The 144179-nt window shown below is 44.9% G+C and overlaps 1 protein-coding gene across 1 annotated transcript; it reads left to right on the plus strand.

The window, feature by feature from the left end:
* The first annotated feature begins 1104 nt into the window (after positions 1-1104).
* On the plus strand, positions 1105-84889 carry TEDC1 (tubulin epsilon and delta complex 1). The gene is made up of 8 exons (XM_069862464.1): positions 1105-1242; positions 1983-2061; positions 8895-9097; positions 25293-25463; positions 31699-31797; positions 56898-56984; positions 60073-60285; positions 83598-84889. The coding sequence occupies exons 1-8, from the start codon at positions 1123-1125 to the stop codon at positions 83955-83957; spliced, it is 1332 nt and encodes a 443-aa protein (XP_069718565.1). The 5' UTR covers positions 1105-1122; the 3' UTR covers positions 83958-84889.
* The last annotated feature ends 59290 nt before the right edge of the window (positions 84890-144179 follow it).

The following is a 144179-nucleotide window of genomic DNA, read 5'->3' on the forward strand; positions in this document are numbered from 1 at the left end:
AAAATAATCACGCTAGATCCAAAGAGAGCACGTTAAATGTGTAATGAACTGGGTAACTGGCCAGTAACCCCCACTGGTGGGGGTTTTGTGCGGGTGTTATGTACGGACAGAGGCAGCCCTGGTTCAGGTGGACATTGCTGTGCTAGTGGAGCAGACTAGGCTTCCTGGCAGGCACTAGTCATAGTCCCTCCATACTGCCTGCAGTGGAAATCTGCTTCCAGACCAGGCTTCGTCCACATAAACCCCAGCCAAGAGGCGGATGTTCCGTCTCAGCAACCCACACTATCTCCCTAACAGCAGAACCATTTTCCCCCTGCTACCCACCAAGGATTAATCCTTGAGATTGCTTCAGTTGTGAGTCTGTCCCTGGGAACGTGCTGCCTGCCTCATGCCTCGTCAAACTGAGACTAAAGTAGGAACCTGGGCGAGAACCTGATCCCCGGGTGTTCTCACTGCAGCTGAGAAATGATGTTGTGGTCTGAGAGCAGCAAGTTTTGTCTTCAAGAAAGCTGGAGAGGGACTTTTTACAAGAGCCTGTAGCGACAAGGATGAGGGGAACGACTTTCAATTGGAAGGGGGAAGATTTAGATTAGACATTAGGAAGAAATTCTTTGCAATGAGGGTGGTGAGGCACTGGCTCAGGTTTTGCATGGAAGTCTTGGATACCCCATCCCTGGAGGCCTTCAAGGCAAAGCTGGATGAGGTTTTGACCAGCCTGATCCAGTGGGAGGTGTCCCTGCCCACGGCAGGGGGTTGGAACTGCATGGGCTTCAAGGCCCCTTCCAACTCGAACCATTCTATGATTCCATCACGCAGAGCAGCCAAGGCTAGGTTTTTCCGTCACCCCTTCATCTGGGAGGGGCGGAGGAAGCCTCTCGAGGTTCTGGCTGTGGGGCACGCGGCTCTGCTCCTGCGCGGTCAGCAAGAGGCCACGTTCACGCAGGCCGCCCTGGGCGCTCCTCACGCCGGTGACCTCCCGCGGGAGGGAGGAACCGCGCCCCACGCCCGGGGTGGGGCGGGAGCGCGCTCCCTCCGGCCGCCAGGGGGCGCCGTCGCGGGCGGGCGGGGCGGCCCGGGCGGCGTGCGCACGCGCGCGCGGGGCAGCGCGGGAGGCGGCGCGCGATGCGGAGGCGGCGGGAGGCGCTGCCGGGCGCCGTCGGGGCGCTGTGCCGGGCCCTGCCGCCCCGCGCCCGGCCCGGCCCCGACACCCTGCGGCGCGCCAAGTTCGACCGGCCGCAGGCGGTGAGCGGCCGCCCCGCTGCTGCCCGCCCCCCTCGGCGCGGGGGCCGGGGTCGCCTCTGCTGCGGGTCTCCGAAGGGCTTGGCTTTCTCGTGGCTTTAACGCAGAGCTCGGTGTTTCACCGTGTCAGCGGCGCCTTACTGGCGTCCCCCGGGGTCTCTGTGCACCCGCCCCGCGGGGGCCTCTGCTCTGGGGCTGTGCAGGGCGATGCTTGCCAGCCCTCGTCTCGCACCCGGGTGCTCCACCTACTCCGTTCCCTCGGTTATTGCTTTGCGAGTGTTAGCTGGAGTTCAGCTGTAGCCATCGCTCCTTCAGCTCGTCGGCGTGTTGCCCTTGTGTGACCAAGCAGCGATGACCAGTTCCAGCTCATTGTGCGCTGCCTTTTGGTGGCTTTTTAATACTATCACAGATCTTTTCAGCATCTTCAGGTTCTGGTTTGACTGCGGGTGACTTGTGCCACGGAAGCTGCACTCCCGTGGGTCAGAGCCTTAAAGCAGAGGTGCTGGGTTGTGCTGTATAAGCAGCATCGGTAGCTCTTCTCTTTCTGAGTGCACTACGCTGTAGGTAGCGTTCACAGGACAGCTGATACATGAACCTGCCTGATCCAACAGTGTTGGCAGGGTGCAGGTGTGCTCTTCCATGTAACAACTGATGCCCAGATATGGGTTGCTTTGCCTAATTAAGGCGAAATACGTGGCAGATCTTTTGCCTGCTGATCTCCCCCACCCCTCTCTCTTCTGCAGAGCCTGGATTTCTGGAGGCTGCTCTACGCTCTTCTGAAACAAATCCATGGAGGCAAGTGGGCAGAGTCGGATACCATAGGTAACTTAGTTTAGCTATGCAATTTCCATCTGCCCTAGGGAAGTACTGGGACTGGTTTTGTAGCATCTTTTGGTCTCCCTGCTCCTTGTCAGGAGTGCTCCAGTTTGAATACCTGTGCCGCCAATTTACTGTTGCATTACAGCTGTGCAGGCAACTTCACTCCTATTTGGCTTGCTTTGTCCCGGAAACTGGGGTGTTTCTGTGTCTGCTAGGGGCTCTTCCTTCCCTTTGACATTTTGCTGTGGGTAAATCTCTGCAGTGATCTTATGTATTCTCAGCATCTGCAGAGACAATTAGAGAAATAGATTTGGTTTTGCTTTGATTCCTTCTTTCCCCATTCCATGTGTGGTGCGTGGTTAATTTTATATCACATCTTTTGTCAGGGCTGTGAACTGCAGCGTATTAACCATAAAGGCAATGTTTTGGATTGAAGTTCTAGACAAAACGAAAAGTGAAACCTGTGTGAATATTTGAGATGGACCATGAATATCTCTATGGACAGTGCCACTGTTCCAGAGAGAAGCTGAATACAGTTGGCTTCTCACAATGACAGAGCACTGTTTGCTTCTTAAATGTATGTTATTCCAATTATGATACTATTCTCCAAACTTCTTTCTTGAAAAATGCCTATCTAGAGAAGAGTTTTGAGAATGGGACTGTCTGTAATGTATAGAGGTCTTCTCAGACTGAAACCACTTAAAATCCACTTCTGCCATTGAAAGCAAAGAAAGACCTAAACAATATTGTTTTAGCCCCTGAAGAGCTGGGAATATGGTGGCTCTGTAAATGGTGTTAAAAAAGGCTGAGCATTGTGGATGGTATTTCTCAAGGAGCGTGGAGCAGAACTAGCGTTGTTTTGCTGGTAGCTCATCAGGAAGTCAGCACCATGCTGTGTTACTCATGGCTGCTATTTTTCATTCAGCTGTTTTTGCTTTTCTACTCATCCATAATCTGCTGTGTATGGTAGATAAATTTACTGTCTCCTACAGCTTTGTGGAGGTGGTTCTGCACAAGTGCAGCCTCATTGAATCCTGGCTGCTCCTTTACTAGTTGTTTGTAGCATTGGAGACAGAGTTTCCATGTGTGTGGCAAGTTGCTGGCTCTACAGAGAGCAGACACAGCCTCTGCTGGTAGATTGTGAGGTAGGAATGTGTGTTTCTGATCAGAGCTGCTGAGCTGATATTCAAGCAGCTTGTTTAGTCACAACTCCAAGATCTTAAACTCAGGTTGGATAGCCATGCTGTTTTTCAAATTACACTGATTATCTTTGCTCGGCCAAATGAATGAGTTGTCTGCTGTGAACACAATATTTTACACCCTTTCTTTTCTGTTCCTGTTCTGGAGCACTTGTGGTCGTTCATGTAGTTGTTTTATGGGAGCCTTGGGCACAGGGACTAAATAACTTTCTCAGGTTGCTGTGTGCATAGGCATGGGAACAGCTTTCTGGAAAAGAGAACCTGTGCTCTTGTACCTTTTCTTTTTTTTAGGCTAATTTGTTTTTTTTTGAGCCTTGGCCTGTCGTCTGTGTCTGGTGTTATGATTACAGTGGTGCTTCCCACTGCTCTGCAGAGACCCAGCTGTTGGCCTATTTGCAGTTGTGAGGTGCTTAGAAGAAAGCAGTGCGTTGCAAGGAAAGAATGCTCTTGCAGATTTCGCTTGTGGTAAAGGAAAAATTTTTCCAGAAAGCTTTTCCTTAATCTAGGAAATCCTTTTATCAAGTGACTTTTGAAGTTGCACTCCAGTGTGTATTTCTGTTTCGAGTTAGTAGTTTTCTTTAGTCAGCTTTTGGTTTTATCTTGTTATAGAAGTGAATTTTAGAGCAGATGAAAATTTGCTCTGAACAGAATAGCCACAAGTCATTCCCTTGTTGTGGTTGTGATGTGGTAGTGATGTGGTGTTTGTTAGAAAAACATTCTGCGGCATGTTTTTCAGTGGTTCGATATATTTTATTGTCTATCTAGCAGAAAATAAAATATTGAAAAATCACCAGTGGAAAAGAAAAATCACGCAGAATGATATTGTATAATAAAATGTAGGAACCCCACCAAAGCCTATCAGTTTGTGGTTGTAAAATTCTCAAATGGTTCTTTTGGTCTCCTGTTTTGAAATAATTTTTTCTTCACACAATAAAAAGCACTGACTGCAAACCTTGATGGGAAAGCAGTAATAACACTCCAGCCCCTTGATGTGTCAGAACACTGGATCTCTCAGTGGGGTTGGAGGCTATGTAAGCTGTATAATAGTATACCAGGCATAACCTTCCTGGTCATGATCAATGGTTTCATGATGCTTTTTATTCACAGGCTGAGAGTGGATGGGCTTGGTGATGAGCCTTAGAGCCACACCAGGCAGCAGTGCAGTGCTGTATATGTTTAGGTAGTTGGAGGAAATATTTGTTTTCTGGAGTCGCAATTAATTTTTTATAGTACAGGAAAGAGGTCTGGAGCTGCAGTATATTTTTGTTTGTTTGACAAATGAAGCAGAAAATGTTCTTCTGCAGCAGCAGTTTCCCATAATACCACTTACCTATGCAGGTGTTTCTTGCCTGAGTGCATGAAGTAATGTATCTGTGACTGTTCTTGTACTTGATTTAGTTACTTTCTGTCACAGCCTGCCAGGCTCGTGCATAACCCTGATTTGAATATCACATTGTAATTCACTGGAAATATTCTGCAGGATTCATGAAGTGGAAGAGCACAACTTCAGTGTAGTTGTAGCCAACTCTGGTGTTCTGGTGTTCACCTGTGGCACGATCATACGTGCTGAACATGCTTTTATAAATGATGTGCATGCAGGAGATTAGTTGGAAGGACTGTGTGGGTCTTTATAAATTGCCTAATCCTAATGAAATACTGTAAGAAGATGTTGTCAAAGAGGAGGCGTTTGAGTGATTGGTGTTATCAGCTGTCTGAGGGATGGCTTTTCCTCTCTCTTGGCTGCACGTTACAGAGGAATTCATCTTGGTCTTGGGTACTTACAGGGCCTCTGCTGGCATTTATCTGAACACTATTTCCTACTAAGCAGAGCACTGTGGGGATGATGAAAACTAAGTGGCTCTTTGAGCCCCAGTTCCACTTCCATGGTTTGAGTGCTCATCCACAATTCCTGCTAGATGCTCACACCAACCATATCCTCTCATGTGAGGACAGTGTGTTGCGGGAGAGATGAAATGGGGAGATAAAGGCCCAGAGCAACAAAGAAATTCAAGTGGCAAATTGCTTTGGTGGATCTGGTCCTGAGTAGTATGTCAAAGGAGGGAAAGGGAAAAAAAAAAGGGAAAAAACAGCTGACTTGCTCTCTGTTCCTTCTCTTTGGTACGTGATTTCTTGGTTTGCTCCCTGAACGGCAGACGGCAGCATGGTGTACTTGTTTTCTTTGGAAAAGGAAGAAAGTACTTACTGATCTTCCCTCCTGGTTGGAGTATTTCTGCCTTCACCTGTTGTGGCAATTTCTTTCTTGACAAATTCACAAAGAAAAGGAAAGGGCAGCTCATAAGAATGTTCAGGAGTGTTCAGAATAAATTCTCTAATATCTGAGTGCTCCCCCTGTAATTGGAATGCATCTCTACAGCAACATTTTTAGCAAACCACAGGCATTTCTGCCACCCTAGTATCGTGAAGGGAAGCTGCTTGGTTTTATGTTCACGGGTTCTGGAAAAAGCAAATGGAGTGAGTGATTCAGGTGTTTGGGTTTCCTTTTTGTGTCTGGAATGCAGAAGCAAGCTAGGTTTAAAGCCAGTTGTCCGACTGATATGTCTGCAGAAGTTCTGTTACGCAAAACACTAGTCCTGCTAAAATGAGTAGCTCTGCCCTGTTGTGTCACCTGCTTAATCATGCTCCTGAACTACTTTTTCTTTCTTCAGTCATGGTTAATGTCTTTGTCAGGAATTCATTTTTAGCTTTCAAATGGTGAACTACCTAGTTCTGCTCCTTCTGCTGAAGATGTGTAGTAGCCTGTATAACAGTGGGTTTGGACTGAAGACCACTCTGGAAGTAGGCATCTCCTTAGGCATCTGCACTAAATATTAATGTTGGTCAAATCATGCACTCAATGTACCTTCCTATGGTTTGTCAGAGTGCAAAGGGCTTGGTGGCTTTCTCTGACTGCCAGCTCCCTCTGGCCTCAGTGGAGTTGTACCAGTGTGCTGCTCCCTGAGGGTTACTAGCACGGCTTACAGCTCCTGCCTATGTATTGGCTTTGTATTACTTTTGGTGAATGAGACTCCTTTAGCATTTTGCAAATGAAGTTAAATCAGCCACTCTTCACTGTGAGAGTCTGTTGTAATTAACAAAATCCTTTGAGAGCTACAGGATTGGGTTTTTTATTTTGTAGTTGTTCATTCTGTGGTTTTTGAGCTTCAGTTGTTGATGTCAGACAAAGAAAGATTATGATATGTGTCAGTGCTAAGGGATGTTTTTACCACAACGGGTAAGTGAACGAGCGTGTAATGTGAAGAACTGGTGTGTTAATTAAGGACAGCAGTGACAATCCTGGACTGTGTGAGGTTTGTTCTTATTTTATTTTTGTGTATGTGAGTGTATACCCTTTTTTTTAATGAAGCCCTACAGACATACTGAAGCACTACACTGGATCAAACTAAAGGTTTCTCTCTCCGTCCAGCTGTGGCAACTGTTAAAAGTGGATGCCCAGGGGAAAGAGTAAATAAAGCAGGATGCTTTCAGGGGACAATTCTTTCAGCGTCCAGTAGTTTACATCTCAGACTTCCTAAACCAGAGAGGATGTCTTTGTATTTCATAAGCTTCCATGAACTCCTGTTCCGTAAATCCAGTTCCTCCTTTCCATAGTGAACCATGGCCAGAAATCTCAGAGCTTTGTTGTTTGTGTGAAGAACATCTCTTTAGCTTGTTTTGACTCACTTACTTGTTAAGTTTGGTGGCTCACAGTTCTTGTATTGAATGTCATCCAATCAAATTATTCCCTATTCACCCATTCTGCAGCACTCGTGGGTTTAAAGAGTTTTGTTATATCCATTCTCGGTTATCTTCTTGGCCTATATTGTCTGTTCTTACAATAAAGCTGTCCTGTACTTGTGATTGTACTCGTGATCTCTTTGACTGTTTTCTGACTCTTCTGTAGCATTTTTGGGACTGAAGAAATTAAATAACACCATGAATTTGGGATGTGGGGTCATGATGGGTATAGACAACAATGTAATTTTCCCTGAGTTCTGTTTAGTCTCCTTTCTAGGTTTCTCACATTCAGTTTGTTTTTGGATGCATAGAAGAATCAAGTGTGCTATTGTAATGAAAAATCTTACCATCTAAGATCATGTTCCTGAATCCAGAGGTCAGCCTCAAGCCCATTGCTGTGCCAGTAAAGTTAGGATTGTTTTTCGCCTGTGCATATGGCTTTTCATTTTCTAAAAAAGAATTTTATCTTCATTTTAAATCTTGGGCTTATTAGGTTCTGCAGTCCTTCATGATCTGCCTGCATGCCTTACTACTGAGTAATATCACATCAGCACCATATTTTCTGTCACCTACATTGTCTGTGCGTTATTTTGGGTTGGTTGACAGCAACTGCCTAGCACAGAGCCCTCAAGTGAAACCACTGTTTGTTCCTACCATCTGGTTCTTGTCTGCTAGGCACTTGTCATTGATTCAAGGGCCTTCATTCTCCCTCCACCACAGTGGCTCAGTTTCTTTGTTGAATCCGACTAGGAAGTCTAAATGTCCTGCATTGGTTGCATCTTCCTTAATCGCTTGTTGTTGCCTTTGGAGAACTTGGTAGCTTTTTGAGCAGGACTTCCTTTTACAGCTACTGTTGGTTCTTCCCCAGTATGTACTGTTTGTTTTGCCCCAAACTGTGTTCTTTATTAAAAGTTTTGACTTAGTACAGAGCTGAGACTTAATGGCCAGAACCTTTTTAAATAATAATATTCTTTGTTTCCTCAATATCTTACAGTTCTGTAGTGACTGTCTTTTAGCTATCAGGTTACATTTGCTGGTGTGAAGTAATAAAGATCGGAGCGTTCCTGAGAATTCAGTAGTGTCAGTGGTCTGGTATGAAGTGTGGTGTGCTGCATTATCCCTGCCTGCTTGCTGCTGCTCAGAGATTTGCAGCAAGCTGTGAAACTCCTATCTCTAAATTCCAGTTTCCTTCAGAAGTGAAGTAACTCAGAGTTTTTACTAATTCATAGCATGCTTGGTGGCTCATAAAAATGAATAGGTGAATTGGAGCCCTGTTAATAGGGGGGATGGCTATTTACCTTTTTTTTGCCATTGTTAATCTCCAGGAGGCCGTTACTGGCCTTGATCTTAACTTTCAATTCCTCCTTTTCTGTGAGCAGAAGTTCCTGTAAGTCAGAATGGGGCAGCATACGGAAGACTTTACCCTTTAGAATCATAGAATAATTAGGGTTGGAAGGCACCTTAAAGATCATCTAGTTCCAACCCCCCTGCCATGGGCAGGGACATCCCACTAGATCAGGTTACCCAAGGCTCCATCCAACCTGGCCTTAAACACCTCCAGGGATGGGGCATCCACAACTTCTCTTGGCAATCTGTTCCAGTGTCTCACCACTCTCATGATAAAGAATTTCTTCCTAATGTCTAGTCTAAATCTGACCTTCTCCAGCTTACATCTGTTCCCCCTTGTCCTATCACCACAAGCTTTTGTGAATAGTCCCTCTCTCCCTTTACCTTCTGTTCTTTATCAGTTGTTGATAAAGACCGTAGTCTCCGCTGTCCTCCACTAATCTTAGGCTTGATTAAAAATCTTGCTCTCAGAGGAGGCAATGGTTTCTGGACCTGAATGGGTTAATACATTCAGTAATGCAATTTGTTATTCTTTATTTTTTTTCTTCTTTTCAGATAACCAGATTAGGTTTGTAAAATCAGCATTGTGGTACCATGGCTATGGGAGACCAGAACTTTATAGGCTCTCGTCTGACGGCTCAGCAGGTAGTCGGGAGCTGCTGCTGGCATTTTCCTGGCTGCTGCACAGACTTGACCTCTTGGAGCAGCTTTTGGCTCATAACAGAGTAAAGACTGGGGATGAAACCTCTGTGTGCACGGTGAGTGTGTTTGTGTCCTTCCGTCTTTTCTGTCTGTAAGTAACGTTCTGTGACAGCAACCATGTTATCACTAGCGTGAAATGTGTGGTGTTTTGGTACCTTTACAAATAAATGCTTTACTCTAGCTTTAAAAAGAGCTTAAAGGGGCTAGCATCTGTGACCTGTTTTCTTTTCCTTCTCTAAACTTTCTGGGAGCAGATAATCTGGGTTCCTTCTCTTTCTCAAATTCCTACCCCTGCCTGAATTCTTTAATTTTTATTTCCAGTATAGCTGAGACCAGTGTGGAGGAGTGCAAGTAAGTCAATGTCTTTGATCTGTGTGCTTCTGAGTTTTGTGGTTCCATACTGTAGCATGGGTGGTTATACAATGTAGGCAACAGGTTTGCTGTGAACGCTGGCTGGATTGGCATTAGGTAGAGCAAGTAATCTTAATGGAGATGGTAACTTTCTAAAAACATCAAGATCTCAAATGGCATCTACTGCACTTGTGGAGACTAATGACCTTGTGGCCTCCTTGAGAGAATGACTTCTGTGTTTCCACTAATAAGAAGATGTTAGCATGTAGAAAGCCTACTCTGAAGTAAGCTACGGCTAGCTGTATGTCTGTTTTAGCCGCAATATATATACCTGATCAAAAAGAAAAAATCAAAACCATCCACAAATACACAATTTAATAACGTTTGGTAAAACTGCTTTTAAAATCCATTCCTTGCATTTAAGACCACAATCCCAATTGCTCTGAAGCAGAGAGTGAAAAGCTCAGGAGAGAAGATGGTAATTTTTTCCATGTTTATATCTTGTTTCATAGAATCATAGAATCACCAGGTTGGAAGAGACCCACCGGATCATCGAGTCCAACCATTCCTATCAAACACTAAACCATGCCCCTTAGCACCTTGTCCACCCGTGCCTTAAACACCTCCAGGGAAGGTGACTCAACCACCTCCCTGGGCAGCCCGTTCCAGTGCCCAGTGACCCTTTCTGTGAAAAATTTTTTCCTAATGTCCAGCCTAAACCTCCCCTGGCGGAGCTTGAGGCCATTCCCTCTTGTCCTGTCCCCTGTCACTTGGGAGAAGAGGCCAGCACCCTCCTCTCCACAACCTCCTTTCAGGTAGTTGTAGAGAGCAATGAGGTCTCCCCTCAGCCTCCTCTTCTCCAGGCTAAACAACCCCAGCTCTCTCAGCCGCTCCTCATAAGGCCTGTTCTCCAGCCCCCTCACCCCTCATTTGTTGCAAATAAGCTGTCCCTGCTCTTAACACAACAAGTTACACGTTAAACTGATCAGTGCAGTGTTTTAGTGTGGCCAAGGCTTCTCTACGCGGTTGCGAGTTTGTTCTAAGTTGTCTTCTTCTAGTCAGACACTAATTACTGTTTGGTCTGGTTCAAAATGACAGGCTCAGAGAATGGTCTCATTTTTTTGGCAAAGGACATTGTAGGTCAGAAACCGTGCCTGCTGGTTTCTTATAGCGTCTAAGATCTTGTGGTTGTCATGGTCATGTATATGTAGTCCCGTGGACCATAGTCTGCCTGGTTTTCTAGGATATTTCTAGGGGACAGCAAATCAGGAAAGAGAGTTTGGAAAGCTGCACTATGGATACAATATCTTTGTTAGGAAAACACTTGTACAAAAGGAAAACAGTTCAAAGGGAAGAGTCACCTTGGTAACAACTCACGAACAGTATCTTGAGAAAAGGGAGCATTCTAGTGCGCTGCAGTTGTTAGCAGCACTGACCAGAGAGCACAAGAGGCTGTTCTTGGTGCCCTGAGTGTGAGTGGTGGTGCCCTCCTGTGATGTTAAGGGTGTTTTGAGATTTCAGGAGAAACACGCTTCTGGAGAACTTTTTACTTTAGACTTCTCTTGAATTTTTGTTGCAGATTAGTTTTTACGGCCTTAATTTCTGTTACAAAAGAGCAATGAATGAAATGTAGCAGCAGCGTGACTTCAGGAAATGAGGGAGCACCTGTCTTATTTTTTCCAAAGGTCTTGGTTTGCATTTTCCAAACAGCTGAAAGAACTGTGGTAATACAATATTACTGGCCACACAGAAGCACACTAAGAAGTTTATTGTTATCCCTTTCACTGCAATTCTTACTTGCTCTAACTGTGTTTCTCAAAAAGCATGGAACACACTTCATGTTTTTGTCCAACAACTCTCTGAAACAGTGATTGAAAAGGTTTACAGGTCTGGAAAATGTCTTTCAATAGGCCAGACAAAAATATTGTAGACTGGGAATTGGATTTAGCATATGTGTGTAAAGCTCACAGTGTTAATGGCAACATTTCTTATTTTGTGTTCATCTAGCAAGTTTTCATGCTCCAGTTAAAATAATGCTCATGGGGAAAAATGATAGAATTTAGTTACAGCTGAGAATGTGCAAATAGTGTGTTGTGATTCTGTATCACAAGAAAGCTAGTAGAATTGTGAGGGTCAGGTCTTGTCATTTATTTGGTCAAGTGGGCATTACAAAACCAATAAATACAACCAGTAAGACCCAACCATATTAAGACCCACGAATGTGCAGTTAAGGAGGTAACCGAGTGTGTGAAGGAGAAGGTAGGCGAGTCACACATTTTGTTTTGATTAATAAAGCAATTTCTTGTAAATTGCTCATGAAAGCCTGCTGTTTGTTGTATAAAAGTGTGATAGCTTTGTAATTGTTATATATTGTTATTTGATATCTATTGTTATTTTATGTGGTACTTTCATATGGCAACCATATAGCTCCTAAAATAGTGGAAAGGAAGAAGACTAGGGTGTCAGTTTGATACTTGACATCTTGTGAGTTAATGTGCAACTGGAACAAGTGAGGTGCTGGAATTTTGACTCTGGAATGTTAAATACCAGGCATTTGTGATACTTAAGCTGAAGTGTTGGCAAATGTGTAAGAAATTGTAAAGGTGTAGCTAAACGTGCCAGAGGTGCAGTCTCTGCAGTTGTAACTCTCTTCTATCCAAGTAGATTGAAGTAAAAAGGTAAAAGAACATAAAAAATAGCTTCACTAGAGAAAGATCTGAGTCAATAAAGAAGAAGAAAAAAAGGAAATGCTCTTTAAACAAACAAATTCTCAGCTGAGAAAGAGCTTGAAAAACCTTCCACTTCATTGAGTCTTTATTTTTAAATTGTTCTAAACAATTGCAGATATTCTCCTGAAATGAAAATGTTGCAAAATGAAAATCCATGAAATAGTATTTGTTTTGGTGCATTGCTCAGAATTCTGCCCAAATTAGCAAAGCACAGAAGCCTGTACTTGCTGACAAAGCACATTTGTTGATCTGCAGGTGAGAATAAATGTGAAGAAAACTCTTACTCAATAGCGGGCTCCTCAAGAACTGTAGGCATAGCTGTAATTCAGAATGGTATTCATGCAGTTTGCTTTGAAAATGTCTGAAATTCACAAAAGCAGGCAGGGTCTGTTATGTGAAGAAGAGGGAATTTGGCCAGTCTCTAGGAATGCAATCATTTTTTGACTATGCTTTCAACCTAAGTTTGCAAAAAAGCCTACAGCCTGCTTATTGCTACTTATATGCCAAATGCCCAACTTATCAAGGGCCAATTAGATTAATTCTTTCTTTTCAGATGACCACTCTTTGGCCTTTTCTTCTTTGCAGTTCCTTAGCAACAGTTTTCTTCCCCTGCAAACTAAACATTTCCATCAGCTTTAATGGATTTCAGGCCATTTATTTATAAAGAGATCATAGAACAGTTTGGGTTGGAAGAGACCTTAAAGATCATCTAGTTCCAAGCCCCCTGCCATGAGCAGGGACATCCAACTAGCTCAGGCTGCCCAAGGCCCCATCCAACCTGGCCTTGAACGCTTCCAGGGATGGAGCATCCACAACTTCCCTGAGCAACCTGTTCCAGCGCCTCACCACTCTAATGGTGAAGACATTCTTCCTCATGTCAAGCCTAAATCTGCCCCTCTCCAGCTTATACCCATTTCCCCTTGTCCTATCACCACAAGCCTTTGTGAACAGTCCCTCCCCAGCTCTCCTATAGGCCCCTTTGAGGTACTGGAAGGTCACGCCTTCTCCAGGCTGAACAAGCCTAACTCTCTCAGCCTGTCCTCATATGGGAGGTGCTCCAGCCCTCTGATGATTTTTGTAGCTCCCCCTCTGGACCTGTTCCAACAGTTCCATATCCTTCTTATGTTGAGGATTCTAACTGTATACAGTACTGAAGGTATGACATGAGGTATGGTCAAGGTATTCTTGACATGTGATGAATATGGAGCTCAGTCACTGCAAGGAATTAATAATCTTAAGATCCTGAGCCGGGGAAGGTTTCCGCAAGCTTAATTTTACATCTTCAGAATAAAAAATTGAGCAATTCCTAAAATGATAAGCTGAGCAGTGGTTAAAACATGACGGAAGGGTTAAGTTAGTGGGAGGTATTGCTTAATGTGGCTAATGTAATTAAAAAAGTAACCTTGAGGCCATTGTCAGTAAGGACGGGTATGGTTAGTAGCCTAGGATGATTGTATGGCTTGACTGCTTTTGTATGTTAGGTGAGGAAAATCCTTCAGGACACCTTGTCCTGTGTGGCCTCCAACTCACTGTGGTTGAATGGGCAGCACTGCTGTCTCTCCTGCGCCAAGGTGCCTTCCACCCACTGCTCCCCTCCAGCACGTGAAGTTTATACATTGAGGGGAGAGACAGTTAGAAGAGCAAACTGGAACCCGTGTTGCTGTGCAGGAGTAATGGGAGGGAGAAGGAGATATATGATGCCTGTCAAACTCCAGTACCTGGCTGGTGCAGTGCCACTCCGTTCTCTGAATTTGCTGTGCTGATCTGCCAGAAGGTTTGTGACTCTGGAGTTAAAAGTTCAAACCTTGCATTGGTCAGGTCCTTAAAAGAAATAATCACTGATTCAAGTAGATCGGTAAAGACTTAATTACAATCTGAACTGGAAGTTCACATCAATTTACTGAAGTGTCTGCTTGGGAATTCTCCCCTGCTGTTATTGCCTTAAAGATATAGGCAGTGAACTCTGATGGACATTGTTTTTAAAGGTTTTCATGGTTTTCTATCTCAAATAGCACTGTCATGATCATAGAATCATATAATGGTTTGAGCTATAAGGTCTCGGAGTCTTCTCCATACTGAAAAACCCCAACTCTCCCAGCCTGTCCTCATATGGGACGTGCTCTAGCCTTTTGATCATCTTTGTAGTCCCTCTTCAGAACCTGTTCTAGCAGTTACATATTCTTCTTATATTGAAGATTCCAGAACTGGACACAGTACTCCAGGTGGGGGTCTCACAAGAGTGGAGTAGAGGGGCAGAATCACCTCCCTCAACCTGCTGGCCATGCTTCTTTTGATGCAGTTGGCCTGGGCTGCAAGTGTGCATTGCCAGCTCATGTCGAGCTTCTTGTCAGTCAGCAACCCCATCTCCTTCTCTGCAGGGCTGCTCTCATTTATGTCATCCCCCATCCTGTACTGAAACTGTGTATTGCTCTGACCCAGGTATAGGACCTTGCACTTGGCCTTGTTGAACTTCATGTGATTCACACAGGCCCACTTCTCTGGCTTGTACTGTTCCCTCTGGATGACATCCTGTCCTTCCAGTGTGGCAACTGCACCACTCAGCTTGGTGACGTCCGCAAACTTGCTGAGGGTGCAGCACTTGATCTCGCTGTCTGTATCATTCATGAAGATATTAAACAGCACTGATCCCAGTACGGACCCCTGAGGGACACCACTTGTCACAGATCTCCATCTGGATATTGAGCCATTGATCACCACTCTCTGAATGTGACCACCCAACCGATTCCTTATCCACTGAACAATCCACCCATCAAATCCTTATCTCTTCAATTTAGAGAGAAGGATGTTGTGGGGGACCGTGTCAAAGGCTTTACAGAAGTCTAGATAGATCACATTTGTCGGTTTACCTGTGTCCACTGCAGTCGTTACCCCATCACCCCACTAAGTTGGTCATGCAGGATTTGCCCCTGGTGAAGCTGTGCTGGCTGCCAATAATCAACTCCCTGTCCTCCATGTTCTTTAGCAGAGCTTCTAGGAGGATCTGTTCCATGATCTTCCCAGGCACAGAGGTGAGGCTGACAGGTTGGTAGTTCCCAGGGTGGTCTTTTCTACCCTTTTTTAAAAATGGGCACAATGTTACCCTTCTTCCAGTCACCAGGGACTTCTCCTGATTGCTGTGACTTTTCAAATATCATGGAGATTGGCTTGGCAACCACATGTGCCAATTCTCTCAGGACTCTGGGATGCATCTCATCAGGTCCCATAGACTTATAAATGTTCAGGTTCCTCAGGTGGTCATGAACCTGTCCCTCCCCTGTAGTGGGAGGGGTTTTAACCCCATGCTCACCGTCTTGCTGTCCCATGACCCAGGAGGGGTGAGGAGAGCGGTTGTGAGTAAAGACTGAGGTAAAAACTTTTAGTACCTCAGCATTCTCGTCTGTTGATATGAGGTCATCATTTTCATCTGTCACTGAGGGTCCACTTTCTTTATGCTTGGTCTTAGCATCTTTTATTGCTTTGATGACCGTGTATGTGCAGATTATTCTCAAGTGCCATTAATTGATTGCTGTTGACATGTGAAAATCCTAGAGTACGAAACACATCTGAAAATGGGGCTGTCCTTCTCTGAACCTGTGGAGTTCGCATATTCTCTGAGAATCATAGAATCACCAGGTTGGAAGAGACCCACCGGATCATCGAGTCCAACCATTCCTATCAAACACTAAACCATGCCCCTTAGCACCTTGTCCACCCGTGCCTTAAACACCTCCAGGGAAGGTGACTCAACCACCTCCCTGGGCAGCCTGTTCCAGTGCCCAATGACCCTTTCTGTGAAAAATTTTTTCCTAATGTCCAGCCTAAACCTCCCCTGGCGGAGCTTGAGGCCATTCCCTCTTGTCCTGTCCCCTGTCACTTGGGAGAAGAGGCCAGCACCCTCCTCTCTACAACCTCCTTTCAGGTAGTTGTAGAGACCAATGAGGTCTCCCCTCAGCCTCCTCTTCTCCAGGCTAAACAACCCCAGCTCTCTCAGCTGCTCCTCATAAGACCTGCTCTCCAGCCCCCTCACCAGCTTCGCTGCTCTTCTCTGGACTCGCTCCAGAGCCTCAACATCCTTAAAAGCAGATAAGTGATATAAACCTGCCTTTTTTTGATGTATTCAGTATTCCACTAAATTTCTTTTTTGTGTTGCTTTTTAAATTTTAGTGATATCATCACAGCTTTCTCCAAGTCTGTGATGGTCTGTGCAGATAATAGCAGTACGCTTTGAACATGTATTGCCTCTGTTTCCAGGGAGGAGTACTGCCTGTACTTCATTACTTCTGTAGCTGAAATTAATTTTATGTGTGCCACGTAATTAATTATGTGTGGAGGCTGTTGAGTTCTTTAACGGAAGGTAGTGATGTTTTATTCCTCATTATCACCAGGTTATGTTGTACAAACACTAGTTCTTGATTCCACTAATTTCCTCTGGCTGCCTCTTGCCCTCCGAGTGAAATTGGTTGTCCCTCCCCTTTTGTGGATTTATAATAGTTAACAAATAGAGCTGTTATGGCTATTATAGTTAGAATTATGTGCATGCCAAACTGAACTCAGTTTAATTACTTCTATTAGGGAAAACTGAAACTCAGTGTGCTTTCTGACTCTTAGGTTTGTGATTTAATTAATCTTTTGTTTGTCACAGTCTAGTTTGGCTCACTGGCTATTTCCAATATAGTGTAAGGCTTATGCTTGGTCTAATCGTGTTGGAATACCTTTCTTTTATAGAAATCTCTATTGTCACTGCTGTTCCATGAACCATGTTATTAGAGGAAAGAGTTAACGTAGCAGCCAAGCTTGATGTCCCACACAGCAGAACGCCAGGAAACCTTTGGCAGTAGTGTCAGTAAATGTAAATTTTCTGGGTTTTTTTCCCCCCTCTTCACCTGTTCAGCAGGGAGGAGGGAATTTTATTAACCTATTGATTCAAACCCGGAGGCATAATTACTTTCCAGGTCTTTATGGGCTATATTAGTCTGTCAGCTTTCATTTTTTTTATTTCATTTATTTGCCAGTGAGCCGTGCCACTGTGCTTGCAGCAGCCTGATGTTTGATGTGTGCTGCATCCCCCTCCTTGCCGCTGCTGCTGGGTGTAGCACCAGAACCTTTGCCATTCACAGGGCTTCTTTGGGGCTGGCACATCTATTGTTGCACTCTTGTTATGCTGCTACCTGCCTTAAAAAGGCTTCTACCAGAAACTAAGGGAGAAAACTACTTGCATTTTGCTTTCCTGCCTTTTGTACTTATCGAGTAATTTCCTGAATATTTAACTGTTGAACCCTGAAGTGTTAATTTTTGTCTCCGTAGTTACTGTTATCACCTGTAAAATTAAACATATTTTGTGGTCAGAGGTGATTAAATTGGGAATAAAGTTTTGCTATATAAGAACTGGAGCATATTTTAGTTTGGACTCTTGAAATGCACTTTTATTTTTGTTATGTTCTGGATGACGTGTTACCGCCGGGCCCTGGAGGCACTTGATCTTTCACGTGAGGAGGGGAAAGTGAGGACTGGTGTGCTAACAGAGGCTTAGCATGGTCACACTGGTGCTCTGTGCTTCCCTAACAACCTCTGCAGGGGTCTCGGATCGCCTTCCTTGGCTGTTGAGGAAACTGAGGGATTTTAAGATGCTTGTGCCTCTCCTGCCCTCTGGTGGCAGGCAGCAGCCAGTATCTCTGGCACATTCTGATAGCTTTGCTCCGTGGCCTTTTGATTAGAGAACATCCTCTGCTTTTGATGTCCTACTTCAGGTGATCAGGGTTTAACTCTCTTTGAAAGATCTTTTGAAATAAAGTGCTTCTTCCTCAGGCAGGCCTTCTGTGTGTGTCACAGCTCTGTCTCTCTTCTCCTGGAGGGCAGTTACTATTTCTTTTGCTGTCCTCTTGCTCCAGATCTGCTGCTACTGAAGCATGCTCTGTCTTTCTCTCTTCACTGGTCACCCCCTGTCCTGCAGCTTGCTACAGTGGACATGGGATATGGGCAAGCATGGCTGCAGCTGCAGGCGGAGGAAATGCAGTGAAGGGTGTTACCTATATCACAGTTCTTGAGCCCTGCAAAGTGCAGTGCTCTGTGAGGTAAGATCTACCCTGCCACGTGTTTGTTTTGGTGTATTTGGTTTCTGTGTTTTGCCTGAATATGTGATGCAGTGAGCTTTGGGATTTAAATGTTGTTTCAGAACCTTGCAGCTTCAAAGCTTAGACAATGCTGTTGTGCTCTTTTAAAGGCAGAGCTCTTAAGTAACCTTCTGAATAAATGAGGAGAGACTGGATAAGGAACATTTGCTCTAGTGCCTCAGGCCTGTGGCTACTGCCAGACAGGCTTGTTTGAGCAAGGCAGGAATGGGTAGGAGCTGTGTTCCCTTGTCTGTTGTCCTTCAGCACCTTCTCTCTTCCACTCTTTGTCAAGGCTAAGCTCTTGGGAGCTATTTTCAGAAGTAATTTTTGCAAAAGGCAGTGAAATTTGAAAGCTAAAAGGCCCTGTGGACGCACATTATTTTTGTTCGATTGCAGAATACGTTGAGAGCACTTATGTTTGTGGAAAACACATTCTTCTGTGCAAATAACTGGGTATTTAATTGGTATGTGCATTGTGTAGGAATGGGTTCTTACACCATTTGTCTTTCCATGCATGCATCTAATCTGAGTCCTACTTTGTCTAGGAGGAAATCCAATTAGTGTTGCTGATGGTGCTGTTAATGAAAAGAGTGTTTTTCATTTTGTGTTCATCTGTTCGAATTGTTCCTTTTCACACTTTCCACTCCTGCAGATAGATACATGGCTGTATTAATTAAGAAAGCATGTCTGATACTGTTATTTCTGGCTATGGTGTTTAATTTTACAAAAAGTAGCACTTCATTTAAGGATCTGTAATTAGCCAGGTTAACATATGTTATGTCACATCAAAACCACTGTCTGAATTATGAGCCATTTGGAATGAGTGCTCAGTGAAAGCTGCAGAAGCACTTTATTGGCTTGACTTATGTGATTGCTTTGCCTTTCCTGAGTCCTGCAGTGAGGGATGCTCCCTCACACCTTCATGATACCAGGCTTCATGCTTAGTGAGAGTAAATAGTTTCTGTCTAGGTGCATGTTGGCTCTAGTGAAAGTGAGTAGGGGCTGGGAGCACGCATTGGTGGTTTCAACTGACAGTTGCTTTATTTCGCTCTGCTCAAGGATTAATGTCAGGGAGTTGACTTAATGCATATATTCATGGGTTAAAAGTGTTATCCGTGGTCTAGTAGGGTTGCTTCTCCATGGGAAGAACAGCAAGCTGTTTGCAGGCTGTCCAAATGTAGTAGCAGAGAGCTGGTCCCTGGAGGGGTTGAGAGAACATCTGTGGAAAGGCCACAGCCCTCTGAGGATGAGCTGGCGGTGGCTGGGAACTGTTCTTTACTTACAGGTGGCAGGTCGCAATCACAAAAGAGCATCTCTTGGGGAACTAGCCTTGCCATTGCCTTGCTTTTACAGCAGTGCAGGCAGCACAGGCCTTTCCACTTCCATTGTGTGTACAGGGCACAGTAAAGGCAAGAGTTTATAAGCATTAAGTTACCTACGTGAATTGGGAAAGTACAGCAAGTATAGGAGTGTGATGAAGTTGCACAACAAAAGTGTTTTTTTGCAGTACTGCTTCTGGCATGTTGTAATATCTCCACTTTAAAACAGTTTTCGGAGTTGGTTTAATTCAAAGTATATGAACAGCGTGAGGCCAACCGCATACCAAGTTACTGAAATCCTCAAATGGAGTAGGAAATGCAAAAAATCCCCCTTCTCATACATCTACAAACACATTGATGCTTATGTTTTTCTTTGATAAAGGATTTATATGATGAAGTACTTGTTTAATTTATCTCCATCCACTATTGGTAGAACTGCTCTCTCCTTTCCAATATTATGGAAGCGCTTTGTATTTCAAACCAAAAAGAAAAGTTTTATTTCTGCTATAAAAGTTAAAGCTTCTAATCTTTAATTTCTCTCTGAGCAAGATACATACAAGTTGTTTGCTCAGTTATATGGAATCTGAATGAAAATTGCTACATCCCCACATCTTGTTTTCATATCATCCTTTCTCCCACCCCAGATTCTTTTCCTCTAAGTACTTAGGTGGCTTTCTTACTTCCATGTGTTTCATGAATCTTTCTTGTCTACTCAGAGCACTTGTGCCAAGAGGACTGTGTTGGCTGGTTTTGCACTTGCTGCATTGTCTTACCACAAGTGCATTCACACATTTTTGAAGAATCATCTTGCATCTTTTTTTCATATCAACTGAACTTTAAATAGCCTGTGGAGGAATGTTTAGGCCAAAATTCATGTGGGGATGGGGACTTAATTCTAGGCTGCCTAGCAAAATTTTAAATATATAGTCTAAGGACAAACTATGTTTAGCTCTGACTAAGCCAGAGATGTATTTGAGGGCTTTTGTTATGTTTGTCAGCTACCTCAGTTGGGATGGTGAGGCATGGTATCCTGGAATGTGTATTTATTATGGTGCTTAGCTGGTTATTTGCATGGATCTTTTTCTTCAGGAGAGATGGGTTCAAGTTCTGCCCAAGTGTAGGTAGAGTGGTAGTTCAGGAATTGGCTTGAGGAGAGTTCATGTAAATATATGCATGCCACCTTCATCAGGCTTGTGCTTGCTTTTCTAAGTCCTGCCGATAAACGGGTATTGAGATCTTCCAACAGCAGTACCTTGAGCTTTTAGAACAGAAAAGTTTGTTTGGGGTGGGTTACAGCAGGAGTGGAGTTGAGGGGCTTCATTCTAGCTTCTGCTTAAGTAATGCGGATCATAGGTGCTCTGGAGAGTCCACATTGTCCAGTTTGATGAAGACTAGCTCTCATATCACCAGTGTAATTGGAAGGACTCTGACATTGCAGTAAGGATGTCAATACATGTTGATGTGGTTTTTGTACTGCAAACCTGTGGCAGTGTTCTGTAGCTGGAGTCTATAGGCCTCCCTTCTTTGAAACACTACGGTGGAATCCTAGAATGGTTTGGATTGGAAGTGACCTTTCATCCAGTCCAACTGTCCTGCAGTGAGGAGGGACATCTTCAACTCAATCAGGTTGCTCAGAGCCCTGTCCAACCTGGCCTCGAATGTGTCCAGGGAATGGGGCATCTGAAGAGAAACATTAATTGCAGCAAATGGTACACAAGCAAAAAGGTTTTCTGGTAAGTGGCTATGAAATGATCTCTTCCAGAGCTGGTGTGAAGCATTCCAAGAATGGGAAGACCACTGAGAGCCCTGGGTAGTTGCCCTGGCTGCTCTCTTTATGACTTTAACTAAATAAAATGCACTTCTGTGTCTCAGACGTGAGTGTAGGTGTGTACCCATATTGCTGCATAGATTAGATAAATTCACAGTGCTATCTGAAGCAAAAGCTCTGGCTTTGGCTGATATTTTAGTGATTTTTCTCCCACTGGGAGAGCAGTAAATAGTCTTAGGTTGTAAAGATGGAACTAGAAATTGAGGTCATAGTATACTACGCAAGGCCTTTTTTTCTTACCTTGTTTACTTTATGCCAAGCTGAGTATTTTATAGCAAAAGTACATTTTTTGTGCAGTTTGTGAAATAAATGACAGGGAGAAGCTGTTAGAAATGCATTGGCTGGCTTCTTTTATTTTAATATTAATATTAATAAGGCAGGTTGCTACAATAAAATTAGCTCTGCATGGTGTTTGTACTGCCAAAGCAATCAAGTCTAATGTCATTTCTTCCTGAAATGAAACCCCAGGAGAACAGTATTTGTGCTGTTCTGAAACCTCTAACCAGGGAAGTTAAGAGTTGAACTGTAAATTATGGAAAATGCATATTTTAACCTGGGAATTCCAAGTCTGTCTTTGGCATTGCAGCTTTCCAGCTGCTTGTGTGAAGTGTTTTAATGTTTTCTCTGCTGTAGTGACTAATACCTGATAGCTTGGTTTATGATGTTTATGGACAACTTGGTGACCACACCTGTATGGCTTCATAGTCCAGAAACATCTCTTGGCGGGGGCAAAACGGTCCAAACTGTTGAAGGTACTTAGCTAGGAGCACAGTGCCCTAGGACATAGCGCCTTTTGATTTAGGGGCAAAGGGCAGCTGAGGGAAAGACAGATGTTGCAATTGGCACAAAGGAGAGACTGTTTTTAAAGTTGAATCTGTGCCTTTAAAAGGAAAAGCCCTTTACTAACCTGATGCCCCTGTGATTTATAGCATGCATTTATCTGAGCCACAGAGCAAAGGGAAAAAAACTGTAATCTTGATGCTTTTTCTAATGTGACTAGAACAGCATTTTTGTGCTTATAAATAACTTGAACACTCATTGTATTAGAGGCTCTGTCAACTGAGGTTGTATGTTGGTTAAAACAAGCATTAGGGGATTATTTGATCATGATTATAGATAACACTTCCGCTTAAATCTGTATTTAAGGCAAGTTTAAACTCTATTCATTTTACAGTTTGCATTTTAAGTTTAGGATCAAAATTGGAGTTACATTCAAGCTTTGTCTGCCAACTGAATCTTTATAAGATTTTATTGAACATCGAAGTCTGTGAAGCAGGGAAGCACATATGTTTAAATACCATCAAGGTCTGTGGGGCCAAGTATCTGTTTAAGCGTTTTCTTGAAAACGGTCATGTTTCAGGTCGGCTTTTTAAATTTCCACTTTAAAGAAAAGTCTTGAGAGTCCAACAACTGGAAGATGCTTTCTTAGCTGGCAAACACCTGTTCTGAATAACTAGGCCTGTGCAGTTCTGTGTTATTTATACTTCTTGTAATAATGCTGTAATAAAAAAATTCAGAATTGTGTTTACTATCTGTGCTTTCTATGCACTGGATGCAGATGACAGCTCAGCTTTACTGTAAGTGGTATTACAGGCATCAGGAGTAAAACAGTCCATGTCTTTCTCCATTCTTAATTTGCAGTCTGCAGAAGTCAGCTGAAAATGAACAGAGATCTGTTTGTAAACTTGAATGGTCTCTTTGTGCAAGAGGCCAGGGGAGGTGGAATTCCCTCCATGTTCCTTGGGAAAGAGATAAGACAGAAACTTCTTGCTTGCTTTATGCCATTAGCCAAGGAGAGGCTCCATCCACAAGATGAAGGTGGTGGGTTTTTTGCTGCAGCAGAAATGGGATGAGATGAACAAAAAGAAACTCTTTGCTTCTCCTTTCTTTCCAAATTGCTGTAGAGAAAGGCAAAACAAGGCAAGACGGGGGCAGCTGTAGCTTGGAGTACCTCAGACTTCTGACCAATGTCAGCTGGATGATTTTTTTTTCCTCTGCCCTGCAAGAAGGGAAGTGCTGGCTGGAGAAAGGAAAATAGATGGGTAAGCACAGGCCCACAATTTTGTCCCTATAAAAGGCATTGATTTACAAAATGGAGTCACTGAATACAGCCTGCAGCACTTTTGAGAAGACAGTAGATCAGATAAGACTGTTTTTTGTGTTCTTTGACTTGTTAGTATCTCATAAAAATGTGATTTTTCCCATCTGGGTAAAGATGATGCTTGCTGTCTCAGGAACACAGTGTATTCCTGGGTATGGAAAATGAAAGATGAGAGTGGAGAGAGCACACAATGTCACAGCTGAGAAGCTGATCTTTATATCTTTATATATTCCAGACTTCAGTGCTTCTTTAGGGTGTTCCCAGTCCTGTAGTCTAAAAGATTACAATTGCTTTCTACTGTTGGAACTTCCTTTTTTTTTTTTTTACTACTTTGACCAGCTTTTTTTACTTCTGTGCCCATCTAGAAGAAGGATCGCAAGGAGGATCCAGGGAACTACAGGCCTGTCAGTCTGACCTCAGTGCAGGGGAAAGTCATGGAACAGGTGATCTTGAGTGCTATCATGAAGCACATGCAAGAGAACCGGGTGATCAGGCCCAGTCAACACAGGTTCACAAAAGGCAGGTCTTGCCAAACTAACCTGATCGCCTTCTATGGTAAAGTGACTCGGCTGCTGCATGAGGGAAAGGCTGTGGATGTATCTTCCTGGCCTTCAGTAAAGCCTTTGACACAGTTTCTCACAGCATTCTGCTTAGGAAACTGTCAGCCTCTGGCCTGGACAGGTGCACACTCTCCTGGGTGGAAAACTGGTTGGATGGCTGGGCCCAGAGAGTGGTGGGAAATGGAGTTAACTCCAGCTGGAAGCCAGTTACAAGTGGTGTCCCCAGGGCTCAGAGCTGGGTCCAGCTCTGTTCAATGTCTTGTTCAATGACCTGGATGAAGGCATTGAGTGCATCTTTAGCAAGTTTGCAGATGTCACTAAGCTGGGTGGAAGCATGGATCTGCTGGAGGGAAGGGAGGCTCCAAAGGGATCTGAACAGGCTGGACCACTGGGCAGAGTCCAATGGCATGAGGTTTAACAAGACCAAGTGCCGGGTCCTGCACTTGGGGCACAACAACCCTGTGCAGTGCTACAGACTAGGAGAAGTCTGGCTGGAAACTGCCTGGAGGAGAAAGACCTGGGGGTGTTGGTTGACAGGGACTGACCATGAGCCAGCAGTGTGCCCAGGTGGCCAAGAAGGCCAATGGCATCTTGGCTTGTATCAGAAATGGCGTGACCAGCAGGTCCAGGGAGGTTATTCTCCCCCTGTACTTGGCACTGGTGAGACCGCTCCTTGAGCACTGTGTTGAGTTCTAGGCCCCTCACCATAAGAAGGATGTTGAGACTCTGGAGAGAGTCCAGAGAAGAGCAATGAAGCTGGTGAGGGGGCTGGGGAACAGGCCTTATGAGGAATGGCTGAGAGAGCTGGGGTTGTTTAGCCTGGAGGAGGCTGAGGGGGAGACCTCATTGCTCTCTACAAGGACCTGAAAGGAGGTTGTAGAGAGGAGGGAGCTGGCCTCTTCTTCCAAGTGACAGGGGACAGGACAAGAGGAAATGGCCTCAAGCTCTGCCAGGGGAGGTTTAGGCTGGACATTAGGAAAAAATTTGTCACAGAAAGGGTCATTGGGCACTGGCAGAGGCTGCCCAGGGAGGTGGTTGAGTCACCTTCCTTGGAGGTGTTTAAGGGACGGGTGGACGAGGTGCTTAGGGGCATGGTTTAGTGTTTGATAGGAATGGTTGGACTCGATGATCCGGTGGATCTCTTCTGACCTGGTTATTCTGTGACCTGTTTTGCTTGTATGTGCTTTGACATTGAATCATTTGAAAGTGTTGAAGCTAACTTAAACCATTTTGGTATTCTTGTCTGCTTTCAGTGTGAAGATGATCAGCGTAGCAGCCAGAAAGGTACAACTGAAACACCACCCGAATATGGGCTAGAAGGCACAGTAGATGTTCGATACCTCCAGTGGTTAAATGGGAGGCTGAGGTTCCAGTGGCAGGGTTTGCATGCTCAGCACCAAGAGCAATGCAGTCTTTTGCACAAGGTAAATTACTCTTCTAACTCACTATGGCATTGTTTATTATTTAAAAGCCTAGTCAGCTAGTGCTAAATTTACAAATTATTCTTGTTTGCTCATTCTGCATTTTCTGTAGATAAGAGTGAATTAATATAAATGCCCCCACCTTTCTCCAGTGGGTAGAACCATGAGAAAAAGAAGTGTGTATGGAGTTTGTAAGGTTGTAATTATTGTATAAAAGTTGCTTGCAGGCTGGCACGAGTCACTTCTGCAACCATAGGCTGCCTCCATTTTTCTCAGAGAATGCCTAGAGCATTCTGGTCCCACAGACAAGAATTAGGGATTCAGAACTATAAGTTAATTGAAATGTGGATTCAAAATATTAAGCATGGATGTTGAAAGTTCATGGATGTTGAAGCAGCAAAATAAAATGCAGCTTCCCTTTCTGAAGTACTAGGGGACATCTGAACAGAACCCCAAATCTACCTGCTTTTAAGTCAGGAATCAATAGTGGTCTCTATACTGCTAAGATTCCAGTTCTGTTCCCACTTATGAATAATGTCTGTATGCCTGTTTAAAGTCACAGGCATCTGGGAGCATCATGTCTGCTTAGGATGGAAGCAGCCTGGAGTCCCAAAGCTGACAGTGATGGTGGCTGCAGAGACAAAATTGCAAAAAAAATGCTTCTAAAGATAGGCCTAAAAGTTGTTCAGTAATGTCTTCCCTAGGACTCCCTTTCTCCAGTCATATCTCTTCAGGTAACTTATATGAAGCTAGCTAGTGTCATACCCAGAGCCTTGACAGAAAACCTTTTTAAGACTAAAAACAGTTTTGAGAAATTTCTCCTTGAAGAACACCATTTGTCAGAAAGCTGTCAGGATTGGAACAAGGGGGTTTTGAATGGAGATGCCCTTTTGGCTTTAATCCTGTGTCTGACAGGGCAATGCTGAAAACTATAACGAGGTTACATTTTGTTCTTTACCTGAATGGATTGCTAGGCAAGATGTCTGATTGGCAGCCCTTGTGAAAGATAAGGTTCTGTGTGTGCAGCATCTAAAATAGCCTTTTGCTTCTCGCTGCCCACTGCGAATGTACTTGCCTGATCTGGGAATGAAGACAGCAATTCACTGTAAGTACAGGTGCAGTCCTTGGCTTTTGCACCGAGATTACAGACAGGGATGGTATTGGGAGAGGTCACTTAGTGATATAAACATCAAATGAAATGATTGGCATCTTCTCCCCTTGATAAGCTACCTCTGTTTAAGGTATGCTGATTTCTATAGGAGGTGAGGCTTATATCTCATAACTCATCAGTGCTCTGATTTATGTAGTACTTGGCAGTAACAAATCATTGGGCAGCTTCAGTGCCTCAGCTTGCAGTTAATGGGCTAAGGAAGAATTAAGAGTGGGTCGAACCCAAAGGCTCAAGTACAGACAGAGATACTCTCAGTGGTCCAGATTACACACTGAAATGATGAAGAGATGTGCTGATTCAGCTGTATGCTGAACTTGACAGCGGAGATGATGACCTCCTGCGGGCAGTGTGCTTTGAAATAAACTTGGACATTTTATTTCCCAAGGAAAAAGTATTTGCTAAGTTAGGACTGTTACAGTCAGACAAATATAAGAGACGGCTTAGTTAGCCTGCAGTTCCCTAGATCACGATTTCCAGAATCTGGAATAATAAGCAGGAGGGAGAACATTTCTCTCTTCATCCAGTTTCCAAGAGCTACCATTACTGCCTTCTCCAATGGTCATTGCTGGACTAAGGTGAAAACCATAAGTGATACTGGTGATGATTCTTACCATCAGACTGTTCTGCAGTGTATGCAGAGGGCTGCCATCTCGGATGTGTACATAGGAGTATAGACTGGAGCCCAGCTCCTGCATAGGTGATCACACGCTGATGTGTGCGCTCAAATATCTGTCTGAAACTGTGGAAGTTCTGTTCAGAGCTGTAATGAAGTGTGGTGCTCTTTGTATTTTAGTCTGAATTAAAAGCAGGGAAATTGAAAGGTAAAAGTGACTTTGGAAGGGACTTCATTACAGTGCCACATTAATGTTGACTGTATGGTAACACAAAATATAACATATTTGCACAATTTAATGGCTGTATAAACAGTAGCAGATATTTCCTGACTCTCTATAGAGAAATTTTGGATGTGCTACTGCATTAATTTTAAAATTTTTAAACTAGTCTGGGATATGTTAGAAGACTGAACTGACCCAGTGTGACCTCTATATGAGCTGCTGCTTTTCTCCTGTAAGCCATACAGTATGCAAAAGACTAATGAGTGATTATTAATTATGCTGATAGATTTACAGAGGTCTTTTGCTACAAAATTCTAATTATGGCTTTTACTTGCTCTGTTTAATAGCTTAACAGGTTACATAGCTATGGAACAGTCTTATTTACTGCTGATCACAAGCTATAATTTTTGTCAGGTAGTAGTGACGCACGGATTTTATTCTGTGATTAACACAGGCTCTGGAATACCATATTCTGTATTTGCGGCTTTCTGGAAAAAACAGATCACACTCGGAAACGATGTTCCTTTTCAGGAGATGAGTGGTTTTCCATTCTATATTTTTTAAGTATGGATATTGCCTACTGGAAGTAAGAATTGTACATAGAAGATAGTCAAGAACTAGCAAAGTTGGGCATGACTGCCAGGAAGAGGTTGAGGGAGTTGGGCTTGTTTACTTGGGTGGGGAGGGAAAGCCTCTGGAGGCTGAGGGAAAGAGCACCTAATAGCTGCCTTCAGCTATTTGATGAGCAGTTATAAGGATGGATCCATGGTCTTCTTGGCAGTACCAGAAGACAAAGGGGAAGGGATTATATCTTGGAAGGTTCAGGCATATCAGAAAAAGCTTTTCTGGGATGATGGGCAGCATTTGGAGCAGGTCACCAGACATGAATGGTTTCCATCCTTGGAGGTTTCCAAGGCTCGCATATGCAAAGCCACAAAGTGATGCTGGCAGTAGTCCTTGTTAGAGCAGGAGGTAGGACTAAAGACCTCCAAAGGTCTTTTCCATCTCTATGATTTTGTGAAAAAAATAAAAAAAATTCTGAATTGGTTGGGTGGTCAGGGAGGTGTACTTTCAGGTCAGAAGTAGTCACTCATATCTTGAAGACATAGTACTGTAATGCCTGAAGAAAGGGAAAGGGAGCAGTAAGAGGGAAAATTGAGTAAGAAATGGACAAAAATAAATGTTTGTTCTCTCCTAAGGTGCACAAATGATAACTGAAACTGGAGGCCCTATTGACTCTGTCCTGCCTGCAGCCTCTTCAGGTTGATGGTATGAAGACTGCAGTAACCGGTGTAGGTTACTGAAGAAGTAAGCCTCCCTGGAGCTACAGGCAGTCCTGTGTTGGGAATGGCTCGTTAGGTGGTCTGACAGGCTGTGTCTCTTTGCTAGCTCTTCTGATGAGCTGCTTCTCAGTGATTTCAGCTCTCAGAAGGCATATTGAAGCTTACAGACACACACCTCCTGCTGTAGGAGGAAGACTTCCTCAGGGAAATCTCAACCTGTCTGTGGCTGAGGAATTTTGCAGCCTGGGGCTAGGAGCTGTTGAATAAGTTATACTACCTTTTTGACATGGACAGGTTGGCCTGTTTTGAAAGTGTAATATAATAAACCATCATAATTCCCTTGAAGTTCTTAGTGGTACATATTTACCTGATATACCTTCAAATATATGGAAGTGTGAAGGATAATTACTGTGTTAAGGCGTGCCTCTTGCTTTCTTCTGTTCTGTTTCTTCCTTTCTCTGTCAAGTACCAGAGGAGTATCTGTCTGCCTGGTGTTTGATCACCCTTGAATTCATAGGGGATAACAGCTGGTTTTAGTTAGGCTTTGAGTTACCACTTTGCCTTAAAAAATGTGAATGAGAAGCCTTGCATAGCTTCAGGAAAACAGGAAGTAACCCGCATAGTTTAAAACTGGTGTTGTTGTTTGGGTCTGTTAAACCAGCGTGGGAAAAGAAATAAGGGAACCAAAAGCTGCTGGGTTTCCTGCGGGTATTTTCAGCTGTCCTCCTCCTGCTAAGGGCTGGGACAGAAATTGCACCTGAAACGGGGGAAAGTTAAGTCGAGTTCAGAGGTAAATTTTGTTAAGCAGGTCAAAATCTGACTGTGGGCTATGGATTTAAGTTAGTAGAAATAAAATTATATTAAATGGAAGTCTTGATGACAGAAGAAGAGTTTAATGTTGACGGTATCAGGTCATGATAAAGTGACAGTAATGGCTGTAATAGGCTTGGAAACTGTAAGAGCAACTGTATTCTGTCCACAAGAATGCGGAGCAGCACTGGCAGTACCTCCTGTGAAGAGTGGTTTCTTGTGCCTCCTCTAAGAGAAACAATATAAAATAAGATGTATTACAGTGGATTAGAGTGGATGTATCTATGTATCTGATGTTGTGTAAAAGAGTAAAGGGAAAAGAGCAAAGTCTTCAGCTCTGAATGACAGAGAGCAGATGCTGGTGCTGAGTGATATCCTCATTGTCAGTTGTCTATGAGCGAGATAAACTGCAATCTCTATCTTGGCATGACGAACCTACCATGTTATTCTGTAAATTACTAGATTGGTTAATTATACCTTTTCTGTCATGTGATATTTGGTTTGAAAATCTTTGTTTTTTTCTTAAAGTGTATTTGCCATTAGATCTCAATAGTGCTCTCTTTAATGCAGTGCTTTTTCCTCTGGTGCAAGCATGTGTGAGCCATGAACAAGCCCCCTTTTCATCTTCTCTTAGATGAATCAAGCTGCTTTCCTGCAGGATGTCTAAGCTCAAGTGTGCTTAGGAACTAGTACTGGAAACACCTTAGAAATGATTCTGAGTGGGGTGCTGTGCCTGTTCATGCAAAGACTAGTGTAAGGTTAAGTCAAACCTGCCTCCTCCTCAGTCCATTCTTGTGCCATGCAGTCAGAGCTACACTGTCTCTTACTACTCTCTCTTACCCTCTCACCTCCTGCTTTTACCTTGGTACTATTTCCCCCTTTAAGCCTTGTTTCAGCTTCAGTATGTTGTGGCTATCAATTACAGACTGCAAAAATACAAATATTGGATTATTTCAGTTATAAGTACTGGATTATTTCAGTACTCATATAGTCTGGTCTCAGGAGAACCCCTCATTCCTCTGTTGATACAGCTTTAGAGTATTTGTTTTAGGCTCTAGCCAGTGATGCCGCACAACATGCTTTTGAAGAGGAGCTGAAATTCATCCCTGGTGCTTGCAGGCCCAAAGGTTTGGCAGACAGAGTTATGCAAAAATGCAGCAGGGAGAGGAGTGGCAAGTAGAAAGGAAGAACATCACGTTGGGGGAGTGCTTTTTTATTTTTAAACTCACGTAGCTCTGCACATGTGGCAGATGTTTGTCACCAGAAGGAGTTTTGGGAGAGGAACACTAAAATATTCTGAAATTTCAGGGAAGGGTTGATAATTACCCAGTGCCTGTCAACTTTAAAATAGTTGTCAATACCCAAGAGTATGATAAAGTTTACATTAGAATAAAGGAAGAAAAGCAGGAGCTGTCTTCTGGCAGAAATATTAATGAAATATGAGCGATTGTCTGACAAATGAGCACTGCTGTCTTGTTTGGCAGCTGCAGTTATTACAGTAACAAAGAGATCGGCTCTGAATAGGAGGAATTGCTTTTTATTGTTCCCTTGGCTAACTTTGGGAAGCTTCTTCATCAAGTAATTGATGATACAATCACCAGCACAACTGGGACAAGGTCCCAGTAAGCGAAAGACAATTTATAGCAGCAAAAGAGAAACTTACTGTAACTAGGTGACAATTTCTGCTTTAAAGGAAGAAGTAAAAATGATATTGAGGGTATCCTTTACCTCTGTGGGACTTCTACTCTCCGTGTATATGGTTTTCCCTTTTGTGCTATGCACAAGACTATGTGTAGTGTAGGGAAAAAGACTTTATAACAGGATGAAGGGAGAAATCTCTCAGTTTTGCTGTAGCACAGCAGTAGAATTCCTGCATGTATTTCTGGTAGCAACACCAGATGGACCATTTAGTTAGATAATTGTGGTACATGATCATAATCTCCTGCAGGCTGTTTTAAAAAGGTCTGTCGTGTTGGTGTGGTAGTAGTTATTAAACAATTGTATGCGTCCATTGGGGATGGGCTTGTAACCACTGGTTCACATCACCTTTCTTGTCCATGCAGCCGTTAGGTGGTAGCTGATGGTATTAATGATCTGGTCTTCGTACTGACAAATACCTTTAATTTAATCTATTCTAGATCCATTTATTCACTAGTGGCTCTCATATGGATCAGATCCTTGGACATTTTTCTCTCACAGAAACAGATCTTGTTAGACACCCGGAGAACTACAAGCAGGTAATACTTCTGTAATTCTTGGATGCTTAGTATGCTTTACACAAATGTTGTTTAGCAGATGACCTCACCCTGAGTAACATGTTATTAACTTGGTTTCCAACAGAAATATGGGCTGACATATTGACTTGTCAGTTTCCTCGCTTATAACTTGTATTTACCAAGTTGTTTTGATAGAACATAGACGCAAAGGTATTAGGCCAAGTTTTGTAAAAACTAGTAGACAGGGCATGGAGAGAGACTTGACTGGAAGTGCCACTGAGGTAAAGGTTTGCAGACTAAATCATTCTAGATCAGTTGGCCTACTGCTGTTGTATACTACCAGGAGCCACATCTGGGCCAGCCAGCCAGGCAGCATGTTGGCCTGTGACCTTGCCTGAGCAGGTTGTCAGTGAGAACATGGAGAGACCCGATTTATCTCTCCAGGACAGCTAAAGCACGTCTGATGCTAGTGTTCCAGGGATTACGCTAGTCAGCTACCTTTTTGGATGGTAGTAAGGTGCTTTATTTTGAGAAATATTTTAGAATCACAGAGTGATTAAGGTTGAAAGGAACCTCTGTAGGTCACCTGGTCCAAGCCCCTGCTTAAGCATAGTCATCTAGAGCAGGCCGCCAATGACCATGTCCAGATGCCTTTTGAATATCTATGAAGATGGAGGTGCCACAGCTTCTCTGGGTGACCTCCATGCTCAACCATCTTCACAGTAAAAAATGCGTTTCCTTATGTGATCAGACAGAACCTTCTAGGACAACATCATTTTTTCTAGTGTACTCTTTTACCCTTAAGTATATATTTCTGCTGCTCTCAAATACTCAGTTATCATAGATGTTTCAGTTTATTATTTAAGTAGCACAATTCACTTCTTCTAATACAATATAATACATTGGTTTTACAAGTCAATTTTTAAAAGCTCATCCAATGTGAAACTGAAACAGGACTAAAATGTTAAGCTCAGCCTTAACAAAATCAATATTTGGCAGTCTGCTTAAATGTGTTTACTCAAAGTAGATACTCTTTCTGCTACTACCTTAAGAACAGGAGTGCGCATTGTAAATACCATACACAGAGTAATTCAGAAAAGTAGACTTGAACGTGAGAAATAGTCTTTTGTCCTAGAGTCAAGTCCAAATTAATCTTTCATTACCGAGCATTCTTTGGATGAGCAGTTCCCATCCAGCCTCTTGATAAGGTTCAGCTGTTTGTTCCTGCAAAATTATTGGGTTTTTTAGAGCAAATGGTTAAGTCAGCATGAGATTTCCGTTTCATTTCTGTTTCACTGTCCCCCTCCTATGGTTTGTTCAGCAGCTCAGAACACACAGCAGCAGAATCCTCTGAAGCCTACACTTCATAGTCTTCCAGAGCTTAGCAAATGTCCAGAAAGGTCTGCTGGGCTGGTAACAAACTTCCAGGCTGCGTAGGAGAACTTTGCAACTCCATTTTTTCCCCAGAGCCTTACCCTGGATATGTCACTGATCTGTTACCGTAGAGCATAGTGATACTGCAGTAAAGCCTATTTGGTTTTCATGGCACTGTTAATGAATCGTTCCAGGAGTTTTCTTGCACACTGCTCCCTTTCCTGGATGTCTGCTCCAGGTGTGCTGTTCAGCAGATGCTCAGGGTAAAATGGAATAAAGCCTTCATTCCACCTTTGCCAGGCTTAAACAGCAAATACATGAAACATGGGGCGCCTCTAAAACACAGGTAATTATGGAGAGGGGCAGAGGCAGAGTGACAGAAGATGTTTTCTTCAAACAAAGTGTGAGTGGCCCCAGTCTCCATCTCTAGTTTCTGGGCTCTAACAGATGCCATCCCAAACAGGCTCCAGCTCCAATGCACGAGTGTTGGAAATTCTTTTATGTCACTTACTGCTTGTACTGGTCCAAAATTGGAAGTGTTTGTCAGCATAATCAGCTGCGAAATTCTTAACCTCTTTAAGCTCTTGAACCTATTCAAAAGAAGGGATTCCTCTAAGCTGCTCTTCTGTGCCTGTTTTTAAAATAGACAGGCAAAACTGCAGGAAATCATCACAACACTTTGGTATATGTATTTTTGAAACACTTAAAATTCTTATTGTCATCATTTGAGCAATCCTTGTAGTTTTTGTCTCCCATTACCCTTATTTACCAAAAAGCAGCTTCCAAAAGTTGTAGGCTCAGTATGCATGAAGAGCTCGATGTAGCAAGGTGGTGTGGACTTAAAAGGTAAGGTTGTTCCCGGTCCCAGTTTTCCATATGGATGTAATACTCGTTATGCAAAGTGATGTTTCTTTCTAAAATGTAATTAAAAGCCTCTAATTTTCAAATATCTTGATAAGATTAAATAAATTATGCGTATTTGAATAGTTTGGTTTTTCAAATATTGGTGCAGATGGCAGCATTCTGCGAAATGTTTTTTTCCAAAAATTGTGAAATCATTTTTTCTCTTTAAGTAATGTGGCATTTCTGTTAATATTACCTCAGATAACAACCTGCTGCATGAATCAATAAAAAGAGCAAGCATAAGAATATATCTTACTGTAACACATCCCTGTTGGTGGATGGTGTTAGGGATTCCTTCTCAAGTAAGGCATACTTAAAAGGATAGAAATGCAAAGTACACCGAAATGTCAAAAATTAGCGATCACAGGAGGTACATTGGGCTCTTTTTACTGGACCCTAGAGTTCATTTTCATCAAAAATACCCTGTGAGATAAGTTGCTCTGACCTGAAACAAACCAAGAAATGTTTATTCTGACAGAAAGAGTGTGATAGGATATCTGTGAGTTGAACATCAGTTTATGAAATGGAGAAGTTATGCTACTCCTTTTCTGTAGAAGTTGGACATGAACTTATAAAAAATGTTCTTCCCTTGGATTTCTGACTATAAAACTCTTGTAGTGTGTTTGTCTGCAGAAATTATCCCTACATTATTATTCTCTTATCACCATAAATGTCTTTGTCAGATTAATAGAACTGGAATTTTTTCAAGTGTAATAGTTTTAATTATGTTTTTCTCTAGTGAGGCATGATTGAAATTCTAACTCTTGCTGCAATTTGGCTTGTCAGTGGCTATACGTGCGTGTGGCTGAGTCACAGGTCACGGCTGTGTTTAGTTCCTGTGGTGCCCAGGGGTGTCTGTGAATGGGAGGTGATGTTATTTAAACTGGTGTTTGATTTCTGGTTGAAGTACATGTGGACGCTCACGCTAGCTCTTGACCTCTATGTGTATCTCCTTTCTTTCCTGAGATGCTGTCATGTCTTTTTGAGCACTCCCTGGCTTGCACAGTGTTGCATGAGAAGTACACTGGTGGTCATTTTCTCAGCAGAAGCGCCTCTGTGGTGATGGTTATGGAGCTGTTGAGGTTAAGCAAGATCTGCCCCAGACTTTACAGGGCAATGTGGTCTGTCTCTGAGTATGTGGTCACATTCCTTTTGCGACTGAGGACATGGAACCGATTGGGTTGTTTTTCATCATTATGGGCATAACACAATTCTGTTATTGTCTATGAAGCCCATTTCCCTTAACTCTCCATTGCAGTGTTATTGGTTCTGATGTTTTACCTTGAGCTCAAAAAAATGTATGTTGCACTTAAGAGTCATTAAATTAACTTTCTCATCAAATTGTTACTATATAGAGATCAATAAAAATTGAAGCAAAGCAGCCTAGTCCTTCACTTTCTTCTGCCTTTTCATATACCACTTTGTATGTAGAATTCAATCTTGCAGGTTTTGTGATTAGCAGAGATTACAAATCAGGACTCAGGTCATTGGTACAATGCTGGCAGTGCTGGAATGATCATTGAAATTGTAATGAGTAAAGATAACACCTTCAAATACTAGTAGATCAATTTACTGAGTCTGACAGCAAATAAACAACACAGCTATCTGCCAGATGGACATCAGAGAAATTCATAGAACCTGGGTGTAAACAGCGGATAATTTTGTTTTAGAATTTTACGAAAAATATTTTTGCTTATTGATCATACACATGTTTTAAAGGGGATTTAGTTGGCTTAAGGAGCTAAGGTCCTTTGAAGGAAGTAAATAGTAGCAAACAAATCATCTGTCTGACTTTGCATACATTATGTATGGTCAATACTGTGCTCATAAAAAATTCAGGTGGACTTTAGCTCTCCAAGCAGCAGGGACAGGGTGTGATGGGGTAGGATAATATGGACGTAGTATTGATCTGCTTTGTGGAATGTTCATGTGCCAGGGAAGGAAGCTAATGTATGGTATTTGTAGGTCGTACTCCATAATTTCTTACTGGGACGCTCAAGGGGTAAATGATCAAGTTGTAAGACAAGTTGATTGTGGACCCTGAATCTTGTGGCAGTTTCCATTTAAAACATCTGTCCCAGATGGCTGTCATAGATGGGAGATACAGTAGGTTTATTCTCTGTGACTAAAAGCCCATGGTTTGAATTCATACAGAGCTCTAAAGAGCTTCTGTTCTTTTCAGAACAAGTACATTCAGGTTGGGAGCATTAGGAATTCATAGGCTTTTGGTTTTCAGAAATGTTGAGTGTGCATGTACTAGTTACTTTGCTTGAAATCTGAGTCTTCAGTTTGTGTCATGTGCATCCGCATGTGGTCTTGTGTAATTTTTGCATAAAGCCATCCTGATGTGCTGAAGTATTTTGTCTGCATAGACATGGTAAATGGTGAGGTCAACCTGTATATCCAGTGTACAAACACCGTGTGAGAGTTTTGGTGTGTTTCTGTCTGAGTGATGGCACCTCCTGGAATGTATGGGAAGGCAAAGCAGCAGAAGTGAAGTCTTATCTGATTTATTCAGCTGCTTATTAAATAATTGCTATGGTATTGAGTTATGTCCAGAAATGGATCCCAAGTTGCTGACTGCTTTGGATAAAAATGGATTAACTTTGGCAGGATAATTCCAGCTGCTGTGTGCTGGGCTATATTTGGTGGTCTTCTGCTGGTTGTCAGGACTTCATGGAACATTCCTGGTGGTGACAGACTCTGCAGGCAGGCACTAAATGAAGATAAACAGTTAAACCCTGCTGCTAAGCTTGACACTCTGTCATCTTTCTGATTTGGCACAGACCTGTCCTGGTATGAAGTGTTTCTGTAACAGACCCTGTTATGGTCTTGTATGGCAGGGGTGAAGGGTATACAGCCTTATTTTAAAATCCCCCTGCTAGGGGACCATCTGATACTTTTTGATGTCCTTCCATCATTTGTACAAGAAGGAATTGAAACAACTTGGAGTGTTGGTACCAGTGGAAAAAAAAAAAAAAAGTCACATTCATGCTATAGTCTGTGGTCTGCCGTGTAGAAGGGTAATTCAGGAAGTGAAGGCTTGTACTGCATATAAATTCCGGAAAAAATTGTTTTTTTCAGGAAAAATGACCTTGAGCTTCAAGGACAAGCTGCCTTTGCTTATACAAATTGTCATAGATTCATTATCTTCTGTGATGCTCTGGCAACTAATTGTTTCATCTAGCTCTCAGCTTTTTTTACATTCAGTGCTTTATTCCCTTGGTAAAAGCCATAGTTCTGTCATGTCTGTCCTGGAACAGGACCAGTGTTTCATTTTGTAACTGCCATTCTAATTAAGGACAGCTTTGCCTGTTTGTTTCAGTTTCTTGAAAGGAAAAAAATATTTGAAATTTCTTAAGTGGATCCTGCATAAAAAGCACTGGGGCTTTTAAGTGCTAGTGGAAATGGAGGGATTTGTTTTGAATTTTTTTCCCGTGCGTATTCTGTCTTAAGTTTCTCCTTGGCCAGGCTCTACTCCACAGAAATCTTGATAGAGGTTTATTTTACTAGGTGTTATGCCAGGCTCTGTGGGAACTCTTAATACAAAGACTGTAGTATGAACCAGTTTTCAGTGTGGGGAAAGAACCTATTGCTGTGAATGAGATGGGAAAGTTGGAGAACAGTCTTCCCCGAATGAATAGATAGGTCTGTGGCAAGGTTCTTGGAGCAACAGGACAGAAGAGACAGCCAAGCCCTGAAGGATCTAAATACAGTGAGATTTTAGATTTATTCTGTATGCTACCAGAATAAACTTAGTTTTGTCAGTAGTGACTTGTGACCGTGTACTGAATCTGCTCATGGGGCTTCAGACAACCAGAATCTTTGGGCTCTAGCGTGGTTGCATTTAGAGAACAAGAAGTAGACTGATAGATTCTGCAGCAAGAACACTTTTTTTCTTTTCCACTTACAGGATTTCTTTTACGGTACAAATGCATCTAATCCAATGCATTGAAATTTTTACCTGTTTTTATGCAAATTTGGTTTTTTATTGATGATTGATGCTGGGTCAATCTTAAATAAGTTCTTTAATGATGAAATGAGAAGAAGTTATAGACCGGCTGACCTTTAATAAATTTCAGGGTTCACCAATGAATTGCATGTTAGACCCATGGACACACATGTTTTCAAAAGGTCAATTCTAACAAGTTTTTTGAATTTGCATAATTATGCTCACCACAGCACTTTGAGTAAAAATAGCAAGTGCTTTGCCCTTTTAAAGTATTCAAAGTTTCCTCTCTTGCTGTCTTAACTTGTTTTTACTAAGTCATTCTAACATTTTTCATTGAAGAACATGGGGAACACTGTTAGCTGCAGGTGGGGAGTGAAGCAGGGCTCTGGACAGGAAAGGGGTAGCGTGGATAGTGAAAAGCCTGCCTGCTCTGGCTCTTGTTCAGTGAAGTCAGGAGCAGGACGACACCCCTGGGACAAGAGGCCTGTGTGGAGATGGTGGGGAGGTGAGATGGCTCTGATGTGCAAGAATTCATACAGTATAGGTGAAAAGAAACTGAGTGAGGCACTGAAGAGAGGCTGAGGCAGCAGGGGTGGAATGTGGGCAGTTTGGGCCTTCTCTGACCTGCACAGTCAAAGAAGGAGGTTTGTTTGATACCTGTGTGGCAATCCAGAGGGTGACAAGTCTCTTAAGGGTGAAATCAAATGCAGGGTTTGTTTTGGGAGCAGCCAAAATAACGATCTAGATACTCGTGTGCACTGCTGAGGGAACAGCTTCCCAAAGTTGCAAAACCAGATTTCAGTCTGTTTAGATTATGGTCTGATACCTTAAACACAGCCAAGGTCACAAAAACGGCAACTTGGATTTAATCCAACACACACCACAAATGCCATTAAACGGAGAGAGCAAACACAGTAAAATAAGTGAGAGGAGGGGAGGGAAGAAGGGGGCGGGAGGGGTGGGGGGAAAGGAGGTCACCACTCCAATGGGCCACAGCAGTTTCTCAGGAACACGTGGTCTCTCCAGCAGCAGCTCCAGCAACTGCTTCTTCCAGGCCGCATGATCCAGGCCAGGCCAGGCCGATCGGGATGGGGGGCATGCCAGGTGCCTCCTTTCAGGTTCTTTTATAAGTCCAGTCTGTGCCTGATTAGCATGTGAGGGGTCATCTTGCTGTGCGTGCTCAAAAGCTCCGTTGGGAGGGTGTGGGTATTCCAGGCCAGTCAGGTGTGTGTGGAGAGGGGGACAGCGTCTGCTGCTGAGGCAGTGGAGCTTTCTCCTGGTGAGCTTCTCCTGGTGATACTTCTCTGCCTTTGGGTTCTCAAGTTCCCCGTGGCATCTCATAGAATCATAGAATAGCTTGCGTTGGAAGGGACCTTAAAGATCATCTAGCTCCAACCCCTTACTAGATCAGGCTGCCCAATGCCCCGTCCAACCTGGCCTTGAACACTTCCAGGGACTGGTCATCCACAACTTCCCTGGGCAACCTGTTCAAGTGCCTTACCACCCTCATCATTAAGAAATTTCATAGAATAACTAGGTTGGAAAAGACGTCTTAGATCATTGAGTCCAACCATTCCTATCTGCGACTAAACCATGTCCTTCAATCGATGCCTAAACCTAGTCGCCTCATGGTGGGCTGCTGACAGGGTGTGTCCCACTTTTTGTGTGTCCATTTTGATGCTCAGGAATCTGATTTGTAGAAACATTGAGTGTTCCTAGCTGCTACTGAACTTGATGAGACGTCTACGTGGAGCCCTTGAAGAGTTTCAGCAGTGCAGTTAGCCTCAGCCAGTAAAGTCAAGTTTAACCCTAGATGGTGTAGTAGGTCCTTGCAGCACACTGCTATGCTGAAGGGCTATGCTGGACCCCAGAGTTAGTAGCAGGGTGTATTAACGCAGCCTGGGCCAGCTGGTCAGGATCTCACTCCATGGAAAGTACCTAAAGCATCTCTGCAAGCTGCTGAGTAGGACTGGGGAGATGTATCTATGACATGCTTTATAGCAACTTTTAAATTCTCTGAAAGTCAAGACTTGAAAGTCTTAGGGCATCCAAAAGCATTTTACTTCCATTTCTTTGTTTTCGTTTCCCATTTTAAAAGTGACAATAATACTGTTGTCTGATCTCACATGGGTCATTATGAAAGATAACTTTTTTATGTCTTCAGCATGGGATTTGAATGATGCATGGCAAATAAGTTCATGGCTTCCCTCTGAAGAACAGACAGAATAATATGCAATTTAAAAGGAAAAGGAGTAGCTTGTGGAGTGAGCACCAGCCATTCTGTGCCCTTGGTGAGACAGCTCATGAAAGGAAATATTTTAGTCATGTAATTCTAGATCTTATACACATGTGATCATCAAATTGCTATTGTTTAAACAGGTTGAATTCTGGACTTTTATCATAGAATCATAGAATCACCAGGTTGGAAAAGACCCACCGAATCATAGAGTCCAACCATTCCTATCAAACATTAAAGCATGTCCCTCAGCACCTCGTCCACCTGTCCCTTAAACACCTCCAGGGAAGGTGACTCAACCACCTCCCTGGGCAGGCTGTTCCAGTGCCCAATGACTCTTTCTGTGAATTTTTTTTTCCTAATGTTCAGCCTAAACCTCCCCTGGCAGAGCTTGAGGCCATTCCCTGTCGTCCTGTGCCCTGTCACTTGGGAGAAGAGGCCAGTTTGCAGAGAACATGACCAAATTGGCTGAGAGAAGGTATTGTTTGCACCTGCCACTGCCTGCTCCTCCGCTCCAAGAGCCGCTCTGGCTCCTGGCAGCCCCTGCCCAGTGCCACCCGCGGGGACACAGGGCGGTGAGGGACCCCGGCGCAGAGAGAGGCCCCTGTCACCTGGGAGAAGAGCCCAGCTCCCTCCTCTCCACAACTTCCTTTCGGGTAGTTGTAAAGAGCAATGAGGTCTCCCCTCAGCCTCCTCCAGGCTAAACAACCCCAGCTCTCTCAGCCATTCCTCATAAGGACTGTTCCCCAGCCCCCTCACCAGCTTCATTGCTCTTCTCTGGACTCGCTCCAGAGCCTCAACATCCTTCTTATGGTGAGGGGCCCAGAAATGAACACAGTGCTTAAGGAGCGGTCTCACCAGTGCCGAGTGCAGAGGGAGAAGAACCTCCCTGGACCTGCTGGTCACACCATTTCTGATACAAGCCGAGATGCCATTGGCCTTCTTGGCCACCTGGGCACACTGCTGGCTCATGGTCAGTCGGTTGTCAACCAACACCCCCAGGTCCCTCTCCTCCAGGCAGCTTTCTAGACAGACTTCTCCTAGTCTGTAGCACTGCACAGGGTTGTTGTGCCCCAAGTGCAGGACCTGGCATTGTTCTTGTTGAACCTCATGCCATTGGACTCTGCCCAGCGGTCCAGCCTGTTCAGATCCCTTTGCAGAGCCTCCCGACCCTCCAGCAGATCCATGCTCCCACCCAGCTTAGTGTCATCTGCAAACTTGCTAAGGGTGCACTCGATGCCTTCATCCAGGTCATTGAACAAGACATTGAACAGGGCTGGACCCAGCTCTGAGCCCTGGGGACACCACTTTTAACTGGCTTCCAGCTGGAGTTAACTCCATTTCCCACCACTCTCTGGGCCCAGCCATCCAACCAGTTTTCCACCCAGGAGAGTGTGCACCTGTCCAGGCCAGAGGCTGACAGTTTCCTAAGCAGAATGCTGTGAGAAACTGTGTCAAAGGCTTTACTGAAGGCCAGGAAGATACATCCACAGCCTTTCCCTTGTCCAGTAGCTGAGTCACTTTACCATAGAAGGCGATCAGGTTAGTTTGGCAAGACCTGCCTTTTGTGAACCTGTGTTGACTGGGCCTGATCACCCGGTTCTCTTGCCTGTGCTTCGTGATAGCACTCAAGATCACCTGTTCCATGACTTTCCCCTGCACTGAGGTCAGACTGATAGGCCTGTAGTTCCCTGGATCCTCCCTGTGACCATTGTTGTAGGTGGGCACAACATCAGCCAGCCTCCAGTCCAGTGGAACTTCCCCAGTCTTCCAGGACTGCTGGAAGATGATGGAAAGGGATTTGGCAAGCACACCCGCCAGCTCCCTCAGTCATTGAATGCTTCAGTTTCCCACTTTAGCGGTTATCTTGCTGGACTGTGCATTTTATTTGTATAACATACTTACTGCCATGTGCTCTGAACAACACTGCCAAAGCCAGTTGATTTTGTTTTTTCCCCGACTTAAATTACTTAGTGTTTTGTGTTATTGTTTTAGCCACAGTTACTTTAGAGTCATAGTGCCATAGAATAGTTTGGGTTGGAAGGGACCTTAAAGATCACCTAGTTCCAACCCCCCTGCCATAGGGGGTTTAGACATTTTACATGCATGGTAGTCAGATTGGTGAGAACTAACATGGGAGCTGACATGTTAGTATTGCAAAGGAGAGCAGATCTGATAACATACTGAATTATATATGGAGCTCCAGCACCAGCATGCAGGAGGCCGGGAGGCTCACACAAGAAAGCTCAAGGGAGCTGAATGATCCAGAGTGCTTGATTTGTGATGGTGGTTGTTCAAATAAGAAAGAGGGGAGGCCATATGGATGGGTTTAAAATGAAGATCACCTGCAAGCTCAAAGGAAACACAGCCTCTGTGCTGCTGTATGATGAGCAAAGTCAGGAGAGTGGCAGTGACACTGAGCTGGACTGGATTTCTGACCCTGCCGGAGAGTCCTGCACTGCCCTACTTGCTGCTTTCCCTGTGGTGCCCTGATATGGGTAAGCTGAGTGATAGAACAAGAATCAGCATTAAACCCTGAAGGGTTATGTCAGTTGAAGGATTTATATTTTCTCTCTAGATATCTCTAGTTTGGTCTTTTGGTGGTGTAATGCCAGGAGCGGAGCACCTGCTGTGGTGCTGCGCACAGTGAAAGCTGCTGTACAGGGATGGGTAGAGTTTCAGAGCCTGCCAGGAAGGTAAACTGTACAGGGAAACTCACACGTTCCTTGTGTGAGAGGATGTTCAGCACAAAATACATTAAAGCATTCTGATCCCCTTAGCAGGGCTGCCTAGATCACCTTGAAAGTCCAGAGTCCTTAGTACTTGTTTTTCTGATAGAAGGCTGTCTTGGTTTGAAGATTCATCAGAGGTTACTGAAACTGGAAAAAGCTGTCGTATTTTCTTTCTTCTGGCTGTGTACACGGGAACCCCTCCTTACAATTACTTGGAGCAGCAGTGGATACTGCCTTACAAATGGGGTGTTTTGGTGGTGGTTATGTATTTCCTGTAGAGTACGAGAGTGGCTACTGTGAAAGCAATGTTAAAAATGAGATCCAAAACCCCTTGGTGATTCAGGAAAAATTTTTCCTTCTCACATTTCATCGCAAGGAAAGAATAAGCAGTAAGAAACTCAGTGACAGCATAAGCTGCCCACCCTGTGTTGTGTGACAAGAACAAAGAATTTTATTCCTGCCTTTTTTAATGATTCACTCTGAAGAAGGAAGGGGTGGGCTGCCATGCCATTTTCCTTCTGAAATGCTGTAGGCAATTTGTTTTCAGTTCCATTTGCTGACATTTATCACATAAAACAGGGTTTGCTATAGTAGTTATTAGAACCTGTTGGAAATGGTGGATCATGTACACATTTGCAAAAATGAGGCAGAGCAGATGTGACCCTTGCCATCCATGTAAAATCTGGAGGAATTACAGAGGTCAAATGGCTTCACAGCTGCTTTTAGACAGTGTCTAGTTGTAGCTGGGTTCCTGGATCTTCTTAAGAAAGGCTCTGGTCAGCTGGGCAGTGTAAAAGAAAAAAATATCAGATTTTGGAAAATGAAGTATATTGGTATTTCTAAGGCAGATTCAAATCCATGTTAAAGGGGATATCTTCGAAAAAAACATTAAGTATTAATTACTTGCTTTTGGACGTATTCATAGAATCATAGAATAACCAGGTTGGAAGAGACCCACCGAATCACGGAGTCCAACCATTCCTATCAAACACTAGACCATGCCCCTTAGCACCTCGTCCACCCGTGCCTTAAACACCTCCAGGGAAGGTGACTCAACCACCTCCCTGGGCAGCCTGTTCCAGAGCCCAATGACTCTTTCTGTGAAATTTTTTTTCCTAATGTCCAGCCTGAACCTCCCCTGGTGGAGCTTGAGGCCATTCCCTCTTGTCCTGTGCCCTGTCACTTGGGAGAAGAGCCCAGCTCCCTCCTCTCCACAACGTCCTTTCAGGTAGTTGTAGAGAGCAATGAGGTCTCCCCTCAGCCTCCTCTTCTCCAGGCTAAACAACCCCAGCTCTCTCAGCCGCTCCTCATAAGGCCTGTTCCCCAGCCCCTTCACCAGCTTCGTTGCTCTTCTCTGGACTCGCTCCAGAGCCTCAACATCCTACTTGTGCTGAGGGGCCCAGAACTGAACACAGTATGCAAAGAGTGGTCTCACCAGTGCCGTAGTAGTCTCCTGTTGTTGTGTAGTCTCCTGTTGGGGCAGACAGTAGACCACTTGTCTTGGGTGAGGAATTCCTCTCCTAACTTCCCTAGTCATCTATATTGTGCTGCTGATGAAGTTTTTATCCCCCACTCCTGAAGCAGTGGGGCTTGGCGTCTAGATTCTGTCTGGAAGTTGGACAAAGACTGTCTAGAGCCAGGAGACAGCTGGAGGTCAGGGTGGATGTTGGGGGTTGGTGACAGGAAAAGGAATGTATTCATGGAGGAGTGATTTAGGGAGGCTGAAGAGGATATGGTGTGCCTATTCCTCATGCTGTAGAAAGAAAGAAGCCTTCTCTGCAGGAGCTAAACTGCTTTAAGCCTCAAAGAATTAATATGATCAGAACAATCTCCTCTGTTTCTCCTTCCCTGCAACCACTTTTTGGGGGCAGAACCCCAATTTTGGGGCCAGTACTCCCATTTTGGCGTCAGAGCTCCCACTTCCAGACCCTTGGATTTGATCTCTGCTTGTCTCAGTGCCCACATCCCCCTGGCTGGGGCCAGAACTCACATTTTTGTGGCTTGAACACTAATTTTAGAGGCCAGAACACTAGTTATTGGGGGTAGCAAAGTGATTTCGGCATCCAGAATGATGGTTTTTGAGCCAGAGCACCGATTTTTGGACAAGAGCGTGAACTTTGGGTCCAGCAATGCCACTTTTTAGGCCAGAAATAGCATTTTATGGGCCAGACGACCCAAGTAGGGGCCAGAGCCCCTACTTGCAGACCCTTGGATTTGATCTCTGCTTGCCTCAGTGCCCACAGCCCCCTGGTTGGGGCCAGAACTCCCTCCATTTTTTAGGGCCAGAACACTGATTTTAGGGAGCAGAAGAGCTATTTTTGGGGAGGAACACTGATTTTTGGTGCCAGAATGTCCACCACGTTGAAGTTCTGAGTGGGTGTCCCTTTGGGGGCCCCCCAGCACCTATAGGTGCCCCCCAGCCCCTGTAGGTGTCCCCCAGTCCCCTATAGGTGCCCTACAGCCCCTATAGGTACCCCAGAGCTCCTATAGCTGCACTCCCAGTTCCTATAGATGCCTCTATAGGTGCCACCAAAACTGTAGCACCACCCTGTGCAGCTGGGTCATGGTCAAGATGGCTTGGTCCAGCATGTTGACTTTCTGAGTGGGTGTCCCTATGAGTGCTCTCCTGACCCTATAGGTGACCTCAGGCCCTATAGGTGCCCCAAAGCCCCTATAGATGCCCCACAGCTGCTATAGGTGCCACCAAACCTGTAGGACCACCCTATGCAACTGGGTCATGGTCAAGATGGCTTGGTCCACCACATTGATGTTCTGAGTAGGTGTCCCTATGGGTGCGCTCCTGGGCCTATGGGTGCCCCCAGTCCCCTATAGGTACGCCACATCCCCTATAGATACCACAGAGCTCCTGTAGCTGCCCACCAGTCCCTATAGAGCCATTGTGGAACCCCAAAAAGCCATGGTAGGATCCCAAAAGCTAGGGTGGGACCCTAAAAAAGCCATGGTAGAACCCAAAAGAGCTGTGGTGGGATCCCAAAAAGCCATGGTGGGACCCCAAAAGCCATGGTGGGACCCCGAAAGCCAGAGTGGGACCCCAAAAAGCCATGGTGGAATGCTAAGAGCCAAAGGTAACCCCCCCTTACCAGGCCTCCTTGATGAAGCCCACCAAGAACTTGCAGACCTCGATGGATTTGTCCACTTGGAAGGTGATAATTTCCTGGGCCACCCTTTGGATCCATCTAAAGCCCCCCCCAATCCATCCAACCCCTCCAGATCCGTGTACCCCACCCCAATCTATCTAACCCCCCCACAGATCCATCCAACCCCCCTCAGATCCATCCTAAAACTCCCTCAGATCCATCTAACCCCACCCCCAACCTGATCCATCCCAAACCCCCCATGATCCACCTAACCCACCCCCGCCCCCGATCCATCTAACCCTCCCAGGTACATCCTAAACACCCCCCCGCAGATTCATCTAACCCCACCCCCCCAAGATCCATCTAATACCCCACAGGTCCATTCTAACCACCCCCCCCCACCCCGATCCATCCTAGATCCGCCCAGGTCCATCTAAACCCCCCCAAATCCCTCTAAACCCCCTCCAGATCCATCTAACCCCCCCATGCAATGGGTCATCATGGACTCCATAAATTGTTGGAGTGTGTAGCAGGAATGTCTTAGTCTCTTACACTGTAAGTAGGGGAGGTATCTCTGAAATACAGTAGATATGTACTGTACTGAATAGGAACTGTACTGTGTAGCTTGACTGATCTGCACACTTGGTTATGATTGCCAGTATCAGAAAAACTGTAAGTGCTACTGAGTTTCACTGCTGCTTTTGTGCTTTTGCTTGTTTTATGCCATACTTAACATAATTTGAATGCTGAGACAATGACAATGACAGTGACATACTATAGTATAATTCCACCTGAGACAATGCAACTGGAATGAATAAGCTGGAGAGACAAGGCTGAGGTGCTTTGACAACAGTTGGCCTTGGGTAATTTTTTTGGGTGGAAGGGCTAACAAACCCAGTGGTGGGATCAAGTTGCCCCAGCTCTGGTGATGCTTTGGGACAGCACAGGGAGGCTACACGCTTTGTTGCTCCCATGTGATGCTACAGAAAAGGCTGAATTGAATGAAAATCTGTTTTTAAAGGTGAGAATGCAGCTCAGATTGGGAGGAGACCAGTACAGCCTTTTTTATAACCTTCTAGAATTGAACTTTCTGTGCATTTGGCCCATGATGTTAATTTGGCTTTATTGGCAAGTTTTAGGGTTTTTTTTATGGTTATAAAATCATCTGTTACTCATGATTTGCAAGTGGTTTGGGATGTGCAGTTCTTTTTAAATGTTTTCCCACTTAATTTAAAGGACTGTGTTAAGAAACTAGCAAGAGAAATGAATTGACATAAGGGAGACTGTAACAGACTTCAAATTAGTGTTTTGTCTATAATGTCTTTTTTTAAAATGTGTCAAAATACCTGCATGCATGATAGGCTATGATGGCTTGTCAAGGAAGAGCTAGGCTGGGTGAAATTGTATTCATATCAAGTTGGCAAGCTTAGACTAATTTGTATATTGAATAGCTTTTTAATGTCATTGTTTAACTAACATAAACATCTATGATAATTCTGTGTGCCGTTGGATATCCAGTGGTGGAAGCCATTCTTCTTTGTCTTTCTTTTTATGTTGTGGGGTTGCTGGATTTTCTTTAACATGTATTTTTTTTTTTTTTTAGTACTTAGAGGCTGTATTTCTGGTGCTGTGGATGCTGTGCAAGCCAGTCCTAGTCCTGGTGTACGCTTGATGGTGCCCCAGGAGCACCAGTGAAACCAGGCTGATCCTTCCCTGATGAGCTGGGGAACCCCTGGATGTCACTGCTCATCCAGTCCTCAGTTAAGGACCACCTGGTCCTGACAAGCCAGTAAGCAAAGAAGGTGGCAGGGACCTGGCAGGCACCCGTGGGGAGGTCTGCAGGAGGAAGGCAGTTCACTTGAGCCTCCAAACCGCTGTTCTTGCAGGGAGAAGATGGGGAGGGAAAAGGAGACTTGGGAGCATTATGTGAGCTTTGATATTGGCAGCTTGTGGTGTAATTGACTGAGAACAGATGAACCTATACGGAAATTCCACTCCCCCCAGAGTTTATGACATCACTTGCGCACAACTTGTGCTACGTAGCCCTTTATTTTGAAGAGAAAGTAGTAAAACTCCAGGGAAGGAAAATACAGGAAAATGTTTGTAGGTGTTTGGAATACAGGCTTTTAAAGAAAAGCATTTTTTTGGCTTTGTATTTCTGCCAAATGCAGGATAAGGATGCCAAGGAAGGGCTGAGTAGGTGGATATATTAAGCTGGTGGCAAGGATGGGTGGGATAATAAAGGTGACAGGGTAGAACCTAAAGGGTTAGTTTTCCTGCTGAGTTAGTAGTCATAACACACACCAATGGAAATGGATGGACAGGGACACAGGCACACCCACCCCCAGTGTGGATAGCGTAGCATCAATACAAATTAGAAATTACTTGCTCCTGATTTCTATGTTCTTTTTTGTGGTAAAACAGGGAAGGGGAAAGATAACCCTGAGCATGCATAATGATTTTTTCTGTGTACAGAAACAGCCTGAATAAAAACAGATAAATAACAGTCTTTTTTTTGACATCAGCTACATGGGGATTCTGGTTGGCAGTACCAGATGAGCAGCTGTGAGGCAATACTGTGAGACAATTTGGTGCTGTTTTTTAAAATCCTCTGGCTGAGGTTTCTCTAAAGTAAATTGTGATCTTTGGCACCCATTGGATATTCTTTAACTGAGTGTGTATTCAGCTAGAGGTTCTTAGTACTGCCTGAAAATTTTGGCCTTAAGCTATGCCAGATTAAGCAGAATCAGTGCTACCTTTAGGGAAGAAAATTTTTATCTATTCTATTCTCATTCATGTTATCTTGGCTGTTCAAGTATAAAACTGGCACTTCAGTCTTCTTTTCTCTGATGTGTTTTCCCTATTTTATTGTGCCATTTCCACAGGTGAGATGCAAAGTAGTGAATTCATTGACCTATTCCTCTGCAAATGAGTGTTGGAACGTTGTTAGTACATCCCAGTTCATTGCCTGTATGTGAAAGCTGTAGTACAAATTCTATGTGCCAAATGCCTCATTTTGTTTGCTTTAAATACCATTTTCTTTCAGTTTCATTTTAAACAGCTGTTTTGTAAATCCCTCCACAAATAGCAATATGTTTTATAATCATGATTTTTGTCACCTAAGTTTTTAACTAGTGGTTTGATTCCCTGCTCTCAGCAATGTAAAACTGAGGTCAATTAATTTTGAGCCGCGATGGTATAAACCTGGTGTTGGCAAGTGGAAAATGCATGTATTTTGTTTTAGGCGTTGTAGGTTTTGCATACATTCAAGCATCTGGTATTACAGTCTTCCACCTAAAGCTGCTATGCTTTTTGTATTTTATCTTCTGCAAAAGATCCAGGTCTTGTTTTCCCTTCCAGTATGTACCACAAAACCCCAATACCATTACAATTCCAAATGAGGCGATGTTCAGCAGACACAGAAGTACCTGCTGCCGGAGCCCCAGAGGGCCTTCCCCCATCCTTGCTAGTGTTTTGGTCAAGGACTCCACAGGGTCCTGTAGCTGGCGGTGGAAGAGGTACTCAGCCCCTTCTGTTATCAAGGAGCCTTTCTGATCCATCCTTCTTGTGGAGATTGGGCTGCAGCGTTTCTGCTGATCTGTCTCTACCCTTAGCAATATTTCACAGACAGAGAAATTATTTCAGTGGATCTTTGTTTACCCTGTGGCTAGGACCTACGTATTGGTCTTTTTTCTCTTACTGGTTTCTGGTCTTCAGCTGCACACTTCACCAGTGTGACTTTCTTGTTTTCAGGCCTATTTATTTTTGTGTCAGCTTTGAAGGGATATATCTTAAGCCAGCTTTGCTTCTGAAGAAATCACAATGTGGAACTGAATCTTGGAACACTGTCAACCTACAGTGTTGGTTTCTGTCCCCATGTGAGATATTTATGATATCAAGTTTTTCTCTGTTTTTTTTTGGTGAAGAGATGTCAAAACATAGCCCTTTGAAAGTGCAGTATTGGCAGTAATGTGCCATTTTAATCCAAATGTCATCCACCTAACTGCCTGCCTGCTGAAAAACTCTAATTAGTCAAGGTTTGCGGGGTTTTTTTGGTAAGGGAGTTTTGTGTGAGGAGCAGAGATGAGCTGTGCTTTAATTTATTTGGTTGTGTAATTTGTGCTTGGTTACTTCTCTAAAGCCTTAATCGTAAATCACTTAAATTACTTAAATCTTTAAATTACTTCTAGTAATGTAATTTGTGTAACTTTTTCATGAGTGTTGGCCTCTTTTTTGCATATTTTTTTGAAGGAACTTCTCCATGCATCTTCTCTCCTGAAGTTAATAGATTCTCAGAACTAGTATTCAGAGTACCAAAATACAGTTGAATAAAGTAATTTCCTATTAAACAAATACAAGTATGGAATAGTCTCTTTATACTTTCCCGATATAAGCTTTCATATTAAGCCAACCCTGTTTCGAGCCTCGAGTCACACTTCAGAGATATTGGCATTTGGCATTTAGAGTGAAGTCTGCCATAATCTGGAGTCCAATGCAAGTGTTCTGTCTACAGATCTATGTCAATATGTGATGAACAATCAGTATTTTCCTCTGAGCCAAGAAACATAATTTATTGCTGAAAGACTATTTTTTTTGGTCTGTCTAACAATAGGATAATTTTCTGAATATTTAGGCAGAGCAATTTTTGATTAAAATACTTTTGACACTGATATGGTAGTTGAATCTGTGAGCATCAGAGATTAAATACTTGTTTTGTGGAGCTCTGGAACTGAGCCTGTGAAAAGGTGCATTATAGAGGGGATTGAGGCATGGACTACTGCCTGATGAGTGGAAGACCTTTATTTAGGCTTAATGGCTTCTTTATATATGTTAACTAGTAAGAACATGCTGTTTTCTTTACAATGACTGATTTTTGCTACTTGTTCATGCCTAGGCTAGGCATACCATTGGCTAAGATTAACTGTTCACGTGCCATCTTAGTGTTTCTTAGAATCACAGAATCACCACCAGGTTGGAAAAGACCCATTGGATCATTGAGTCCAACCATTCCTATCAAACACTAAACCATGCCCCTCAGCACGTTGTCCACCTGTCCCTTAAACACCTCCAGGGAAGGTGACTCAACCACCTCCCTGGGCAGCCTGGTGGCAAGGATGGGTGGGATAATAAAGGGGACAGGGCTAGGCAACCTAGATGATGTTGTTGCCTAACTGGAGGCTGGCTGATGTTGTGCCCATCTACAAAAAGGGTCGCAGGGAGGACCCAGGAAACTACAGGCCTGTCAGTCTGACCTCAGTGCCAGGGAAAGTCATGGAGCAGGTGATCTTGAGTGCTATCATGAAGCACAGGCAAGAGAACTGGATGATCAGGCCCAGTCAACATGGGTTCACAAAAGGCAGGTCTTGCCTTCTATGACAAAGTGACTCGGCTGCTGGATGAGGGAAAGGCTGTGGATGTGGTCTTCCTGGACTTCAGCAAAGCCTTTGACACAGTTTCTCACAGCGTTCTGCTTGAGAAACTGTCAGCCTCTGGCCTGGACGGGCACACACTCTCCTGGGTGGAAAACTGGTTGGATGGCCGGGCCCAGAGAGTGGTGGTAAACGGTGTGAAATCCAGCTGGAGGCCAGTGACAAGTGGGGTTCCCCAGGGCTCAGTGCTGGGTCCAGCCCTGTTCAATGTCTTCATCAATGATCTGGATGAAGGCATCGAGTGCACCCTTAGCAAGTTTGCGGACGACACTAAGCTGGGTGGAAGTGTCGATCTGCTGGAGGGTCGGGAGGCTCTGCAAAGGGATCTGAACAGGCTGGACCGCTGGGCAGAGTCCAATGGCATGAGGTTTAACAAGGCCAAATGCCGGCTCCTGCACTTGGGGCACAACAACCCTATGCAGTGCTACAGACTAGGAGAAGTCTGTCTAGAAAGCTGCCTGGAGGAGAGGGACCTGGGGGTGTTGGTTGACAACCGACTGAGCCAGCAGTGTGCCCAGGTGGCCAAGAAGGCCAATGGCATCTTGGCTTGTATCAGAAACGGCGTGACCAGCAGGTCCAGGGAGGTTATCCTCCCTCGTTACTCGGCACTGGTGAGACCGCTCCTTAAGCACTGTGTTCATTTCTGGGCCCCTCACCATAAGAAGGATGTTGAGGCTCTGGAGAGAGTCCAGAGAAGAGCAACAAAGCTGGTGAAGGGGCTGGAGAACAGGCCTTATGAGGAATGGCTGAGAGAGCTGGGGTTGTTTAGCCTGGAGAAGAGGAGGTTGAGGGGAGACCTCATTGCTCTCTACAACTACCTGAAAGGACGTTGTAGAGAGGAGGGTGCCGGGCTCATCTCCCAAGTGACAGGGCACAGGACAAGAGAGAATGGCCTCAAGCTCCGCCAGGGGAGGTTTAGGCTAGGCGTTAGGAAAAAATTCTTTACAGAAAGGGTCATTGGGCACTGGAACAGGCTGCCCAGGGAGGTGGTTGAGTCACCTTCCCTGGAGGTGTTTAAGGCACGGGTGGATGAGGTGCTGAGGTATATGGTTTAGTGTTTGATGGGAATGGTTGGACTCGATGATCCGGTGGGTCTCTTCCAACCTGGTTATTCTGTGATTCTGTGATTCTGTGACTTTGCAACAGAGGTTCCTGAAGTTTGCTGAGTTGGATGTGGAAAGTTTGGCTGCGGAGATCACAGCTGCCTGTCATAGGAAGCAAGGGTCTCTGCAGAGATTACATCCTTCTGCGTCTCTCTTTGCTGCATTCTCAATGCAGCCTGCTCTGAGGCAGCTCAGTTAAGCTCAGTTTAGCCTCTATAGCAGCACTGTTGTTTGTCCCAGTGATTGTTTCTTTGCAATGGTTTATCGAAGTTGTTACTGCAAAGTGTTTGCTCTTGGCGTTCTTCATGGAATTACCTCTCCACAGAGATTAGCACTTTGAATTTGTCATCACTTTTTGTCTCTGTGTAGGTATTTTGGAACAATAACTTCTTCCAGAAGAGTAAAGGAAATGGATTTAATTGTCTTAATTTTGTGTGGACAGAAAGACAATTTTCATACATTATCCCTAAGCATTGGTTAGATAGTGAGGCACGGTTTTTACTTGCTGCTTCACTTTGTTCATGAGACAAAATTAATGCTCTTCTGCAGATGTTAGTCCTTAAATTTCATTAGGAGGCATGGGTCCTTAGGTCAGTGAAAATGAGCAAGCGGCTTTAGTTGCAGCTTGTGAATGGCTCACATTTTGAGCGGTTTATGTAGCAGCAGAAGTGGAACTGCTCATCAGACTTAAAAGCATTATTTTATGAACTGTTGTTGGTACAAAATGAGTAAGAAAAGGTGCTGTATCTGGGGAAAATGCAGAGGTACAGTTTGGACTTTGGTTTCCTCAGTTGCAAATACAGCTAAAATGCCAGCAGTGGCATGACTGCTATGAGTAACCTAAGGAAACGTGTGCCATTGACCTCCAAGTCACAGTGTGTGGTTTAGTTAAAGAACAACAAGTGCTTGTGAGAAGACTGAGTAAATGCTGAGGCTGAGGGAAAGAAGCTGGCTGATACAGAGCAGAGGGCTGTTAATTTGCTGAATTCAGGTTGGTCTGAGTCACAGTTGTTATCCTTGGGTCATGGAGATTGTCCTTGTGGCCAGATTCATAGGCATGCACTCCGTTGTCTTCTCCCTGCCTTAAATGCTGATTCATTTTTATGTTTTTTGCTAAGGTATCTCAAGGATATTTGTAGTACAATTTTATTGTGTTCTGCTTTATTCTCTGTGGTGCAATAACATCAGAGTCTTGTGAAGCCCATACAAAGGATAGCAAAGGATATTGGCATCTAGGAGCAGCTTCTTCAGTCTCTTGGGGCAGAAACTCAAAAATCCACTCGTGCAGGCTTTCTGATGTTGTCACAGCGCGTTCCAGCTAGGTTGAAAACTGTCATCCTAGGATAAGCAGTGAGGTCGTCTCATGACTTATTTATGGCTGAAAAAATCCAGCTCACAGTTGCTGGCCTGGTATTTCCAAGGGTCGCGATACCTTGGTGAAAGGTGAGGATGGGGTAAGTAGGTGAGTCAGATGAGTGCTTTCAAATGAGCTGTTCAAGGTTTGTATGACTAATGAAGCAGTTTGGGGCAGGGGTGTGAGAGGCAATAAAAACCCCAAAATGTGAAAGATCCTGAAAGGCTTGAAGATTAGGAGACTGCTCAGAAAGCCTTGGTTGTTATTAAGAGCAGTTAACTCCAAACCTGTAAATGATCTGTTGATAAAATTTCAGAACCACATCCTCTCAGTTGTGGTGTGAAAACAAGTGGCATATAGCTTTTTTAATATTCAGGAGCCCCTCTAGTGACACTAGACTAAAGATGATGAGTATGTTGTTACTAAGACATTTTTTGGAGGCTTAAAATGAAAAGCTCCCCATTCCAACATACTGCCTTCTTTAGCTGTTATAAGACATGTTCATACTGCAATTACATGCCGCTCATGACCACATTACAAAGCTACTTCAAAATCAAGTAACTGAGCTGTTGCCTGAATATTTAATCAACTTTTTGGCTGAGTTTTATTGCCGGCATCAGATCCCATAATATAAGCTATTTGTGCTGTAGATGTATCTATGAAAAATGGAGAAAAGGAAAAAAAAGAGAGAAACCCATTTTTCCACCTTTTGTACGCCAACTGAGCTTGAACAAGCAGAATCATTTGAGTGTAATGCATGGTGTCAGTTGTGTGAACAACTGTGTAATAATTGTATTTTGGATCCAGCAGTGCTTTATAGTAAACTGCTCATAATTTCCAGCACTTACTATTGCAAATTTCACTCCTTTCTTTCATTTCCTTATCTTCAAATTATATCTGCAGAATAAAATTGCGAAGTCAACTCATGCTTTGCAGTTCCTTAATTACATGTTAGGTAGTAAGTGACTAAACCAAACAAAGCTGTCAGAAGATCGCTGTCTATATCAGGTGGGTTTAACTGGTACTGATCTGGTCCTTATTCTGTTCGAGACTGTATACTGTTTGTGTGCCATGTTAAAAAGCTGCCTTTGGCAACAGATCGGTGTTAAAATTGTTGATTTCAAATGTATGCTCAGTACTGAAATTGTTAAAGCTGTTAAGCTCTGATTAATACTTAATGCGTTCATCTATCATTCTTTTCAAATACTTTTGTGTTTTACTGATATATAAATATTTAGTCCTGGAATGTCTCTTTCTCCATATACGTGTGTGCATACATGCATGTTATGTGTTTATTTATGAAATATTTATAATTTGCATAGCGAGAACATAACCTCTATCCTTTAGGTGCTTTCAGGTGAAGGGAGGGATTCCTCGTACAGTGGGTCAGACACTTATAATATACATAACATATTTAAGATGAGTTCTTCCACTCCATTTCAATAAGGGATGAAACATTTTGGTGGAGGAGGCAGAGAGAACTAGAGATACTGGAGTTCTGAATTTTCTGCAGGTACAGGAGCAGGATGAGAGGGACTAGTGGAGGGAGGAGTTATCTGTTTCTCACAGTTGGGGTCACGACTGTTGAGTATGAGGAGACCAAGTCAAAGCCCAGCTGTGTAGGTTTTAGCTAAGAGAAGGCTGTACCTGGCATGGAAGAGAAGGTGACACTTAGACCTTACAGCCTTGATAAATGTGAGTGAGTGAAAGATGAAAATAAAAATAAAGCAATTTCTCTTGGAGAAACATAGTTTATTTTGGTAGTGAAGAAACGCAGAAGATTTGAAGATGGTCGTTGTCATATCCTTGTAGCTGCTGAAGAGGGCCACTGCTTTGCTGAGTTGCGGGGTGGAGAGGGGCCAGACGGAGGTCTGGTGGCCACATCAGCGGCCATATCAAAGCCCACCTGTGCAGCAAGGATAAGTAGGGGAGAATGAGCGATTATATCTCTGCCACTCGTTTGCCTATCAGGATGACCAAACTGGCCCATGGTCACCTGTCCCTTCCCACGTACCAGTGCAGGTATGCAGAGGTACATCATAGAGGTACATCATAACTGCAGAACAAAAACAAAGACTCAGAGGTGATCCTCAAAACAAAAGTATAAATAAGTTTTGTGATCTACATATGTTATGCTTGGCTATGTGTTTTTGTGATGGAAACGTCCCGATCTATGACCCTGGAGTTCTCTGGATTCCTACACACTGGTGGGGATTGCACTGCAAACCACTGTCCCCTACCATCAGCACCACTGACAAAAGATAAAGGAGATGGGCTGACTAGTACCCCAGATGTTATCACTCCAGAATGGACTATAAGAGAATGAGAGGAGCAAGCACTAATCAGAGCTCACTCTCAGCTGGTCTGAGATCCCCCACCAACATCCACAATCCATGAGCACTGGAGCGCTTGCAGAAACTTAACTCACAGCAGCTTCGAGGAAACATCTAAAGACTTTATCAATGAATTCCATACAGGTCATATGGTCCTTCTTCAAACCGTTATAGGATGCTGATATTGGTCTAGACGTAAGCTTATATTCTTGACTTAGAATTGTAACATTATAGGTAATGAACTAAATGTTTGAATACAATTCTGGGTCCTACTCTGTCTACCTTGAGGTGTGACAGTCATGCACCTCGACCATACTTATATTGGAATTACGTCTCTTTGATCCATCAGTACAATATGGAAACTCACATTTATGTATATAAAAGGTGAAGGTGTTAGTACATTTGAGAACAGGAATAACTCAACGATGCTGGGAAGGGAGTTTCACGTCACATTTCCGGAGCTGGTGTTAGTGTTCTTGTAAAGTAACCCACTGTTGTCCCAGGTGCCACTAGCACTCTTTTATAATTTATACCAAACATGCATTTCCTTTAGTTGACAAATGACCAATGTGACCTTATTTTCTTTGTTTTGTCTCCTTTTCTCTAGCTGTTACAGATTCTGGAGTCTGAAACCAGGCAACTAGAAGCCTTTCTGGAGTGGAAGCAACTTGAACCAGTTTATTGGCAGTGGATGGTAATGAATCTAACTAATTTCAAGAGGTGGAGCTTTCTTGACTCTGAAAAATAGCTGACTGTTTCCAAAGGCTCCTTCCCACAAAATAAATGCTGCAAATAAACTGTTCAACAGCACTTGAAACAGAGAAAAAGCCTTTAGTAAAGGAAGGAGTATTTTCTTAGTTCTCCTTCATCCCTCTGCTTTTCTTGAGTAAAACTCACCCCGCTAAGCTGAGGAATTGGAGGGCAGAGTGGCGGAATTCCATACAGTGAACACAAATGAAAGTGTCTGATCTTCATCTCTTTAATGTTTTTTAAATGTAGCAGTTGTACACTTTGTTAAAATTAAATGGCTTTTCAGAAGAGAGCCTCTAAGCTTTATTGTAGCCTTGAGAACAACTAATTTGCAAGCAGCTGATATTGAAAACAACTTCATTTTTCCCAGTCAAATAATGTGTTGAAATTGCAGATTTCCCTTTGAACTATGTGGAATGATCATAAGAAAATCAATAAGCCTTCCCTTGAGCGTCTTGTGATTTCTCAAATGAGTGTAAACGGTACCATCCATCTCTTTTCTCTCTGCAACTTTTGCCCATTCATGGTTGCTGAAAAAAATTCTTTACAGCACCACATTAGCTGGATGAGTTTACAAAATTTTGAGACTCAGTGGGCTGACTGTTAATTGCCCATATGCCTCATTCTACACTAAAAGCAAGGCACAGGAGTGCAAAGTGACCTCACCTGGCTTGAGTATTTCCAATGCAGACCCATGCAAATTGCAGTTTGATATATAATGAGGTTTACTTTACACGTCTACCTTATGGTTATTTGGAAAGCATCAACACCAGCATAAGCTTGGCTCCAAACAGGTAAAATAAAACTGCAAGTGTGATGGCATTTCAGTGTATCCACCAGAACACTTGCCTCTGACATGTTTAACAGTGTAGGGAGTATTGTGAATGTTAGTGTGCTTCCTGGGGGGAAATCCTAAACAAATCATCAAATCACGGAGTGTTTTGGGTTGGAATGGACCTCAAATCCCACCCAGTCTTACCCCCTGCCATGGGCAGAGACACTTCCTACTGGATCAGGTTGCTCAAAGTCCCATCTAACCTGGCCTTGTAGAAAACCTGAGAAGCACACCTTTTAAAATCATTCAGCAGGCTGCATGGAGGCAAACTTGCCTTTCTTTTGTTTTGCTGATGATGGTGGTGATCCCCAGATGTTGTAGGATGTATGGGAATGAGATGTGCTTTCAGGATACATTAGCTTTCTCTTTCCACTTACCATTTTTTTCTCTTTCCACTTGCCCTGTGTTTTGCTTTGCTGATCTGATGGATGGGATGATTCTTGCATAGCCACTGCCAGGTCTTCCTGAGTGTTGTAGATAGAAGCCTGAGTGAGCATGACATAGCAATAACAATGGAGGGACTGCAGTGATTTAAATTACTTTAAAATTAAAGTGACTTTAAAATTCTATCATTTGATGAATTTCAAATTAAAATAAAACAAAACAACTGAAAAAACAAACCAGAAAAGCTTCGTTTTAATTACAGCAGTTTGTTAGCCTGTTGGTGCCCAGAACATGTCTGCTTTTTCCACAGCTGGGCCTTTGGTCAGCATGAGCTGCTGGCCTCAGTGCTGCTTTGTGCCAATTTACAGTGCTGATGCTTCCTGAGAAAGGTTTTGTTAGGGGATATTCTGCCATTCTTACCCATGTTAGAGTGTTTTTTCTTTTATGAGCCTAAAAGTCTCTTGCTGTGAATTAAGCCAAAGTTTTTAACCTAACTGCAGAAAAGAGAAAGAGGGAATAAAAACCACATTCCCATCCTCTTTATAGCAATCTGTTTTAAGTCTAGGCTGTTAGCATGTCACTGCCTTCCCAGTTCTTGTTTCTAGGCTCAACAAAATTGGTTCTCTTAATGTCTTCCTTCAAACTGCTGCTCTCATATGGGACTTTGCTTCTCATTTGTCTGTGTTTAACTTCAGAAGTGTCACCCGCATGTCAGTGTTAATGGTCAGTGCTCTTCTATCAGAGACTTGTATTTACATTTTCTAAAATGGTACTTGACTTTAACAGCATGACACTGGTGACTTCTGGTGCTCTGACATCTCTTCCAGCGGTGTTGCTGCTGGGCCAGTAGTTATGCATTTGGCTTTCCCCTGCCTGTATGGACACCATGCTGCTCAACTGCTGAATTTCCTCTTGCTGTTTTCAAATTACTTCTCCAATTTCTAAAGAGAATTTTAAATGCAAATTATGTTGTTAAATAAGATTATGACCTGTCCTATTTAATGTCTTCTTGATGACAATATGGAAATAAACATTTAATAGTCTTTGAGCAAGGAGGTCTGGGTCCTTTAGTTATGCTATGTTACCCTGACTTGAAAACTATGTCTACATATCTACGTATCTATCTCTGCACTGCGGTGTACAAGTGCCTACATTTCAAGGACTCAGAAGTTATTTGGTGGTTTTTTTGAGTATTTCAAATAATGGTTGCTGTCTCTAAAGGCAGTTGCAGAATTAGTTTTAGGACCAGCTAGGTGATCATGATCAAGCAGAGCTGACAGAGCTCCTGACCAGCCTGGAGCAAGGATCTCTTGAGGTTCCTCAACTTGTATAGTTTTATATGCATAAGTGATTGCATGGGTGTTAACAGCTTTCTGTGCCACAAAGCCGATGGAGCTTTCTGGAATGGTGTAAGGCTGTATTGCCTTCCTGGTCGTTTCATTGCTTTGTTACAAAAGCCATAGAAGAGCATCCAACCTCAGAGTCTGAGGGAAAGGGGCATATCTAGAGCTTCTGCAGTACTAGTGATCTCCATCCTGCGAGCGTTACTTTATACTTTAGTGCATGGAGAGTAGCTCACAGTAGGCAGTGCTTTCTGAAAGAAGCTCAGGTAGCGAGATAAATTTTCTGTTCACTTAGAAACACATTATAGTGATCTGAGGAGATTATCTCTTACAGTAACTCTGAAATTGTGGAGCAACCGTTTACTGAGGTGGCAGCTGTGAATTCCTTATTATGGATTACCAGGAAGATGCTGATGGGGGGAAGGAATGATTTCGCTCTTACTGAAAAGTAATTCTTGTTTTCCCTTTAGGAAACTGTGTTAGATAATATGGTTGAAGAGGGAGCCGCTGGCGAGTCCCAGGACACATGTGTGGCAAAAATCAGGCTGCCAAAGGTGACCTCACACTGCCCGTGGGCTGACAGTCTGACTGGGCAAATTGACAGATTATCCAAAGATCTATGGACTCTCCGTGACCAACTGCATAAGCTTGTAACACACCAAAAGGCTTTGTGGTTTGAAAAGGTAAGGCTTTGGGTGGCATTCTTGATCATTAATGACTTTTAAGATCCTGTATTTTTCAGCTCTCTCAGTGCGACCCATCCTAGGGCAGCCTCCCTGTTGCTGCTCTGTGTCAACCTTGCTGCAATCTTAGTGACAGATCTACAGTTACTTGTCTGTTTATGCCTACAGCATGCCAGGTTGTCTTCGAACACAAAGTAGGCTTCCATCCCAGCATGCTTAAACAAAATAAGTGTTGTTTTGGAAGGGAAGACATCAAAGGATAGGGGCTGCAGAGGAGAGAAGAGGAGGAAGTTATGGCAGCCTCCAGAGAGGACAGAGACAGCAGACTGAAAGCATCAGTGATGGTTATAGTGAGAACGATAAAGATAGGTATTAGCATAGGAGAGGCCAGAGCTTGTCGTCTTTCACTGAATTGGCAGTCTTTGAAATGTTTGATGGGGGAAGGAATAAGATGGATTTGAAGCCTGTGAAGTGAGAGAAGGGACTAAGCACTAGATTTGGTGGAAGAACAGATTGGATGTGGGAGGCTGGCTGTGGGGGAAAGCAGGGGATATGAAGGTATTCGCTGACTTAGGGATGGGGAGGCACAGGGAAGCACCTGGAGGGGGGCGGTGGGGCATAAAAGGAGCTGTTGATATAGATGTAGAAGGTGAATCCGAGTGTTAACATGCTGGCATGAAGAAATGTATGATAAAGATACAGGCATAAAATATAGTAATTTTTTTCAGGCATCGAGAAGAGGGAACACTAACAGGCAATCTATGAAACCTGTGAATGGATAAAAAATGGAAGAAACATTTAGGGCAGATACAGCAGTTACAAAAATCCTGTATCACTGTTTTGGGTCTGTATTCACTGGGGCAGGGGTGGGAAGGGAGATTTGCTTGTTTGGGGTTTTTTTCGTTTTATTTATTATAGATTGACGTGTTGGTAAAGAGGATTATGGATTGGCTGACAAAATAAAAAGTGTCAGATCGAGAAATATTGATCAGAGGCAGCCTGGGCTGCAGTGGTAGAGTTCAAGGTCCAGAGGGATATGGGACAGGTGAGGAGTATAGTCAGGACTAATTTCAGGAAACCGGACTTCCAGCTCTTCAAGGAGTTACTTAGTAGGACCCCCTGGGACTTTGGGGCTAAAGGAGCGGAACAGAGCTGGCAAATATTTAAGAATACTTTCCATAAAGCGCAAGAGCGCACAGTCCCCGTATGTAGAAAATCAGGCAGGAAAGGGAAGAGACTGGTGTGGCTGAGTCGAGACCAGGTGGTTAATCTAAAGAAGAAGAGGGAACTGCACAGGCAGTGCAAGCAGGGACAGGTAAACTGGGATGTGTATAGGGACGCTGCCCAGTTGTGTAGGGATGAGGTCAGGAAGGCCAAGGTGCAGCGGGAGCTGAACTTGGCAAGGGAAGTGAAGACTAACAAGAAGGGCTTCTACAGCTATGTCAATCAAAAGAGGGAGGTTATAGAGAATGTACCCCCACTGATAGTTGGGAATGATGATCACGTATCAACAGACGACGAGAAGGCTGAGGTACTTAACAAATTTTTGCCTCAGTCTTCACTGATAACCAGTCCCCTCACCCCTCTTGGGTCATGGGACAGCAAGATGGTGAAGAGGGAGGGTAAACCCCTTCCCACAGTAGAGGAGGATCAGGTTCATGACCACCTGAGGAACATGAACATATGTAAGTCTATGGGACCTGATGAGATGCATCCCAGAGTCCTGAGGGAACTGGCTGATGTGGTTGCCAAGCCACTCTCCATGATATTTGAAAAGTCATAGCAATCAGGAGAAGTCGCTGGTGACTGGAAGAAGGATAACGTTGTGCCCATTTTTAAAAAGGGTAGTACTGCCACTAGCATTGCCAGATTTGCTTGCTTTTGTGGCAAATGAGGTGCGACTGTTGCAGGACAACTCAGATCTTTGATTCTAAACCATAAAATTTCTAATCATGATTTCCAAAGCAAGCTATGCTCTGATTATGCTGTTAGATATTTTGTTAAATATGGTATAATAATCTCTGTAATTTTTTGAAGCTCAGGTTTGGAAATCAGGTACAACAAGATCCGCTGATGAATTCTTCATTGTGCTTTGAAATAGATGCACTGATTGGATTTGAATGATGGTTGGTCAAGTTCCAGCGTTTGAGATTCAGTAAATGTCATATGAGTCTTGGAAAGTGGGAAACAAATGGAGTGCGTCTTTGTGTTGTTGAAAGGATGGTTTTTCAGAAGTGCCTCCTCTTTTGTTTTGTAATGCTACACACCAGCATTTTTTTGAGTGCTAGGGGTCAGATGACTCTCCATCAATCCTCTTTATATCAGCCCTTCCTTTGAATAATGTTGCTGCCTATGTGATGCTTTCTGTCTGTAGTCTTTCTCTTTTCCCCATGGTCAGGATGCTTGCTGGATGCAAGCTCATCTATCAGTTGTAGGTTTCTGTCCTGTTCAGTCTTTTCCCTGGAGAAATGAGCTTATCAAATCTTTCCTTCTGTACTACTTTTTTAGTCAAACAAATAGAAGATATGGCGGTAGCTGAAGTGGTCATTATCTCTAACTTTGTACATTGTGATACTGAGACATCCGAAAGTTATTTTGGCTCTCACAGGCACTTCCAGCTGAGGGACAGTGTGGTTCAGTGTTGCTCTTGTGCCCACTACCTTGTACTTCTAAAAGACATAATACACAGAGTAATTATGTCTGTTGGTACCAGTAGGCCTGATGTCTGTGCCAGGCAATTGAGCAGAAACTGTTCTGAAGCACAGAACTGAGGGCACATAGTTAAGCTTGATTTACTGGGGAAGAGACAGCGCAGTTTTTTGCTGAGAGGAATTATGAATCTGAAATCTGTTGGAGCTCTTTGAAGAGACTAGCAAGCATACTGGCAAGGGAGGTTGGATTGAGGTTGTTTAATTGCATTTACAAATGGCATTTGATAGTGTCTGAAAAGATTCTCAACAAAAATAAACTGCCCATGTGTATGTCTTTCCTCTTACCCTCAAGCAAACAGAAGTGCAGGCAGCGGAGAGTGAGTGGTTGTGATTGGTTTGCAGAGGTGGTTGCCGGTGGAGCCTTGTGGCCCATGCTGCTCAGTGCTGGCAAGTAAGTAGATAGCAAGGCTGGGATGAGACTAAATCCCTGAGAGCACATATGAAGGACAACAGCAGGGATTATAGAGCACCCCTGTATGAGTAGTGAAGTGGTATAATGTGAGATAAAATTGCACGGAGATAAATCTAACAATTGCATCTGAAAGGAGGATCATTTTACATGCTTTTTTTTTTTTCCTGATCTGACTGTCAGGGTATGTGAATGAGCTCTTGGGGTTATAATGATGGTTCTGTGGAAATGCCAGTGGTTGGACATGGTAAACTGAATCTGAAGTATTGCTAGGAAAGCAGAAGAAATCAAAACTTAAAAGATTCCAGTCTGTTCCTGGAGTGCTGTGTGCAGTTCTGGTGTCAGCTGTAACTCAATAAAACCTCCCTGAGGTTGAGCTGAAAAGTCACAAGGAGGGCAAGCAGTGGTGACCCAAGCCGTGAAAGGGTTTCTCTGCAAGGAAGTTTACCTAGGTTAGGGCTCCTTGCACTGGAATAGGAGGGAATGAACAGGAAGATCACACTGGAGTAAGAGGAAACATTTTTTTACTGTTCTTTTTTGGGTTTTTTAATGCTCCTTGGTTTTCATGATGGGTGAACCTAGACGGAATTAGTGGACAAATTAATGAAAAAAAATCATTGTTAAGCCTGAAATACGGGAAGTATTCTTGAGTCAGGAAAGTCCTCAGCTGCAGTCTCCTGGAGTTTAGGAAGTTATGTCTTCCTGTGAGGAACTGTTAGATACTTGTCTGGTCCTAGACTCACTTCCTAGCTATTTGCTGTGAAAGGCTGTTGGAGGCAGTGGTGGATTAAACAGAGCTGATAGAACAAGGTAACTCCACTCTTTCTTTGCATTTAGCATCACAATTTAGGAGAGAAATTGGGGAGACTCCAGAAGAAAAAAATTAAAGTAATTTTAAGTCTGGAATGTGAGATCTTTGAAAGTCTTTATGACAAAAATAGAAAAACTAAGGTGAGGTGTGTGATTCTTTGAACATGAAGTTGTTTTCTGTGGGGGGAAGATTTTGATTTTTGTGTTTTTTCCCATGTTCTCAGTGACTGGGACAAGAATGCTTGTAAATTGCAACACTGAGATTGTACTTAGATATGAAGGAAATAATTTCCTAATGCCCAGGACAGAGAAACGTAGGAGTAGGTTGTCTGATGAGCTGTGAAGTCTCCATTCATGGACACTGCAAGAACCAGATTATGGAAGTATTTGTCAGGTATGGCTGAGGAGGAGTTGGTTCTACTCCAAGACTGTAGATTGGACTTGAAAACCTGTTGAAATCTCACTTACGCCTGTGATCGATTGATTGATTTATTTTGGACTGTGTAGTGGTATTTCAGGTGTCCTAACGTCGTTGCTACACAACAGTGGTTTACACCACTGAACACAACTGCTTGGTATTCAGGATGTGCTTTCGGGGGCAATGTGTCCATCTGTTGCATGTTCAATCATTGCTCATTGGTCATTGCACACTGTAGTTCTGGTAGTTAAGCTATTCATATTAAACCTTTTAAAATTAAGGAACGTATTTTCTTTATTTTCTTTTTATTCTTTCTTTCTTTATTTTCTTTTGTTTGTCTCTGCCTGCTCCCAGCACTTTCCTTGCTTATGTGCTTGGAATGATCCTGACACCATTTCCTTTTTCAGGGATGTTCATTAGAAGACATCTGAGTGTTGCCATGGGATTTGGGTGATTTGTGAAACCCTGATTGATATGACATTTTAACTGATATTCATCTCTAGGCAGCACTGCATTTAGTATCTTGGAAGAGAAAGGGCACGTGACAGAGGTGTGATCTGAATATGGGACTTTCTTATTGTTAGCTTTGTTCTGCTGCATGCAGTTCTGGGCAAGTAATCGTTGTTTCTCTGGTGACATTTTGGGGATTGTAAATGATCAAAAAGTTGACTGAAATGGTTAAGCTTTAAAAATGTTTCTCCTCTTAGAAATAAATATAAATGTAACAGATGAAACCTCCTAATTCCAGAAGAGAACTTGTTTGTTTGCTTTTTCCTTTCTGAACATTTCATGTTGTCTATTCCCCTCTTTGAGAAGGGGATTTGATTTCAGTCTGTGTTGAGCATTTGGCATCCACAAGCTGGATTGCAAAGTGTTTGACTCCAAATGGTGATCGTTTCAGTTGTCATCACATAAATGCTCACACCATGCTGAGCTTTTGTTGAGACATGGGATAGTGTATCTTGGATCCTCTGTGCTCTCTAGTGTTTAAAAGCAAGACAGACTTCTCTGAGATGGCGATATGGTGAGATGGAGCTTGCTCATGCATGTATCTTTGAGGCATGTTCCAGAAAGACTTAGAGACATTAATCTGTGTTTGAACATGCTCTTTCCACACTTAAGTCCTCTCTAGTAATACTGATGGTGTTGCTTGCATGCTTGGTTCATGCTGTGCCTGAATACCCAGAGTTGAGACGTTAAGAGCTTGTAGTCCCTGGCCCATATTTGGCCTCCTTAATTACAGTGGAAAAACATGCTGAAACCCACATACTGTCTTTGGTTTTGTATTATTCTGCTGATCAGTCACCTCTCCATCCATTCAGTAAGCTCTAGCCTCCCTAAACTCTTGCACCTGCAGCCTCGATAGGGTGGGAGGATGCAGATCTGCCCATTTTGGAAGAGATGTCCATTGGATTCATACTGTGTTGGGGAAGGGCTGTATGGGACAGGGTTGTTTGTTTTCTCTTGCTGGGGAGAAGGAAAGTGCAGAGGTGGTCAGTGGTGGTGGCAGGAATGGCATGGGACACCCCATCAAGGGAGGATGGCAGGGTCTAAAATGCAGAGAGGCTTGCACTCCATCCCAAGAGTCCTGAGGTTCAGTCAAACTTGTTGCCACTGCCAACTCATTGCTGCACACTGCTGGAGACCTCATAGAATCTAATAAATGGAGATTTTTTTCCTAAGGTTCTTACATTTATAAAAGACTGAATGGTTTTTGATGCACTTGGATTTAAGGCTTCACTATCTGAAGCAGCAAAGCAGCTCCAGAGGCTCATGCTGAAATATTGACCTACGTGTTTCTGGTTTTGGTTAGGTTTTCTTACTGGTATTGAGTTGAGTTTTATCTACCCGAACAAGTGCACTTCCAAAGTTTTTCCAAATGAATTGTCAGGGGACATGAGGAACTATGGTATGGGTACCCCAGTAGCCACTGCTAGCACTCAGTGGCTGTGCTGTGTGTGGCTAACCTGCATGTAAATAAAGGCATGTGCAGTGTATGTGTGTGCATGAGGGAAATTATTTTCTCCACTGTGCAAATGATGAGGAGCACTGGTGGGAGTTGGACTAGCTCCTGGTCTGCTGTGTTCCCTCCTGTACCATTTTGCAGCTGGGCTGCATTTCTGCTGCCTTAAACCCAGGACTTGTTGGCAAAGAAGCTGCTGAGTTCTTGCTCAAGGATTCTGAAGGCTTGTCAGAAGCTCTTCTTTTTACAGGAAACTGTTCACATTACATCTTTCCTATTTCTGCTGCTTATTCTAGTTCTCTGGGCTTTCTGCTAATATGGAGATGTTAGTGTAGTGAGTAGTTAATTATCCAGGCTGTCTGGGGTGCAGGTAGGGGATCATTCAGTGCTGGTGTATTTCCTCAGTTAGCACATTTCCTTCCCCAGTCCCAGAACATTTCTGTGTTCCACTTTGTATTTGCAGACCTCCATCTGGAGCACTGATCAGCTGTCAGTGGAGCTTTTCATGCAAAAAGGAATTGAAGAACTAGCAAAACCATAAGAGCTGCATTTGGAAACACATGGTTAGCTGGGCCTGGATGTCTGGATAGAGGGAGAAAACCCAGAGAAATCCACAGAAACATCCATCAAGGGGAGCAGTGGAGGACATGTACAAGAGTATGGCAAGGAAGGACAAGACTAAGGGCTTTTTTGTATAGTGCTTATTTGGTTAAATGTGCAATTAAATTTGCTGCTGATGTAGTTGCCATAGTATTAGCAGATGTAGGTTATTAGAAAGCATGGATGCACTGTAGACAGTAGGAAGTAAGAACCTAATCTTTGCATTCACTTTTTGCTCATATATTTTCTTGCATTGGTTTATTTGTCACTCATCAGTGTTCCTAGCAGGAGATCTGAGGCTGCTTGTTTCTGGTAAGTGCCTGTGGAGAATGCGTTGGAGATCCGTGTCATTGATCCTGGAGGGCAATGTGCTCTCTCTTGTGTTGGAAAGAGGGAAGAAGGCATCTCTGTGCATCAGTTCTCCTTTTAATGTCAGGATTTAACATTTGCGTTAGACCTGAAGCCCGCAGTTAGCTTTAAGGCTGACGTACACGTGGGAAGTTAGTGCACATAAGCAGAACTGGGAGAATTTTGAAAGACTCTTGGTTACTCCTGAGGACTCTGTGCCAGTTGCTCAGACTTGAAACATCAATGTTAAGCTTGCAGCATAAAGAGAGATGAAAAAGACAAGTATTCTTTGTTTGCAGATGCAACTTGCTGTGCAGATTGCTGAATGAGTGCTGATCTGTATGAGAGACAGAGAAACTCTACATATTGCTTGCTAAATCAGCAAACCCATTTCAAACACACACAAAACCTGCAACTGAAAATAAATTACCCAGCCTGACATTTTTCATTGGGCTTATGTATTCTAAAAGACTCCGGCTCCTTAGGGAAGAGAGAAACATTAAAACCTAGAGTGCTGTCTCGTTTTGCATGCAGAACTCTGGGATTTGAGGTAAGTGTGGGTGAAAGTTTTTCTTGCTTCCCAAATGATGCTGTTTTCCCCTCCTTTGCCAAAATGCAGAATGTTTGCTCAGTTGACAGTATCAGTTAAAATATAATCAATAACCAGTGTTAATATTTTACTTGCATTATTTGCCAAGATGTTGGGTACCAACCAAGGTAATGAAACATGTAGTAAATGCAGCTGAAGGATTATACCCCAATAAATTTTAGATGATCATTATTTAACAATAAACTGTAAAATAAACCCATTCCAGTGGGAGAATGTGTTTTGTAGCCACTGTAAATATTTTAGTGCCTTTTTAAGAAATAATTGTAGTTCTTATGTTCTCACAGTTAAAACACAATCAAACATGGACAATGGCTGGGAATGCCTGTAGGTATCAGATGCACAAGGTACATAAGATTGCAAGTCCCAGCACAACCTTTACCTTTTGACTATGAGAATCTTGGAGGCTGATGGGTGGGATATGAGGTACTTGTGGCCAGGAGTCTTGCAGGTGGTGAGTCACAGCAACGAATCTTGTCATCCCCAAGAGCAATATCTTGGGGACGTAGCTAATTTTGGGTGACAAAGGCTGTATTTAAACACTATAGCCAGTGGTTGTATTTTAGAGCAACTCTACCTGAAACACTACAAGTGTATTTTACTGAATATCTCAGAGTGGGCTTCTGGGACAGTAACGTCCAGGAGGTGTCTGTCTTGCTGTACAGCTCCAGGCAGACTGTCGGGATGGGTGGCTTCTCTGCCAGCAGGAGTTACAAGTAATGTGTACTTGGCAGTACTGCTTGGTTTTCAGGTGCATTAACAGAGATGCTTTTGGAAGGACCGTTTGTGTTCATGTGTTCAAAGCTTAACTTCAAATTTTCTTCTTTCTTAAAACCTTGGCCCTGTTGTCTCAGTCATCTGCCCTGAAATCAAGGGTACAGGAGCATAAGTGAAGTATTCAACTGATTTCTCTGTCTTTGTCCCTTGTGCTTGTAGAGTATCTGAAATAAAAGTAAACCTGTAATTTGATATTGTGACATCCCTTCTTCCCAGCCAGAAATGCATCTAAAGAAAGCTTTAATACACTTCTGAGATCAAAACTCACTACTTCTAACAATCTTAACAGCTCTCTCAGAACTGTAGGACGGATATTTGATTTTTCCTTCGCAGGTTAGCTGTAGGATTTGCCCTTTGACTGCTGCAAAAGTTATGACAGCCATTCAAGCATCTTCATATCTATCTGTGGCTGCTACTTACCATCAAAACTGTGAGAGGAACTGCATTTTTACTGGCTTTAGAAAATGTCTGCTTTTTTACTGAAACTCTGAAAATGTGCTTTGTAGACAAATCTCCAGCTGGGAGTTAAGGTTCATTTGCCTCCATGCCATAGCTGTAGGTTGCTGGTGAGACCTTTGCTGCTCTGGATGCACTGTTCCTGCTGCCCCCAAAAGCAGAGAGCAGAGATGCAGGGCTGCAGAACGTTCTGCAGTAGAAGTGCAACACCTATGGAGGGAACAAGAGAGGTTTCTTTTTGGTTTTTTTCTTTGCCCCCTAATTTGCCTTGTAGTTTTTACATAAGACAGACCCTTTTCTGAAAATTTGTATGAATAAGTGGTAATAACTTTCCCTCATCTGTGTTTTTTTAGGAATGGTTTGTATAAACATTCTTTCTTTGGGGGGACTACATTGCCAGAATTTATTTCTCATCCTATTCTCCCAAAGCAGGGTAATACAGAATAGTGCAAGTCACAAGCAGCACTTGGTTTCTAAAGTGGCTGCTTCCATGTTGCAGCGTGGTAGAGCTCTACTTGAAACAAAGTGGGGCCGTCAAAGCCTCTGCAAGTCACTCAGATCTGAGATGATATCTCATATCATCAGTGTTGTCTCTGCTGGCCAAGATAAAAGTTTGGAAGAACAAATGGAAAAATAAGTGAACAATTTGTTATATGGTGCAAGACTTGTCTGTTGCCTTCCTTTGTAATTTGTAGTTGTCAAGGTCTATTTCAAAGTAGCTCTGCAGCCTTTCTGCAAGTGCCTAAGTTACTTACACTGACATACTCTGCTTTTCATACCATATATTTTCATTATGCGCCTATTACTACATTAATTTGTGTGATCTTATACTTGAATTCAAGGTTTTTTAAAAGTCTAGAGATAAAACTGTAGTTAAAGAAATGCACTATAAAAGGCTGGGCTATTAGAATGGAATTTTTATTACTGTAAAATGCTGAAGATTTATAATTTACAGAAGGAAATAGGTGTTTATCTCTTATTCCTTGTGGGTCACACTCAGATTTGTGTGGCATATGGGACTTTGACAAGTCTGAACTGTGTCTCCTTGTACTTGATGGTAAAGAACCTGCACATTTGGTGCTCCTTCGTGGGACTGTCCCACCTCCCTGAGAGCAGTGAGACCGTACTGTTTGGTAGGCTTGCAGATCTTATCGGGAAGTAGCTGAAGAGGTTTCAATGAGCTCCTGGCTCCAGAGCATAGTGATTCTGCCCATCTTGTTTTAAGCTTGTGCTGATGCTTTGTGTCTGCTCTTTTTGTGTTCGTAACCTCTTTAGCTGATCAGAGGTGATGCAGAAATTATTGATTTATTTGAAAACCATTAACTATTTTAAGGTTTATCCCTGGCTGGTTCTGCTGACAGAGTTGCTGCAACAGAATAATCACATCCAATTCAAGGGCTGTCCTTGAAGCAACTGCCTCTGTGTGCGTCTGTTCAGGGGTAGGATCCAGCCCAGCTCCATTGCAGGAGGAAAGCTGGGCGAAGCCCTTTCTGTAAGCAAGTCTGCTCACAGGAGCTGGCTGCACAGCAGTTGCAGCATTCTGTTGCCTATAGGCATAAGAGGATTAACTTCCCTTTTTGTTCCCTGTCTGATAGATATTTGTAGGTTTAGCAAGCAGGCAATGCTCTTATCAGTCATTTGCTTTTGTCTTGTGTATTGGTATTTGGAGACATTAGCATTTTTCTGGTAAGGACCCTGAAAAATCTTAATGGTATTCTTTTCCCCTTTTCTTAATCTTCTATCCTTTTCCTTTATCATAAGCTAAACCGACTTATCTGACTCCTATCAACGTGGTATTTAGATACATGAACCTAAATGCAGACTCATTTGATTATCTTAAACAAACTGACACCCCCCCCCCAAACCAAACCAAACCAAATTATCAAAGATACAGAATCCATTCCAACAAGATCAGGTCACTCCTCTTTATGAAATTATCTCATTCAAATACTTTAACTTCTAGCTTTCCATTACTGGGTTTCCTCACCATCTAAAAGCTTTCCATTGGAGAACAGCTTGGATGCTGTTCTAAAGGCTGAGCAGAAGCAGCTTGGATGCTGTTCTAAAGGCTGACCAAATGACTTGCAGTCTGATAAAAAAAAAGCACTGAGCAGCAGTGCCGTGCCAGGCTGTGGTAGCTGTTCTTCCTTGGATGCAGCTGTGTGCATTTCTGCATATATTTTTATTTTCTCCACAGAGGACTCATCCCCCTGTTAAAAGATGGCCTTCTGTTCCTAGATAAATAGGTACATTTCCTCTCTGTGGCTTCCCTGCCTCTTTGTTTTGGAAGGACGATAGGTGTGCCTGGGAACCGACATTTGAACAGTGAATGTCTTACTTAAAATGCATAAGACGTAGATGCATACATTCTTCCCTAATTGTAGGAAATTGCAAATTTGGGCAAAATTTGGAATGCAGATGCTTGTATAATTACATCTTCTGTCAGTTGCTTTAGCTCAGTTTACGGCCCTTCTAAATGTCTTCATAGTTTATGGTACAAATAATGCCTCCATTAATGCTACTCTGGGATCACCGCTCCCTGCACTTGTTCTCCACCGTTCCCGAAGGCCTAAGGGTTTTCCTCTTGCTGAATTGATAATGGATGTTAGTAATTAATAATCATATTATGGTGAAATTTTGCTATAGGTGTTGTCATTATTGTTAAGCCAAAATAAATTCTTTGAGTTTCTTACTGTGGCTGGGGCTTGATTTTGGTAAGAAGTACCTATGCACGTACCTTAGAAGGGAATGGTAATAGTTCTTGGAAAAGTAGTTAGGTTATTGGCAACTAAGCATTATGGTCTGCTGCTGGTCGTTAATTGACAGATAAGATACAGATCACAATTTAAAGCTTAATGAAATGCATTGGCCCCACTTAAAACACCGTAACAGTTAGGAAATGAAAGGTTGGAAAGCATTAAAGGAGGGGTAATAAAGGAATTATTTAGTCTGTCTAAAGGTGAGAGAAGTGTAATTTAACCAAGGCAAAGCTATAGCTGAATCGTGTTCTGTAAGTTCCTAGGCAGAGGAGGTCTTTTAAGGGTATAAGACTCTTTAAATGAATGATAATATGAGAAGACCCAATGACTGAGGCAAAAGTCACTGAAAAGGTGCACGTTTTTCACCGTAAATTTATTTCTCTGCTGAAATAATACTGTGATAGGGTATTTTATTGATCTGCTGAAGCTTATGTTTAAAAAACCCAATGCATATGTTTTCTAGAAGACACCCTCTCACTTACCAAAATGTAGTAGAACATTGCAGAAATTACTAGGTGAGATAGTGTAGCCTGTGCTTCATGGTGGGTTAGGCTAATGAAACAGTTTATGATGACTTTAAATCTGTAAATGTATGAGCATTGATATTAAATGGGCTATTTCAGAAGAACATCAAATACTATCAAGGATCACACAAGAAGAAAGAAACCTCATTTAGGCAGGACAGTGTGGGAAGTGTCCAGTTATTAAAATAGAAAATGATGGTGTCCAGCATTTTTAATCAGTTGCTCTTCAGTATGTAGAAACTGTTGCAGAAAATTAAAAGCCTTGAAAGCATCCGGCAAAGAAACTTGAGATGAATTTTATAGAGCTGCAGTTCTAACTCTGCAACGTTCTTAGAGGTTTGAATTACATTTGGGCAAGTTACTGTAGGACATGAATGTGAAATTAGAGGAATATACTTCTGTAGTAAAACACCTGCTTACTCAGTGCTGTAGTGTTACTAGAATAGCTGACTGCAGATATTGAGTTTGCTTTAACTCATGGGGTATTTTTTATAAGCAGCCTTTAGATGCTTTTCTGAAGGTTGAGAGTCTGATTTTTTTTGGAATTCACTGTTCAGCATATGCTCGAACTTCTTAAGCTCTGCAGGGTCATGTCTCTTTGCCTGGCTGTATAAAGAAGTAGGAGCTGCAGAACTTGAGTTTCCGTCACTTACGCATTCACAGCATCCCTTGAAATGGTGCCTTTCTCTGAGGTTGAATGGATCACTATCTAAGGAAGGAAAGCTCTTGTCTACACTTAACCATGAGGGTTCAAAAAACCCCAAAGTAAACAACTTCTGTTAAAAAAAAAAACCTGCCTCCCCGGCCAAATGATTGTTTATTGTCAAAGCAGCATAAAACCTTCACCCTACTTATGCGTGAAAGAGGTTATATTTTTCTGCCTTTGAGGACACACAAGTACAGAAATCACTTGGGTTATTCGTAACTGTTCTGTTCTGTACAGAAAATAGTGACAAACGTGAGAATAGTAGAATCATAGAATGGTTTGAATTGGAAGGGAACTTAGAGATCATCCAGTTCCACCCCTCCTGCTATAAGCAGAGACACCTCCTGCTGGATCAGGCTGCTCAAGACCTTATCTAGCCTGGCTTTGAACACTCCAGGGATGGGGCATCCACAACTACCCTGGGCAACCTGTTCCAGTTCCTCACCACCTTCATTGTGAAGAATTTCCTCCTTATGTCTAGTCTAAATCTGCCCCTCCAATTTATAGCCATTCCCCCTAGTACTATCACTACAAACCTTTGTAAAAAGTCCCTCCGCAGCTTTCTTGTAGGCCCCCTTCAGGTACTGGAAGGTTGCTGTAAGGTCTCTTGGAGCCTTCTCTTCTCCAGGCTGAACAAGCCCAACTCTCTCAGCCTGTCCTCATATGGAAGGTGCTCCAGTTCTCTGATCATCTTTGTAGCCCTCCTCTGGACCTGTTTCAACAGTTCCATACCCTTCTTATATTGAAGATTCCAGACCTGGACACAGTACTCCAGGTGAGATCTCACGAGAGTGGAGCAGAGGGGCAGAATCACCTACTTTGACCTGCTGGCCACGCTTCTTTAGATGCAGCCCAGGATACAGTTGGCCTTCCAGGCTGCAAGTGTGCATTGCTAGCTCATGTCAAGCTTCTCATCAGTCAGCACCTCCAAGTCCTTCGCTGCAGGGCTGCTCTCATTTATATCATCCCCCATCCTGTATTGAACCTGTGTATTGCCCTGACCCAGGTGTGGGACCTTGCACTTGGCCTTGTTGAACCTCATGAGGTTCTCACAGACCCACTTCTCCAGCCTGTACAGGTCCCTCTGGATGACATCCTATCCTTCCAGTGTGGCAACTGCACCACTCAGCTTGGTGTCCTCTGCAAACTTGCTGAGGGTGCACTCAATCTCGCTGTCAGTATCATTGATGAAGGTATTAAACCACACCAGTCCCAGTACAGACCCCCTGAGGGACACCACTTGTCACAGATAGCCATCTGGATATTGAGCCATTGATCACCACTCTCTGAATGTGACCACCCAACCGATTCCTTATCCACTGAACAGTCCACTCATCAAATCCTTATCTCTCCAATTTAGAGAGAAGGATGTTGTGGAGGACTGTGTCAAAGGCTTTACACAAGTCCAGACAGATCACATCTGTTGGTTCTGCATCTGACTGTCCCATCATAGAAATCCGCTAGGTTGAATCTATTCCATGATCTTCCCAGGCACAGAGGTGAGGCTGGCAGGTCGGTAGTTCCCAGGGTCCTCTTTTCTACCCTTTTTAAAAATGGGTACAATATTACCCTTCTTCCAGTCACCAGGGACTTCTCCTTACTGCCATCACTTTTCAAATATTATGGAGAGTGGCTTGGCAACCACATTGGCCAATTCCCTAAGGACTCTGGAATGCATCTTATCAGGTCCCATAGACTTGTATATGCTCACGTTCCTGAGGTGGTCACAAACCTGATCATCTCCTACAGTGGGAGGGGCTTTGCCCCCCTGGTCCCCATCTTGTTCTCCATTGATCCAGGAGGGGTGAGGAAAACAGTTGCAAGTGAAGACAGAGGCAAAAATGTTGAGTACCTCAGCCTTCTCCTCATCTGTTCATACTAGGTCACTGTTTTCATTCTTCAGTTGGGGTATGCTTTCTTTAACCTTCCTTTTCTGACTGACATATCTGTAGAAGCCCTTCTTGTTCGTCTTCACTTCCCTTGTCAAGTTCAGCTCCCGCTGTGCCTTGGCCTTCCTGGCCCCATGCCCACACAACCAGGCAGTGTCCCTATACTCTTCCCATGTTCCCTGTCCCTGCTTGCACCGCCTGTGCAGTTCCCTCCTGCTGTTCAAATTGGCCGGCAGATCTTGACTCAGACACGCCGGTCTCTTCCCTTCCCTGCCTGATTTCCTACATCTGTTGGCCGCATCGTCTTCTTAGTGGAACACCCCTTATATCCTTTCACGCGTTCTGTGGAAGTTTCCGTGCTGGCACCTACTACCTCTGCAGCCTCCCGCTTATCTCCACAGGACTTCAGCTGTGCTGTGGCATCCCCAGCATGCCCTAGGGCAGCAGGTGGAGGGGCCATACCAACACCCCATCCCAATATCCATTATGTATCCTCCTGCAGCTTGTCATAGGTAAGCCTGATATTATCCCCCTCCCTCTTCACATCTAGTTGAAAGCCCTATCAATGAGCCCTCCAAGCTCCTGAGCAAAGACCCTCCTCTTGCTCTGAGAAAGGCAGCTCACATCTGATACCTGTAAACCTGGTGTTGTCTAGGCCATCCAGTTTTCAAAAAACCCAAACTTACAATGGTGACACCAGCCATGGAGCCATGTATTAATAGACTGGACCAATCACCTAGGCCCCTCACTCGCTGTCCCAAGGCCCTAAAATCTCTTCTAATCACCCCTGGGCTACGTACTACAGCTTCATCACCTTCCACATGGAACAGCAGGAATGCATTGTAGTCTGAGCGCCTGACCAGAATGGAGAGTTTCCCAGCAATATCCCTTACCGGAGCTCCTGAGAGGCAGCAAACTTCCCTTTGAGCGGAGTCTGGTCAACATATTGGATCCTCTGTTTCCCTCAGTAGGGACCCTTCTACAACTGACTCATCTTTTCCTTCTGACGGCAGTTGTAGTAATACAGGGTGTAGGTGTCGTTTCTGGTCTCGGCCCTTCTGATGTAGAAGAGTCATCAGCCACATTTTTCTCTGGTTGGTCTTCCACAGCTAAAGCCTTGTATCTGTTGTGCAGAGGCTCTTGGGGAGGTGTGGACAAGGAAGGAGTTCGTTTTCTGTGCTGTTGATGGACTTGTTTCCACTCACTACATCCCTTTAAGTCCCTGCCTACATCCCGGTGGGGGGAGGATACTAAATTCTCTTGATCAGGGGCTTTTTCTGGTGGCTGTCTCTGTTCCTGTATCAGGGAGCTCAGGTTGTGGTCCCACCAGTCTATTTCTTGCTCAAACTCTCTGATGCTCCTTAGCCTCTACTTCCTCTCACAGGTCTACCACCAGGCTGATGAGATCTTCCACCTGCTCACACCTTGCACAGCTGTTGCTCCTGCTGCCCTCTGTTTCCAGGCAAGCTGGTGGCATTCCCTGCATCTGGAAGCCTGGATGGCAGCATGGTTTCCTGGGAGCTCAGTCTGGGCATCCCTTCTGGCAGGTTCAGAGGACGCAGCCTGTGCTGGGTGGATACCATGGCTGGGCTCCCTCTCACCGACCAAACTCACCTCCTGGCCACAGAGACTGCACCCTCCCTGCATGCCCTCCCTTTGTGAACTGCTCTTGCAAACTGCTGAGCCTGCCCTTCTGATGAGGCCTGTCCCTGTTTGCGCGCTCCTGTTCGCAGCGCTCCTAAGGGGATGTTTAGATCAACCACATCTGCTTCCAGTACCACCTCCTGTGTCAGCTGCTACGTTACAGCTGTTGCAAGAGAGTCAGGAGCCGTCCGCCTCTCACTCCCTATTGGGGGGGTTCCCTTGCTGCACAGAACATGTTTTCTGCCTTGATCTAGCGCCCAGCTGCAGCACTTACTGTGTCTGTTGCCATATCTCACTGATTGAGCAGTGTTGGCTTGTTCACTTCTTGCAGTCTTTGATGATCTTTGAGACAAACTCTGCTCGGGCATCTTCTTTCACAGATAGTCTGTGGTGCATGTTTTTCAATGCTGCTGTGTGTGCACTAGGTGCAGAATGCGCGCTGTATATTCAGGAAAATCTTGTATAGGAGCACAAAGGGGTGATGGGTGGAAATTGTGAGATCTCTGTGACTCTTTATTTTATTCCACTTCTATTGGTTGCTTAACAGATCTTTTTGCTACACTTGTTGAGGGCTCTGCTCTTCCCCCTTCTGTTATTGATACTTTTGCTTATTTTTTCCTTTTGTTCTCTTTCCTTTTATACATGAAAGTAGTCTGTAAATCCTTCTCTGTCCTGTTTTCTGTATCTCAAATGGACTGTCAGCTAGGATTGCAGTTCTGCAGGGTTTTTTGGGAGGTGGTGGAATAAACACTCAATATAAACTGTAAGGCAACAAAAGGCATAAATAATTATAATTTCTAAAGTATTATCCAGGCTTTTACTGATTAAATACAAGTGCTTGCAAGGTTCAGCCTGTGGACTGATCTGGATTCTGCTCTGGAAATGGAGAACTACTAAACTAGCCTTAGTTTGCTGCGTCTGATTTCCAGTACTCAAATGTCTGGATTTCTGTGCGACATCCATGCTGGAAATCTCTGAGCGATGCCAATATCTCTGTACTTAACCCACATTAATTTTTCACTTGGAGACCTTTTATCTAATAGTTGATGCTTGTCTGTTGAATGGAAGTCATCTCAGTGTATGTGGAAACTGAGAGCTCTGGGGACCTTCTCTAACCTGGAAGCCTCCCAGTGCCTGTGCTTGGGATACTGTGGTGTGTTGGGGAGCCATTTGGAGCCTCAGACGGAGTGCACCGGCTGGCCTGGTAGATCCTTTCTGTTTCTGCAGTCTGGACCCTCATTAATCATATAATTCCAAGCATGTAATATTTCACCCTTTTCAGCTTCCCAGGTACAAGAGGCATCTTAGGCTTTAAAATAAAGCTCAGAAATGAGCTTCCTTTAGGAATAAAAAATTCTGCAAGTCAAGTGCTGTTTGGTGAACTAGATGAATTTATGAAAAGTGTTGGGTGATTATGCCCTGATAGCTAAGGCAGCCTGACTTGGTGGCTTGGATATTACATCCGTTTGTATCTCCTAATTCCCTTTCGCTCCCCAACCCAAAAAGACAAGTTCTGAGATTTTTCTGTTTGCTTCTCGTGACTCAGGAGCACAAAGGAGCAGCTGTTTACCAGCAAAGGCAGGCATTGTGGTTTGAAGAATCTGTACAGAATGGCAAGAATAATTTGTATATCATGCTGTATGCAGATGAGGTCTTCTCGCTGTTCATGCAAGAAATATGAGACAGGTGGGACTGCAGGCAGAAAATGTGCCATTTCCAGGCTTTGCAGTTTGTTTTTCTGAACAATACCATTATTATAGCCATTTCTGCAAATCTCTGAGTATAATTTGAAGAGATTGCCATTTAAAAAAAATGACAAGATTCTAGTCGTTGTCATGCACTTCAAAAGGAGCTCCAACAATTTGGTTTGCTGCTCCTTCCTCAAAGCGGGTAACAATGTGATCATCAAATGGCAATGCTTCTGTGCCTCCTCCCACTTTGTTCCTCAAATCAGGTGTTTGGAACTCTCATCGCTGTGTCATTTTAAATTTAATCTGTAGCTTGTGCCTTCATTCAAGTATGTAACGGAGGCAGAGTTTTCATTTGCTCTCCTTGGCTTTCAGGTTGCCATGTGAAGGTTGAACAAGCTGAAATGCTGACTTCCAGCATTTGGAAGATAATGATTTTTGTTGGATCCTTACTGGAAATGGTTTAAATAATGTGCTGGGGTTATCTAGATCTCATAGCATCTTTTTGGGACCTCTTGAATGTTGGTAAAATTCTCTGCAAATAAGTTTACGTCCAGCTTGGTTCTCAGCTGAAAAAAAAACCATTTTGTGCATAATTTTTACTGCAGTTTTCATTAGCGAGATGTTGAATCTCAGACAGATCAGCCTCTCAGGGATGTTTTTGAGCCATGTGGAATCCAGACACAAAGCTCTGGGAGGCTCATTGCCAGCAAGGTGCAGGGAGACATGAGGGAGCTAAGGAAACCACAGCAGTGATTGTGGAGGGCTAGAAGGTCTCCTCTTTGAAGAGAGATCAGCTGGGATAAATGTGTAGATCATTGAAGGACCTGATAGAAGTAGAGCTTTATGAGATGGGCAGCCGGAAGACTGAGGCTGTCCACATGACAAATTAGGACGTGTCCAGAGGAGGTGAATCTAAGCCTCAAAACAGTGGAACATGCGAAGAAACTGGAAGGCAGCTTGTTTAAAATGTTTGACACATTACATTTTCCATGATTTGTCTGCTGAACTCAACCCTATAACATTTATTCAAAGCCAGAAAGTTCCCTGAACTGAAAATAGCTGAGATAACTGCCTGGATGAAAAGGAGAGCCAATAGTATCCTAGGGGAGAAGAGATTGCAGAGAAGGTAGGGATGAAGAAGTGCTGGGGAAGTTAATCATGTGTGTAGGTGTTTGCAGGCTTAAAGCCTCTCCTGTGCATAAGTGGTGTGGTGTGCTGTGGTGGGAAGTGAGTCAAGCTGCCTGCTCAGCCTGGTTTTTGGATGTGCCTCACCTCACTGCCCCTTTCCAGCTCTGGACTGGGTCCACCCGGTTCTGTTTTGGCCTGGTCATTTTCCTGAACGGTTTTAGGAATGCAGCATCAGTCATGGCACTGGCCCTGGGGAGATGAGAAATCCTTTCTACAGCTGATGCGTGTCCCAGTTGGCCTAGTTCCACTAGATCAGGAACTGGAGACCACCTGTCTCTGCCCATACTCCAGCCGATGTTGAAGAGATCTGTTTTATTGTGGTGCTTAGACTTCTGCGTGTTCTGGTGTGTGAATCTGGCAGCACCACAACCCTTCGCACTGTGCCAGGTTTGGGAAGGGCAGCACAGGCTGTCTGTCACTTCAGTCCCTTCTCAGTCTGTGATCTAAGATGCAGCTCGTTGGCTAGTGTAGCTGCAGACAGGTTTAAACAGAACATAAAAATTATTCCTGTTTCCTCAGAACATGAATATTATTATACTTTTCCCTTTAGCTTCTAGGTTTTAATACCTTTTGAAAAACTACAGTGTCTTAAGTCTTTAAGTCTTTTGGAAGACTTAAATTATTGTAAAGCAAACCATGTCTGAGCACTTGGGGTGGTTTGGCCATTGTTCTGTCCCAAACAGTGGTCGGTAACACGGTGAAGTGAAGAGCTGGAAGGAACCAGCAGGAGTATATGCAGTCATGACTTTTGTCCATCGGCAGCCCTTGTAGGGCTGGTGAGGATGCTGCATGCCATGGGAGGTTCCTGCTAGCTTATCAGGGTCTTGTGAGTGTGAAACCTGGTAGGGTACATTGACCCTGGAGTGCGTAGAGGGAGCACACACTTCCATAGGCTCAGTTACGGTGTTTGCAAGTGACTGCTCTGGTGAACAGCTAACCACGTACTCGCCTGAGAGTGGACTGTGTGTCAGTTTGAAGATGCTGATTCCTTATCAGCTGATTTCCTCTATGTTTGGCGTGGCTCTTCTCATAATGCACTGGGTCCCTTTGGGATGCAGTTGGCTCTGTAGAAGTGGAAACGATGATTATCATGTTGTATTTATTTGGAGAGAATGTGCTGCAGTTGTCAGACAGCACCTATATACCTAATTGGGAATTCACTTTCCAGCTGGTAGATTGAGACTGAAAGACAAAGCTGTGGGATAGAGATGGGCAGGCACAGAATGCTGAGGCTTCTTATCTTTTACAATATGTTTGTTTAATACAAAGTAGTCTGCTGAGATTGTTTTGTAGTGTAGAATAATTGTTGTGTGCTGACTAATGGGAGACAGCAAGCTGTTAAAGAGCATCAATTAACCATAGAAGAGGAGGCTATTGACTGTTTTCACAAGTGTTCAGGATGTGAAAAGTAAAGAATATTGCTTGATAAGAATCTTTAGCTGCTGAAATTCACAAGCTGCAACAAGAGTGTTTGTGGACATAGATAGGGGTCTGCAGCTTACCAGGAAGAACAGTACAGAAAAGAACTTGAGCTAGCTTTCCAGCTCCAAGTTGTCTGGTACAAAGTAAATAGTGCTTTGCTAAACTTGTTGTTGTATTTCATATTCATTATTTTGAAAATTTCCCGTTAAATTTATCTAAATTTCTCCCAGGCAATATTGGTCCTCTTTACAGAAGACGGCATGTGCAGTGCTCTTCTGCTAGTTGGATGTCAGAAATTGCTTCCCTGAATGCCTTGTCCTTACGACTGCTCCTGCTTCCATATAGTCATTGCTATTCCTGCTGTTGCTATGAGTTAGAATTCAGTGCACTTAGTGCTGAAAAGAGCATGGTCTTCTATCGTGTGCCTTGCAGATAATAGATAGAACAGATAATACTCCAATTTTGGCTGGTGGAAAGTATGAAAATGTATGTTTCATTAGGAATACTTTTATACAGCCCTGCTTGTATTCTGCCCAAGTTTAATGTGAAAAATAAATAACATATTTTGCTCTCTGTTTGCTGTGTTCTTTGTAAGTACTGGGAAATTTTACCTATCCTGGATTCCAGTGTTAAATTCAATTTCTGCAAATATATTCCATTTATTCATTGGCAGTGGGGAGACCAGACAACACTGAATTTATTTTTTCAGTTTTCTTTGCTCTAAAGTGGTGTTAGAGTATGGGACCTCAGATATTTGTTTAGCCAACAGAAAGAGATGTCCTGGGATTCATTGTGGATTATGATAAAAAGGGACTCTTAGTTCTGGGAGAAGGGTGAAGATACACTTCTCTTGGCTACAGCTCCCTATCAAATGCCTTAATCAGCAGTGATCTCCTTTAACAGATGGTTCTGCATCGATAAAGCCTTTAATGTGTTAGGAAAAATGCAGAGAAATTTATTGCTTTTCTAATTTGATTGATTTTGTTAATCTTTTTTGAGTGGGGGTGAGGTTGCAGGAGAATAACACATTAGAAGACTATGCAGAGAATTAATTGCTTGGCTGAAAAACTCATGAAGATATTCTGAGGTCTCCCCTCAGCCTCCTCTTCTCAAGGCTAAACAACTTCAGTTGTCTCAGCCGCTCCTCCTAAGAGTCCAGCCCCTTCACCAGCTTCGTTGCTCTTCTCTGGATTCACTCCAGAGCCTCAACATCCTTCTTGTGGTGAGGGGCCCAGAAATGAACACAGGATCCGAGGAGCGGTCTCACCAGTGCCGAGTACAGAGGGAGAATAACCTCCCTGGACCTGCTGGTCACGCTGTTTCTGATACAAGCCAAGATGCCATTGGCCTTCTTGGCCACCTGGGCACACTGCTGGCTCATGTTCAGCCCCTGTCAACCAACCTAGGTCCTTCTCCTCCAGGCAACTTTCCAGCCAGACTTCTCCTAGTCTGTAGCTGCACAGGGTTGGACCCGGCACTTGGCCTTCTTAAACCTCATGCCACTGGTCTCAGCCCAGCAGTCCAGCCTGCTCATATCCCTTTGCAGAGCCTCCCCTACCTTCCAGCATATCGACACTTCCACCCAGCTTAGTGTCGTCCACAAACTTGCTAAGGGTGCACTCAATGCCTTCATCCAGGTCATTGAACAGGGCTGGACCCAGCACTGAGCCCTGGGGACACCACATGTAACTGGCCTTGTAACTGGAGAAATCCCAGTGTATACAATTGCTTTTATTATCCTGACTGTGATTCTGTCACCAGAAAAGCTTTGCGTTATTTGGCCTGTCTTCAGTGCTGCTTGGTACTCAGTTTAGTCTTAGCCTCTACTACTTTGTCTCTGCTCCATTATTTTCCTTTTTTCATTTGTTACCCCATAATGAGAATTGATAATTAAGGAATTTCTAACTTTTTAGCATTGTAAAGTACATAAAACATTTGCTAACTGAATTGATAGTTAGTCATGAGGCAGTTAATCTTATGACCACATGGTGGCCTAAAGCACAATGGTGATGAAGGTGAATTTGCTGGGTCTACCCTTTTGCTCTGTGTCTTTTACTCTGAAGTCAAACCACCCAGTCCTTTGTAAAAGAAGCGTGTAGATCTCTTGTGTTTTAGTCATCAGTGGAGGGGCTGGTAGACTGTGAGTCGGCAAACAAATGACTACAGGCGGCTTTTTGGTCACTGGGGCTACTTACCTGATAGAAAACACAGGTGAGCTTAGTTCAGTTTTCACTGCCACACACTTAGGTGTACCCTCACTGTTGGCTTGCTTTTCTTTGACAACTCCTAGTCCAAACATGACATGATGTGTTATTTCTTGGCAGGAGGATTTTTTCACAGAAATCTGCCATAATAGCTTTTTTTGCCCTCTTTTTTAATTCTCCCTACAGGTGAAAACAAGAGAGAAAGAACTACAGAAGGAGGAGTTCTCTGCCACTGCTAGAAAGATACAGGAAAGTGTTGAACTAAAGCTGCTAGATCTTACATACCTTTGTGCTCCCCCGAAAAAAACAAAGCATGGTTCATGCAGACTGGTGTTCAGAAGCAAACATCCTGCCAGCAAAATGGGCTTCAGTGAGTCTGTAGCCAAGGAGCCTGTTCCAGCTATTAGTGCTACAGAAGTGATCAGAGAACTGCAGATGAGAGAGGCCAGCCTGGAGAGAGAGATGAAGCAGCTGCAGGAAGAGTGCAGGCAGAGGTTGGATAAAATTGCAGAAGGGTTGGATGGAGTGATTTGTATCTCACCTTGAACAGATAAAGTTGGACTGAGAAGAGCAAAGGAATAGACTGACTTGATCAAAACACGTTGTGCAGCTTGGCATGGGGGAGTGCGAGGTGAGAAACAAAATGTAATTTCTGATTTTTAAGCCTTGGAGTCATAACGTGTTACTGCTTTGTGACTTGCACTGGGGCCATAACCTTGGTGGTTCTGTCTGCAGCCCCTTTATTGCTAACCTTGCCAATTAAATTTGGAGCAGGCCTTAGTGGGAGCGTGTGTAAATCTTCCTTTTATCTTTTGGATTTCTAGTTCTTCTGCCAAGCACTATGCTCTTTTACAGTGTTCAGCTGCTAGGCACAGCATTGCGCATTGAAGTACTAATAGCGTTCAGTGTTTTCCAGCAAATGGAAGACTTCATTAGTCAGAAAAATGCAAGTATTAGAGAACATGCAAAGTACCAAGGCTTAGAGAGACTGGAAATAGTTGAGAAAGTGTGCTGTTCTAATTCAGCTGGTTTGCATGTTTGTGGCAGCTATAAATGCAGTCACCAGAAGGAAACCCAAAAGCCTAATAATAAATAAAGCAGTACACTGATTTCATTTATTAGTATCATGCACTTGGGGTAACTGCGTTCTCAAAGAGAGCAAACCAGAAACTCATTGCACCAAGCTATGTGTCACAATGAGGTAACTTATGGATCTGCTATAGGAAGCTTGTAAAATATAAATATGACATCTGCTTCCAAGCTTGAGGAGTATCCAAGCTCTGTCTCTCAAGGCTACTTCCCTGGGAACAAGCATATGTTTTTCACTTGGCATTCATTTCCTACCTTTTTCTGTTTTGCTTTCACCAAGGATTATTTTTATATTCTAGTTGTGCACTTTCAAGAATAAATAAATTTTAAAAAAACCAAACAACAGTTTGCTTTTTATCTGTCAATTGCTATAAGCAATGGGCTTTCCTCCATCTGGATTTCTGTCTGCTACTTCAGCTCCGTAGTGTTGCTGATTACCAGCTGGTCTGATCTCACTCAGCAGCCAAATGTGAGAAGCCATTCAGGATCTTTTCCAAGCATCAGTAGGGTTGCTGCTTTGCAGGTAGACTGTGTGCAGGTGGGAGTAGGTGGACAAGGCTCAGGTCTTCTGGTTTCTGCTACACCAAGTAAATGTCAAATGCTTCCAGACCCTGCTCCCCTACGCCACCCTTCTGGTTCTCTTGCAGTTTTTGCAGAACTGAGAAGCAGTGCAAACAGAAGTGGAGAGCCACGCAGGGAGGGCTGGTGCGCATTGAGCACAGCATTGCTGGTAGGCCAGGAGCATACAAACTCAGTTTAATATGGGCCAAGTTCAGACAGCTTTTCATCCGCGTGGCCCTGGTGTCATGTCCAAGGACCAAGTTTAAGCAAAGCTGGTGAAAAGTGCAGTTCTAAGCTGGAACCTCAGCTCTAGTCAGCCCTGCACCGATAGGACAGGCTTTGGAACGAGATTTTTGTGTGCGCTGATGGAGGCTGCCAGTTGCAGCTAGTGTGTGTGCTGTCAGCTGTTATTGGTGGCTAACATTGTCCTGGAGCAGAAAAACCCCATCGCTGGGGTGAGTGGACCCAGGCTGGAGCTCCTGGAAGAATAGCCCTGGCCTTAAAAAGCCAATCCACATCGCTCTGCCTTTCAAGGCATCTCTGTAGGTGCAGGGAACCAAGCACTGAACTGTTTAAAGTTGGTACGACTTCAGTAGGTGTTGGCTCCAGGGCTGCTGAAGTTCAGTTTATAAGAGGACTTACTCAGACACGTTTCAATGAAAATTATTCATGAGCAGGAAAGAAACAGTGTATCTTAGAACTAACAAGAGTGGCAGCACCAGTCTCTTTGAGCATTTTATATCCTCCTCCAGGTTTTAAACAAGGGAATTTTCATACATTTAGGTTTAAAACATTGCCCTCAAAAGATCCTCTGTTCTTCTGGGAGTTTCAGCAGAGAAGAGTGGGCAAATATTCTTGAGCATGGCAAGACCACTCAGATTTAAGTGCAGTCTAACTCATGTCTTGCTGTGGCTTAACAAGGTTGGCCTAATGCATACCAGAGTGTATTATGCTGCTGTTCACTTAAACTGCTGGGATGACTCATTTTCTACTACCAAATATTTGTTACCACAGGGCACTTAGGGCAGGGTGCGCTGGCAGTACCTTTCCTCTGCTTGACCCTGTTTTTTCTCTCTGGTGGAATGTGAAAATGACAGCACTCAGTATGTCTCTCTGTGTGTGATGTATAGAAATGCCTACAGTGAGCCGCAGACGGCTGCACTTGCCACATGGCACAAATTGTTGTGCCAAGGTGGCTGTATGGGCAAGCTGAGAGGTTGGAGCTGGAGCTGCTTGTCCTGGCATGTACATCAAGAAGGGCTACAGCTGAAAGCAGCTTAAAAGAAGATTGCCTTTCTATCCATAATGCTGTGCTGGTGTTAGGTACTTTGGACGCCTCAGGCAAAGATAATTTCTGTTTTCTGGCACTGATTTCCCACTGCCTTTTGTTTAGCCAGCTTAGCAGTTTAAACCAGAGCAGATATTCTGTGGTTCCCTTTGAAGGTGTTTTGAGCTGGTAGTGCTTTTAAAACTGATACCTGCAGCCTCCTCTTTCCTTTGCCTCTCTTCTGAGCATCAGCCCAGACAGCATGAAGCAGGAGGTACTGTAAAGGCCAAAGTCTGGAGGGCATTTTTCCCATGGAAAGTGCCTTTTCAAAATCACAGCACCTCTGCAAGAGCTGGACACAAAGGGACTGAGCTGTGCTCATGTGTCAGTGACTCATCACAGCTTTGCTTTTGAGAGACTTATCAGTGCCTCTGAAATACAGATGCTTTCCAATTTTCGTGAGCTTGGTGGGACATCAACTATCCCTCCAGTACTGCTGAGAGATGCTGTAAGATAAACACCACTTAAAAGCCTAAGAAAATCATCTGAGGAGTAACAGCAGATGTGATGAGGGCAGGAAGGTGAACTGGGTGAGTGCAGTTACTCTTATTGGGATATAACCTAGGAACAAATAGATGTTTGTCATCTCATACTATCACTACAGCATTTGAAGTGTTTTCCTTTTGTTTTTTAGTCTGACTTCTCCCACCACCGTAGCCCACTGGTTTTAAAGGCTGCAGTGAGCTTCTTGGTCACCAGGGCTTGGCCTCTTATCAGCAACTGAAGGGGGGGAAACGGCTACCCTGGGGCACACATGGCAACCAGCAACCAAATGACTAGTTGGTCTCTGGCAGATGCTGCGACAGGCAGAAGATGACTCGAGTGGTACATTTCCTCCATGGGCTCAAGTGTACTCAGTAAAGGTTAAGTATTACTAAACAGAAATTGGAGAGTTGTAAACAACCCACTACAAACTGAAAAGGGAAGACAGGAGCTATTAAGTGGCTTGTTCTTTGCCATATCATCATGTAGTTTTCCATTGGGAAAGCAGGAATCTGCCCTAAGATTATTGATGGGGTTGAACAGAGAAGGGTAGGTATTGGATAGAGAAGCTGGTAGACAATGAGCTGCACATTGTGGGCAGCTGGTGGTGATACTGCTCTCACATCTGGAATAGGTAGCAGAGTTCGGTCTGTTTTGGTTTTTTAGAGGATACAGTGGAAGTTCTCCCTGTTGGTGCATCCTGAAGGGAGTTAGTTTAGTTTGGGCTTGAATCCAGGGTTTCTAAACAATCTCAGGAAGAGAGGAGCATATTAGAGGTGATGGCCTATGCTGGAAAAGCAGGAAACTAGGGTTAAATCAACACCTACCAGAGAAGAGATTCTGCATGTGGTTGTGGGGTACACCTGATAAGGGTCGGGCAGTAAAGAGCTGTCCTTGATGTTCACCTGGCGACAGCTCACAGCAAAGGCTGTCCATGGGAAGACCCCATAGCAGCTAACCCTCCTTGCAGGGCTGGGAGCACCTGGTCTTTTGCTCCATGCTCTGGTAATATGCTTCACTGAAGACAGACGGAGTTACTGCTGCAGTGTTTAAGCCACACTCTCTGGTGATGGATTACTTTCAAGCATTGCCTTGAGAAGCTTTTACAGTACTTGTGTGTGCGTGTGTCGCTTCTGTTGGGCCAACATGGAGGTGTTAGTGGAACGACAAACACATAACCACACTGGGAGGTTATATGTGGTGCTTTATTTCGAGGCCCCGACAACCAGGGGTTCGCACCCAGATCTGGTTCCAAAGACCGTCACATCACATCCGCATTTTATTCTCTAAAAATTTCGCAATCTAATGTATATTCAACAGGTTACAACATTTTCTAATACATATGCATAGGTAAGTTGCTTCATCGCCTTATTGCGACATCAGTCTCTACTGCGCCTGTGTAGCCCCCTCTGCTGGTCGTCCTGATGAAGTAAGTAGTCTTCCTCAGATGAAGTAAGTAGTCTTCCTCGCGTTGTCCTTTTCACCTTTTGTTCCTTGGATCTCCCTAGAGCATGCTCACTCATGATTCCTTTGTTTCCAAGTACATTATTCTTCTCTCTCTTCGCTTGACCATCCAGGTATGTCCTTCTGGCTCCGTGAGGCTTATTCTTCTGTCTTCTACAAGATTTATAATGGTCTCCTGGCTATTGCAGGCGTATGTTCTACTTGGGTAGGGTAGTTAGTACATACTTTTCCTAAGCACACCTTAATCCTATTTACCATATAAGGTCTATTAAACAAGTACCTTAGGGTTTGTTACTAGGATACAGAACAATACATTAGGAATCAACAGAATCATACTCTTCCTACATTCAATCCTAGTTATTGATTAATCAATGATCAGTGTTTCTGTTATAGTTGTTATTTTAAATGTAACATTTCCCCCCTTTGAAAATACTTCACTTTTGCAAGTATTTTCACTTTATTTAACAGTTTCTTGATAAATTGGTGGGGGTGTTGGGTGCCATGGATATTCTCGTGTTACTGCTCCAATAATTTTGTGTGTCCAGTTCTGTTTACGAGTAATCTCTCTTCGGATACACAGATATACCAGATAAATTGCAAGGAAAATAAGCAAAAGAGTGAAGAATGTTTGAATGAGGGAGTGCATCCAGCCAGTAAGATGGATGCCCAATCCATCAAATAATGCCCCGACCCAATTTTGACCAATCTCATCTTTCTCTTTTTCAGCCTCTTTTTCTATTTTTCCCAATTGCGAGATATCATATTCCACATCGGCCGTGACATTAGGTATATGCACACAGCAGTGATCAGTTCGATCTTTGAGATATCCACAGGCACCATGTTCTTTTAATAAGAGCATATCTAATGCCATTCTGTTCTGCAAAGTCATTTTCGTTGTTGCTTGTAACTGGAAGTTAAATCTTGAAATCCTTTCTTTGTTATTCTAGCCAATCTTTCAGTTTGTCCGATTAGTTTGTAAATCATTTCCCTATTACGAAACGCTGCCACTTGGGCAAAAAGGGATTCTAAAGCCCATCCTACTTTAACTCCTGTTTCAGGCTCCTGCCAAGTGTCATCTATATCTTCAATATCATTTTTTACGTGTCTTCTGGCATGAATTTATAAAGTTTCCAATTTACCTCTGAAGGGGGATCGCTTCCAAATTGGGCACAGAGTGGGCAAGCCCAGAGTTATTTCTTTAACTGGGCCTTCCATTGATAAATGTGTGGTCCAAGTTCCATCATTAGTTGCCCAAACAAAATTGCCCATACTGTGTACTGTTGAATATTTACAATCTATTCCATTAGCTGGCACTTGTATTACCTTTCCCCCGACCTTAAATCCTCGACAGGCACATCCTGCCACTAGAGCTATCTTGACTGGAGGTATGGTGATCTTTTCAGGGTCTAGGTCACAATCTAAAATTTTAGAACAATTCCACCATGGGACACTGTCAATAGGATCCCTACTGATTGGACCATTTATTGGTAATTTCTCATTGCTTTGTTTCCCTGTCCATTTGAAACACCAAGATGTTTCTCCCCCGTATTGGAATTTTTGTAAAATGCTTGTTGACGAAACAGTATCCCATTTTTGTCTTGTATCATTTCCTTTCTGACATACCCACTCTATTTTGTTTTTCTTTTTCACCATTTCCTTCACCTCATCATATGTGCACCAACCCACACCTTTGAACCGCCCGATAGTTGTAAAATGAAAATTTGGTAATTTTTCACAATCGCTTCGACTTCCCGGAGATTTCCACTGCTTTCTTTCACTTATTTTCTGTTTTTCTTGTATGGATGTTATTATCTGCTTACACTCGGTTTTATTCTCTTTTATCTCTGGAAGTGGGAAAGTCAGTATTCCCCAACTTATCGGTTCTCCAGCCATTTTTGGTAAAGGCAAGCATGCTGTAATTCTGCTTGTATTTTGCATTTTAGAAAAATCCTTGATAAACCCAATCATAAAATTTTCCTCAGGATCTCTCTGGGAATATAAATCTCCTGGGGCACCTGGGTTGGTTCTATGGCTCGTTTCATAGAATCATAGAATAACCAGGTTGGAAGAGACCCACCGGATCATCGAGTCCAACCATTCCTATCAAACACTAAACCATGCCCCTTAGCACCTCGTCCACCCGTGCCTTAAACACCTCCAGGGAAGGTGACTCAACCACCTCCCTGGGCAGCCTGTTCCAGTGCCCAATGACCCTTTCTGTGAAGAATTTTTTCCTAATGTCCAGCCTAAACCTCCCCTGGCGGAGCTTGAGGCCATTCCCTCTTGTCCTGTGCCCTGTCACTTGGGAGATGAGCCCAGCACCCTCCTCTCTACAACCTCCTTTCAGGTAGTTCTAGAGAGCAATGATGTCTCCCCTCAGCCTCCTCCAGGCTAAACAACCCCAGCTCTCTCAGCCGTTCCTCATAAGGCCTGTTCTCCAGCCCCTTCACCAGCTTTGTTGCTCTTCTCTGGACTCGCTCCAGAGCCTCAACATCTTTCTTGCGGTGAGGGGCCCAGAACTGAACACAGGATTCAAGGAGCGGTCTCACCAGTGCCGAGTACAGAGGGAGAAGAACCTCCCTGGACCTGCTGGTCACGCTGTTTCTGACACAAGCCAAGATGCCATTGGCCTTCTTGGCCACCTGGGCCACTGCTGGCTCATGTTCAGTCAGCTGTTTTGCTCTGGCTTCAGCGATGTTAATTTCGCTATACCCAAAGGTAGTGGCATTTCGATACTGGCATCTGTAAGTTCCCAAATCGGATTCTTTTATTCCTTTAATCATCTGGACTAACATTCCTTCCAGTCTCAATTCTGTTAAATGTCTTTCATCACTTAGGACTCTCTTTCTTTCCTTTATCCATCCAAATTCCTCAGGCTGGGGGTCCTCTAGGAGGCAGTAAATAAGTACATCACTACACAGTGGGGCCAGATAGTGTGTATGCCCTGCTTTTATTCCATGGTTCTGAAGGGGACTTATTATCAGTGTTCTTTCCCCATAATCTACACTACCTCCTATTCCCACTAAACATCTATATTTTCCTTGGTCAGTTAAAGTTAAGTTTGCCAGTCTCAATCTTGTTTCACCTCGTACAGGATTTCGTGAACAAAACTTGTTCAATACCTTTCCTTTAAATTTCCATGTCCCTCGTAATTCTTGTTCATACCTGTCTAATCCTAAATCTTTACTGTCATAAATCGTTTCAGGTGGTCCACAAGTTCCAGATACCTTTTCCCAAAGAATCTGAATTAATTCCCTTTTCATCAGGACACCACTTTGGAACCTGCAGGACAGAATGGCATTTTGTCCAAAGGTATACTTGTTCGTTTCCCTCTTTTGTGGAATTTCTAGAAATGCGACACCTGTTACGGGCATCAGGGACCAAACCACAATTAAAGTTCCATACACAAAATATGACATTTTACTTGCTTTTCAGTTTCAGTTTCGTTGGTCCGACTACTTCGATTCTCCAGTCCTTGGGTGCCTTCTTTACCCTCGTGTAGTGGATCCAAGAGTCTATTCCTTTTACCTTTACTGCAGTGAAAGTTGTTAGCAGCACCAGGTACGGTCCATTCCACCATTCCTTCAACAGCTCTTCATTCCAATCGCGGATATAGACTTGGTCTCCAGGTTCAATCTCATGTACTGAGTTCTCTAATGACACTGGATGGTTCCAGATCAAGGCCCTTCATAGCTGTGTCAAAGTTCTACCAAGAGATAACATGTAATTATACACATCTTGGTTTCCTTTAATATGCATGTTTGGGTTGGGTTGTGGCGACTCATATGGTTTTCCAAAGAGGATTTCATAAAGACTTAACCCTATCCCATTCCTGGTTTTTACTCTTATCCTTAGAAGAGCTATCAGTAATGCCTGAGGCCACTGAATTTTAGCTTCTTGACATATTTTACTGATCTGCCTTTTAATTGTTTGATTCATCTCTTCTATTTGTCCATTAGATTGTGGCCTCCATGGGGTATGGAGATTCCAAGAAATTCCCAGTGCCTTACTTACTTCTTGCATGATTATTGCTACAAAATGTGGCCCCCTATCGGACGATAAACCTAAGGGAACCCTCGGGATAACCTTGGGATAATTTCCCTCAGCAACCATTTCACTGTTTCTTTAGCTTGACTGGTGTGACAGGGAAAGGCTTCTGGCCATCCAGAAAAAGTGTTGACCCCGACTAACAAATATCTATACCCTTGAGCTTTAGGTAATTCTACATGTCAATTTGCCAATAATCTCCTGGTTCCATGCCTACTCTGATGTGTCCCATTTCTACTCTCCTCCTAACCACAGGATTATTCTTCAAACATTTTGAATTTACTGACTTTGCCATTGTTAACATCTGTGCCGAAATTATGCTTCATTTCAGGTAAGTCACTAATGCTTCTGCTCCCCAGTGACACTTTTGATGTTCTGCCTGTAAGATTGGTCGCATAATGACAGGGGGCACAATTATTTGTCCAGTTGCTGTTACGTACCATCCTTCAGAATTTAGATTAGCCTTCATTAAGTTGGCCAATTTCTTGTCCTCTTCCGAGTATTTTGGTTTCTGTGTCAAGTAATTTTGTAAGGGGCTTAGCTTGGTGTGTATCAAGGCCATCACAGTCTGTACCTGTCGTACTATCTGCCGAGCTGTTTGATCTGCCAACGCGTTTCCTTCGGCCACCTTAGAGTCTCCTCCTTGATGTGCCTTGCAATGCGCTTTGTTTCCAAGTACATTATTCTTCTCTCTCTTCGCTTGACCATCCAAGTATGTCCTTCTGGCTCCATGAGGCTTATTTTTCTGTCTTCTACAAGATTTATAATGGTCTCCTGGCTATTGCAGGCGTATATTCTACTTGGGTAGGATAGTTAGTACATACTTTTCCTAAGCACACCTTAATCCTATTTACCATATAAGGTCTATTAAACAAGTACCTTAGGGTTTGTTACTAGGATACAGAACAATACATTAGGAATCAACAGAATCATACTCTTCCTACATTCAATCCTAGTTATTGATTAATCAATGATCAGTGTTTCTGTTATAGTTGTTATTTTAAATGTAACAGAGGTGTTCATAGAAGAGAACAGTTTAACCCCTTTCTTTGATGTAACTGGTGCTTGCTTTCCAAACATTTTACTGGGAAAATGGATTTGGCCATAAGTACTTAATTGCCTAATAACTCTGGTCCAAACTGTGCAGCTAGAAATATTCCTCCCCAAATAATTGAGCACCAGCCAGCTTGCAGTCAAAACAGGACGTTTACTTTGCAAAATGCAAGTGAGGCATCTGCAGTCACTGCTCCTGACAATATTGCACCTGCTGGTACATAAGAGCTGCAACCTATGTTTAAAACTAAGAGCTGCTAGGAGTAGTGATTTCCAGCCTAGAGTGTTTTGGGTTCCCTGTGGGATTCCTCTACTGGCTCCTGTGGGAAGATGAGCTGGTAGCAGCTGCTGTGAGCGTGTGTGTGTGTGGCAGCATGGTGCATGCTCAGTGGGAGTTAACACATGCTGATGATTGCACTCCTTCTCCTCTGCCCCTCAGCCACTTGCAGCAGAAGCCTCAGTCTTTCACCCTTTGCCTCCTAGAGCCAACAGTTTGTGTGAAGCTGGCACCTGCTGCTCCTCCAGCTCAAGTCCTTGCAGCCAGCATCCTGTCCTTTCCAGACTGGGAAGCTCCTTGTCCTCCCATCCCCTCTGGAGTCCCAGCTACCGTGCCATGCCCAGAGTACTATCCTTATCCCTACTCAAGAGGTTCTCTTCCCACTGCTCTGAAATGGCTACAAGGAAAATAGAGCCCGTGGGGACTGTGCAAGCATCCAGTTCTTGTGCAGTGCAAGCTCCAGGCCCAGGCTGGCAGTGCCAGTCCCAGCCCTAGCTTCTGCCTCCAATGAGCTTTGTGCCTGTGAATGGGGTCTGCCTGTCTTGCACCCTTATCCCCGAGCAACAGTGTAGCCAAGCTGCTGCTAAGCCGAAGTGCTGTACCAGCTGTGTACCTTCCCTGTTAGCTCTGTGACTTATCTCTCCCCGGCTTGAAGCTGTTGAAGAAGGCTCTTTGTGCAGCCACGAGGTGGAGAGGAGCTAGATGGAGATCTGGTGGCCATTCCACATCAGCGGCCAAATCAAAGCCTACGTGTGCAGCAAAGATAAGTGGGGAAATGAGGTGGCCATCATGTGTCCGCCACTCATTTGCCTATCAGGATGACTAAACTGGCCCCTGGTCGCCCCCTCCTGCGTATCAACACAGGTATGCAGAGTTACGCCCTCGCCACAGAACAAAGAATCAGAGATGGTCCTGAAAACAGAAGTATTATCATAGAATCACAGAATCATAGAATAACCAGGTTGGAAGAGACCCACCGGATCATCGAGTCCAACCATTCCTATCAAACACTAAACCATGCCCCTTAGCACCTCGTCCACCCGTGCCTTAAACACCTCCAGGAAAGGTGACTCAACCACCTCCCTGGGCAGCCTGTTCCAGTGCCCAATGACCCTTTCTGTGAAGAATTTTTTTCGTAATGTCCAACCTAAATCTCCCCTGGCGGAGCTTGAGGCCATTCCCTCTTGTCCTGACCCCTGTCACATGGGAGAAGAGGCCAGCACCCTCCTCTCTACAACCTCCTTTCAGGTAGTTATAGAGCGCAATGAGGTCTCCCCTCATTATGAAGATTTATGAATAGAAACCAATATATGTTGTACTTGGATGACTTATGGATGTGGAAACTGAGCTTTGTGTGTTGGAAATGGCTTGATGTATGACCCTGGAGTTTTTCGGACCCCTACACATTGGTGGAGGTTGCACCAGCAAGAAGGCCAAAGCAACCACTGTGTCTCTTACCAGCGGTGCCACTGACCAAAGGTAAAGAAGATAAGGAGCTGGGCTGGCCGATACCCCAGATGTTATCACTCCAGAAAGGACTATAAGAGAATGAGAGGAGTGGGTCATAACTGGAGCTCCCTCTCAGCTGGTCTGAGGCCCCCACCAACATCAACATAGCATCTTAGATCCAATCCCTCCATGTACCGGAGTGTATGCAAAAACTTCACCTGCAGCAACCTCGTGGAAACATCCAAAAACTTTATCACTGAACTCCAGACATGTCGTATGGTCCCTCAGAAACCCTTATAGGATGCTAATATTGGTCTAGACTTAAGCTTATACTCTTGACTTAGAATTGTAACATTATAGGTAATAAACCAAATGTTTAAATGCAGTTCTGGGTCCTACTCTCTCTGCCCCAGTGTGTGACACTGTGCTACCTTATTTCCCTGCATAAATCTTCAGGTCTGCTTCCAGTCCTTCTGGTTTGCTTTCTTCTGCAGGGCTGGAAAGCCCTTTACTTACCAAGAAATATTTCTCATGCAGGTCCATCCGAACATTGAACGTGAATAAAGGGAGCAGAAGTACTTTGCATGCCTGTAAGTAAGGCAAGTTACGCGAGCATGAGCTTTCCTTGCCCTTTGGCTCTTATTTGTTTCCCCATCTTAAAGTGGGTGGCAGAGGGCTGGCTTCTCATTAGCCCTGCAGAACCCTGGTGTGGATGTCTGTGCAAACCCCTGCAGCTCCTGAGGGCTGAAATTGGCAGTGGGGAGGGAGGGCAGAGGCAAAGCCCACACAGCCAGCCTGGTCCAGAGGGAAGGGGCAGCTGGGCTGGCAGGGAGCTGTGCTCTCTTGGAGGCTCATGCTTTGATTTAGCATTAAGTACAGCTAAGAAATGGAGGAGCACTAGCTTTCTAGCCTGGCTGACTGCCTCAAAGACAAGCAAACAAGGAATTTGCTAGAGTAGCTGTCAAAGCAGGCTCACAGCCGCTACTAATTCTCTCCTTTCCCCATCTGACCTTATTAAAGCAGCCTGGTTGTTTTGTTTTTCAAGACTCCTCCTTTGCCTTGCAGCTGCTTTGGAGGGAGTGGAGTGGCAAAACCTCTTGAAGGTCTGAATGGTTCAGTGGAACAGTGAAGTGCTGGGGGGGAGCAGGATGCAGGTGATGAGCCTGTGTGGCAGGACCATGCCTGCTCTTGGGCTTGTCTTGCAGGAGCCACAAAATGCATTTTATGTTAGGAATAAAAATCCAAGGTGAAGAGCTGGTATTTGTTGCTATTCTGATGGCTCAGCTGACAAAATGTTCTCCAGTATTTGCGGGTCAAGTAAAGGATTTTGCTTAATCGTGGCTGCCTTTTGTCTTCCGCATAGGATTTGCAGCTTCCGTGGGCCATATGCTGCTAGTGGCAGGGCTGCTCTAGTAGCCGTGTCTCAGGAGGATGCAGGGCATGAGGAATCTGGCCGTGGGAAGAGGACGGGAAGTTTTTCTCAGAGTGCTTTTACATGAAGGCTCCCCTTTGAACTAGGTTGGTCATGGAACATAGCAGAGGAGCTGGTGAGTCTTCCAGTCCCCTGTTCTCTGGTTGCTGTGGCCTCCTTGTATCCCTTGCTGGGGATGGATGAAAGGCAGGTGAAAGCCTGCGTGTATTCTGTAAGCACAGTAATCGCTGCCTCTTGCACTGGCCCAGCCTCATCACTTGACAGTGTCAGACCCCTGTAATGACTCCATTTCTTGAGCTTGCACCGGTTGTGCTGTAAAATGCCTGTTCCTGCCACAGGCTTAGCAGGAAGGTGGAAAAAGTCTTGGGCTGACGGTGAGCTCTGACACACAGTTCATCCCGTGTTGGGCACAAGACAGTTTGTCACTGCTGGAACAGGATTAGGCACTGATCAGAGCTGGAATGAGGGGGGCCCTGGATGAGGTGTGGGAAGAGTCTGGACTTAAGAGGTATCGATGAGCCAGTAGACTGGGGAAGTTCACTCTATGAAAATGATTCACAGCCCTGAGATGTGATATTAATTCATCCTTATCCTCCAAGTAAATAAGCTTTCTGATTAGCTTTTTTTAAAGGATTTTTCTTGCTTATGCTGATTAATATTAAAAATGCTAATATGCATTTTATAATGCTAACCATCTGCAAGGAGACTATGCACTACCCTTGATTAACGCCAGCTTTCATGGCACTGACATAGCATCTCTTCTCTTCACAAAGCCCTTTTCAAAATGAAAATACACTGTAATGCCCACAGCTGAGGGTCTGGGTGCCCTGCAGGGCTGGGGCAGGTGTCCTGGCCAAGGCTGAATGCTCATCCTGCTGCCAGCTGGGTGCCACCAGGGGGCTGGGGCAGCATGGCCAGGCTGTGCTGTGCATGTTGGCATCCCCTATTAATCTCCAGCTCCCCATGGTTTCAGGGTATGCTTTTATTTCAGGGTATGCATTTATTTCAGGGTCTTACAGGTTTCCATTTGTATTCTCCCTTTTTCATTGCCACCCTCTCAAGGCCGAGACTAGTAGCAGAAGACATCATAACCATAAAGCTCAATTGCCGAGTTATTTACTTGGCATCGTTGCATCTGCCAAACAACGATATTAATTTTGTCTCTAAATGAATGAAATATTCTGCTGATTAGCCACAGGGGCAGCATTTGTTCTTGAAGCAGCCTTTAATAGGCCTTTCTATCATGCTATAATTCATACCACTAACTCAAGAAGAGCTATTCATTGACACACTCAGGGTCTGCACCTCCATTGTGTGGCCATGGCTGGGCCAGGAGACAGTGGCTCAAGGCAACGATGGCCGCAAACCAGCATTGCTGTGGAAAGTTAGACAGCTGTGATTTGGGCTGTAAGTGCTGTGAGGAAAAGAGAGCACTGCAGGATGGGAAGGGCAGGACTGCAGAAGGGAGGGGTGGCTGCCATCCCTGTGAGGGTGCCGTGGAGACATGCTTGTGCCTGCACAGCTGCAGTGTGCACCGCTCTGCTGTTCTTCTGGTAACAGCAATGGGGATGGGGACATGCTTTCTGCAAAAGCATGCTTCTGCCCATCAGCCATGGCCATCCTCTGTGGCTGGCAGTGGTAGAAAGGGAGTGATTTATGGTCTCACTGCTCAGTGGGGATTTTTCGCCTGCTTGTGTTTAATTGTGTTTGGAGATGATGGTGGATTTCAAAAAAAAAAAAAATCTCTTGTATACTTGAAGAGAAAACCCAGGGCTAAAGTTCCTCAGTGCTGGCCTGGCTGCGTTTTACACAGTCGTGCTGTGATTAGTTAATGTTGGGCATGCTGAGCCTGCACTGAGAAGCTAGTGGGGATATTCCCTCCTATTTCAGCTATAGCTCGGCATTGCTGGTTCCATTTCTGCTGGCCAAGCACCAGCACTGATCAAACACCAGCTGGACATGTGCTTGGCCCTAGGGTGCATTGCCAAGGGCAGCAGTGGTGGGTCTGGAGCCCCTGGCAGCTCCCTGCTACCCTCCCCACCAGCAGTGCTGTGCATTGCTCCCCTCTCTCAGCACCATTTTCCTAAGTACAGCAATGTGGTATTCAGCTTTAAGCTCCATTTTTCTGGTGGGGACTCTATGGATCACTGTGGTGCCTGTGGCAGATCTGCGTTCCCAGGGACACCCCCAGGAGTGCCCTGAAGCAGCAGCTTGTGGGTCCCAGTGGGCATGGGTGAGAGCCAGCTTTCCTCCACTGGCTGCTCAGGGGGAGGCGAGTTCCCTGGGCAACACTGAGGGAGTAGATGGGAGTGAATTTCTAAGGGCAAACATGCTTTTTGAAATATTATTTTTTGCATCAATTGCTCAGAAATTATCTCAAAAGAAATGGGTTAGAATAGAGGAAGGAATACGTATTTTGCTGTTTTGGCTGTAGGGATTGTGTGCCAATAAATTATCAGAAGGGCCTGAGTTCCCCTAAGAATCCTGCTGTAAGAGATGTTTCATCTGCCATTCATCCATGGCCATGTCTGGCTGTGGGGATGGGCCTCTCCCTGTTTAAAAAATGGGTAGATGAGGTGCTCAGGGATATCATTTAGTGGCAGGTAGGAATGGTGGGACTCCATCTAAGAGATCTTTTCCAACCTAGTGATTCTATGATTCTATATTTAGGAATGCTTATTTGATAACTTAAGACTTGCTTATCTGATAACTCAAGACCTTTCCCTACACACAAAATCCCCATGGTCATGTGCAGTTCCTGGGCAGAGTCATGCATCATCATATTTTGAAGAGGGGTCACAGAATCCATATTGAAAATAAAGTGGTGTGATTCTATCTGACAGGGTTGGCCTGCTGGCTTATCAGCCTCCTGAACAATCTCTCTTTAATTCTGCATCCCACCTCTGCTGACCTTTGACACTATTTCACATGGTTACCAATCAAAGGAAGAAAGAAATTAGAAATAATTTCAGATGGGCCTGAGATATTTAATAATTAAAATCTCCAAAATACTCAGTGAAGGGTCTACAGTTAACATCCACAAAATGCGGTCCAGTAGTATCTAATCAAATAACGGAGTGGGCTATTTTTCAGGGCTTTATTTGAGGGGGATATTGCTGCTGTTTATACAATCCTCTCTGTCTTACACTCCACATGGTGACACACACCAAGGGAAAATCCAGAGCATCTCTGCCAGAGCTGCACGTAAGTCCCTGGCACACTTTGGCTTTAGAAATAAACTAATAAAGGATAAAAGGGAATTACAGTTTAATGAAAAGGATTATTTTTCTACAGGACAGGCTGTGCGTGGTCATCACCATTGCACAGAGCATCTCTGAGCCTCACTAAGTGTCAAATGAAATAGGCTAATGAAATGGATTAGGATCTTAATAGCACATTTGATTAGTGAAGCTCTCACCTCCAGGCACTCTCTTATGTGTGTTAATGGGCGCTGTGGGGGACAGCTGCCTAAATGAGCCTATTAATGGGGAAGAGCTGATGTAGGCTCCCCACCACCCTGGACACAGCTGAGCAGTTTGCCCTGGCTGCAGCCTCAGCATTTGGCAGCCTGTAGAAAGCTCATGTTTCTGTCAAGGAAGGGAAAGTGTGTTTTTATGTAGAAATCAAGAAAAGGAGAAATAATAGTTTTTTATTTTGGTAATGAACAAAATGACTAGTCTGTCCTTAACATAAAGGACATCACTCTGGGACGAATGACCTTTTGTGTTGGGTGGAGATTTATGAATAGAGCTGCTGAGCTAAACGTATTTGTGGAGCCCAGTAAGAATATACCATGATAACTCCTAGGTACTGGCACAGTGCCTGTCCTCCCCAGTGGCTGGATATCATCAGCATCTCGGGCACAGGGACGAATGCCTCCGTGTTACCACTACCTTTTGCTGTAATTAATGCTTCCTAGAGTGGTGCAAGGGTGAAATCAGTGTCTTTCACTAATTAGCACGATTACAGAGTCTGCACCTGCTCCTTGTCCTCAAGGGCCTGTCCTGCCCTGCCTTCAGGTTGGGCAATGGAGGGTTAAAGACGTTAGAGGGATGAGAACATTGGTGTGTTTCAGGCTGCATATAGGGTGCCTAAATAATTCCTTAACATATTTTCATAATGTTTCTTATTTCAGTGTCGGACAGTAAATAATACATAGCTGTAAACAACTAGAATGTTGTAGGGAGCCAGGAATTATAAACTGCTGATGCAATAAGCTATCATGTTTTCTCGAGGAAGGGATTTAAAATACATAAATGAATAAACAAACAGTGCTGGCCTGTTTTTTTTCACATGGCTACAGAATCCAGCAAATACCAAGAAAAGGAATCTGCAAGTGGTCAGACCTGCACACAGATGATGTCCCCTGAGAGCAAGGGGTTTATCATCCCATCCTATGAGTTGCCTCTGAATGGGGCTCTTTATATAGTATTTGTCATTTAAAAATAGAATAAGTTAATAATTAAAACTTCTGTTATGCACATCAGCTGCCTTCTCCCCAGAGGTTTTTTTTGTTCTGAAGTCTGATGAAAACTCTAAAATTGTGTACTGAGGGTATGGCCAGCATCCCCTGGCTCAGATACTACATGTGCTGTGGAATGTCTCTGGGTATGATGGTCCCCCCTGCTGCATCAATAGGGTGGAAGGTGCCTGGGCTGTCCTTAAAGGTTTTGGAGAAATTCCTAAATTTAAAAAAGTTGGGGGAAGAATAAAGAAGCCTGGCTCTGTTTTTGCAGAGGTAGATGCCACTGGTCCATGGTCACCGTATCTGGGTATCTGGGCTCCCATCCTGTCTGTGCAGCAGCTCCTCCTGCACACCATGTGGCAATGGGGCCACTAGACCTGTTACAGCAAGGTGCCAGTGAGAGCACGCCTTGAGGCACAACTCACACGGGTTAAATACATGCAGAAAATCTCTTGAGGAGGGTCAGAAAATTAGGATTCGAAGTAAAAGTGGGTTAGAGCCCAAACAGCCCCTCTGTGCTGGACATCCAAGACCAGGTGAGGTTCCCCAGCTGTCCCAGTCCACAGAATCAAAGAATCACACGATCACTAGGTTGGAAAAGACCTCCAGGGTTGTTGAGTCCAACCATTCCTATCAATCACTAAACCATGCCCCTCAGCACCTCATCCACCGTCTTTTAAATACCTTCAGAGATGGTGACTCCACCACCTCCCTGGGCAGCCTGTTCCAGTGTCCAATGACCCTTTCCATGAAATTTTTTTTTCTGATGTCCAGCCTGAACTTCTCCTGGCAGAGCTTGAGGCCATTCCCTCTTGTCCTGTCCCCTGTCACTTGGGAGATGAGCCCAGTACCCTCCTCTCCACAACCTCCTTTCAGGTAGTCGTAGAGAGCAATGAGGTCTCCCCTCAGCCTCCTCTTCTCAAGGCTAAACAACTTCAGTTGTCTCAGCCGCTCCTCCTAAGAGTCCAGCCCCTTCACCAGCTTCGTTGCTCTTCTCTGGATTCACTCCAGAGCCTCAACATCCTTCTTGTGGTGAGGGGCCCAGAAATGAACACAGGATTCGAGGAGCGGTCTCACCAGTGCCGAGTACAGAGGGAGAATAACCTCCCTGGACCTGCTGGTCACGCTGTTTCTGATACAAGCCAAGATGCCACTGGCCTTCTTGGCCACCTGGGCACACTGCTGGCTCATGTTCAGTCCCTGTCAACCAACACCCCCAGGTCCTTCTCCTCCAGGCAGCTTTCTAGCCACTCTTCCCCTAGTCTGTAGCTGCACAGGGTTGTTGTGCCCCAAGTGCAGGACCCGGCATTTGGTCTTGTTAAACCTCATCCTTGTTAAACATCCACCCCTGCCTGGCATCCCTGCAGCTGAAGGGATCTGGTATCTGCCTGGGATGTTAGGTACAGATCTCAGGGGCACAGGAGTTGTTTCAGTAATTTAGCTCACTGTTCATACTGCAATTAGTTATTGGAGTAGTGTTTGCAGTGCCTGATGTCACTGTTATTTCCATGGCAACAGGCAGATTCCCTAGGCAAGCAGGAGTGTGTGTGTGCGCGCACAGGGAGCTGTGGCATGGGTAATGCAGGGCACCAACCAGCCTCACACCAGAGCTCAGAGGCTTCCATGCCATTGCACTAGCAATGCCAACGCTGCTGGTGCTGTAGCCCTTGTGCTCCAGTGCTCCCCTTATCACAGCTCTTCGGCAGCAAAGCTGAGGGTGGCTCAGCTCAAGGAAGTTGCATCGTGCTGTCCCTGGAGAAGCTGTGAGTCACTCAGCTTGTTGGCTCAGACATGGTGGCAACAGGGCTGTCCCAAAGCAGAAGGGTCTTGGTCCTTTTGGTCCTGTCTCCCTTGCTGGCCTCTAAACATTGCATGGAAAAATTATGGCAGGAGGTGGAATAAACCCAGAGCAGTGACATTGCTCACAGAGGAGGAGCATCTCCCAGGTGGACATGCCTGCAGGAAGGGGTCCCTGTGCTCTTCAGCGGCAGCTTGAGAGCAGAGGGAAGTGACAAGCTGCTTATTAATGACAAATGCCATTAGGAATTAGCTGAAATACAAGGTCAGGTGAGTTATGGCCTAAACTGTGTCATATTTACAGTGTGCAAGCTACATAAGACTATTAATTCTACTTGTCACAGTAGGTGCTAGGTTAGCACAGAAGCAACACCTTGCTGTCCAGAGCTTGCAAGACACCAGGCATCCCCTGGATACCTGGAAATCTGCTGGGATGGGAACAGAGCCAGGCTGAGCCTCAGGCTTCAGAAACAGCACTGAAAGCCCTTATTAGGAGCAGAGTGAGCACAGGAGGGTGTTTGCATCCCTGCTTTGCAGTGAAGGTCTGTCTGGTCTTTCCTAAATTACTCCCCTGGTGAAGCCTGGTTCTGTGCTGCAGCCTGTGTTAGGGATTAAGGAAAACTGTTCCAGCCCATTTGCATTCCAGCAAGGTATGATGGGCAGGGCAGCTGCTTTTCCACCTCCTGAGCACTGAGATCTAATTCATGTTGAGGGCAAACTTAGCAAGCTGGTGGAAAGTGTCTGTTGGCGACGTACAATGAAGGGAGAGTGCGTAATGCAATTGCTTCATTTGAAGCAATTAGAGCGGAGGAAAAACATGTTTTTATAAACTGACTCGATTTTGGTAAGCGATGCACGGCTGCTTTTTGTTAGTGCAGAGTCAAAAAGCAACTTTCCTGTGCGTTAGGGTCGGTGCAGAGGTTTAACTCGTTTGCAATATGGGCCGCAGTGTGAATTTTTGGTCTGCATTGGAATAAGCTGCTCTATTTCCCTGTGATTTAGAAAGAGACTACAGGCAAGGAGAGGGGGGAGTATGCAGCGCCCAGCAGTTGCCAGGCTCTTGATGGCACTTGACACAGCTCAGGTAACAGCAATGCTGCCTGTGGTCGTGCCACCAGATTTTGGACCATCCTGTCCTCCTGGGGCATCTTCTGGCCTGGAAACTGCTGCTAGGGAGGGATACACTGGTGCCCACTGGGTTGCAGCATGAGATGCTGAGGAATATCACTGTGCGTTACTTAAGTCAGCTCTTAGAAGAAAGGTTGTAAGGCAAACTGGGAGTTAATCCCATTAATCCATCCTCAGGATCAAGGCTAGGAGAAGACAGTGTGATGTATTCAATCTGCGGATCAGGAGATAGCAGCAAGAACGAAACAGCATGAAAGTGCTGCTGTTTCTTCTGGCACTTCAGAGATGGAGCCAAGGAAATTGATACCCAGACGGGTCCTTTTTCATGGCAGAGATTAAGTGCAGGAGTCAGAGGCGATTTAAGCTGTTGCCACAACACTACCTGATAGCCCAAGGTGTTTCTATACCTGGAGAGGAGGAGGAGAAGATGATGATGACAATAATAGGATTAAGGTAATTAGCACTCTAAAACAGACTGAAAGGATGATCCAATCATTTGTGTGGGAAGTGTGGGGATATTTTCTACCTGAAAATGTCACAGATATGTCCAGCTGCCTGCAAAGCCATGACCATCTCCCTCTGCCTACACTTCCCTAAAGCACAGCTGACATGGTGCCAGGCATGGTGGTGTGAGCTGTGCCCCTAAATCCACACTGAGCCACTAGACTGCTGCCCTAGCACTGCCCCTGGCTCCTGTTTCAACTCCCTTCCCACTCCAAAAAAATTAAGGAAGTCTGGGTGACGCTGGTGTCTGCAAAGTGAAGTGAATGGGGGCTGTAGATTTGTGATGGGAACCTGGCCTTGGAGAGCTGCAGCTATCAGGGCTTGGGGCTTGATGGGCTTGTTTGGTGGGGCTGAGCCACACGATGGTGACTGCCCTTTCACAAGCATAAGCAGTTATTTTGCAAGGGGTGATGGCATATGCAGATGATGGAGGGCTGGGAGAAGGAGCTTGCCGCGCACATACTGCCCAGCCACAGGCTTCTCCATGGTGAAAACAAGAGGCGAGTTTCTGAAGAGCATCACAGAATCACAGAATTGTTTTGGTTGGAAAAGACCTTTAAGAGCATTGAGTCCAACCATCAATCCAGCCCTTCTAAGTCTGCCACTAGACTATGTCCCCGAGTACAATATCTACTCATCTTTTAAACACTTCCAGGGATGGTGATTCAACCACTTCCCTGGCCAGCCTATTCCAAAGTTTGACAACCATTTCAGTAAATAAATTCCTCCTAATATCCAGTCTATCCTGGTGCATCTTGAGACCATTTCCCTTTGTCCTGTTGCTAGCTACCAGGGAGAAGACGCCAACCCCCACCTTACTACAACCTCCTTTTAGGTATTTTTAGTGAGCAATAAGATCTCCTCTCAGTTTCCTTTTAAAAACAAACCCAGACTAAACAATCCCAGTCCCATCAGCTGCTCCTCAGAAGGCTTGTGCTCAAAACCCTTCACCAGCTCTGCTGCCCTTCTCTGTACATGCTCCAGCATCTCAAGGTCCTTCTTGTAGAGAAAGGCCTCAAACTAATCAGTAGCAAAGGAGAGAAGTGAACACACAGTGAGATCATTAGCTAGGAAAGAAAATGGGAAGCAAAGTGCTTTTTCTGGGGAGGCCTTTTCTGTGCTGACTGTGGGCACCCTGCATGGGACAGCAGCTTTGACCAGCAGCGCTGGTGCCTCTACAGCACATTATGGCACAACTCAGCTCAGCTCACACCTAGCTGGGTTGCTGCCCTGTGCCAGGCAACTTTGGAGCTGGTTTGAGTCAGTGATGCTGGTCCTTGTCCTTGTAATGTTTATTCAGACTCTTGCACTCATCCCAGAGCGCCTACACTGACAGCTCTCATTTAAAAGTCACAGACTGCAAGATTAATTGGGCTTATCAATTCTATTTTTTTTAGCAAATTAACTATCCAAAGAGTCTTCTCCAAGGACCTTTTTTCAGTGGGCAGAAATGTCATTTCAATATTTGGGGAGAAATTTAGATGGGAGCTTCATGACTTCTTGCTCTGTCTTAAAGTGAAGGTAGTTGGAGCAAGCCTTGATGGCCAAGGAGCTGATATGTTTGATTGCTTTGAGTTACTCCATAGCTGTAGGGTGATGTGAGCAGGAATTTTCCTGTGGACCAGGGGAAAGTGAGACTTCTTACATAGAAGGAGAAGTGGTCTCATTGGCGTCTAGTACTTCAGGTCAAAACTTTTCTCAACTTTTTCCTTAACACCAGCCAACACTTCCTTAATGCCTGCTTTTATGAACGTGCAGTTGTTTACCCCTGACATGTGCTTGCTGCTGGCTCTTCTCCCTCCCCATCACCACTGCAGCATCTTCCTGCCTTCATCAGGATATGAGCCCAGCAGTCACAGCAGGGCTCAACACATTCAGTCTGTTAATATCTGTCCAGAAATTAAGCTTTATGAGCCTAAATGCAGTTGCCTTTCCAACAGCCTGCTAACCTTTTCTTCTTGAATCTGCTTATGACTTAAAAATCCACTTTTGGCTTAAAACTGTCAGATTTAATCCTTTTAAAATATAATTTTCCCTGGTAAGGCAGCAAGATTTCCTAGGTAGCTCTGAAACTTGCAGATAACATCCTACTAGAATAAGACATACAGATGAAATGAAGTCTCTATTTAAAGCAGCCCTTTGTGAGTATCTCACTTTGTCTGTGTTTGACTATAACTTTTAAGTTCCTGTTTCCTCACAGGACTGCTCATTTAAACTTGGCTGGATAAAAATAAAAATTCTTTCTAGTTTACAGCTGTGTCTTGAAGCCTGGTTGTAAGATGGGCTAGGAAGCCAGCAGTTCTTTGGCAGCCATCCATATCCATGAGCAGGCTTTGTGCCCATCACAGCTCCAAAGGGATCTGCTCAAATCTCCTGGGTTTTAACTTGCTGATGAAGACTGCAAAGAGCCAGAGAAAGGGGCTCAAAGTGCAGCAGCCTCCATTGGTGAGTGAGCCTGTGCTGGTCACCATTTCCTTCCCCTGCCCCACCAGGTGAGTCACACTGGTGACTTTTTTTTAATCACCATACAATGCATCCCATTAGTGATAAGGTCTGGAGCTTATGTTCATCCTGAGTTCTAGGGCTGAAAATTGCTGTGAGCATCTGTGACAGTGCGGGACGGACTGCACTCAGTGTGATGGGACAGCTTGGTCACATGCGCAAGAAGGGGAGCAGTCTGGTCTGGTCTGTGCTAATTAGAGAGAGCAGAGCACTATACATCAATGGGTTTCTCCCTGACCTGTACACCCAGCAGAGTGGTTTCAGCCCGGTGCTGGGGCTGGGACTCAGCAGCAGCAGGTGGGCAGGTGGGTGGATGGCCTCTGTATCCCACCAGGGCTTGGGCAATGAGGCCTCAACAGCAGAAAACCAGGCAAAAGCAGCCAGCTGCAGTGCCCAGCCTGCGTTTCCCCAGTCAAAGGCACCTGCATTTTGCAGCCTGCATTTTTGGGGTAAGGAACAGCCAGTCAGATAATGGAGATAATGGAGACCTTCTAGCAGTGGCTTCTTGAACTCAGACTGAGTGTTTTATCCCAATCAGTCCTCACCCCCAAGGTCAAAAAGACAAGAAATAGGCTCTGCAGAACTATTAATGTGAGACACAGAGGTTTATTTAGTAAACCACCTTTATCCACAGAGATGAAATATTCTGGGCTGTTGTATGGGGAACTGCAGCAAAGCCACCCAGTGTCCCATGTTGCTGTAAAGCAAAGTCCAAGTGAGCAGGAGGTTGCTGCTTTGATTCTTATTTCAGCCTCCCCTCTTGGCAGGTTGATGCTGCCCTGTTCAGTACAGGCAGAAATGTTTTCCCTTCAGACATGATGGCAACTGAGGGATGCCCAGCCAGGGAGTGTCCATCCCAGTCTCAGATGTCCATCCCAGTCCTGGTATTGCTCTTGCATCATCGTTATGTATAGAGTAGTGCTGATGAGTTTGGGGACAGTCAGGATGCATTTGCACCATCACCTGGGTTCGCCCTGTCACAGGCCAAGGTTTGGTTCAGACTGTGCCCTGGTGCTCAGCCCCCCAGGTACAGTCACACCCACCCGGATATGTTTCGGTGGGGAAGTAAGATCTTTGTTCTCACCACCTCCATAGTACGTGGCAAAGCCAACAGGTCACAAAGCCAAGCAGCTGTATAACTCCCCTCAGACTAAACCCAGCTCTCTGTATTCAATGGGAAGACAAACAAAGACAGGAGGATTCAGCTAACTGGGCAAGAGCAAACCTCTTCTTGGACTTGGCACTAGACCCTACAGATCCCATAGGGCAGTCACTGTGGATATTTTTGCTCAGCCAGGCAGGCATGGGCATGTCCTGGGGAAGCAAGAGAGCCAGCCAGTTTCGGATTAACAAGCTTGTTTTGGGTAGAGGAACACAGCAAAGAAAGCAAAGACCATATTTCTGCTCATCTTTAAAATCTGGGCTGCAGACAGTGAACTTGACTATGAAACACTTTGGTGTCTGAGGTTGAAAATTGCTAGATGAAAGCTTTGTATTTGAAGCAAAAATAATATACAATTGTTATAATTTAAAGTAATTTTTAGTGCCTGCTTTTGACATCTTCTTTTCAACCTTGCAGACTTATTTTCATTGGCCTGAATAGTAAATATGGCCATTTCTGAGCCAAAACAATTTTCTGGTAGAAATTGCAACAAGCTCAGAATTAAAGCTAACACAATATTGTTTGCAACCATTATATAGGAATAATGTTTCAATGAAAAAAACCATAAGGAGGGCCCTAGAAAACAGCCTGAAAGTTATAGCACTGAAGTGTGACAATTTTTCATTACACCTGCATTGCTCTTTTGAGCTGGCCATAAATTTAGAAGTCTTTAAAGAAGAAGAAGCAAGAACAAGGGGGGGAAAAAGGATCAATAAATACAAAGAAGTGGAAAGCAGCAAGACTAGGCTCATATCTAGGCTAATGTCCAGCTCAAGATAATTACACCTTCACTACACTGGCAGGGTTCAGGAAAATAAATGCCACTCATCAACTCCTGGCAGCTCTCATTGGGATCAAAATGGAAAAATTTAAACAAAAAGTAAAATCTGATCAGTAATTTTGTCTGACGGCAGAACAGGCAGCCCAAGAAGTGACTCTGCTCTACAATTAGGAGACTTTGTCTTCAGCTGTGCTCACAGCTCTCCAAATTGTGCCCCTGCTAGGCAGCAGATCTGCTTTTTGATGCTCAATTGAAACTTGAAAATCAGAGCAGAAGGTTTCTGTGGTGCTTTCTCCCAGAAAGCTTCAGGAGGGGAAAGGGCAGTGAAATATTGAGCAGTCACTTACCAGAACAGTGGTTTCCCTTGGTTGAGAAAAGCTGCCTGGAGGAGGGTGGGTGAGCAGTGATGCTCCTGACACGACCTGTCTGTAGTAGGTCCTGCCTCTCCCAGCAGGGAGGATGCTGCTCAGTGGAGCCAGTTGGCCTTATCCCAAGGGGACATTGCCTACTGCACCCAGCATCACTGGGCTGCAATAGACCTGAGAGCCTTCTTGATTTACCCATGATGCAGAAGTTGAGCTCAGGTCCATCCATGTCAGCATTATACCTGGCACCTTAGGGCCAGCATGCCAAGGCTGGGGTGAGATCTCAGCTTTTGGCCCCTACTTGCCCAGTCTGCAGGCACTGAGGAGCCATAGGCACACATCTGCCTTCATTGCTACCACTGATATCTCCTGGGAGATCAGCCCTGCAAAAGCCATAGGGAGTAGGGGGAAGAAGGGTGGTGGCACCACCTTGGCTTGGGCACAATCCCCATCACCATCCATCCCTGGATGGTTTCCACAGCCCCACAGTGTCCATCAATTTCTATGCTCCATCCAGGGGAAGGTGGCTCCAGTTTGGTTCCACCACTAAATACCAGGCAGAAGTTACGCAGGCAATGCTGCAGGCTCTGGAGAGGCAGCTAGGTAGGTCAGCCAAATTTAAAATATGCCTCTTTAGTACAAAAAGAAGAGAGAGCATCCATCATGTTTAGCTGATATAAATGCATGCCCACCTTCTTTCAATCACACCTACCTAGCCCTTCCAAATTATGAACCCTTCCTGCCCACAGGAGGATCCACTTTTCTGTTCAAATTCTCCTTCTTGGAACAGTGACATGTATACCGACACTGAAAATTTTCTTATTATTTTGCTTCGTATCTAGATTTCCTGTGCATCTCATAACATCTTCTGCACAGACACCTTTCTCTTTCTTGTTTTCCTATTGTTCAAAGCTGTCAGGCTAAATTCTGGCAAAGTTTTTTCCCTTACTGTTTCTTAAATGCTTCTTAAAGAGCCCTTTATCTTTCCTTTCACAGTCATTTAGTTATTGTTTTTTTCCACCCAGTCGTTTTTGCTGGTAATTTCCCCTGATTTATGGCAGCCCTTTGGAGACTTTGAGTAGCTGTATTACCGTCTGGGGCTGCCCTCTGCTTGCTCACACAGACTGTAATCAGGTCATGGTCACTATTCCCTAAGCAATTACCATTTTTTTCAGCAATTAAGTCATTGCAGCAATACAGCATCCTCTTGCATAACAGTTTCCATATCAGAAAATGTCCATCTGAACCCTCAGGAATCATCTGACACTCACTGCAGTCACTTACATCCCTGGTGGAGGTTTTCCACAGCATCACCATCCAGACCCCACAGGAGGGAAGGTGATGGGAGAGGCTGACGATCTCTGTCTTAACTTGGCAGAATATTTTCTTCTTTTTTTTTTTTTATATGCAACCTCTTCCCCCCCCCCCCCCCCAACTTCCCAATGATGCCACATAAATGACCAGTCCTTGCAGCTTTCAGACACATGTAATGAAGACTGCATCATTTTCGTGGCATAACTCAGTAACACAGCTAGGGCAGGAAATATTTCTCAGCTGCTGTATAATTCTCCTACATCTATAGAACAAGCAGCCAGTCCCCATTTGCCCATTTACCCTAAATCAACTGTAATCCCCAACACAAGCTCCTGCATTGATATTGCACAGAATGGCTGTTAAGTATTTTTGCTGCAAGATGAGTGAGTTCAGGGATTTAGTGACACTTTTTCCATGTCTAATCATCTCTTTCTCATCCAAGGTGTAGGAGTCTGTGTCTTTCTGACAAGAAAAAAAATATTTTTTGTCTTTCTGTTTTTTATGGCATCTCTTTTTTCCTATTACATCTTCAGTACAGAATTCTGCTATGCTGAGCAGTCCAAGAGGACCTGCTTCTCAGAGGTGAGGTGAGAAGAAAATCTGGCACCTTCAGACTACTTTTCTCTGCCAACATGTTCAGCCTCCTTCAAAGTTTGGGTAGGGGATGAAGGACCCAAATTACCTTGGATTTTACTGCATATCTTCTCCTTTCACAGTGGCTGCCCTAGTCAGATCCACCAGCTCACGTGGAAATGCACAGCAGTGTAAGGGAACGGCTGCTGGAGTTCACCTGCATCCCACCCACAGCATTTCAGGAGTTGAGATGATACCTCAGTGTCCCAGCTCTACTTTCAGCAAAATCCCAGGCAGAGAGCCCCAACCCTGCTCCCTTTATAGCAGGAGATGGTCTCAGCTGGCCCAGGGGATGCTCCCCTTGATGTCTCATGAGCTGTGCCTGTCTCCAGCCTCTGCAGCTCTTCCCTGCAGAAAAAAGGTTTGCACACAAAAAAAGGCTTTGCAGAATAAAATAAAAACCTGCTTTGCTTTTCTTTTCCTGCTCCAAGCAGCTTTTATTGCCCAGAACAATAATAAATCTCTGCTATTTTTCCTCCAAGAGGCTTTCTTCCTTGCCCTGGTACTAGTCTTATTCCGGATGGTCTTAGCTCAATGCTTTGCCATGGTTCCCCTTGTCCTGCCACATCTACGTGGCCTGTGGAGGTCTTGTGGGGCGGGACACATGAGATTGGCTTTGCAGCCCTGCGAAGGTGCATGTGGGGTTTTTGCCACATCTCTCCTTGGTGTGATAGATGGGAGGATTGCTGTCATATTTACACGTGGCTCAGCCTGTATTTGCCGGGTTTTATGCTGTATATTTTCATAACTGAAAAGAGCTAAAGACACTTAAGCTGTAATAAATACAGAAATTGTTGCTGAAGAATCCCAAACACCATGATGGAGGCGTAGGTAAGGCACAATTACCTTACAGTATCATTCAAGCCCTCGGAGAGGTCACTTTATTTCCATGGCCCTTAATTTTTTTATGAAGAATGTTTCCTATTACGTGCCTGACAAAGGTGCTAAGTGAGCATATGAGAAAAGGCGGGGAATGTGATTATGGGGCTGCAGGGAGTGAGAAGCCATCTTTCATGGCACAACCACTGATTTATCCCCTGCCAAACACACATCGGAGCTGAAACAGGCAGGGGGCAGGCTGGCTACTGGGAACCAGAGCCCTCCCTATGCAAAAGGGTGTTAGTAGTGTGACTGCATCTTGTAGACTCAACTTTGTGGACCCTAACTCTTCCCTTGGGGCCTGCTGGAGCCATGAGGAGGAGGGGGTGAACTCAATGTGGGTGTCCTGGGTGGCTGTGGGGAAGCTGCCAGGCAGTGATGGGGAGGCAGCCTGCCAGAGCTGGCTCCTGGCAGCAGCATTTGCTTGCCCAAATGGTCCATTGGAATCTTCCAACCTACTAATTAGTGCAATCTGGAACGTGTTTGTTGCTAATTTGTGAACAGGGAGAGGAAGGGGAGGAGGGAAAGTGATCGAGTGATAGCCCAGCCAGGGGATGCATGTGCGCCGTGGGCTCATGGACAAATGCAGTGTTATCCCACAGGGCCAAGTAATGTGACCTTTCATTTTTGCAGAGGGAATCTGCTACCAGAGGTTGACACCTCTGTTAGGTGGGCAGGGAGCCCCTCCACTGCTCCTTTACTAAGGCGAAATGATGCTCTGGCAGTCCCTGTGCAGCAAAGCACCTACCCAGTGCGCCCTGGTGGGCATGGGGTGCGTGAGTGGGACAGCTGCTTTTGCAGTGCCGCTTTACCTGATGCATTAACTTTTTGTGACTGCTCGTTATTCAGCTTTGAAATAGAGCTGGGCATCCGGACTGAAGGGCCCGACAGCTCAATTTTTCAGAAATTCATTGTCCCTGATTAATTATATGACCTGCTTTGGTTGCAGGCTTTTATCTTTGCCTGCTATTCATTTTGCTGTAAATCCCTGTCTGGGAGTTTTGACTCATGAGGTACCATATAATTTGTTTCTGTACATGCATTAGTGCTTTCTGATATTGCAGTAAAACCTTTTTGCCTATAAATGGCTATTCATTTTCCTGCAGAAAGTGTAAAAGACAAAGTTAACCATAAAAATGGCAGTTTATTTCAGGAGTAAGTGTCTCCATGGAAAGCAAATGCATCATTGCCAGACCAGTTGGCTGACGTGGTTAAAAAGTGCCCTCTTGCAAGGAAAACATATTCCAGAGTGGATGCTGCTCTGTCCTTGTGCAGAGAGAACAGCTGGTGTCACCTGTAAAAGCACCCAGGGGACTCGCCAGACCCATCCCTGGGAAACCTGAGGCCGAGCGCTGCAGGAGCAGTGCTGTGTCAGGACATGGAAGTGCAGAAGCTAGGCTCTTCTCATATCCATGCAAAAGGACATATTTTGTTTATTCTCCCTCTCCTCAGCCTGAATATGCACAATACGTTGTATCTTCAGGCTTTTCTTTGCACTGTTTTTCATCATCTCCCCTACTGTAGCAAGCACTTTCCATTTTTTCCCAGCTAATAAACGACAGGGGGACTGACTGCTCTTCTCCAGCATGGACTGATGCCACGCTCCTTAGGCAGCACCACAGATGCTGTTGGCACAGGGTCCTGGTGGCTCCTGGGATGTGGACAGACTTACTGCTCCCCAGCTGCGATTAGGAATTCAGGGAGGATTCATATCAGAGGATTTTATTCCATTCCCACACATTTCCTGGAGAAATTAGAGTTAAACAATGAAAAGATTGATTTTCCAGTGAATGCCAATTTGTTTTTTAACCGGAATATCAAATTATGGTGGGCTGGGAGGAGGGGAGCACAGCACAATGCAAGAGGGCACTCGTTCTAAATGGGCAAACAATTAATTTCCAGATTCATTACCACAATTGCAAGTAAGAATACATGAAACATCAAATGCATTTTATCTGGAGCCTAGTATTTCCTCTGATGAGACTGGGAGTTACAATATGCTCTTGCCATCGGTGAAGCTTCCCTTCTCCTGCAAAAATGTTATACTTTTAATATAATTATATATAATATAATAATTGCATCTTCATTACTTCAGGAAATTGATGGGAGACTGATGTGAAGCTGGAAACTTCACAGAACACTCTCCAAATTGTGTCCCCCATACTGCTCCAAGGGCAGTTGAAAAAGGACTGGATGGGACCTCATAGCCCCCTGGATCATTTCCCTGTCTGCTGGAAGAGGCATAGCCTCAATCCCCTGCGTGTCTGTGGCAGCTCTCAGGAAAGGAGACTCTGATTGAATCAGGGCTGGATGTCCCAGGCTGCTGGCAGGGCAGTGGCGTGCCAGCTCCCAAGCTTGCCTTGGTGTACTAGCAAAAAATCAGTGTGCACAGGATGGGGGTCCTTGCAGTAATGGCAGCAGCTGGAGCATGGGACATGATCCCTACATGGATGCTGCCTTCCAAATGGGCAGAGAATGGGTGGCTGTGCCTCTCCCAGCACTGCTTTCTGCTCCACCAGAGCTGCTCAGTGTCTTCTGATGCAGCTCCTAAGGGCACCAGCAACTTCTGTCACTGCCTGGGAGAAGCTCTTCACAGTTTGTGGGCCTGGAAGAAATCAGCAGGATGGATGTGTAATAAATAAATTCATCCATGCAAACCCAAGTGACTTTCCAGGCAATTACCTAATGACCAGCTGAGAGGAGCACAACAGCTAAACCAATGCAGTCTCCAGGAGGGCCTCTCCTGAGTTCTGGCACATCCCAGGCATAGCAAGAGGATCAGGTATGAATGTGGCAGGTTTGAACCTGGCTGATGAGACAGGCTCAGAGGGTGATGCTGAGCAGGGCTGCTGACATCATCAAGGCACCAACCACCCCTAGACGCATAAGCCTAGCAATAGGTGGTAAGGATGCAGGTGCTAGAGACTGCTGTTCAAAGAGGAGAGTCCAAATCCAACTCTCAGAGCAGGCAGCACACCAGGGACACAGACACAGACCTCCTGTCACTTGGGACTGGTTTTGTCCCAGCAAGAATAAAGGTTGAAGTGTCTCTGGGCTCAGATGCTGACGAACAGGTTTCAGGAGTGGGTGAGTGTATGCAGCTGCTCTATCCTTCCTACAAAGTCCTGGCACCGCCTCCAGCACTCTTGAGGTGCTTTCCCTGAGAAGTCAGCTCCAGACAGAATCGTCAGCAGTGCTGGTATGATAACAGATTTTGTTGGCAGTGCTGGTAAACAAGTGCCTTGGAAACTTCAGCCCCGGTCTTCCTGTTGTTCCCAGCAGGCACCAGTATGCAGGGCAGACCTCAGCCGAACTTGAGATTACCTGCCCATGTCTTTTAAGACAGATGATGAATTTAATAGCCTGTCATAAAATCACAAGGAAGCTCACACAAATCAGGCAAAACTGCCATTTCCCTGGAATGACCCTTTCATGTTTCAGCAATAGGGACCTGTGCAGAATCCATCAGCAGTGCTCCTTGGAGACCCTGGCAATGCTGGGGAAGCTGCCAAAGCACCCAGCCCAGCACAGGAAGCTGCCTGGAGAAGTCCCAGTATGGCAGCGATCCCAGCAAATGGAGCTCCCTGGGCCTGATAAAGCATCACAGGCAGTCTCACTGTTCCACAGGAATACCTGGGCACTGCAAGACCCTTTGGACAGTTTGGTTTCCTACAAACATATCTTCGTCCTGCAGACTGATGCTCTGACTTCCAGACTGTCCCTCCTGTTAAAATGTATTTTAGCTGTATACAGTAAGAGGAAAGAAGCACAGGGATTTGGGGAAAGGGGATTTTCAACATTATTTGTTTTGCCACAAAGCAAATGGTGAAATTGCTCCTGAAATGCCTGCTCTGGCTCCTCCCAGCTTTGCTTTTATCTTCAAAGCCCACAGGCATATTGAAACCCTCAAATTTGAGACCAGCAAGATATGATTCAGCAAGACTATTGCAGCACCTTGTAAGTATGAAATGAATGGTATGTAATTAGAATGGCAATAACAAGAAGTTATTTAATAATTCATTTCTTCTCATGAATTATTTGGTGTATGCTTTACTTCAGGGCTGATGTGTCATTTAGCAGAGAACTGCCCCAGAGCCTTCTTGAGGCATCCTCTGGGTGTTGCTTAAGCACCTTGCTCCCCATGAGCTTTCTGAGGGCCAGAGGGGCAGCACTGGGGAGCTCTGATCTGATTTTAGGGTTCCTCATGTGCATCCCCAAATGCAAATTCTTTAAAACACAGAAAATCTCACATCAGGCAACATTTCAGCAACGAGACACTTCTGCTTCTGCAGAGGGAGGAGAGACCCATCATCTGCATGTATGTGTTTATGGTTTGAGCCTCCATTAATTCTTGTTAACTCTAAGTTACTAAATTTATGAGGAAGTGAGTAAATCAGCCTCAGCCCTTCACAGCAGCACAAGAGGTTGTTTGCGGTCTTGGTTATTCTGACAGAGGGTCTGAGCTCAGCTCTCAGAATAAATAGTTTTGGCTGTAGCCACAAAGCCCTCTGTCCTTCCAAGCGTAAAACCAAGGGAAAATGTGCTCTTGGAGACTCATGGGTGTTGCCTGATGATGTTGCCTGCAGCCAAGGCATACCTGTCTAACCTGTTCAGCCCTGTGAGGTGCCTGAGGCCAGAATGACTTGAGCTTTCTAAGCCTCTTCCCCCTATTCTTTTCAACACCAGCATCCCAGTTAGATGCTTATACAAGTAAGACCATCTCTGACTGCATTTCTCACTGCAATGTTTTGCCTAGCCTGGTTAGAAACCTTTGTCAAGGCTCATCTTCTCTGAAGCAGAGCAGCTTCTCCTGTAGGGCTTGAGCACATCGTTAAAATCATCACCAATTACTGACTTGGCAACACCAGACCTATTTCTACGGCAGGGTCTGGCTGACCCTGCTGCTCTCTGCACTGCTTAGATTAGTTGGCTCAAGAGATTTTACCTCCATCAGAAGCCCCGAGCACTGGAGTGGTGCAGGCTGTAGGCAATTACTGCTTTGCACACCCAGCTGTGACATCCCTTGCTGGAGGCCACCATGCCAGGCAGTGTAGCCAAGCATCCTTCACCCCATGTGCTTTTTCCCATTTGCACCCTGCACACAGTCTTCCCATGAAGGCTGAACCTGAAATTCAAATTCTTGGCATCTTGGGATTGTCTAAGTCACTGAAACATCAAAGACAAGTTACTGACTCATAGTGATGGTCACCTTAGTGTGGGTTTTACTCCATTGGCATCACCATCTTCATGACATTTCCTGCTTCACTTCTAATTGCTGCTTACCTAGTTGGAAAGTCACACTTTCCTACTGAGCTTTTAGGGGACAATTGTAATGCTTACCAGCTTTTTTTTCCCCCTTTCCTTCCTTCCAGGCCCTGGCTCCACAGTCATTTCTCCCCACTGCATGGCAATGGAAGAATGACATGCCAGGACTAAATGTTACATGCACATGCCTTAAGCGACTCTGCTGCCACATGGCTTGTCCTCATTCAGCCCATGGAAACTCCAGTATTTCCAGCCCAAACCTTTCCCCCAGTCCCTTCAGGATCTGTGTGCAGCTCTGCAGAGGTATTCTTCGTGGGGCAGTTTCCATCCTCACATCTGTCTCCCCTTACATGCATTATCTGACTGCAGGTATTCAGCACATAACCCTGTGCTTAAACTGGGGACTTATTCTGCTGAAGTTTTGGGAGCTGCTGCCAGATTTGTCCCTCCTGCAGGACAGTCCTCATCCCTGCCCTTTGCTGAAGTTGAAGGAGCAAAGGAGCTTGGCTGTCACAGTTGTACCTGCCTGAATATCCAGCTTGGCAGAAGCAGCTCAAAGCTTCCATCACAAATAACTTGAAATTCACAGTTTTTTTTCTCCCTCCCCCGTGTGCATGTTATTGTGCAAAACCCCCACAGATTTTCATTGCATAAGTCTGTTGGTACAAAGCAATCAACACTCTTCAGCCCTTGCTCTGCTTGGCTGGACCCTGTGGAAGACATGAGTTTGGAGCATTGAACTGCTCTTCTGGCCCCCAGCAGGATAGCCAGCACAGCACAGTGGATGTGTAAAGGAAATGCACTATGAAGTTCTAATGACGTCCTAAGCAGCTTTCATCTCTTGCACAGACAGACTCATCTGCAAAGCATGCCAAAATCAGCTCATTCTGTTCTTGGGGTTCCCTCACTCAGCATCTCTCAATTTTGAGGCAGTTTGCAGTGGGACCGTTCACCTCCTGGACTTGCAAAAGGAGACATGTTAGACATTTAGACTAGGATATCATTATTTCTGACCAATGTATTTTCTTTTTCAGCCCTGTGTTAATTAAACAAATTTTCCTTCCATTTTGTCTTCTTTGGCTGCTCAAGAACAATATTGAGAACCAAGATAAACCCAAGAGAAAAAGGTCAGTTTTAAAGAAATAATTCTTTCCCACTGGCAAGGATTCAAGCAACCACCCACAGGCTGCTTTCAGTCTGAATTTAACAAACCATCATGAAGCGCCTCCTCCTCATGCTGAAGGATTACTCTTGCCACTCTGGCAGGCATCTGTGCTGCAGTGGTGAGGGTGCTGCTGCCAAGGTGAGATTCTGCTTCTGGGTGAGGCACACAGTCCCAGGTGTGCACCCTGGAGCTGCAGCAGCAAACCTCAACTCTTGCCATCTTTTGTTCCATTATCTGATGCGATATTGACATACAGTATCTGAGAGTAATTCTCTAAATACTGATAGAAGCACTGATTTTCAATATTCAGAAGTTGTTCTCCTCTTGATCTCTCTCCAAGGGAATGCAAAGGGCAATACATCCTGTGAGATGGTGGCTGAATCCACTCCAAGGGCAATTAGCTCTTCTCCTTCTGTTATGCCTTTCTCAGCACTTACTGCTGTGCTGTGCCTGTCCTACCTCCCTGTTTTTTGCTTTGCCATACAATTTATGTTCTTCAGGACTGCCTCCCAGCAGCATCCTCAGGAATGAGTCTCCAGGCAGGTGTGGCCTCTAAACAACATTGTTAAAATAAGCTTTTCTATGCTAATAAATAGAGAGGGTCCACTCCTCTTCCCTGTCTTTCCTTCCCTCCCTGTGCAGCTGTGCTGCCTAGAGCTGGCCCACACCTGCCTCTGTCCAGCCAGGAGAGTGGAGTGGATGGACAGGGAACACGGGCTTCCCTTGCCTTCGCTCTTCCCCTGCTGTCAGGGACTGACTAAAACCAGCACTTTTAAGCACTAGGTATCGGGAAAAAGGCTGCCTCTCATTTATCCAGTGTTTAGCAGTCCGGGCTTGGCATGCGTAGAAGGCTTCCCACAGAGACTCTCTGAGCAGAGTTGGCAACCAGGGAGCTTCTAATATCAGCATCGAGAGGAAACAATTTGGCAAGTTCTGAAGATTGATGTCAATCATGTTTCCCTTTGGTGCTTCTTTCCCTGCAGGGAGGTGCAATAAATCACGCCCATTTTCTGAGTGCAATCCTGTGCTGCCTGGCCTTGGAGGCAGAAGACAAAGACCAAGCATCGTGTGGGTGGGAAAGTGCAGGTACTCCTATAAACACCAAGGAAAATGCTTATCTGCACCTGATGTAAGCCAGCAAATCCAGCCATGCCTGATCCAACCCAAGATTGTGTACAGTCGAAAAGAGGCTTTAAAATGTCCTGGGGAAGAAGCAGTTATTCAACTTGCTGTGTCAAAATCCAGCATTATGTATTATGTATTTCTCACCAGAGCTTCCATAAGATCAATGAGATCACATTCATCAACAGCTTGCTCTTTGATGAACACTGCAGTGAAGCCTGCACACAATGGCAATGCCTGGCAGCAGGAGCGCGGGTTGGGGCAGGACACAGCTCAAAGGCAGAAGGAGCAGAGGGAGAGGAGGAGGACCTGTCCCAAAGCTCTGGGTGGTCACCGCTGTGGAGATGCTTCCCTGGGTTAAGGTGTAGAGCAGTTCCCTTCTGACTTCTGAATTCTTTGCTCTTCTACACTTTCCCCGACACGCTCTTATTTATACACACAGATGAAAGCTAGGCAGTAACCCACTACTTTATGAAAGATCCCATCATGCTAAGTAATTTTCTGAAGACAGGCTTAGGACTGTTTCACATCTGTCTTTTTTTAGGAAACACAGTACTTTTGTGGATCACAGCAAACAGACTTACTTCCAGCTACCTCTTAGCCACCGGGAATGAATTTCAGAGCTTTTTTTTCAGCTCATTGTTCTAAGCATTTCCCTTTAGGTGTCTGATTAATTATTCACAGGCTCTGTTGCGCTATAATATCTACACCTGATTTGGGCTACTGGCAGCTGGAAGAGAAATCCATTACACTTTAGACTGAGATAACAGTTTAATCTGATCTGCTCCTGGGAAAGAAAAGTCTGCCAGGGCAGGTCCAGGTCCCTGAAGGCAGCATACAAGGCAGAGGCACTGCTGACTCCCGTACCCATCCCTGCAGAGAGTTGACCTATTCTCAAAAGAAAGCAGTGTGAGGTATTTGAGCTTTCTTACTTGATGACCATTTTTCAAGCTATCTTTAAGCCTGTGATAAGCCCCATGAGCAGGCTCTGTGCCATGAATAAAAAGAAAAAGTGAAGCTTTCCCTGGCTTTATGGAGGGCTTGATGCTTAACATAGAGAAACCTCTGGGCATTTGCAAATGCTGCAGATGTAGCAAGAGAAGTGGGTTGTCCTCAAGAGGAAAAACAGCCTGTGGTCTGGAAAACCATGCATGGCCCCTGCCTGGCCAGAGAAATGACTCTCCTCCCATGTAGCACATCAAAAGCTCACTCTCTGCTTGTCTTAATTGGTACACACCTACATCATCCTTTAAGCCTCAAAGTTGTATTTAATTTTCAGGTGAGGTTAGCCAAGAGCAGTAAAAAGATCTGTTCATGTTTGTAGCCAAAAGTTTTTAAGCCTATTCCTTTTTTATTTTTTTCCTACTGGCTGTAGTTCTGTAGAAAATCTAACAAAAAAAAAAGCGCAATTTTTCTGATTAATAATTTCTTAGGTTTAAAGAAATGCTTTGGGTTTGAGTTCTTCTGAAAACAGAGTTAGAAGGCAGGGAAACATAAAGGGAACAGGAGGAGGGAAGAGAAGCAGAGCCTGTTTTCTGCCTGATGTCCTTGGTGTGCAGATGTAAGGGTAAGCGTCCTGAACTGCTGCATCATTTGAGATCGTGCAGAGGAAAAATCGGGAGGGTGAAAGCCCAACTAGAGCTCAGATTGGCCTAGTCGGTGAAAGATAACAAACAAATCTTTCTATAAATACATTAACAATAAAAGGAGGACCAGGGAGAATATTCAGTCCTTCTTGGACGCAAATGGAAAAAGTGTAACAAAGGATGTGGACAAGGCTGAGGTACTTAATGCCTTCTTTGCCCCTGTCTTTAATAGTAAGGAAAGTTGTTCCCTGTGTGTACATGACCAGGAGTTAGAGGAGCAGAACAAGGCTCCTGTGATCCAAGAGGAGGTGGTTACAGACCTGCTTGCCCAACTGGACACTCACAAGTGCTGGATGGGATCCACCTGAGGGTATTAAGAAAGCTGGTGGACATGCTTGCCAAACCCCTTTCCATCATCTTCCAGCAGTCCTGGCTGACTGGGAAAGTTCCACTGGACTGGAGGCTGGCTGACGTTGTGCCCATTTACAAGAAGGGTTGCAGGGAGGATCCAGGGAACTACAGGCCTGTCAGTCTGTCCTCAGTGCCGGGGAAAGTCATGGAATAGGTGATCTTGAGTGCTATCATGAAGCACATGCAAGAGAACCAGGTGATCAGGCCCAGTCAACACGGGTTCATGAAAGGCAGGTCTTGCCAAACTAACCTGATCTCCTTCTGTGACAAAGTGACCTGACTAATGGATGAGGGAAAGGCTGTGGATGTGGTCTTCCTGGACTTCAGTAAAGCCTTTCACAGTTTCTCAGCATTTTGCTTAGGAAACTGTCAGCCTCTGGCCTGGACAGGCACACACTCTCCTGGGTGGAAAACTGGTTGGATGGCTGGGCCCAGAGAGTGGTGGTTAAACAGAGTTAACTCCAGCTGGAGGCCAGTTACAAGTGGGGTTCCCCAGGGCTCAGTGCTGGGTCCAGCCCTGTTCAATGTCTTTATCAATGACCTGGATGAGGGGATCGAATGCACCCTAAGTAAGTTTGCAGATGATGCTAAGCTGGGTGGAAGTGTGGATCTGCTGGAGGGTAGGGAGGCTCCAAAGGGATCTGAACAGGCTGGACAACTGGGCTGAGACCAATGGCATGAGGTTTAACAAGGCCAAATGCCGAGTCCTGCACTTGGGCCACAACAACCCTGCGCAACTACAGACTAGGAGAAGTCTGACTCGGAAGCTGCCCGAAGGAGAAGGACCTGGGGGAGCTGGTTGACAGCTGACTGACCATGAGCCAGCAGAGTGCCCAGGTGGCCAAGAAGGCCAATGGCATCTTGGCTTGTATCAGAAACAGCGTGACCAGCAGGTCCAGGGAGGTTATTCTCTCTCTGTATTCAGCATTGGTGAGACCGCTCCTAGAATCCTGTGTTCATTTCTGGGCCCCTCACCACAAGAAGGATGTTGAGGCTCTGGAGTGAGTCCAGAGAAGAGCAACGAAGCTGGTGAAGGGGCTGGAGAACAGGCCTTATGAGGAGTGGCTGAGACAACTGGGGTTGTTTAGCCTGGAGAAGAGAAGGCTGAGGGGAGACCTTATTGGTCCCTACCATGACCTGAAAGGAGGTTGTGGGGAGGAGGGTGCTGGGCTCGTCTCCCAAGTGACAGGGCACAGGACAAGAGGGAATGGCCTCAAGCTCTGCCAGGAGAAGTTCAGGCTGGACATCAGAAAAAAAAAAATTCGTGGAAAGAACACTGGAACAGGCTGTCCAGGGAGGTGGCTGAGTCACCATCCCTGGAGGTATTTAAAGACAGGCGGATGACGTGCTCAGGGACATGGTTTTGTGGTTGATAAGAATGGTTGGACTCGATGATCCTGGTGGTCTTTTCCAACCTAGTGATTCTGTGATTCTGTGATCTCCTGGGCCATCAGCTTCTGCCGAGCTGACCAGTCTTCTTCCCTGGCATACCAACATTTTGCAGAGTCCTTCAGTTGCCCACTCCTCAGCAAGGAATGGGGACACCAGCAGAGCTGCCTACTCCTAGCCATTCATGGAGACTCCTCACCCTGTGGGAGGGCACCTTCATCAAGAGACACAGCGCTGGGCATTGTTCAGACCCCTCAGAATATTGTTTGATTCTTCCAGACAGCTCAGCAACAGTTTTTACCCTTGACTACATCCTGGATCTTTAAAGAGTCATCAAAATCTGGCTTTGAAACACTGTGAAGGAATGTCTTGTCTGGAGTTGTGGTGGAGCATCTGAGGGTCGATTATGCTCCCTGCATAAATACATTAGGGCATCCTGTCCTTACTCTTTTTTATGGCTTTGCCTGATAGATTTAAGAGCCCTGCATATAAGCAAGCCCTTAAATAAATAGATCTGTAAGTAAAACCTCTTCACATACATTGTTACAAAATTTTGTTCAAACCATCTCAATCTTCAGACAAACTAGGTGGAATTAGACCACTAAGTTCCTCCCTGTAAAGTGGCTTTTAGAGATGACCCTTCTCTAAGCTCTGCAGGTTCTCTTACACATGCTTTTGGATATGTAAGTCATAAGTGCCAATACCAACCCATATCCCTGCTTAGCTTTTTCCTTTTTATTTGTCCAAGGATCTCATCAGCCTATTTGTGCACAGCATTAAACTCATCATCAGCACTCATAATTCCTCTGCATCCTAACAGCTTCTTCATCCACAACTGCATGGCGCATTGGAAGAATTACACTGTATTTGTTACCTGGCCGATCCTCACAGTCCTCGATCATTAATAAAAGCCTGCATGATCAATGACCCATTTAATCATGAATGTGATGTTTTTAGAGGGATAATCCCTAAGAGAGGTTTGGGGCTAATCTATGTTCATCCAATTAGCAGCTGGAAGCTGAGAGCTTCCTATTCCTGACCAGGACAAAGTGCTGCTTCCACAGTTGGAAGAGCGGCCAGGCAAATGATTTCTAAGTACAGTTCGTTCCAGCTGGCTCCAACTTACGAGTCAGACATAACTTATCCTTCCGTCACATGGCTGCTGGGAATGCTATTTAAAGAAGAAGGAATTGTACCAGGAGGAAACAACTGGAAGTGTATAAGCAAAACCTATGTGAGATGCACTGTCATTTCAGAAGAGGCAGGAAAAAAGGAGCACAGATATTTGGGGAGGGCAGGAAGCATTGCATTTCTTCTGGTCTGTTCCCTGGTAAGCTTTCCTCTGAATTTCTTTGTGTTGCATTCAGCTGCCCTCTCAATAACCCCTTATTTGGTAGCTAAAGACAGCAGTATCATCCCCAAAGCCTTCTTCTATGAGCAGACACAGTGCTTCTGGCCTCTCCTCATCTTTACTGTGCTATATCCACCTCATTGCCTTGGTGGCTTCCACTGGACTCACTCCATTATATCCATATCCTTCTTGTGATGCTCATATTTCTTCTGTGTCCAGGGCAGAAATTGTTATTTTGCTTCTCTCTGAGCCTTGCTTCCATTAGACCAGGCCTGGTTTAGAGATGAAAGGCTTTCTTGAGAGCCTGCCTGTTACTGCTGCTCCTTAGATAATGTTGTGTCTCCTTGTGCTTGAGCCAATATCAATATTCAGCCAAGCTTATGGAGAGATGCAAGTGTTCCACCTCTCTTTTACTCAGTGAAGAAAAATTAAGCTGGCAGCAGATCTGGAAGCAGTGTATCATGTATTTTTAGGCATCAGCTAAGTCTTTCCCACAATGAGAACAGTCTTGAGCATCCCAGGGTAGACAGCCAAACTGAGGACCTCCAAGCTCTGCAGGGCCAGGGTTTGCAGAGTCCCTGCAGTACAACTGTGGTAGGGACAAGACAGCAGCAGTACTGAAACACGGGCTGCTAGGTCACTAACCTGGCTAGACCAGGCTCCCTGGCCAGTCACGCAGCTGCTATGGGTGGCTGCATAAGGATGGTAGAGAGCAACCTGGGTTAAATGCTCCAGAAACAGTCTTGATGCAGAGCATATAGCTTTGTTGCAAGTGGTCTTTGAGCAGGAACCAAAGCCACCATGGCTCCTCTCCCTACATGGCCCATCCCAGGCTATTCCCTGAATTTATTTTCTTGCTGGTCCCCCACACCTGTTTCTTTCTCCCTCTCCCTCCCAAATGTCATGTAACACCCTTCCTCTGTGTTTCCTCATTTCCTTTCATGGGATCCATCACTCACAAAGCTCTCCTGGTCAAACAATCAGATACTCGCCAGTGCTGCCCAACATGGCATCTCATCTCCAGACACTTTCAGCATCTGTGTGTCTGATCTTCCCCTTTCCTTTCAGGTCATTAGGCAAGCTGGAAATTATCTTGTTAGTCTCATGGAATATGCTAAGCATTTGTATGTAGGCCTATATGCAATCAAAAGTCATCATTAGCCTAATTCATTAATGATGCTAAAGCACGCAAAGTACACTAAAATCCTTTTCTTAAGTGGCAAATTCATCCCCTGGCTTTTAGGGTCACTGCAAATTGATATGGATGTCATTAGTGCCTCTGCAAGATTTACGAACTCTTGCACAGTGCTGGCCAGTGCTGCCCTTTCCTCCCCATAGCAAGACACTGGAACCGTTGATTTGCAAAACTGCTCTGAACTTCTACAGCAATCATCTACCCTACAAGGCATGCTTGACCAGAGAGATTTATTTTTTTCTTTCTGCAGGTGACAGCAGTTAGATGTAATCTATGGTGCCAGGCCAGAACACAAAAACGTGAGCAGCATCACTCACAGCACAGATCCAGTTGATGATGTGCTAAGGGTCACAGAGCCTGCATGCCTGCCCTGGACACACAGTCAGTGAGCACTGTGCTGTGGGGGTTGTCTGATCCCTCGAGAGCAGGATGTGGGTGCTGGTGCTCAGGGCAAAGGCTGTGATAGCCACGGCATGAGGAGCACCACACAGAGCAGGGGTGGGTGGAAGGTGGCTGCAGAATGTTCACATTCCCCCAGAAGTGCAGACTCAGACTGGAGCCCAATAGGCTGGAAGTTTTCCAGAGGACTACAGTTTGGGGATAGTGCACAGGCTGCACATCTCTTCATCTGTATTTAGTTGTGTTTCTTCTGGACAAAGCCATTTGTCTTGTCCTGAGCCAGAGTTGCTGATTCATGGAACTTGAAATGTTAGTTACCATTTGGTGCACAAGTTTTTCCAAAGAAAGATTACCATCTTTTGAAGAATTTCATGAGCTGTCTTTGGCTTTTGAATTAGCGCCCAGCTGAGCAGAGTGCTGAGCAAAACCTCACCTCTGTCAGACAAGAAAATCCAGCTTTATTCTTGGATAAGGTGTGAGAGCACAGAGGGAGGAAGCAGCAGGTCTTTATGCGGGTGAACTTCAAGGGACCCTCTGAAGTCCTAAATGACTCTGTGACTTCGAATGCTTACTCTCTTCCAATGTTTGAAGCTACATAGATCTGGCCACCTCTGTAAATAAACAGGTCCATATCAAGGGAGTCACCTGACCAAAAAATTGAAGAATTTATGGGAGTAATAAGTATATCACTTCAAGTTTCCTTTGGTGTCCTCTGTCACAGAGACCTGTGACAGGTTCTGTGGTGAGGTTCTGAGATATTGAGGCATTTCATCCCATTTTCTCACCTCCAGAATTTAAAAGGAATGTTAAAAGACAACTTGTATTCTGCTTGAGAACTGCAAATTATCATGCCTTCAGCATGCAGGGATATGGCATGGGGCTGGCAGGACAGCCACCACCAAAGTATTTGGTGTTCACTGTTGCTGCCTTCCCCTTGTCCCAGGGCACTCCATCAGAGCAAACAATGGGAGGCAAGAAGAGACTTCATCCTCTGTCACTTGTTCCACCCTCAGGTGATGCACACAGCACCCATGGGAGGTACAACTCCCCCAGTTCAGGCAGAGCATCACCCCCCTCCTTGGAGGCTCAACCTTTGTACGTGGTGCTGACCAGGCAATATCAGTCAGTTCCAAACCCAGCCTCTGGTTCACAAAACAAACACAATCTGTGAGGCCTCTGCAGCTTCTCCCAGCATCAGATAAAAGTGGTTTACTGTGCAGCACTAACAATGTTATATTTTAACACATTACCCAGGAGTGGCTCAATCTGTACTGGTCACAGCGAAATGTTGAAACTGTCACTTCAGCAGAAGACATTTGAATGTGCTAAATGGGTCATGCCCTTAGAACAGATATTCCCAATCTCAATTTATAAAGCACTGTAAAGGGACAGGTATCTGAATATTGCAGCACCCATAGCCTCTCTCTAGCCAGCAACCACACCACCACTCGGGTACCAGTGCATGGCTGAGGATCCTTTTGTGCAAACACAGAAATTCCCATGCAGGACAAGTGCACTGGAAAGGTGATAACAGCCAGTTATTGAAGCCGAAGGGGCATATGGGAAAGGTCAGATAGCACTAAATGGCAGAAAAAGGAGCAGGCTTATGCAGGGGCTGCATTTGGCCTGGGCAGGTGGGCGAGGGATGGAAAGCAGGACTGCAGAGCCTTCCCCCAGGGCTGGAAATGCATGATTGTACCTGCCTTCAAGATTTTAGGATTAGGGAGGAAAAACCTGTGCCTAGCCCCCAGAGTGCATCTTTCCCTGCTAGGTGCAGAGGAGCAAGCATCTGGTTTTCCAAAGCAGAAGCCCACACAGGTAGCTGCCCACTGCTGCCAGCCTGGTTGCAGGGCAGTCTTACTGCTTATGCACCACCACCACCTCCTGTCCCATACTTTGTTTCCAGATATTGAATCACTGACCCTTGTAGCAATGGAGTCAGATTCCTATCACACTTCAGGGTTAAACCAGCTACAGAAGAGGCACCAAGCTGGCACCAGCCTGAAGGCTTGACAGGACTGTGTGCTCCTCTGCCAGGCAATGCAGCTGAGAGAGCAGAGGAAGAGCAACAGCTTGTCCTCAGAACTACCCCAAACGGAGCATTGCTGCTGAAGATGGGAAGGTGGTGTTCCCCCGAGGTCCTCAGTGGTGGCCAGAATAGCCTATTTAGTTGTGAGTCAACTCGGGTCTCTGACATGGCACCTCCATGTGCTCAGGTGTCACTTACCCAGCAATGGGTTGATAAGCACACCCAGGGCTGAGGGAACAAGGGGGCAAGGACATCATGGGATTGGTGTTCACCTTGCAATGACACAGCAGAGGAGGTATGTAGTGGCAGAGGGTGGGTTGTTTCAGTGTGCTGCACATTCCTGCTGTGGCTGAGAGATGCTATGAGACAGAGGATGTCTTTGCCTTTCAAAAAAGGGCCTGAAGGGGTCTCCTAGCAAAATGGAGAGCTTCTTAACAGCTCTGCTGGAAACACTTGGTAGGGAAATGTGCTTGCAGAAATGACCTTGTTTTCAAACAGACATAGGGAGGGATTGTCACTGTTTCCAAAATTTCCTTTTCTCCCTGAATTATTCCACAGCCTCATTCTCAGGTGGTCACTTCTGTGGGAAATAAAACAGGGGAGGTTTAAGCTGGACATTAGGAAAAAAATTTTCACTGAAAGGGTCATTGGGCACTGGAACAGGCTGCCCAGGGAGGTGGTTGAGTCACCTTCCCTGGAGGTGTTTAAGGGACAGGTGGATGAGGCACTGGGGGGCATGGTTTAGTGTTTGATAGGAATGGTTGGACTCAATGATCCAGTGGGTCTTTTCCAACCTGGTGATTCTATGATTCTATGGTTTGAACCAGTGTCAGACATTAGTGCTTGCCTGGCCCATGATGCATCTTGCCAGGAGGAAAGCAGAGACCCATCCCAAAGCTTGTGTGAGCCACAGCTTGTCCTCTCCTCCTGGCTGCATGGTGGCCACAGTGTGCAGAGATCTAAGCCCACATGAGTTGTTTAATCCCTCCTGTGTCAGCTCAGCTGAGCTCTTGTATTTAGCCCTCACTGTTCAAAAGAGCAGAAAACTGTTGCCCACACTGCTTGCAAGAGAAATCCAGAGGTTCAGCCAGCAGCACTTGGTAATTGGGTGGGAACAATACATCAAAACGTGAACCTTGCCGTTCCCACGGATGACGACATCAAAGATCCCTCAAGGCTCCCTCCCTCTTCCTGCTTACACAACACCCCCATCATCTGAGCTGTGCTCTGCTATCCCCTCCTGGGTCCTGTTGTGCTTAGATTAAAAAGTAAAAAAGCCACTGTCTCATATCTCAGCTGCTTCAGGGATGGTAGCTGTTGGGTTGTAGGAGTGGTGTCGTCTTCTGCAACCAAGGGGTTTGCATAACAACCTGAGGATGACTGGGAACTTCACTTATTTCCAGCTGATTCATCCCTGGACCCCAATAAACTTTGTGTTTTCTGATCCCAGTGAAGATGCCTTGAACACTGGAAGCTCCTGCAACATCAAGGGACCTAGAGACATTCTCTGCAACCTTCACAAGCTGCTACGCAGATGGCACAGCTGAATTTGCACACCTACCTCTTCTTTCCCCCTTCATTTTACTGCATTACAACTCTATTTTTTTCTTCCTTGGACATGCTGACAAGCACATAATGAAAACCCCTCCTGTGTTATGAGTTGGAGCACAGTGAAATACATGTAGCAGTTTGTATGATGCAGTAACCATTTCAGGCTCTCTGCAAATCCTGGCAGCTGTCTCCAATTTGATTACACATTTTCCATTCTGAAACATTTTTTTCTAACACAGAAGGTCATGGGATGGGGAAGAATTTGCATCTTTGGTGGAAGAGCAAAAAAAAAAAAATTCAACTCCTAAGCTCTAAAATAATGCAGTAGTGGGCCAAGTGAATACTCTGCTTTTTAATATAGTATAAAGTGATCAACAGTAGTAGAAGAAGTATCTCAAAAATACATATTGATTACCTGTCCAGCAAGATCTCTGCCATTTCCTAGCCTCACTGAAGTCACAGCCCCCTGGGGCTGGAGCACCATGCTCAGGCTGGCACAGGTTATGAGAGCCCTGGACATCAGCAAGACCCAGAGTCACCCTGTCATCTGGCAGAAAGCTTATATTAGAATAAAACAGGAAAAAAGCAATGAGGTCTGTTTCAAAAGCATCAGAGGCTTAAGTCCCATGCCACCAGCCTAGAAACACTATTTTGTAGTAAATTAAGAACCACTGTCTAACACAGCCTCCAGCTGCTTTTTCATCTACTATCCGCTTGTGTCTGTTTGCCACAGAAGCACACACTTGCCTGTCACAGAGCACTGGAAATGCTGCAAATATTCCTTTGGACAAATCTCCCTTGTAGGCATACCTGTGCAAACACCTGGCTTGCACACAAGTGGCTTGTTGCAGGGCAGCAGCCAAACTTGCAGAGATGCTCATGCAACTAGTGAACACCATCAGCTGCACAGCAGGTCATGGGCTACACATGGGGCATGACAAAGTACTCCATCCAAGAGCAAAACCAACACTGGTGCTATGTATAGTTGCATAGTTTTCAATCAACTGCCTAGAAACTTTTCCAAGCCAAGCAGATACGTATTACCCACTGTACTCTGTGACACTGAAGTACCCATCACATGGAAAACAGTAAGGAGGTCCAACATACAGAGACTTGCCCTGACCTTCCAGCCCTCCTCAGCATAAACCCCTGGGCTGGCACCTGGAGTCATACTGGTATGTGGAGCAGGACACTTTATTCAGAGGATCTCAGGACTGGATCCCTGCCCAAGCAGGGCACAGCCACTCCCAATGCTTATTGTCATATCAGTACAAAAGAACTATTTCATTTGTTTGTTATTTTTGGAAATCAGAAGAGGTCTAATAGACCACCAGAAAATGCAAAAGGACTCTTGCCTTTTGCCCATCATACTCTTATTCCTGATTGGATCATCCACTCCTTGCTGCTCAGGTTGCCTTCAGGCACAAGCAAGCCTTAGTAAGCCCTGGGGGGACACAGTGTTGAACAGCAATTGGAGGGTTATTGGGCTGCTTTGATGATGCTCTGCTTTTCATGGGATTTGCTACAAAGGAAGAACTAGGATCCACTCTGCTGACTGCATGTTGTTCCCACCCATGGGAATTCCTACTGTTGTGGCAGATTTGCAGGCAGACAAGCTGGCAGGGGTCTTTCTCTAGGCAGAGAGACATAATTAACTGGCATAATGAATAGCAAAGGAAGGTATATGGTTTATCTGCCCATTGTTCAGAAAACTTCTAGCAGAAAATCTGTGGGTTGCCAGCATGGCAACATGAGAAAAGGAACAGACATTTCCACCTTTGCCCTTTTTAGTCTTTCAAACACCTACTACATGCTACTAAAGATAGATAAAGACAAAGATTAGTTGGACAGTAGGACCTAGGTGCATAAAAGATAGATTCAGTAAAGCAGAACATCAAGGTATGTCATGTGAGAAAAGGATGTTGGAGGGAAGGCCAAGACTTACCTTACGTGGCTCACAATTTGGTAGAAGACATTTGTGTATACTCACATAAGTCAGCATATAGCAGCTAAATCTACTCATCTCTTCGCTATTGTTAGCAAACAACTCATGCTAGTCTTGCTTTGTATGGTTCTCCAAAACCCCCATGACACAAGATTGCCACTGCAGGTCACTGGTAAGAACACAAGGGAAAAACAATCCATAGAGGTTTTTTACAGGCTGGTCATGTGGTAAGAGAAAGGCAGAGTCCAGGTAATGTTTCCCTCTCGCACCAGAGACTGTGATCTTGTACTACACCAGGCAAGCTTCTGCTCCCTGAGCTGTACCAGCAGTGAGTGCCCTGCTGGCATCTCAGCCAGACCTCAGCCTCTCTGCTAATGAACAGCCCTGAAACAGAATGAACTTCACCTCTCCCTTGATCCTAGAGACAAACTACTTGTATTTCAGAGGTTGCCTGGGCAAGTTTATTTTTAGAAGATCCTCTGAATTATGCATAAGATTCAGTCAAGCACCTGTGCTGAGCATGGGACCACACCCCAGCAGGAGCCAGAAAGAAAGGTTTGCTGCAGGTACACCTTCCAAACCCATGCCAGGCCCAAGCTCAGCTTAAAGCACAGAAAAGGTTAGAGGGGAGCAATAAAGGACCACTGGTTTGTGACCTAAGTGTTCAAGGTTCTCCTTGCCGTGTGACCAGCAGCCCCATGCAGTGCAGGGGCAGTCCTGAGAAACACAGCAGTTGGATCCTACTCATCCAAACATGGTGCCTCCAGGCAGAGCTGTGCCGAGGAGAAGACTAATGAGGAATTACTTGAAGAAGCACTGGGCAGGGAAGCCCAGCTCCACCCAACAGCACTCACCTAGACTCTACTGGAACTCCACTCAAGAGGGTTACCTGCATAGCTGGATGGAGAGGACAACTGCCTGCAGCTGTCAGAGACGTATCCAGCTACAGGATGGTCTCCTGTAATTGCCATGCAGGCTGTAGGGATGGGGTAGAGGTGGAAATACAGAGAGGAGACCACAGCTGGGAGGTACAGAAAAAGCTCTGTCATCTGCTCTCCCATGGAAACAGCCAAACAAATGACTTTGCTATAACAAGACAGAGTTAATTTGGGGTTGGGTTTGGGGTTTTTTTTGCCATCCCTGCAGCTTCACTTTTCTTATTCCTCCCTTCCCTGCATTGGCAGAGGCAGAAAACATCCTAGAGCTTTCTAAGAGGTGACTCTGAGATTCACCCACAGTGATCTGGGTTCTGGCAGCAGCTGATCTACCCAGGGTAGACAGAAGCATCCACAGGGTATTACTGACTCTTCCTGAGATGAGATCAAGCCCACAAGTTTTGCTCTTAGAGGAGTTTCACTTCAGAGCTTCAGGCAAACCCTTCAAATTTCCCCAAAAGAGCTACAGGTAAGTGCTCAGCCATGCTGCAACACCCAGCTCCGGGCAGGGGGAGTGAGGGGAGACAGCAGGAAAGGGGTCAGAGACAGCCCATGTGTCCAAGAGACTGGACAGGGATGGTGATGGAATAAGTAAACGGGTTGCTAGGAGACATCAAATATGGGATCTATAATTCACAAGATCTCTGCAATGAAATGAATAATTTAGGACGTGGGAGGCAGGGGGAGAAATGGGTGAGAGGCTCTAAAGCCACAACCCAAGCTAGGACTCGGTACTTGTAGCCAGGCTCCCTGTCCTAGCACCCAAGAGCTAGGATGGGGTTGGGGTTGCTCTGTAACCAATACTACCCACCCCCTCCTAGCAAGAAGCTTATTTCCACCCCGTCCCCTGCCTGCACAGCATGCCAAAGCAGTGCCTAGTCTTGAATAGACAAAGAGAAAGACCCAGGGCTCATGCATGCCTGCAAAGAGCATGCAAGACACAGCTCAGACTGGCTACCTCAGCATCAGTGACACCCCACTCTCTCCCTCCAAGGCTCAGGAAACAGTCATTTGTTTAGAGGCTGTTCACCATTTCAGACTGGCCTAAGTGATTGTACATTTGGCAAAGTGTTATTCCTTCCCCAAAATATTATAGTTTCTAAGTCATAATGTTGAACAGAAACACAGAATCACACAGAATCACTAGATTGGAAAAGACCACCAGGATCACCAAGTCCAACCATTCCTATCAAGTACTAAACCTCAGCACCTCATTCACCGGTCCCTTAAACACCTCCAGGAAAGGTGACTCAACCACCTCCCTGGGCAGCTGCTGCCAGTGCCCAATGACCCTTTCTGTAAAGAATTTTTTCCTGATGTCAAGCCTGAACCTCCCCTGATGGAGCTTGACGTCATTCCCTCTCGTCCTGTCCCCTGTCACTTGGGAGAAGAGGCCAGCACCCTTCTCTCCACAACCTCCTTTCAGGTAGTTGTAGAGACCAATGAGGTCTCCTCTCAGCCTCCTCTTCTCCAGGCTAAACAACCCCAGCTCTCTCAGCCGTTCCTCATAAGGACTGTTCTCCAGCCCCCTCACCAACTTCGTCATTCTTCTCTGGACTCGCTCCAGAGCCTCAACATCCTTCTTGTGGTGAGGGGCCCAGAAATGAACACAGGATTCGAGGTGCAGTCTCACCAGTGCCAAGTACAGAGGGAGAGTAACCTCCCTGGACCTGCTGGTCACGCCGTTTCTGATACAAGCCAAGATGCCATTGGCCTTCTTGGCCACCTGGGCACTCTGCTGGCTCATGGTCAGTCAGCTGTCAACCAGCTCCCCCAGGTCCTTCTCCTTTGGGCAGCTTCCTAGCCAGACTTCTCCTAGTCTGTAGCACTGCACAGGGTTGTTGTGGCCCAAGTGCAGGACCCGGCATTTGGCCTTGTTAAACCTCATGCCATCAGTCTCAGGCCAGTAGTCCAGCCTGTTCAGATCCCAACAATCATGAAAACCTTCAGTGATCTGTCAGAAATATTTCATTTAGAAATCAAGCTACATTTAAATAAGAATGGACTGCAGAAAAAATATCCAGAAGTGTTTTCTTTTGATCTGAATAGTGTGCTTCATTCCATGTGAAATAAGGATTTTTTTTTTTAAAAGAACCCCAAACCTCTGGTCACTGAACCAGTAAGAAAAATAAATTTTTTTTTTTGTAGAATGCTCCTCAAAATGGATCTCTGCAAATGAGTTTGGAGAGGTAACTTGGCTGATAATAAGTACATGTGTACGTTTAGATGCTTCTCCGAATACAGTTCAAGGCTTTACCCAGTCTCACATCCAGTTTTCCCCACGTATCTGCAAGTAACCCAAATAGCAGAGGTTCATGTCAGCTTCCCAGTACATCCCTTCCTGGCTTGGAAGTAACACAGCCCACTGGAGGATGGACCATCTTCTTCCCCTGGGAAAGCAAAGACGTCCTTGGGGGATTCAGCACTACAAGGAGAATCAGGGAGGGAACCATCCAAAGCTAGGAGGGGAAAAAACCTTCTTCCTCCCCTGCCACCCCAAAACCCTGATACATCGATTCTGATGGGAAGATCTCAGATAACTCCATAAAACACTGTATTCATCAGCATTCAAGAGAAAGAATATTGTTTGGAACTGTCTCAGCTCCTTACAAGCCAGAAACAACTGGAAGAAAAGAACGAGATCTTGATTTGCTCTGAAATGAAATGGACTTTGGATGGTACTGGTTCCAAAATTGCCTGGTACTACATAAGCAGTAAAAGCTGAAGAAGTGAATAGTTCACTAAATATCTTGGGGTTTTATCCCTGGATATGTCACTTTGCCACTAGCAAAGGCTTTGTGAGCAAGGAGGGTCAAATGTAATTTTCAAATGCCGTTACATATTACTGTCAGACTTGGGAGCCCTCCTGACAGCAAGGCTTTCTGTACCCCACACCTCCAAGCTGGGCAGTGGGGTTGCCGAGCTCTCTGCTGTAAGTGCTCTGCAGCTGAAATGGAGATAAATTAATTACTCTGAGCCTGACAAGCACACCAGCAACCTGAAGGGGTGTTGGTAACAGAGAAACCAATTCTACAGTAGCTGCAATATTATATCCCATTGCTATGAGTTTTATAAAGTGCTAGGCCCTGAAGACCTGACCTTTTCCTCTGAATGCATCTTGCTGGGGGATAAGTGTATATTAAGCAAAATAAGTACTGATGTGTTTTTGGATCCAAGAAGACTGGGAAATGCCATGGCAATAAGTCCAATTTGCACAGCTGTCAGGAGGGAGAGGGCTCAGCACAAGGAGCAGATCACATATCCATCTCCTCCAGCCTCCCCAGCCACTGCTGCTGGAACAGGGCCTTATGAGCATCACTGATCCATCAGAAGTCTTCAAGCAGGGAAACAGATCTGCTTACAATTTCTAGAAGGACAAAGCTCAGCTGACCTCAACTGCCCTTTTTTGCGCATACTGTGCAGTTGTAAGACATAGCCACATTACAATGGTCTACAGGATCTTTTGCTGGAGCCTTGCCACATCCTGGCTGGGTTCCCAGAGGAGCCTGCAAACTATGCAGAGTCAAAGGCTTCAATGCTCTGTGGTCACATTCCTCTCTCTCATCATTAGATTGCATATTCCTCCCCCCTAGATGCAGTCATTGCCATGCTGCAAGTAGATATCTTTTTGGTGCTGCACCTTGTGCCGCCAAAGCAGTGCTTTGCAATAAATTCAACAGCAAGCAGTGGTGGTTTTACTTTCACAACAATAATTACTGCACAAGGCACTTGTCAGTTATTGTGCTCCATGGTAATCAAAACCTCCACTTTGAAAATGCAGGGCATATTCCCATCTGTTTCTGCTTTACTCTGTGTGGGAAGATCATTCATTCATGGCTCTGTCTTGCAGCCAAGTCATGACAGATGGGTGGGTTGGAGTGAAATTCAGGACTCAGTGACTCATGACATTGCTCCGGCAGCTCAAGGGAGTTTCACTCTCTCTCCCAGCACCCAAAATCATGGTCGGACTGCTGCTCCCTGTGCTGTGTCTCATCTTCCCAGGAGGTGTGCCTGTCCCTGTTCTGTCTCATATATCCTGTTCCATCATGCCCTTGCAGCACTTCCTGAGCAGGGCTAGGGGCTGTGGGGGAGCCCTAACAGTAAGGAATGGGAAGGCACAACTGGCAATTCATCCCCATTGAGACAACCCCAGCAATCCTCACCTGTCTAGCTCCACAGCTGTGGCTTCACAAAGTCCCAGCTCCCCCCATCACTGGATCAATCACACAACAAAACTGCACAAACAGCACTTGGCACTCTCCTGGTCTCAACCCCAGCAAGTTGCCATACAGATGGCCTGACAGAGCCAGCTAGACTCAGCCACTTAAGCCATGCCTTGGAAACTCTTCTCTAGTGGTTTCAGCCCAGGGGAGATCTGGAGGGTCCAATGTAAGCTGTTATGATGGCCTGTATGCCATGCCACCACTGCAGCTTGCAGGGTTCCATTGCCTGAGCTAGAAGGACCATCTGGCAGGCAATGACACAATCCCAAGGATCTGCACATAGCCACACAGTTATTTCAGCACAAGAAGAGACCACTCTCCATCACCAGGACTATGCATGCAGCATACGTGACTGTGGCCCAGCATGTGTATCACTGCCTGCTCCAGCTCCTTGCAGCCCTGGAGATGTGTATGAGCTGTCCAGCCTCAGAAGTTTTAAAAACTCAGCTTTGCTGAAATCCATTGCTGCTATCATGGCCTGTCTCAGTGCCCACTGAATGTTTGCTACCAGGATAGTGACAGAAGATGTTTCCTGATAAGCTAAACCTTCTAGCACTTTGGCTGAGAGGTGTATGCAAAAGCTCAAGCTCGTTTTTTTCAAGCTGAAAAAATTGCTCTCAGAAGCACTACGGGACATTCTCCTTGGACCTGGTGTACCAAGGGCTGCAGCACACGTGTGCCCTGGAAGCTACACACCACATGACCTAGGTGACAAATCTCAGCCCGAGAAGTGGTTTATTTCAAGTGCAGAGTGCTGAGCACAGCACAATGAAGAGGCAGAGGTTACAAGTATTTCAGCTGTGGGAATACTTAGCAATCCTTTGCACCATGCCCAAGCAATACAAAAATTTCTCCCATGTCTCCAGGATGGTTCCATGTGCAAAAGGTTGTCCCTGAGAGGGGAACACAACACAAGCACCCTGCATCTGATCTGAAAGAGCTGCCCTCAGCACAAGGAAGCCAAATGAACCAGAGCAGCCATCTGACACGATGCCAGGCAAGAGCTGTTGAGTGCAGCAGCAATATCTCTGCCATGATAGCTAAAGCATAATACTGCAGTTGTCTGGCTACAGGTGCCTGAATCTAATTAGGTATTTCAGCATGATGATCATTTTAATTAAGTAAAGCCAACTGCCTCTACTGGATACTGGACTCAAAATTCCCAGGCAAATTTCCATTGCACCTCCCCCCTCTCCCCACAGTTTGTTTCCTCCATTTTGTAAACAAATAGCTTGAATAAAAAGCCATTTTTCCCCCAGATATAGTACAACAAAACTGAGCCTCAAAAGCAGGCAGAAAGCTCCCAAGGCAGCAGGGGTGCGGCACATCAGGGGCTGTGCACAGTGCACCCCCCATCCCACTGACCAGAGGATGGGAACACAAGGGCCATTTTTAACCAACAGCATCATCTGTGGTGGATTTCCAGCTATAAAGAGGCTGTCAAGAGCCTAAACCAGACTACATCTTTATGTGACACTGAGGATCAGCAGCAGTTAGCCACATGAAACGCAGATGAAGAGAACAATTCCCTTCTCTTTACAATTGATGAAGAAAAATCAGATAAATTGCCAAAGCAACAGCTTCAAGGATCCAGGGTGGCCCAATTTTATTAGGGGTTAAGCCTTTCTAACATACATAGTACATCTTATTTATCACATGCACTTCCACTGCATACCAAGGCTCCATCACTAGACAGCAGACTGCAAGGAAGCCCAGAAGCTACACTGTGTTTTGGGGGAAATAGCAGAATTTGCTGTCACACACAACTCCAGGAACCTCCTCACCTCCAATCTCACCCCTACATAGCTCTAAGAGGCTTCATCCCCTGGCTGCTGCCTCCCGGGGAGAGGGGCTGTCCAAGCAGGCTGCTTAACCCACAGGGACTCACCGTTTCTAAGCATTATAGGAAGAAGCAAACCACCATTTTATCAGCCATAAACTCACCATCTTCTTCCCCTTACAGCATCCCAGATCTGGTGTGAGAACCTTGCAATAACTTCCGTTTCTTCCTGAGAGCCTGCACCATATCCTCAGCTCCACTCCTACCTCCAAAACCTTCCTGTAAGCCTGGAGCTGCCTTTTATCCCCCAGCAGCCCTGCTCCAGGCCGCTTCCCATCATCTGGGCTGGCCCTGCTGAGCTCCTTACCCACCTCCTCCCACTGCTGCCCAGGGGTGCTCAGCAGCTGTGGTTCAGCCTGGGGAGCAGGGCAGGCTCGTGTTCCTGCATGAGTTCCATTGCTGTGGGATTCCCTGTGGGTGTTTGGGAGAAGTTTGGATCTGACCACCAGACAAGCATCTGCTGGGCTCCTGCCCTTGCTGCTTTGCAGGCAATTTCCCAGGCAGGAGGCTGGCATTTTTCTCTCTTAAGGGTCATTTAGTATGGCTCCTCTTGCAAATTTCCACCTCTTTCTGCAAGAGGAGCAGCAGCTCTGGGAACTCAAATCTGTCAGCTTCTGGAGGAATAAATGGTCCACAACTAACAGTTCCTTCAAGAAGTCAAATAAAACAACAGTATATTGAAAGACCACATGCTTAAAAAGAAATCTTTGGGGCTGCTTAATTCGTGAATCCAACCCTACTTAACTTCTTTTAATTACTCCCATAAAGCCAGCAGTTTCAAGCACAAACACTATATTGTAAGCAGATTCAAATCTAATTAGCTGTGTTTGTGTTAATTAGATTCATTGTGTATTTGATGCTCAGCTCTTCCTTCAAGTTTTATCTTGGAGCATGTGTTCATAATTAACCCAAATTTAGTGTGTAGTTCAGGCCAGTTCTGTAGGAAAGGCTCTGCACCTGCTTTCCTTATGGATAGTCCCTTGCATTTGTTGCCTGGGGTCTGTAAGGGTTGCAGGAAGCTGGTTCTGCAGGAATGTAGCAGATTAATCGTGGTTCTTTTAAGTCTCAGAGAGGTACAGTTTGGGACTCCAGAAAGCCCCCAAATGCATGGAGAAAACACAAAGCTTAATGAATTAAGCTAGCACAGCCTAGTAGCAATAGCTCCAGGAGCAAAGGCTGAGTGCTGATAAAAAGTTCCATCAGATAAGTAGGGCATTTCTGACTACAAGCCTCAACTACACTTCCCAATGAGTTCCCAACTAGTTCTCACGAGTAATACCCATGACGATCCTATGCTGGAGCTGCATGTACCCACAGAGAGGGAGAAATGAGCCCTGGGAGACGAGGGGCAACAAGGAACAAGGGCAGGAGCCAATACAAGGAGAGTGCTGGTGAGGAGCCATCCAAGTCACGGCTGCGGGGACTGAAGCCAGAGTGCTCAGCCCTGCTGGGAGCCGAGCATCCACACAAGCTGGACTTAAGGCTGCCCTACAGCAGGGTAGGGTGTTGGCACACTCCCTGGGGCTGGCTCTGCCAGGGACAGCAGCGTGTGCACAGAGAGGCAATGAAAACTGCCTTTCTGCTGTGAAAGCAGGTGATTGCCAGGCTTGGGACTCAAAGTTGGGCTGAGGTCCCTTGTGCTCAGTTTCCAGCATGATGAGATAGATACATGGCCAGGCAGAGGTACCATGCTAGGGACACGTCATCTCAATTATCTTGGAGAACGACATTGCTTTTGAGAAGAATGTAATTTGTATAAAGCCTGCTTGGCTCTATTTTAAACGAACTCTGTTTCCCTTACCTTGATTTCACTAGGTAAATATTTGCCTCCCTCCACCAAATAAGAGAAAAAAATGATGAAGTGTTCAGTTGCAAAAACACTCCATATGTATTACTTCCTTTTTCTTTTTAAATTTGAAATAACAGAATTCTTAGTTGCATTCAAAGAAAATGTAAAGACTGGTGACAAACCAGTTACATCTGAAAGCCTCTCTCATCTGACATTCAAGAAAATAGTTCCTTGTATAACAGTAAATGACATTATTAATTTCTGTGTTATTTCCAAGCCACCAAAAGTCTGAACAAGTGCTATGTTCTGTTAACACTGACACAAAATAACCAGGACAGGTCATTCCTACTCTTAAAAACTGCAAAAGAGAAGAGATTTGTTGACTTGTCATCCTCTGCACCCATTAAAACCAGGGTGGTGCTGAAGCAGAGCCTGGCCCTTGGGCACCACACTGGGTGGGGACAAAGCACTCTCTGAAAACAATTTTCAAGAACAGCTTTATACAGAACAAAGCAAAAAGTACTGACTTCTAAACTCTCTTAAAAAAAAACACAGGAAAAAGACTTGTGGCTTTATTTTCTTCTTAAGGAAAGAATTGTTGATAGGACAGCCTCTTATCTTTTTTTTTTCTTTAATACCTACAGCAATAACTTCATGAGTTCAAGGTGTTTGGCTGCTGACAAATTTGGGCTGTTAAAGGCAACTTCTGCCAGCTGGCACCACACAGGCAACCACAGCTCAAAGAGAGATGAACTGTACTGCGGATAGTGCCAGGAGCTCGAAAAGCGGGGAAGAAACCCTTGAGATGCAAAGTCAACCCTTTGCAAGGTAAGGATTGAAGTTTCTGGTGTTGCTAATATTCTGCTCCTTCTGGCCATGTTTTAGGGGGCTACCCTTAGCTAACTGGTGGGGTGCTATATCTGCAAAAGGAGCCCCTCCCTGCACCGTGACTAGACTTGAAGGCAATAGGCTGGGGACATGGGGATGTTGGTGCGTGAAAGTTCTGCAGGGTTTGGCTCTTCTCACCAGGGAGAAGCACCTCACCTCCCCCTGACTCAGGGCAAACACCGTGCTTGTGGCTGGTCCCCAACATTTGCATAAGCCATTGACAACTGTGATTGATGGGACTGAGTGGTGCATGGCTTGCTATCCACCCTGCTACGCTTCCAGCAGCACTAACAAGTATATCTAATGAGTAGAGGGACCAATGATCATGACCAGCTGTACAGCAGAAGGGGACAGTGAGGGGACTCTGTGCCACTGGAGTCCCCTTAGTCCCCACTCAGGGCTCTGCTCTGAGATGTCCTGTGGGCTGAATCATCCTGTTTCCCAGCCCTTCACCCATCCAGCCACTGAGCCATGTCTTACTGCCTCCTCCACTTGTGATGACATATGCCAAGTGCAATACATCTTCTTTGAGGAAGTTCAAACTCTGTAAGTTTGACCTTTTCTAAGCCACAAACACACACACACACAAAGGAGTAGAAAGAGACTCCTTGGTCTGTTGAGTGAAGCAGTGTTCACAGATGTTCCTGCTCGACGTTATACATCAGTTATTATGCCACAGATTATTTTGTCAAGAATTGGTTGGCACTGGGGTCACACAGTCATGACACCAGGGGCTGAGCACCCCAGGGGCTGCTTGGATGCTCTGCCCTCCAATCAGCACACCTGCTGAGGAGCTTTATAGTTTTTCCCCTTTCTGATGGATCGCTGGGTAATTTTTCTTTCCTTTGGAATGAGATGCAGAAATCTTGACAAATGGCAAGAAGAAAAATTTCTTATGCCAGTATAATTCAGTTTTATTGTAATTCTTTGCCATGCACCATGCTCCCTTGAACTTGGTGGGGCTGAAAATCACCTGACGGATAGTATAACATGCAGAATGCCTTGCTGGAGCTGGCTGTGCTTTCATCCTTCCCTGCTCCCAGCCCCAGCTGCACCGTCAAGGTGGAAAATGAAAAGTAAAAGGGCTTTGGGTGATGTGAGGCTGTTGTCCACTCCTCAAAATCTTGATCTGGGTTCTGGACCCAAAAAGGAACTCCACACATCTCTGACAAGCATGCATTTCCTTGGCAAACTTCCAGCTGCTCTTTGTTCTTCAGCTCCATTCTGATGGAATTTCTGGTGAATGAAAAATTTCCCAGTCCCTCCGTATTTGGAGCTGGAGATAAAGGACAGGCACCTTTCCCTCATGCCATGTTGGGTGGCTTGTTAAGCCCTTTGCAATATTCTGTCATTAAGAAGGATACAGAAATGGCAAAAGCCATTAGCTTATTTTTGGCAGTTTATCACTAGAATGTCCAAGGGACACTCCAGGCAATCAAAGAAAGATAAAAATTGCTTGGAAAGAAAAGTCAGCCCATCATGCCCTTTTGATTATTTTCAGCCCTATGGACCTAAAAATCAGTGCTGGAGTGTGGAAGGTGATGGTGTGTGAGCAGAGGCACCCCGAGCTTGGGGTGATGCTGTCTCTCCCCAGCATCAGGGAAGCAGCAGACCATCTCCAGGGCTGTAGGTGCCTGTTCACCAGGGCTGGCTGGCATCACCCATGCCCAACTCTGCTCCACGGGGTTTCTCATTTCAGAAAGGATTCAGCATCTCTCACTACCGTGATTTTTGGAGAGCAGAGGCACTGGTGCCTGCTCACTGCAGGGAATGTATTTCTTCAAGGATCTCTAATTGCTACTGAACTTTTAAAAGACTTATGGCTTATGATTCTGGAAAAGAGGAGGAGCAGGAGGATAAATTAGAGTCGTGAAACTGGAAGGACCTTGGCAAGTGCTGTTAGCAGGACTTGCACAGACAGGCAGAAGTATCCTGCAGTGGGATGGGCAGCATGAGATGCGCAGCAGAAGACAGGAAAAGCTGTGGACAAGATCTCTCCTTCAGTCCCCTGTAGTGAAGATGTGGCCCCATCCCCCTGGGCATTCTTGAGTGTCTGTGTGAGGGCCCACGTGTGCTTGCAGAACTACTCCTGGGCATTGCCCACCACAGGACTTCACTCCCTGCACATAGTGTGGGACAGCCTGGAGGCCTCCCTGGCTCATCATCATCAGCCATGGGTGATGATTCCCTGCTGATGGCAATTTCTAGCCTGGCCAATTTTTCTGCCTCTTAACTTACACTTATTGATGTTAATCAGTGGTGGTTTTTTAAATCAAGATGTCACTTGAATCAAGTGTCTTACAAAACCCTGAAAGGCTAAATGTAGTTAATTTACACAGTAACCTTCACCCAATATGCCAATGTAAGCTGGAGACCAACACCATGGCTTTGTTTGACGGGGCAGCTGGGGGGCTGGATTTTAGCTCCTCAATGTATAAAGGCACTCATAGAGCGGGGATTGGGCAGAGAACCTCGGGGGATGTGGCAGGAGGTGGGCAGCACAGTCCCCAGCAGGGACTCTTAGTGCCATGGATGCTGTGTAGTTTTAGAAGGACGCAGGATGCACTTAGTGGGCTGGCCTTGGAGAGAGAAGACCATCAGCCTTGTTGGTGTGTGGTCCATCCCAGCCTCTTCGCAGATGCCCACAGAAAAGTTTGTGTAAGTGCTGCTGAGTGTGGATAATGTGGAGAGTTATGTTTTCTTTTCTTTTTTTTTTTTTTAAATAGAAAGATGAGCTGTGCAATTATTATCCTAATGTCCTAATGGATGTGACACGTTCTCCACATACTGACACATAACATACGGCACAAGACTACATCCCTCTATAGATTCATGCAGTTCATCACCACCGTAACTATCTGCTCCTTTCTAGAGCAGTGTCTTCCCGTGCACTTACAAGTCACAACCCTCCTCCTCACAAGCTCTACCTTGGCTCTAGCTGCTTTGGGAACTAAAACAAAATCCTACAGATGC

Source organism: Phaenicophaeus curvirostris, chromosome 8, assembly GCF_032191515.1.
Source record: "Phaenicophaeus curvirostris isolate KB17595 chromosome 8, BPBGC_Pcur_1.0, whole genome shotgun sequence".
Classification (NCBI taxonomy): Eukaryota; Metazoa; Chordata; class Aves; order Cuculiformes; family Cuculidae; genus Phaenicophaeus; species Phaenicophaeus curvirostris.

Bases quoted from the DNA above. Each gene is read 5' to 3' on its own strand.
- TEDC1 (XM_069862464.1), top strand. From the start codon at position 1,123: ATGCGGAGGCGGCGGGAGGCGCTGCCGGGCGCCGTCGGGGCGCTGTGC. The intron at 2,062-8,894 runs GTAACTTAGTTT...TCTTCTTTTCAG, and splicing joins GGCAGAGTCGGATACCATAG to ATAACCAGATTAGGTTTGTA. The intron at 25,464-31,698 runs GTAAATTACTCT...AATCTATTCTAG, and splicing joins AATGCAGTCTTTTGCACAAG to ATCCATTTATTCACTAGTGG.